Raw genomic sequence first — 144,179 nt, 5'->3', positions numbered from 1 at the left:
ATGTTTAGGGAGTCCTCCATCATTCAGGTCCCCCTTACAAAGGATTGTTCAGGAGGCTGAACAAAATTTCCTTGGAATGGAGATTGCTTGCGGAAAGGGTTAAGGAAATTCTGCCTTAGACAGACACTCAGCTAATCAGAAAAACTCGAGCTTCCCAGTTGAGCTCAAACTCCTCCATTAGACTGGAATAGGTTCCTAAAGCCTTTTTTCTATTTATATCGGGGTTTCTTAAGGAGGGAGACAACAGGACACATTAGAGAAAAGACAAACTCCAGACAAACAACTTCCTGAAATTGACTTTGGTCCGGGACCAAATGGACATTACAGTAAGGAGGGGCTGGCCCAGATCCCCACGCCGAGTCCCTGTGAAAGATCTGCCCGGCAACAGTCTGAACACAGCACTTTGTGCGCAAGCTTTCATTTTTAGCTCCCTCTGCCCATTTTTCCTCTGCCGTAGTCCTCCTCAGCTGGGGAGTGGAATCGATCGGCCCCCCTTGAAGTCCCTGCCCATGGGGCACAAATTCTCTGGCCAGCCCTGCGAGCTGGAAGGGCTTCTGGCAGAGACGGCCAGGGCTGTAAACCTGCCAGGCCGGTGGTGGGTGACTGCAGAGAAGGGGATGTATGCAAGAAATGCTGTGGAAATGGGAGGGGCCAATGAGAGGGAGGATGGGGGAATGGCCTGGAGGTTTTGAACGTGGCTGGCCTATGGAATCTTGGCCAAGTCATTTAAGTTCCCAAGGCCCCTTCTTCTAATCTGCTCTAAGGAGGTTGGACAGAGAGCCTCTGCGGGCCTTTCCGGCTCAAGACCCAGACTGAATAGCATCCTAGGGTAGCCTCCACAGAAAAAGCCTTCAGATGCACGTATTCATAGAGAAGTCATATGATTTCTAATGACCTCATTCTATAGATGAGGAAACTGAGGTCCAGAAAGGTTCATCGGTTTACCCAAAGACACCCACCTGAGTAGAACTTAAGTTCTCTTATTCCAAACCCAGCCTTCTTACATTAAATAGCATGGCCGGTATTTAAACAAGCTTGGGTCAAAGTTTTGTTTTCCCCATTATAATGTAAGCTCCTAGTAAGCTGGTTCACTCAACGTGAATTCTGTGTATTTTTATAAATGTTTTATGGATGCTCCTTTTAAAAAATTTTCTTCTATTTTAGTACCAATATCACTTCTCACTTCTTTCATTTTTACAATAACCTTAATTTCCCTGCACAGGAGGCCAAATAGCATGGTATTGAGAATAATAATAGCTACTATTTTTATAGTTCTTTAAGATTTGCAAAGCTTATATACATTAATAATAATAATAAAAACATAAAAACTTTATAGATATTGTCTCATTTAATCCTCACAACAGCATGGGGAGGGAGATGCTATTATCCGATCCATTTTCTAGATGGGTAAACTGAGGTTGACCACAGTTAAGAAACTTGCCTTAGGTCATATAGTATGACAGGAAAATGAGGCCAAATTTGAATTCAGGTCTTCTTGACTCCAAGCCTAGTGTTCTATCTACTTTGTCCCTAACAAGAATTTGGAATTTGATGAAATAGGTTAGTTCCAGATTTGTTACTTCCATCTCTTTTTCTGTGCCTCAATTTTGTAATCTGTAATTAACAATAATAATGTTAATTAACATGTATATATCTCTTTAAGGTTTGCAAAGCACTATATATGTTAACTCAGTGATAACTGATCTATAGCATGAGTACAACAATTTTTGCTCTGTACCCATTCCCCTCAAAACAAATGATGTACTATATGAGAAAACATAATTTGTAAAACATATCTTTTAATATAAGTTATAAATGTATGTAAAAGTATGGTAATGTGCAGTGAGAATTAATGTCTGGAATCCTAACCCTGAGGCAATTTATGATTTTTCACTTCCAAAGAAATGTTGTAATGACAGAATTTTAAAACTGTAAAAATTTTACCTCCTTCATTTTATACACAAGGAAATTAAGGTTCACAATCTCTTCGAGAAAGAATACTATTCTTACTAAGGCAGAAAACTGGAGTTATGTACTGTGGAAACAGCGAGTGAATCAGAAAATTAATGTGTTCAGAACATCCTATTCATAGTATCTTAGACTGGAAGGCATCTTAGAGTTCATCCAGCGCAACTTTTTCATTTTATAGAGAAGAGAAAAATGGAATCTATATCAGTTGGCAAGCATTTATTAGGTACCTGCTGAGTTCCAGGTGCTAAGATCCAAACATAAAGAGTGAAACAAACTACTCACAAAGAGTTTGTGTTCTAATGAAGGAGACAAGTGCATATAAACAGAGATAATATAAATATAAAATCAATGAGTACAAATATAATGGGCATCTGGGTATGCCATATAGAGAGCACAAGGCCTGGAATCAGGAAGATCTGCATTCAAATTCACCCTCAGAAACTTGCTAGCTGTGTGACTTGGGGCACGTGACTCAATCCTTATTTGCCTCAAGGACACACTAGTGAAGAAAATGGCAAACCATTCCATTATCTTTGTCTTGAAAACTCCACTGAAAAGTCGATGAGGTCATAAAAAAGTAAAACACAACTAAACAACAATAATTAATCAGCAAGGAATAGGATGGCTTGAGTTGGGAAGAACTGAGACAGGAAAGCTCATATGATAGAGGTAATCAGCTGCTATGCTATTAATCCAGAATACCTTCCATTTTGTTTCATGACAATTTCATCAATCTTCTTTTGTTTGTTTGTCAACATCTCTCTTAAAATATATTTTTCTGTTCTGCCTCATCAGTTAGAATGCAGAAGTATACTTTTAACTATACATCTCCTCTTAGAAATTGTCTGGTTGCCTGTCTCCTAGCCTTGTATCTCAGATGTCAAGTGAAATTCAGATGGAAATTGTCTACCCCATTACCTAAGCTTTTGCAGAGGCAACAAGGGTTAGAGAATTTTAGAAGGGTTTCTTCCAATAGTCCGATCTCTTTATTGTGTGAATGTGAGAGCTGAAGGCTGCAGAGTGATGTGGTCTGTTTAAAATCTCAAAGCTAGTCAAGGACAGAACTTGGGCAAGAATCAGTGGTCCAGGCTCTTGACTCTAAACTAAATGATCTTGATCCATGCTTTTCCCTTTTTTCTATCCTGAAGTCCCTGGCTTCACTGAGTAGACCAAACTGGCATTGCATCTGCAGCTGGGGGGGGGGGGGGGGTTACATACTTTTCCAGCTTTGCGTTTTGGAAGGAATCCAGTTACTATCATTGGCACCCTATACAGTCTCATGTGATAGTCTTGTAATTTATAGCCTACCTGTTATTTTCTGTAGAGTTGATCCTTCTGCTTGATGTCTGCAGCTGAGAATGACTGGTGTGGCTTGCCATCTGTTTTAATTCCAACTAGGTCTCTTCACTGGGTCTGCTGAGCTTTACCATTCTTATTCCCCCGCTGCCCATTAACATGTATCTATTTCCATCTTTGGCTTGTTCTTATGCATGATCTCCATAAGATTTAGTACCTGGAAACTGTACTTGCAAGTCAATTAAAAAATGTTTTTTAAAGAATAGTCTTCTTCAAAGCACCTATAACACAAAGTATTCTGGTCCCTTAAAGAAAAGACCTTAACAAGCCTTTCTCCTGAACCACGAATATTATTCATTAAAATGAGCAGGCTAGTGATTTTGTATCTGGCTGTGTCTTTGTCTCTTTAGCACTTAAGTTCTTTGAGAAAAAGGATTGAGTTGTTATTATACAATATGGTCTGCATAAAAGCAGCATCCATAAAGTGAGATGTCTTTTTCTTTTTTTTTTACTTTATTGGTACATTATTTTTCCAATTACAAGGTGGTTTTCAACATTCATTTTTGTTAAGATTTTGAGTTCTAATTTTTCCCCTTCTCTCCCCCCCCCAAAAAAAAAACAGCAAGCAATCTAATATAGGTTACATATGTAAAATCAATTTTTAACATATTTCCACATGAGTCATGTTGTGAAAGAAAAATTAGAGCAAAAGAAAAAACCACGAGAAAGAAAAATAAGCAAAACAACAACACAACAGGTGAAAATAATATGCTTCATTCTGCATTTAGTCTCCATAGTTCTCTCTCTGCATGCAGATGACATTTTCCAACCAAAGTCTATTGGAATTGTCTTGGATCACTGCATTTCTGAGAAGAGCTAAGTCTATCATATCTGATTATCACACAGTCTTGCTGTTACTGTGTACAGTGTTTTCCTGATTCTGCTCATTAGTAGTGATTTAGAGCATTTTTATGATTGTTGATAGCTGCTGTTGAACTGCTTGTTCATATTTTGTAATCAATTATCAACTAGGTATTGACTCATATTTTTGTAAATTTGGCTCCATTCCTTATGTGTTTGAGAAATAAAGCCTTTGCTAGAGAAACTTACTCTAACATTTCTCTTCCTTCCCTCCTAGTTTTCTACTTTCCTTCTAATTTTGGCTGCATTGGTTTTGTTAATGCATTTTTGTTTAATTTCATGTGATCAAAATTATCCATTTTATCTCCTGTGATCCTTTCTATCTTGTTTGGTCATAAACTCTTCCCTCAACTATAGATATCCCATTCCTTTTCCCAATTTTTCCTCTTCTACTTTGATTTTTTAAATCATTTTTTTACCCCCTTTTTTTAATCTCTTCCTTTAGTTGTTCCAGGAATCCTTCTTAGGTTTATGACCAATCTGCATTTTTCTTTGAGGTTTTGCTTATAGATTTTTTTCATATTGCCTTCTTTTGTTCATGTCTTGAGCTTCCTTGTTGCCACAGTAGTTTTTTTTAATGATCAATTTATTTTTGTTTGTTTATTATTCCAGCTAATTCTTGTCTCTGGTCTTCGTGTTGAACTGGGTACCATTGACTCTAAGGCCCAGCTGGTGTTACTGTGTGCTATGCTTAGGGCCAGCCCCTGCTCCATTGTCATAGATCTCTCTTTTAAAGTTGTCTTGGCTAGAAAAATGTTTCACTCTGACCTTTTGTTGCTTATGCTACTTCAGAATTAGATTTGATGCATTATTTTACAGTTGTTTGGATGGGATTTTGAAAGAGTTCAGCTTGCATGCTACCTCTACTTAGCCATTTTGGCTCTACCATATGATATCTTTTTTTTCTTGCTTCCCTTCCCTCAGCAACATGGCTAATGTGGAAATGTGTTTTGCATAACTTCATATCTATAATGGTATTTTATTTCTTGCCTTCCCAATGGGTGGGGGAAACCTCAGGAGAAGGGAGAGAATTTGGAATTAAAAACAAAAAAAAAATTTTTAAGTCACATTGTGGTTTTTGTTATTGTTGTTTTTATAAGAATGATTGTGATGATACTGTTGGTTCGGGGATGAGAGTTGCTAGAGGAGCAATCTAGAATGATGTAAAAACACAAATTTTCAGTATACATCTATTTGAGCCAGAATGATAAACATTCCAGTGATAGATATTGTGCAAATAGAATCAACAAGACTTAGCAAATGAAAATGTAGAGTAAAGGATGAAGGGTGAGTTGAGAATGACTGAGGTTTCAAATCGAAGTAACCAGAAGGATGGTGATACTCTCAAATGAAACAGATAATTGGAAGATGAGTATATTCAGGAGGAAATCAGAATGAGGTTCGTTTTGTACATGCTGACTTGCCTACAGGACATCAGTATGGAGACATTCAGCTATAAGAAGATATCCAGTTGGTGCTGAGTGATAGAAGCTTACAGGAAAGATAATAATAATAGCTGGAGGTAGCCATGGAGATATTTTTGTCCCCATTTTACAGAAAATAAAACTCAGAGAGATTAAATTAAATTTACTGGTGATGACACAGCTCGCAAGGATCAAAGGAAGAGTTTGAATCCAGATCTTTCTGACCACATGTATTGCTTCTATGATTGAGTTTATAAGTAGCCAATATGAAGATCACTAGCAGAAAGTAAGACAGCAAAGGGGAACATGGAAGTCATGAAAAAAATCATTCCAATGATCAAAGGAGTGTAATTTGAAAATTATACCACAGGAACCAAAATTTACATTCTGATAATATATGGCACTGCTGTCAGGGCTTTTTGGTCCTATGATATGTAAATTCCATACTGGTGGAACATCAAAAAGGTGCTGATAACTTTGGGATGACTTTAAAGTTTTACTAATAGCTTTGAGATGATTTGGCTATGTTAATGAACTAACCTCAACATGGAATATATAGGAATTGGTCTGTTTCCCAAAAGACCCATAAAAATAAGACCTCAAACTCTTGTCCCCCAAACACTCCCATTTCCTCATCTCTGAGCTATGCTATCTGCCTCTGTACGTTTTTCACTGCTTTTATCGGGGTTTTTGGCCCCCATGATCTCTATGTTTAATTAAAGATGACTGCCACCCTGTTTCTCGCCACTTTCCTGGCAAGGATCCAAAGAACTGGGTGTGCCCACCCTCATTTCATAATTTTATAAATCAATTATCAACTCAGACGGAAAACATAGATCTGGGATTTAACTGCTCAGAGATGATAATTGAATCCAGGGAAGCTGCAGAGCCTGAGGATACCACAATTAGAGGATGAGACACAGATAATGATCCAGCAAAGGAAAGAGAGAGATAGTAGAGAGGAAGGAAACCAGAAGAGAAGTTACATGAACTAAAGGAGGAGAAATTATCCAGGTAAGGGGAAGTAGCTAAAAACAACTATGTCATTGAAAGTTACCTAAAGATCAAGAAAGAAGAGAACTGAAAAAAAGACCTTTAGATTTAGTAAGAATTGATGGTAACATTGTAGAAGTATTTTTGGCAGTGTGGAGGTGAGATAACACAGAGTTGTGAAGTCAGAAGGAGTTTAGAAAACAGAGTTAATAAGTTAAACATTTTTTCCTACGATTATGATTGTGAAAGAGAAGAGAGATATAGTACAGTAATCTATTCCAAGCTTCAAATGAAAGCCTTTTTAAAAATGAGGGAGACCTATATAATGGGGAGGGAATGAAAAAGAAAGAGTTGAAGGGAAGATTATTGAGAGGGTAAGTTACCTGAAAGATTGGGTAGGAATAGGATTGAGGAATCATTAAAAATTGGTTTTGGCGAGAGGAGGGCCACCTCTTCCTCAGAGAATGGAGAAAAAAAGAACAGAGCTAAGGAAAAAGGATGTTGAGGTATAGAATTAGGAAAATGAGAGAGGCTGGATAGGGAATAATGTAGATGGAAACTAGAAGAGAAAGTTTGAAATGGTTGTTTTGGGGAATATATTAAAAGTAATCAGTGAGCACACAGTTGGGACGGAATGAAATAAAATTTGGTTGATTGAATTGGAAGAAATTTTATTACTTCCTCCAGTGGTATTCAGTAGCATAAGTAAGCGGAGAGGGTAATGCAGGACTGGAGTTTGAATGGAGAATGGAAATTGGGATCAAGAGGCAAGGAATTCAAAGGAAGAAGGTAATGCATCATTGAAATGGTTCACTATAAGATCGAAACTTCAAAGGCAGGAAAGGGAAGCTAGAATTAAGATGATGAACTAAGAGAGCAGGGAGGAATAGAGTAACTGGAACTCTCTTGGAGGAAAAAGAAAAGATTTAGAAGGACTAAAGAAGTGGAAGAATTTGAAGAATAGGATATTGAGATCAATAAAAAGAAATACAGAGTTTTGAATAATGGAACTAAAGCAGTTATGGGTCATGTCCAGGATATGACCATCCCTATGTGTGGGGAAAGTAAAGATGTAGGTCATGGGTACAAAGGTTGATGAAAGGCCAGAACAATTAAAGGAATATCTATGTGTGTATTGACATATTGATATATGAGGGTAGAGGGTGGGATATAGAGGAAGTCTGTGAGTCAGGCCCTGTACTCTTTGAGAAAGGAACTAGAATGATCTTTGAGTCAACAAGTGACTTCCTCAAGTGTTGAATCAATCTAGATGTAGTGGAACTCAAAGAGAGAGAGGTTGCTAAGTGAATGTAGCCAAAAGAAAGTCTGGAAGTGACAGTGAGGAAGACTTTGCCAACTCTTCTTCCTGGTTCAAATTATTAAAGGGGTCTGGTGGAGGAATGAAAGAAAATGGAGCTGGTACTGGAGAGAGCCAGAGTTTTCTAAGAAGAGCCATATTTCTGTTATTTCAAGATGAAAGGATTGGGAGAAGACATTCAAAATGAGAAGTTTATTAAAAATAGAACATGGAGGAGGCAGCTAGATGGTACCAGTCAGGAGGATCTGAGTTCAAATATGGCCTTATACACTAAATACTTCCTAGCTGTGTGATACTAGACAACTCACTTAACCCTAATTGCCTTAAAATAAACAAACAAACAAAAAAATAGAATGTGCCTTCCAGAGACTTCTTTTTCAAACTACTAGGGAAGTAAGGAAGATTGGGTTGGAAACCTTATTTTGAATCAGTACAATTTGTACCTTCCTAAAAGTTGACTTTAATCTCTGGTATAAAATTTGCATCTAAACAGCTGTAACCCTTTGGATAAGTTATGTCCTTTACTTCTCTGGCCTAAGCCTCCTCATTTGTAAAATGACAAGATTGAACTAGGTGATCCCAACATCTTCCATCTTTAATATCCTATAGTTTACTTCTCAGTGAAATGAAATAATAAATAATAAATATTATATTAAAATATATATTTATATATACATATATATATAAATAAAAACTAAATAAATAAATAAATAATGAATGTTATATAAATATAATAAAAATGAAATAATAAATAATAAATGAAATAATAAAAAACAAAACATAACACCATTCAAGATTAAGGTTTGAGTCTGAATTTAGTCCTATCAGTCACTTCTGGGCCAGGCCTACCTCAGTTCAGTTCCAGTGATTCAGACTTAAATTAGAAAACACTTTGTAGACTAGAGTTAAGTAAAAATAAATGTATTTAACAATAAAAACTTTCAAAAGGATACAATCACTAATTTAGGGAAATGCTGCTCTGTTCTATTTCTGGGCTTTCCATGTTAGAGAAATAAAATTGACTTGCACTGCAGTGGGGACTCTCTCAAGCCTGAAGACCACCAACTTCTTTTGAGCTTTATATAGCTCAGGCAACCAGGAAGACATGGCAAAAGCTCAAACTGAAATCCCAAGAACAATTTCTCTGCTCTTTTAAAGAGAAACCAGCTCAGCCTATGTAAAGCAAATACCTTTTCCTATCATACTGTCAATGATGAGGTATGAGTGAGGGCATCTTTTCTGAAAGGGAAATCATCTTAAAGCAATAACAACTAAAGTTGTTTATTCTTAGCAAGAGTAAACTCACAGTATATTCTGTATGGGAAAACTTCATTTTTTTATTGCTAGAAAAGATGCAGAGCAAAAAGTCCCATCCCTATCCCTTCCTTGCTTAGTGAAGATCCCATGGTGATTCATATGGATGTTGATAGTGATCAAAGGAATGATGAGAATTTAAAGGATTTCTCTCCACAATCTAAAGAACAGATTGTGTTCAAGGAATAAAAACCTGAAGTATAAACAAGAAATTCAAAAGACAGTCCAAGCCCTGAGAGCTTCTGCTGGTTTTTGCTGACTGGTTGTATTGAGTATTGAGTCAGATTCACAAAAAGAACTGAAATAGCTCCTGAGATTATGACTAAAAGAGCTGACATCCTACCCCCTCACCATACCTCACTTCTTCCTCCCTCCCACCCTTTCCCCCTCCAGAAGCTTATATAGCATGTACAGTTAGTTCAATACAACAAGAGATGAACACAGGGCAAGAGATCCTGCACAGAATAGATCAAGGTAGACACCCAGGGATGACAGTACCACATAGGACCGGCAGGTGCCAGTGCAATGGAGATTACAGCTCAGATATAAGGTACGGTGGGCTCCTAACAGTGGCAACAGCTTAATAATAGTCTCTGCTATCAAGGAGTGTATGTTCTATAGAGAAGAAAATATGTAAATGCATGGGTACCTAGATATATATGAGACATATACAGAGTATATAAAGTTAATATAAAAGACTAAGACATTAATATTTTGGGGGACCAGGAGAAGTCTTCAGCAGGAGGTGGGTTTTGACAAGTATTTAATAAGCACTCGTCACTAATCAAAGAAACCAGGAAAAATAAAGGAATTAGTGACAGGACAGAGCATTCTAGTGATGATGTATATCCTACAAAATGGTGGTGAGATGGGACATGACTATTATTTAATTCTAGAATCCTGTGATTTACAGACAAAATGAGGAAGAGGAATGGAGATATGAATTTCAATCTGAGTAATTTAACAGAAGTCATTGCTGCCTATAAAATGTGGCTTGTGAAATAAGAAAGGCTACCTGAGTTCCTTGAATAATTCTCTTAAGTACAAGCTGTGTGGCCAATTTATGATAGAAGCAGAATTACAGTAATGTTATCTTCCAGGAATAAAGACTGGTTTCACAAAGAACCAATTCCATACTGGAGGCTTCTCAAATAGGCTTAATGTATACCAATAGAAAGTCATTACATATACACGAGAGTTGATGGAGAGGATGATAGAAGGAATTATTAATTGTTGGGTTAAACCTGACAGATCATCTTCAGGCTAATTTCACTTGGCCCCGGACTGTCTGCCTGGCTGGTTTTGTTTACATGCAAAAAACCTGCAAAATATTTGGCTCCAACATGCTCCAGTCCCCAAAGCCCCAACAAGAACAGCTGTGTAAGACGAAGACTTCAAACTGCCACATACCACTTGGCTTATTAGAACTTGGCAAACTAAAGGTTGGGATAATTTAGTATTGTTACAAAATGTTGTTATGCTTAAGTAGTGAAGGTTTGGGGTTCTTCACCCAAAAACTAATGAAGATCTCAAATGAGTAGGTTTCCATGTTAGAAGTAAGATTGTTTACCTTCTGGTGGGGCTGAACTGCTCTTTCACTTATCATCAAGGTCTGAATCTAGAGTCTTCTTCTACCAAAGATTCCATGTCATCTGTGATGGAAAGCAAGCCAAGTATGTCCTTTGTTTCTCCCTAAAATATTGCCAGGAGAAACTAGGATCTGAGTTTGCTTTGGACTAATCCTCAAATGTTCATTGAATCTCACTCTCCTTTAATTTTTCAAGTGATTACTTATAATAAATAGTAACATTAATAAGCCTGTTTAATTTCTCCCTAGAAAATTCAAGTTCACTTTGTAGCTTGACTTCTAAAATTTGCCATGTATATTTAAAACAATTAATATGTGGATTGTGGTACATCTAAATATACAGAAACATGAAACTAGTCTGTTTCTAATGCAGCTTTGGACTAGCCAGTCACTCCACCCTCCCTGTTGCTATTTTCTTGTATATGTGAAAGCATTTACTATTACCCATAGATCTCAAATCTCCCGTATGTATCTGAATTACTGGTTCTTGCTCATCTGAAGAGCTTTCCTGAGACTTTAAAAAACTTTTTTTGTTTAATCCTACACAATTTCCTTCCTTCCTTCAAGTTCAGTAGCCTTAATACCCCAGGAGTTTCCTATACTAGGCTAACCACTAATCATGCCCTTCTGCCCCAGCAACAATCAAGAATGAAGCTTCCTCTCCTTGACCCATTCAAAGAAGGATGTAAGCAGGAATGGTGAGCCTAAACAACACTGCTATTCATCGTCTGGAGATCTGGGAAGATATCCTTGAATTCAGGTAGCTAAATTAGCTGCTGCTTGAGTAACACACAGCTGCTGTGTATAGGTCCCATAGCATCTTCTCTTCAGATACAATTCTTGACTGAATTCATCTTTTTTATGTGAGCTTTGAATTAAATTGTCACCAGCAAGGAGCACACCAAAAGCACTCTTGCAGTGAGCCAGTTTCAGAAGGCCCATCAACACAGAAGTGAGAACACAGGCTATTTGAAATTCTTGCCTGCCCTTCCCGAATGTTCTTTGTATGGGCTGTTTGGAATCCAAGGCCTCTGTAAACTTTAATAATTTAGCTTCTTTCTTTTTCTTGCTTTCCTACCTTGAAGGGAGATTCTCAAAACTCAGTTTATTGATTTGTCAAATTCTCATACAGATCAGGGGTCTCTTGCCAAACTGAACAAAAAAAAAAATCCAAATAGATAAAATTAAGCCAATGTGTAAGGAAAAATCCCCAACTTGATATAGCCTAAAAGTAAGACAAGTCTACATTTAATCCAAATTTTTATAGTTATATGGCCTTTACTTGTTGGCAAACAATTCAGAATACACCTAATTGTATTCTTCAAAATAGTTTACACAGAAAAGCAAGTTCTTCTAGATAATTCAAACATTAATCATTCCTGCCACATCAGTGTCCCCATAGCACTCTCCCACTGAGTTAAATTCCACCCTCCCTACTCCTTTACTAACAAAGTTATAATTTTCCCCCAGGGCATTCAGGAAGAGTCAAAAAGGAAAAAAATGATTTTGCATTAATTCATCTTTTCTTTTTCCTCATTTTTCCTACAATTCTCATCAGCAAGTCTCAGTAGACACATGTTGCCTTTACAAAAGATCACCTGCTATTTCTTCTCAGTTCAGGTCTGACAGTCTTAAGGATCTCAGTCATTAGAGACAAGACATTTTAAAACCTTCTCTTAGGAAGTACTTGTCAAATTGGAATGTTCAGCTTTCTTTCCCCAAGTTTTAATTAATAGACTCTAGAAATATAAACCAGAGTGTAGTAAATTTTTACTTCATCAGCAACTTCAAACAAAGTATGTTAAAATTGGCTTCTCCCATGCTCAGCACTGGGCTAAGCAAGTGAAATACTTGCTCTATAACCTGGCCTTCATTCTTGGAAAAACTCCCAATCAGGGTAGAGCCTTTTGGAAATGCCAGAATGAGAAGATGTATTTGTTTTCAAGAAGACCTTTGACTATCCTGTCTTGAATTTTTGGCCTAAGAGTCCCTTAGCTTTGAGGCCTTTTTCCATAAGTTACTCATAACACTGAGAACTCCCAGGAAGGATGAATACTGCTGGGGAGTATAACACCTACATGACTCAGAATCTACCTTGGACCTAAATGTTAGTGATTTACACAAATCCTGTCACAAATCCAAGATATCTGGGCTTAAATGGTTTCCTCCTTAAATCAATCTGAATATTCTTGGCAAGCCCTCTTACACTTCATGGTGGGTAGCTGTGGTTTCAGCAGAGTATTTTCCTCCCCAACTATATTCTCTTCTTCCTGTCTTGTGCAGATGCAATTCTTTCCCTCTGTCTGCTTCACAGGTAATTATTTTAGCAACCCAGCTCTGATTCTAAAGAAAACAGAGCATAATCTTGAAAATAAGAATTATATTGAAATGTAGAGATCCCTTTCATCTGTGCTATTCTTTCCTGGAGAGCATCAACCAAAGGAAAAGCCATTTGGCTTAAGTTGACAATTGTAGGGTGAGCTTTATAAAAGGTGTGATAGGACACCTGTCAGATTGGCTAAGATGACAGGAACAAATAATGAGGAATGTTGGAGGGGATGTGGGAAAACTGGGACACTGATACATTGTTGATGGAGTTGTGAAAGAATCCAGCCATTCTGGAGAGCAATTTGGAACTATGCCCAAAAAGTTGTCAAACTGTGCTTACCCTTTGACCCAGCATTGCTGTTATTGGGATTATATCCCAAAGAAATACTGAAGAGCAGAAAGGGACCTGTGTGTGCCAAAATGTTTGTGGCAGCTCTTTTTGTTGTAGCTAGAAACTGGAAGATGAATGGATGTCCATCAATTAGAGAATGGTTGGGTAAATTATGGTATATGAAGGTTACGGATTATTATTGCTCTGTAAGAAATGACCAGCAGGAGGAATACAGAGAGGCCTGGAGAGACTTACATCAACTGATGCTGAGTGAAATGAGCAGAACCAGAAGATCACTATACACTTCAACAACAATACTGTATGAGGATGTATTCTGATGGAAGTGGATATCTTCAACATAAAGAAGATCCAACTCACTTCCAGTTGATCAATGATGGACAGAAACAACTACACCCAGAGAAGGAACACTGGGAAGTGAATGTAAATTGTTAGCACTACTGTCTATCTACCCAGGTTACTTATACCTTCGGAAGCTAATAATTAATGTGCAACAAGAAAATGGTATTTACACACATATATTGTATCTAGGTTATATTGTAACACATGTAAAATGTATGGGATTGCTTGCCATCGGGGGGAGGGAGTGGAGGGAGGGAGGGGATAATTTGGAAAAATGAATTAAAAAAAAAAAAAAAGGTGTGATAGGAGGCTAGATGACAGAAAAGTTTTGTTGCATAGATACTCTGTCTCAGCATAAGCCTTATTCTGATGTTTACCCAAGGTTCTGATAGTATCAGTTCAATGAAAGCAAACTCCAGAAAGAGTTATTCTTCCCAACTGCTCTGTCTTCTCTTGACCTGCAGACTGACCTGTCCAGTTGTCTTGAAGAACTTCTGAAATTTCATGATCCCCAAAAGCAGCAATGTGTTTTAGGTTGAGTGATTCAGTGTCTGAGTCTTTATGATCAACAAAAGACAGCTGTTAACTGGGGGCAGCAAACTATTAAGTTAATAGACTACAACTCAGGCTCTACCTCATCTCTCATCTGCTTCTAGACATATACCTAAATGTCATCTTCCAATTTTCAGAAGAGGTTTTATTAAATACATACATAAATATACAGGATACACAAAATGTTACGAAACATCAAATTTCCAAAGAAACCATTTTTTGTTTCTAAAATTGTCCATGTAAGATTTGTTGTATGTATCACCAATCTTTCCTTCATTTCAATATTTTCCAGAGAAGATAAAAACTTTAAAAAGGGAGTGTTACACATATAAAATAGAAATGGGAAGAAACAATTATTTTCAGTCTTCACTCTGAAATCATATCAGGAGGTTTGGGGGAATCTGGTCAGAACTTTACTGCTTTGAAAGTTTGCCCTTCCTTCACTAAATACATCTAACAGACATGAACATTCAATGAATAAGCAGACATGTAGAGGTGAAGTAATCAATTTGAATGCTGAGAAGATGAAAAAGACTAGGAGTTAACAGTTTTTGAAAAGATGCTTCCTTGGTGACCTGTCCCTTCCCACAAAATTGCCAGCCTTGAGGGGAGTCTCCTTCCCTCCCATAATTTTGATGGGAACAAGCAGCACCCAGTCCCCGAGTTCTCAGAAATCTCAAAGGTGACCCAAAATAAATCCTGTTGTCTCTTGGTTTTCTTTGAGGAGAATACCTCAAAAGTCTAAACAACAGGACACAATCCTTTGTGTGTTCATCTGTGTCAAATATTATACACTGAACCTGTTAGCTTCCTGGGGCTGGATATTGGGTACATGGAAGGTCAGAGCTTCAGTAAGAGGACACAATTTTGTGCTACCAGAATTTGATGCATTTGGTTTATGTTTAATGTTATTATATCATCTAAATAAGTTGTCTTGTCTCTCTGGCATGAAGTTTAAGTAATTTGTTAATAGCTGGATCTAAAAGAAAAATGGCTTCAGGGAGTGAAAGCTGAGTCAAACTTAACTGGAACTTGTGGTAACAGGAAGGCAGTACTGAGGTATTTGCAGGATATTGTCACATGCTTGTTACACTAGCATTAATAAACACTCAAAGGATAGGAATATAAACTTGTCACACCATTTTTTTTTTAAGTCAGAAATAACAGAGTGTAAGGGCTAACAACTTAAAATAGTAGCTAAAATGTTCTTGGTGTCCCTTACACCTCATGTTTTTAAGAAAGGGCTAACAGGAAGCATGAATACGCTAGAAAGCCACAGTTGTAGACAACACTACTTTAAAAGACACCTTGTGATTGTTCAGTTCATTTTGCTGTCAGGAGAAATATATTTATAGCAAAGTCATTAAAATTAATGTGTGGACTATTGGTCATTAAGAACAATTAGACACTGCTACTCTTGGACAATTTTCTAAAGGTCAACATTCAGAATTGATAAGGCTCCTAATGATCCAGCATGTGTTTTTATAGCCATCTGCGCTCTAGATCTTAGAGGGGATGTTTGCAAAGGCTAGAAACTGTTTTGTTCAATGTGATGACTTAGAAGTGAAAAGGAAAACTAAAAAAGATAAAGAATAAAACAGCAAAACAAAATCCAGCAGTTTTCTTATGGAATCAGAGGGAAAATAAGACATGTAGTAAAGGGAAATATCAAGCTTTTACTACTGGAAATCAATTTCCTAGGGCCTGAAAAGTCACTTTCATCGCTTAAAAGTTAGTGAATCTCCTGAAATAAAGTTGCTTTCTACTGATTCATAGGATCAGCATATCCCATTGCTAGTAAGACACACATTTCTCAGTTAACAGCAATCAAAAAACTAGACATTCCTTTCATGGAAACCATTCATCCTAGTTAGTAGGGCCCAGACCACTTTCCACTCCATGCCTACTTTCTGCTCTCAAGACAACATCCTCTACTTCCTTTCATAGAACCTCTCATGGACTTTACTCCTTGGGGATTTCCTGGCTTGAATAAGTGAGTTTTCAACGTGAACTTCAAGAGACTCAAGCATCCATATTACCTTATATTCCCATGACAATCCCAGAATAGTTTTGCTTCCTCCTCTTCCTTTCCCCTCAATTAGAATTTAAGCTCACTGAAGCTAGAAGCTATCTTGCTTGCATTTGTATCCTAATGCTTAGTAAAGTGCTTCTAAATGATGTTCTTGTTGCTAGGTGGCAAAATAGATAGCATGCTAGGCCTGGAGTCAGGAAGACTTCTTAGCTCCAAATCTAATTTCAGACATCACTAATTGTATGATCCTGGGCAAATCATTTCACTCTGTTCACCCCGGCTTCCTCTTCTATAAAACGATCTGGAAAAGGCAAACTACTCCAGTATCTTTGCTGAGAAAACCCTAAAAAGGCTCAGAGAGTCAGATACAACTATTAAGCAACAAAGCTTAATCTGTATTAATAAACTTAGTACACAAATGCTTGCTACCTAGCTTTCTTTCTCTTTCTTTATAAACCAGAATGAGCATTGTACAGTCAGAAGGGCCCTGTATTTGAATCCTAGATCTGATGATCCTTATCTATAAAATAATATCTGAAGAATCAAAAAAGATAGGTAAAAATATGTAAATCCTTTGTAAACCAGGAAATACTATATAAATGTCAGTTGTTGTTAAATGGAGTACCCGACTATGTTGTTCTTTATTAACTTCTCTATACATGTAAATATAGACAGTATAGTGCAGTAGAGAAAGCCCTGGGCTTCTGAAATATAGAGGTCACCTGTGCATTGAAAACATTTCCTCAAGCTTTTAGTGCCTCAGGTATCTCTGGGAATTTCCATACCTATACAAATGAAATCAATTGTATATGTGCATGTGTGTGTTTTATATATATATATAAATCTCTATATATACCTATACACATAGGTTTACATACAGGGGACTCACACACATACATATATACTTTCATAAACACACACAAAACATACAGAGTACTCTACATCCACAAATATGTTAAAGTCTTAGTGCAATTAAACTTAAGCTACAAATTAGCTCTCTCTGTGTGACTCTCATTTGTAAAGCAGGGATAATAATAACAGCATCCTATCTCACAGAGTTACAGTTAAGGATAAAGTGACTTAATGTTTATAGATGTCTTAGCATTGTACCTGGCATAGGCACTATATAAATAGTCATAGTGGAGTAATAGTCTTTGATGTGGCTACTAGCTGGTTTTTTCCCCTTAAGTCTACAACAATATTGAATTAAATTAATATTGAGTTAAAACTCAATAAAAACATTGAATGAGAGAAAACATTTTTAGTTTGAACTTTAATGTCCTTTGCAGCAAGTTCTCTGATAAAGGCTTCAGGATTTTAAGAATAGGTTAAATTGGGGCAGCTAGGTAGCTCGGGGGATAGAGCACTAGCCTTAAATTCAGGAGGACCCGAGTTCAAATCTGGTCTCAGACACTTAACACTTCCTAGCTGTGTGACCCTGGGCAAGTCACTTAACCCTGGCCTCCAAAAAAAAAATAGATTAAGTTTATAAACAGGGAAGAAAAAAAAATTTTTAATGAAAAAAATTTCTTAAACTTTTGTCAAGTGAAGCCATCTATCTGGACATTATTTAGGAGGTAATGGGGTGACATCAGAGATTTTTGAGCATAAGAATGAATGTGATTAAAATCATGCTTTAGAAGGATTATGCATGTAGGAGGGGCTGGAGGATAGAAAAAGGGTCAGGAGACCCGTCAGACTTTTGTTCAAATGAGAGGTATGAAAGTATGAATTAGAATAGTGGCGAATGAATTATGACACTGGGAACTGAAATAAGAAATCTTGAGGAGGTTGAGTCAGCAGTATTTAGTAAATATGGGGAACAAAGGAGGAAAAGTCAGGAAATACAAAGGTTTTGTGCCCAGGTGAATAGGTATGCCTGATAATACTATTAACAGAAATGCAGGATATACTAGAACTATTGGGGTTTTCTTTAGGGGCGAGTGAAAAAGATAAAGAGAAAAATAGTTTAAGATCTGATGAGTTTTAAAGAGTTAATGGCACATCCAGACAGAAGGTTATATTGGAAATATAAGTCTGGAACTCAGGAGTGGAGATACAAACACCATTTTTTAAAAATGGCTAAGGTCTTTGAAGGACTACAGGAAGTACTTAGAAAACAATTGTGTTTCAAAAGTTCAATTCTAAGCTTGCTGATTAGAATTCAAAGCTTTCACATAAAAATATTGGAATTGGGTTCCCAGGCTAGCCCCCAAAAACCCATTAACTTATAAATAAGGGAAAACTATAGTACTAGCAGCCTGAATTTCAGATTCCTAGAGCAGACCACCATTGAACACTGGAAAAGGAAAAACTGCAGAGGAAAAGGAGGTAGAAGCTGAAGGAAAGCTAATGATAGTACATTCATAGGCTATCCAGTAAATCACTGGAAATGAGATTAAGCCTCAGAAGACAGATAAAGGCTAGATACTAGCAAATGCCCTTTATAATCCTCACTTTTATCTATTTAATGTCAAAGGCAAAATTTCCCAACAGGTTAAATTTGTTTTTGGTACTGTTCTATCTCCCTTTCTAGAACTCTTTCTCTTGAGACATCCATGTTGCTTTAAGCTTCCCCATGTAATATCCAACCTAATCCTCCCCTACCCTCTCCTTAAAAAAAAAAAAAAAAAAGGCATGCTACCTCTTTCTCCCCAAAACGCCTTTTTCTATAAAGCAAATGATCACAGCTCGTTAGAAGTAATCTGAGTTAATTCAAACTGTTAAGTAAACTATGAGTCTTGTGAGATTTACTGATATATTTATGTGTTTTTTTGGAGCTAGGTAGCTCAAAAGAATCTTTAACTGGTGAACATAACAAAATTAAGTGACAAATTGGGGGCTTTATGAGGAAGAGATATTTAAGTTTGGAGAGCCAGCCTTAAAGGCCCAGAGCAGGAGTCTGTTAATGTGCCCTATACCCTTTTCAGGCTATACAGCTTCTTTTTGCAGTTGTAAATTCATAGTTTCTAAAAGTTCTGTTTTTAAGTGAAACATCTGCTCAGGTGGAGGAGACAGGCTTGGAAGGGCAGTTCTTTCTCTAAGAGAGGAGACTGAAAGAATAGATAGCAATTCATTTAGGAAAAATCACTGGTTTTATCATTACTTTCCCTGCAAAGCTTCCTAGGCTGGAATTCATAAGACTTGGAACCTATTCAAGTTTCCATATTAACAAGTTTTATAACTTTAGGCAAATAATTTCTTTCACCTTTCTGAACCTAGTTATCTTCCTATGATAAAATCAAGAGGTTGGGATTGATACTACTATGGCCTCTTCCAACTAATTTTATTCTACCTTAGGCAACCACATTGAAATAATTTATTTATTGTGTGGATTGGATATTCAATATCCAAAATAAGCCTGAAAAGTGGTTTCCATTTAGAGTTTCTTTTTAAATTGTTTATAAGTTGAGGAAAATGCACAATCTTGTGGGCTGCAAGAATCTGTTATCCGTATTTCATTTAAAAGACAAAGAAAAACTGTCTTCCCAGTTTAGAGGCAATTGTTTTGGTCTTTTGACTGTCACATTTTGGGGACCTAAAATGACATTTTTTTTTTTTTTACACTAAAAATAATGTTATTCATGAGGTTTTTCAGTAGATCTTAGGAAGAAAAAAAAAGAAGACAGAGTTAGGAATCATCAGACTTCAGTTTCAATTCTGACTGCTTCTATTGTTTGATCTTGATCTGCAGATCACTTATTTATTCCACAAGCCTATTTTATAGGTGTCTACTATGCACCAAATACTGTGCGCTAAACTCTGGAAATGGAATCAAAACCAGCAATTTCTTACCTAAAAAACATTAAATTTTATCGGGAAACAACACAGATAACTCAAGTAAAAGCAAGATATATACAAAGTTAAGTCAAACTAATTCTGAGGAAGGGCTATTAGCAGCTGAGGGGATCCAGAAAGGGCTCTTGTAGGAAGTGACACCTGGACTGAGCTTTGGAGTAACTTATAAGAGTTCTGAGGGGAGGAATAAATGCAATCTAGGGACAAGGGCCAGGACATGCAAACAAAGGCTTACAGATAGATGAGGGACAAGCAAAGTGGCAAGTTTGGCTGAAGCTCCTAAACTTCTGACCTGTGTTTTAGGCTCCTCAATTGATAGCTAGAGACCTCAGAGGCTATGTCATCCAATCTCATTTTATAGATGAAGAAATTTTAAAAACCCATTCACTCTAAACGAATTGTCCAAGATCACACCAGTATCCATCATTGATAAGTAAGTAGAGAGAGTGGAGAGGCTTGTGGCAGGAAGATGAATAAAAAACATTAACAAGGATCCAGGACAAAAATGATGAAGGCCTCAATTAGAGTCATGGTCGTGTGAGATGATGAGTCAAAAATCAGCAAGCCAAATATTGGGTGCTAGAGAATGGAAAGCCAAGGATGAGACCCAAAATGGACTATTGAAAGGTACTATCATTGACAGATGTAGATAAGTTGGGGGAGGAAGGTTGGAAGGAAAAGATAATGAATTCTATTTTGGATATGTTAAGTTTGAGGTGTTTTACCAGCTTGAATTAAAACTGGAATTTAGGAGGGAGAATAAGGCCAGATATATATGTATACACAGGAGCTAATGAGAATCTTTCTGGGTCTCCCCTTTCTGATCTGCAAAATTCAAGGATTAGATAAATCCTAAGAAATCATCCAATACTTAACAATTTAAAAGTTAATAAAAATAACTTCGAGCCCCAAATCAAAATTTCATCACTTACTACCATAATTTATTCCCTATTATCTTTTGTCCCAATCTCAGCAAAGCAGAAAATTTCATTTCTTATTCTTCAAATAAACAAAAATCAATCCTGAAAATGAAATAGCAAAGTAAGAGCAATAAAGGGAGAACAGTTCACAATCAGGAAATCCTTTAAGTTTGGTTTCCTGAAATAATGATAATACTTTAAATTCTCTTGTGCATATTTTATGATATACCTATCTACCGCCTCAAGGAAAACAGAAAGGTATACATTAAACAAAAGAAATTCAACAGGATCAAATTAATGTTGTGGTAAACCTTCCCTTTAGAGTTTCCTGAAGTGAATGCTTAAATTCTCAATCTTTAGGTGGTATTAATGTCTTTGCATTTAAAAATTTATAATCAATCCATCTTTATGTACAGAACATTTATAAATAACATCCTTACTGAACTTGTTCTTAAAATTTTGTATCTGGGGTTGTTTCTCAAGGAGAATAGAATGGGACCTTTTTCTTCTCTCTCTCAAAAAGTATATGCAAAAGGCTAACTAAATAGTTTCTTGGAATTCATATGTGCTACATGTAATAAGATCAATAGGTGACTCCTTTTTTAAGATACCCCTCCCTCCAGGCTTTCAATTGGATTTTTTTTTTTTCCACATAAGTGAACCTGAAGATGGGGCTGTCCATCCCTGAGCCATCCACACTGGGTTGAGTCTTTCAGACTTCTGACACTACACCCTGCCCTGATGACCAGACTTGTTTCCATGTGGAACTAAAGGGGGTTACTAGGTGCTACAACCACCTCTTTTTGCTAATAAATCAATGACCTACTATTTTGTCCAGGCCTACCCCTAATACCATATTTATCAAACCTGTGCTTCTACTTATTCCACACCATTTACAACTTTGTCTATACTACTACATGAAAATTCTCCAAGGTGTCTATTCACAAGTCATCTTGAAAAAATTATCTGCCGAGTGCCTTTCAGTTTATACAATGAACAGGAAGGAAATGGATGTTTGATCTTTCTTCTTTCCCAAGGGAAAAAAAAATTCACATTCCATATAGATATGATTTCACATATTTGCGAATAGCTGATAAAGATACTATGTAGTAGGAACAAAGTTGTTTGTTTTGGGGAGGAAATGGTGCCTTAAAAGATCTGTTTGGCTTTACTGAGTCAAGAGATCTTGATTAAGAGTCCTGCCTGAGATGTAGACTGGCTGTGTAACCATGGGCAAATCATTTAAACTGAGCTTCCCTTTCCTTACCTGTTTTCTAATTTTATTTGCAAAACTTGCTTTTCATGACAATTGCAGAGAAATGCTATTCATGTGAATAAACTCTGAATTCAAAGTATATAGATTCAGGGGAACTGATTCTATGGATGCAACCTTAAAAAAAAAAAAAAATTATTAGCTAAGTCCTAAGGCCCTTTCTCCTAAATATAGGGGTTATTACTTGCCCAGTGTCATCAAAGAGAGCTGACTTAGTCTTTCCGACTTCAAGATTAACATTCAAATTCAGTAGTAGTTACAAAGCAGAGTGGGTAGAATGTTGAGCTAATTAGGAAGATTTGAATTTAAATCTCACAAGATTGCTAGCTGACCACAGCAAATCACTTAACTTTTCAACTATAGTTTACTCATTTATAAAATGGGGATAACAACAGCACTTACTTTACAAGGTCATTGTGAGTCAAACATGATAATACACATAAAAATATTTTGCAATACATGCTATTATAAGAGCTTGAGTGAATATTCACATCGGACAATTTAATTTGAATTAAACATAGTAACCTTTTTTCTCAAATCCCTTTGTTAACATCTCTTTTTCATCAGTCATTCTATTTGTTTGACCCTGATGGAATTCTTAAAGCCACTCTTTTACAGTAATTTCCTTAAGATGGTGAGAAGTATTTTCTTCCCTTATACAATAGCTGATTCATCAGATCCAGAGAAACATTAACCTCACTCATACCAATATACTCTAAAATGGTTGGTGAGTGCACTTCAGTTGGTTTATGAAAGGTCAAACAGCTTGTCCAAAGTCATGTGACAAGATAAATATTAAAAAGAGATCAATCCTTGATTTTTCTAATCCACTGTTCCTTTTTGGTTTGGAACCATGACTCCGTATCAGAACCGTTACAACTTACAGTCTCTGAGTTACATGGATACCAAAAACTTAAATGCTCTTCCAGGGTTTCATACCTAACATGTCAGAGGTAAGGCTTCAGCTTCCCCTATTGCTCATACTCTCTCTCCTACCAATTCACCTTGTATTTTTTTTGTAAATACATTCTCTCTCCTGATAGAACATGAGCTACCTGAAAGTGGGGACAGATTCATTTCTGTTTTTGTATATTTTAGTACATAGGAAACACTTATAAATGGCCTGTTAATTTGAATGTATCACTCTGTTGCTTTTAGAGCAGAATTCGTTCCTTCTAAGGTGCTACAATCAAAATATTATGCATTAAATATTCTCTCATACACAGAAAAATTAAGGTTTTGGGGGAAGCTGAGGGAAAGAGACAATAGGATTCTGCTAATAGTAAGTGCTTTATAAAAACATAAAAAGTAGTCTGATACCTATCATCCATGTGCTTGTTATAAAAGGAAAGTAGAATCTCCATGTAAACATTCCATATAAAAAAAGAGAAAAGGTAACAGGGCTCTATGAAGGCTTAATGGTTTAACTATGGAACAAGACCCATCCATATGAGAGTACTCTCTCTTTCTCTCCTTCCACTTTGCTGGTTTTCATGACTTTGCCCCTTTCTACTGTTTAGACATCTTTATTCCCCCAATAAAAAACAAATATTTATTAAAATTATGCATATGATACTGTACTAAGCATGGAGGATATAAAGATATGCTTTCATAAAGTTCATTAATTTAATGGAAAGACTTAGAAAATGTTACAAGGGACAATAATGAAATGGAGAGGGGCTCATCAGAGACTTCATGGAAGAAAAATGGCACTTGAACTAGAATCTGAGGGAAGAAAGGGACTTCAATATATTTGGGAGAAGAGATAGAACAGTACATTCCAGGCAGGAGAAGGATAAAGAACCGAAAAGATATTGGATCAGTTTGGCTAGACTATAGAATACATGAAGATAATACAATATAAGATGGAAAAGTAGAGGATCTTTAAATGCTAGACAATAGGAAGCCAAAGTTTGGCTAGTGACAGTAAGATTATTCAAGCAAAAATGTGAAGAATGTGTGGTGGGAGAGGGCATAGATTAAATCACAAGACTATTTGGGAGATTATGATCATATAACAGAATTTAAAAGTAGAATTACCAAAATTTGGTAACTGACTTAGATGTAACTGGCAAAGCAGAAGGAAGGACAGGGGAAGGAAAGAAGAATTTATTAAATGCGTACTATGTAGTAGGTGTTGGGCACTGTACAAATATCTCATTTGATCATTATACATGGCAACATGATTATAGGATGATCAACTCTGATGGACATGGCTTTCTTCAACAATGAGATGATTCAAACCAGTTCCAATTGTTCAGTGATGAAGAGAGCCATCTATATGCAGAGAGGACAGTGGCAGCCGAGTGTAGACCACAAGATAGCATTTTCACTCTGTTATTGTTTGCTTGCATTTTTGTTTTCGTTCTCAAGTTTTTTTTTCTTTCTAGATCCGATTTTCCTTGTGTAGCAAGATAATTGCATAAATATGTATACATATATTGGATTTAACATATACTTTAACACATTTAATATGTATTGGACTACCTGCCATCTAGGGGAGGGGGTGGGGGAAAGGAGAAAAGATGGAACAGGTTTTGCAAGGGGGTAATGTTGAAAAATTTCATATGCATATGTTTTGTAAATAAAAATCCATATTAATAAAATAAAATTTTAAAAATATCTCATTTGATCGCACAACAGTCTTGGAAGGTAGGTGCTATTATCCTCATTTTATATAGTTAAGGAAACAAGTAGACAGAAGTTAATTGAATTACCTAGGTAGGGCTATGCATTTAGAGAGAACCTGAGGCTAAATTTGAATGTACATCTTCCTTACTGCATTTAAAGAATTACAATCTAGAAATCAGAAGCCTAGGTGACCAGGAGAATTACCATACCATCAATAAAGAGATGGTAGGGGAGAGATAGGTTCAGATTTGAATCTATTAAGTTTGATATATAGCAAGTGAACATATATTGAGTTCCAGCAGGATACTAGAAATAATCAACTGGGCAGTGTTAGAAAAGTTGTAAGAAGAAACAACTAGGCACATGGTTGGTACATTCTGGAAAGCAATTTGGAATTATGCAAAGTTACAACAATGTGCATTCCCTTTGACCCAGAGATTCCATTACTGGGCTCATACTCCAAGGAAGTCATTGATAAAAAATGCATACAAAAATATAGCAACACTTTTTTTTTTGCAATATCAAAGAATTGGAAACAACACAAATACCCATCAATTGGGGAATAGCTAAATAAACTGTAGTACATGACTATTACTGTGCAGTAGGAAATGGGATGAATACATAGAAGCATGGAAAAGATCAATGAAAAAACTGATACAGAATGACATAAATAGAACCAAGAAAACAATATATACAATGACTACAACCAGATAAATGGAAAGAACACATACACATACAAAATGTATATCATGGACCAAAAGAAAACAGATGAAAAGACATTCCCAACTTATTCTCTTATAGAGATAGAAGTTATGCAAGTATTTCACATTACATGTTTTCAGAATTTTTTTTTTTTCAGTATTAATCAGTTAAGATTTTTCCTCCTTTAAAAAAAAAACAAACAAACACTTATTTGGGACAGCTCTCTGGGAAGAGGAGTGGAGAAGCTGGGAAAAAATGATGAGTATGGAAATTATAAATGTGGGGGAAAAGAGAAGAAAATGTAGCTAAGAACAGACACCTGAAGGAAAGAAGAAAAGCACAGTTGTGATTTTAAAATGAGAAAGGAGATGAAAAAAAAAAAATCAATAAAAGATAAGTGTTCAGATAGGGAAGAAAACCAGGGGTAGGAAAGTGTCATTAAAAAAAAAAAAAAAAAAAAAAAAAAGAAAGTGCTGAGGATACAAAAGAAAAATTGACTTTAGTGATAGGAAGAGGTCTGGTTTTAGTATAATGGTGGGAAAACTGCAAGAAGCTAAGTAGGTGGTAAGATAACATAGGAGAAGTATTGGCTATTTTTCAAAACTTGGCATTGACAGGCAAAGAGCTGAGATGGAAGCTTAAAGAGGCAGATGGATCAAATAAGGTTTTTTATGCATGAGAAAAACCGGAAAAAATATGTCTCAACAATACAGATGGTGGGGTTAGCTTTAGCAATTATTATTTCAACCTGTGAAGCTAGAGGAAAGATGGGCTGGGGACACAGAGAACAGTGGCACTGAAGTTCACCTGAGATATCCTCAATATAGTCAATTAAAAAAGAGTCATGGGTGACTGCTGGGAGGCTCTAGAAGAACTTGAGGATACAAAGAAAGTATATTATTACTGTCAATAGGAAGTGAATAGAAAGACTGTCATATAAGAAACCCTATTGATATTAGAGTGCATATTTGTAGTAGACTCCATTAGCAAGACTTTTTGTGATTTGCTTAAATAACTTGGGAATAAGAGAAAACACAGCAGAAGTCAACCAAAGCTGAGAATTATAGGGTAAAAACAAGTAAAGGAATTTAAAGATAAAGAGGAGGACATTACTGGAGTGGCTGATAGTTAAATATGGAGAAATAAAGGAAAAACATACATTTACTACCACTCTACCACCAACCCTGACTAAATCATAAAGAGGATAAATTGAGAGTGTCATGTGGATATTTAGTTATATATGACATTCAGATTGCTTTATCATTCTCAATTCAGTTCATTTTAAAACCTGAATTGTCAAGACCTTTATGAAAGCTATTAAGCCTTAAAAATGAATTATTATTATTTAAACTTTGTACAAGATTAATAATAACCTGTACTTTATTAATCTTCAGTCTATCTTACTTAAAATTTTCACTCAATAAGACAAAATTAGTAAATATCCCAAAATAACAATGTTGGTTTTGGCCAAGTGTGGAAGTGGCAGTCAGGGGGGAAACTCAGCCTAATCTTTTTAATAAGATTCCTTATTAGGAAAATAGATTCCTAAAGGTTGTCAATTGATCACATTCTAACAAAACAAAACAAAACATGAATGAAAATGAAACACAATGCGATCAAACACAATTATCAAAAGATAAGACTAAAACCAAACTCTGAAAAATTTAATTTTATTTTTTAATAAAAAAGGCCCGTGCTCAAATTAAATTTAAAACTACTGAAATATCCATTGACAGTTTCTCAAATGGCTTTCCAGATATTTTAACATTGCTCAGAACTGTAATAATGCTTTTGATTTTATTTCTTTACCTGGGTTAACATCCTAAATACCAAGATCTGGTGTGATTTTAAAGCAGATAGATGTTTAAAAGTAGGATGCAACCCTAAAAAACCCTTTAACTGTCAAAGACATAAGCAAATTCTAGATTTAAAAAAAAAAAAATCAAACTGAAGCATCATTATAAATTTGAGCCACTACTTTCTTTTCACAGCATTCTATTGTAAGCCATGAGAGCAGTTGGAAACTTCCCTGTGGGAACTTTATCTGACACAACAAAAACATCAATTAAACAGACACCCAAAAAGACATTTCTAAGTGTATTCATTCAATGAGAATTAGATTTTAAAATGGAATTTTATAGTAAGTGTAGAAAGGTAAGTATTATAATGAAAATTTTCAATGCAGAATTCAGCAATTTTTAAAAAGAATGTTCAATTTGTTTTAATTATTTATTCCATTGATTGACAACTGTCTGAAGGTAAAATGAGTTACTCCTTTAATGTTGAAAATAGCAACCAGTACTTCTCCTAAATGTGGATTATCTGACATGGCCAGTGCTTCGAGACAGTACCCGATTTATATTTATATGAGTATCCCACCCAATGAAGTCCATTTAGAAGACTTTAAGAATCCAAAATACTTCATATCAATACTACTCAAATTTATTGCCTATTAATATGTAAAGGTATTGAAAGCACATCCAGCATGCCTACAAGTTTGCCTTTTTCCAAGTTAAGGGTTGAACATAAATTTAATCACCATTATCAAAATACTGGCTGCATAACTAAACTTTTTTTTTCTCCCTGTTGCTTTTAAACAGAAGATTTTGTTTAAGTTTTCATAAATACAGGACTAAGTCAATTTTTCTGATTTTAATGAGTCCACAAAAGAGGGAAAAAGGTAGAATTTCAGAAATGAGAGGCAGTGGTGCATGCAGTTTGGAAATTAGGAAGCCTGGGGGTTCATCTCCTGCTTCTGGGGAAGTCACTTTCCTAAGGATCCTCAAGGATGCTCTTCTGAGAGAAATCTCCATTAAATGAAAACATAAGTCCAATCATCTTTATCCCCTTTTTTTAGACATCACTATTAGTGAATGAACTTCATTTCTGGAATAAGGGTGTTCAAAATGCTCATTTTTAAAATCAGTTATACGATTTCCTGTTACTTTATTCAAAAAATTAAAAAGAACTTCATCTGCATGATATTATTTGATATTTCCAATAAATACTAAGAACTATTGTGTAGTTTTATACAGATGATGTAGCATAACCAGCAGCCTGCTATGCAGTTACATAAAACAACTCTTCTTTCAAGCATAAAAAAAGGATGAGTTAGCAGCTACAATTATTTTTTTCAATAGATTTCAATAGATTTTTAATCTTGATTTTTCTTTTGTAAACAACATTTCAAACAATTGAATTTCACCCTGCCCCCTTCCCAGTATCAAATCAAGACAAGCAAAAATTACTTGTGAATGAATATTTATCAACTGGCAACAAGTCCCATAACCCAATGTTATTTTTTAATCCAACAAGTAGAGGTATCTCTTCTTAATTACTGCCAGCAACCATGTCTGCTTGTTTTATTTAAATCAGCACTGGTCAGTTACAGGAAATCTCCACTTTTTAAGAACAGTACTTGGCATCAGATTACTGCCACTGTAAAATTTAAGTGCTTTAGAAATAAACAAAAGCACTTTAGAAAAATAACCAATTTTACAATTTCAGTTTTTTAAGTAACGCTTTTCTCTGTACTTAGAATTACTAAAAAGCATCTTTCACTTGACAAATTCTAGAGAAACCAGTCCCAGAATGATGATGTATGGAATTTTTAAAAAATGGTTTTTAAGCTAGGGTTAAACCATATGGAAATGGATTAGATATTATTCTACCCTTGCTTTTTGTATCATATGGAAATGTATACCAAAATTAAAATAGAAAACCTACAAATTAAAAGTAATGTAAATAAAGTTCACCCTAAATGATCACAGAAAAGATATACAGCTCAAAATCAAAACACAGTATCTTTCAACTCATTTCCACTCCCATATCCCCACTAACCTCTGAAGGAAAGGGAGGAGAACTTTAACAGTTTAGTTTACAGCCAGATATTTCCCCAAGACATTAAACATGGAAGGCTTTAAGGTATTTATAGTAGTAGCAGTGACAGCTTAGAGCTCCACATTATGGAAGAAAGGCTACAAAGGGTGCAAAGGTAACTCCTCCACATAAGTAAAAGGATATAAAAGCTGCTGTATAAGTTTTTCTTATGCTAAGAAAGGCAAACCACCTGGTGTGCTAAAGACAAAAGCTAGCAGCATTATAGCAGTAAACTGAAAATAAAAAAGTCTACAAGAATTATCCAAATGCCTACAGAGAAGAAACAATGCAACAGACAGGCCCCATAGCTCTCCTGTTTTGTTTGTAGGGAAGTGGGCAAATTAAATAGTCAAATTTAGCCACATTAACTAACATTTATCAAAGCTTCCCAGAGAAATCAGAACAAAACCTGACCTTTCATTTCAAAGGGCACAGAGAGGCCTTTTCCATGTCACATAGCTGAATGAGTTCAAAAATTGGCAATAAAGAGGGGGGGAAAAAAAGCTTTAAAGATGTGATGGGAAGAAACTTTGAGTTTATCGAACAGTCACACCCAGTTTCTCCAGCACACGAACACCCTTTTCCTGGTATTCTTGTCTGGTCATCCAAAAGTTGTCTTTGTCCTTCATAATGTCTGCCAGAACCGCACCACCCAGAAACACCATGTGCTTTCGGCGAGGTGGGTCCTCAATGCGTATCTTAAATTTCTAAAAAGAGGAGAGAGATAAAATTAAAATCATAATTGTAGGGAATTTGCCATTTCAAAGAATAGTCTAGCCAATGGATAGCCAACCTAGAGAAGAGAAAATCTGAAAGCCTAACAATGGCTGTCTTTGAGTATTTGAAAAGATGAATATGGAGATGGAATCAAGCATATTCCACTTGGCCCTAATGAGAAGGTAAAGAGAGGCAGAAGGAAGTTTTTAATGAGGATTAAATTCCTAACAATTAAATATCCAATATAATGCAATTGAAACAATTAAGTGCCAACTACATGAAAAGCAGCAGAGTGGGTTACTTTAGAAAGTAGTAGGTTCTTCCACACTAGAGGGCTTCAAAGACAAGATGACCACTTGTCAGTGTCAATTGCAGTGACAATTGTTAGTTTCTTGTACACATTTAAGTTGGATTAGTTGGCTTTTGAGATTCTGTGATTTTTAAAAAATCCAAACCTCATTTTCTTTTTTAGGATATCTTTAGGATACAGGCCCAGGAGAGAACACTGCTGGATCAAAAGGTGTGCACAGTTTGATAGCCCTTTGGGCATAGTTCCAATGTTCTCCAGAATTCTTAAATCAGTTCACAACTCCACCAACAATGTAGTAATGCCCCAGTTTTACCACATCCCCACCAACATTCATCATTATTTTTTCTTATCATTTTAGCTAATCTGAAAGGAGTGAAGTGGTACCTCAGAGTTGTGTTCATTTGTGTTTTTCTAATGAATAGTGATTTAGAGCATTTTTACATATAACTAGAAATAGCTTTAATTACTTCATCTGAAAATTGTCTGTTCATATCTTTTGGCCATTTATCAATGGGAGAATGGCTTCTATTCTTATAAATTTGACTCAATTCTCTATATATTTTAGAAATGTGGTCTTTATCAGAAACCTTGGATGTAAAATATTTCCCCCAATTTTCTGCTTTCCTTTTAATCTTGGCTGCATTGGTTTTGTTTGTACAAAATTTTCTTAATTTAATATAATCAAAATTATCCATTTTGTATTCCATAATATTTTCTGGTTCTTCTTTGGTCATAAATTCCTTCTTTCTCCACAAATCTGAGAGGTAGACTATCCCTTGTTTTCCTAATATGCTTGTACTATCATCCTTTATGTCTAAATCATGAACCCATTTTGACCTTGTCTTGCCAAACCTCTTTTCTAAAGAACCAAATTGAAATAAAATGGTCTAAAAGATTTGAGAGATGAAATGTAGCATTCTATTTCAGTTTCCTTAGGGTCTCTGGGAGCAGCCTTCATTTCAGTTCAGTAATCACCACAAGTGCAGCTAGGTGTTAAAGTCCAAATCCTTTATTGTCTCTTTCAAAGTCCTATTTCCTTTACTTGGGGCTCAGCTAGTTTTCTGAGGGCCTTCTGGAGTCTTGGTTTCAGTGGACAAGCGAAGGAGAGCCTGCCACCAAGGTGGTGTGAGATGAAGTGAATGAATAGGCCAAGGGCTTGTGCTTCAGCCTCCAGCTTTCTGTCTTCTGTGGCCTCTGAATCTCTCCAAATTCAAAGGTTTGTGTTTCAGCCTCCAGCAGCACAAAGGTGGAGGTAGAATGAATCTGTCTCAGCCCCTGAGAGTTTCTAGCTTATATGCTCTACACTGAGTATAAGCCAATCATTGTATTACTAGGAAACCATTATTTGTTGTAAGATTAAATTTATCATACTGAACACCATGCTAAACCAGGTAACTATTATTTCTATGAATTCCACTGACTTAGTACCTTGTAAGAATCCTTTGTTTCAAGTTCAGAGATGCAGGTAGTAGTGTAGTATACAGAAAACTGGACCTGGAGTCAAGAATACCTGCATTCAATTTGCCCTCAGACACTCACTAGCTGTGTTACTCTTGAGCAAACTTGACCACTTTTTCTTTAGTTTTATCATGTGTAAAAATGGGGATAATAATAGTACTTATCTCCCACGATTTTTGTGAGAATCAAGTGAAATAATTGTAAAATGATTATAACAGTGTAAATACTAAATACTAAATAACTGTTAACTATGACTCCTACTATTTTAAACTCATTTTAAAATCTCATGAAATAATAAATGAAATAATGAAAAGTAAAAACAATCTTTGTACTAGATAAAATAAAAGGGCATATTCATAATCAGCATTTGGAAAGAAACGAGGCTAAAAATGACTTTTTATTTCCTAGAACCAGTGAAAAGGAAAGAGGAACACAAATTAACTAATTACCTTTTAAAATTATCCGTTTTGTCATATATATAGAATAGTGAATCTTAATTTGATAGAGTAGACAAGCAAAAAGGTGAATAATATTTCAAATGTGTAATTTAATTTAAACATTTGTCAAAAGAGATCTCCAAGTAAGACAGTCAACAAGTATTAACTACTTAATAAACAAGGTACAGTGATAAAGTACTGAGAAGATACAAAGACTCAGAGCTAGTCAAGACTAAAACAATTAAAAATCTAACCAGCATGCATTTACGATTATCTTTTAAAAAGGAATCGCTATATTTGAAATGTAAATTATGTATTAATTATGCTATTTCTCCTTTCATTTTTGATCTACATCTTAGAATATATTTTATAGTCTTAATTACCATTTATGCTATTCCTTCTTCACTTGCTTCATGTCTTTTCAAGTTTGTTTATATATCAGTCAATTTTATGTTGTAAACTAGTATTGTATTAATTGCTTTAATATAGAACATTATTCAAATGTTGAAAATGGAGATTTTCTTGAAATATTTTTATACCAGGGCAGCTAGGTAGCACAGTGGATAGAGCACCAGCCTTGAATTCAGGAGGACCCGAGTTCAAATCTGGTCTCAGACACTTAACACTTCCTAGCTCGTGTGATCCTGGGCAAGTCACTTAACCCCAGCCTCAAAAAAAAAAAAAAAAGAAAGAAAGAAATATTTTTATACCAAGTTAAATGATATGGCTACTTTTATAATTTTCCTTGTGTAATACCAGATTTCTCTACAAAAAAAAAAAAAAAAAAAGTTTACTACTATGTAGTCCCTATAACAATATAAGACAATCTTGCTATTGGAGGGATTTTGTTAAGTTTTGTAATTTTTGACAATCTAAAAATGACTTGGCAAAATCTCAAAATTAATGTAATCTGCATTTCTTTTTGACTTTGAAGTGATTATTTATAACATATAAATTGTTCATATTTTCTTTTTATTTATCCAGCGAGGACTGGACTCAAAACTGCTCCCTATAGGAGCTTCCCTAACTTCTTTGTCTTTATTTCCTGTATATTACATAAATGTTTCATGTTGGGGCAGGAAAGTGACAGTGGAAAGACAGCTGGTTCTGAAGTAAAAGAGTTCAATCATTGCAGTTGTGTCCAATCCTTCATGACCCCATTTGGGATTTTCTTGGCAAAGATACTAGAATGGTTTGCCATTTTCCTCCTCCAGTTCATTTCACAGAGGAAGAAACAAGAACAAACAGGGTTAAGTGATTTCCCCAGGGTCACACTAGTGTCTGACTCCCAAGCCTGACACACTCTCCATAGTGCCACTTAGCTGCCCCAGGACTTAGATAAACCTGAGTTCAAATCTAACCACAATAACTTACTAGTTGTATGACCTCGAATAAGTCACCTAATCTGTTTACCCCAGTTTCCTCAACTGTTAAATGGCGCAAATAATAGCATTTGCCTTGCAGGAGTGTTATAAGAATCCACTAAGATAATTTCTTTTTAAGTATGTAGAACAGTGGCTGGCATATAGTAGAGGCTATGTAAATGATAGCTATGATGATCTATGCTGTCTTCCCCCATAGGATGTAAACTGAAAAAACAGAGGTCTAGGCCAATTCAAAAGTTGATCATATTAATAGATTTTTTTCTTTCCTACTTTATAATATACTGCTCCCTTTCCTAACCAAGCTGTCTCACTCTTCCAACATTTGCTTGGAATGCTCACCTTCTTCCCTTTTTCCTTCAAAACTCAACTGCTCAAGAAGCACTTTTTACATGAAACCTTTATTAATCCTATCTAGCACAGGGGTCCTTAATCTTGAGGTCCCATAATCTTTTTTTTTTTAAATATTTATTTTGGTAACTATTTTAATGTAATTGGTTTCTCTTTGTAATTCTATATTTTTTATGCATTTAAAACATTATTTTAAGAAGAGCTCAACAGGATTCACCAGAATGCCATAGGGGTTCAGGATAACAACAAAAGTTTAAAATCCTAGCCTGCCTCTCTACAATTATTTTCTATTTCTTTCATATTTGACCTGTATATTTCTACGGGGACATACTATCTTCACCTCACCACTCAACAGAATGAAAGACAAGGAGTCTAAAGAATAGCTTATTCAGCCATTATTCAAATAATGGTATCCAGACTTCATTTTTCTTTAGATATCTTTTAATAGTTAGTTTTCCCCTTCCAGATAACACTCATTAAATAAGTATACTTCTCAAAATAAGTTAAGGAGATGTGGGGGCAAAAAGGAGTATCACTGCATATTGAGTTTATTCTTAGGAACCAGAAGGGAGAAATATAATGAGGAACATTTGGATGAAGATTAATAGAAAGAGAAATGGAAGCCATTTTTTCTTTGGAATATACTACAAGACAAATAGGCCAAAAAAGTAATTATATGTGGAGTTTAGGAAATAAGTTATAAGTTTAGCACAGGGAAATGATATAGTAGTGACATAGAACTTGAATTATGTAGACAGCTACTGGAGGTCTGCCAAATGCAGAATCGCAAGTCCTTTCTTGTTATGTTTTAATGTTAATTGCATCCTTCCAAGTGAAAGGGATCAACCAGGAAAAAGTCTTATTCTGAAACTTAATTCTTACACAAAAGAACTTGTTTCTGGAGTGTAAATAATTAAAACTACTATTTATATAGCATGTTAGGGTTTTCAAAATGCTTTATCCTATCTATATTTCATATCTATATTAAACTAATACTATCTAATTTGATCTTCATCAATGAAGTAGATATTCATAGTTTCCACCTCCATTTTATAGATAAAGAAGCTAAAGTGGAGAGAAGTTAAATAATATGCTCACAATCACATAGCTAATAAGTGTCAAAGGAAGGAATAAAACCCAAGTCTTTTTAGCTCCAAGTCTACCACTTGACTGACTATCACTTTTCTATCAAAGCCTTAGGGAGAATAATCATTTCATCTTGAAATGTGTGACTGAAGGCAAGAAAGCTAGGCAGAGCCTAGATTTGGGGAGAAATATTTCACAAAAATTTTTAAAAAGGAAACAATCTTATGGTTTAAAATTCTATAGAGTCATGCAGAAAGAAAAAAACCTGGATATGGAAAAGAGGGTGTTGTCCAAAGGCACTTAACACGGCTATATAAGAAACCTAAAAAGACATGTCAAAAGACAGGTAATGGAGAATGAGTTCAAAAGCACAGCATAATCCACAAAGAATATTATAAGTGCTTAAGATAAGAATAAGTTGAAAGTGAGATAAGGTTAAGAAAACTAACTTTTAAAGTTATGCTGGATAATCAATAGGGAAAAGAAGGCACAAATGTTAGATTCCTACTTTTTGTTTCTTCTACAAAGAAAGACTCTAGGAATGAAATTAGAAAATAATAGTGGATAACTGGGAATGGATAACCAAAATAAGTAAGGAAATAAGAGTACTAAGCTCTCCCAAGTAAGATAGCCAATGATGAAATCTATAGATCCCTTCTCAGAATGTTACTTACATATATTATTTTATTTGATCCTCACAACTACTGGAGAAGTGGGTACTATTATTATCTCCATTTTATACTTCAGGAAATTGAGACAAAGAAAAGTTAAATGACTTGCTAGGATCATATAACTAGTAAACTTCTGAGGCCAGAATGGAACTCTAGTACTCCTGACTGCAGGTCCTAGGTGCCTCAGAAATTCAGAGATCAGGAGAGGGTTTTGGGGGAAGATATATTGAGTTGGTTTTAGGAAATGAAGGGTTAAATGAGGTGGGGATGGGAGGTGATCAATGAGGAGAATAGCTCATTAAATAGTTAGAAATGAAGAGGATAGGAAAGGAATATACAAACTTTTAACTATATTGTTTTATAACACATAATAAAAGTCTTAAAGACAGTAAAGGACTCTTGTTTAGTCTAAAGCAAAGACAGCAAATATTTAGAAAAGCAAAGAGAAATATTTAGTCATTTTGGCCAGAGAATTGGTTATAAATAATAAAATCAGAAAAGATAATTCTCAGAGTCACTATGTGACTCTATCCCAATCTCTGAAGTTTGCCTGAAGGGTTTGGTCCTGTCTGGTCAGGAGATGCAAGAAAAACATCACTCCATTCTCCAAATTGTTCTAGCTGATTACATGTTATGCAAAGCTGAGCTCCTGGCTCCCTCTAGTGGCTCTCAGGATCAAATTATAGAATTTTAAAACTACAATTCTCTCCATGGTGTTGGCTGCTCACACTCACCGAAAGTTTTTCCACATCTCCCTTTAAAACTCGTTCTAAGTAAAGCTGTTTAAGTTCACGTTCCAAACGAGATGGCAGTCCAGGGTACATGGTAGAACCTCCAGAAAGCACAATGTGCTTATAAAATTCAGATCTAGAGAAAATAAATCAGGTTATAGATTGAGAATTCAAAAAGACAACAGGAAATCAATGCACTTTAGAATCTGTAAGGAGCTCTGGGTGGTACACCCTCAGGAGTCATGAAGTCCTACTTGGACCCTCCATCATCACCCTTACTCTTGCTGGATACATATAAGTCAAGAGTGTTACTGATAGGAATCTGGGAGCTGTGCCACAATATCCACGTGAAAGAGGTGGATTTCCATCCCATGCCTGTCCAAATTAACAAGTGGCAGAGCTGAAACTCAAATCCAACTCCTAGCACAATGCCCAGAACACAATAAATCCTTAATAAATATTTGCTGATTGCCTGTTTCCACATCCATGCTCTTTCCAGGGCAACTATTTATTTCTGGTGTTGCTTTTAATTTAGTTTCATTTAAATAATCCTGCAAAGTCTCCATTTTCCAATAATATACTGCATGGAAAAGCACTACTAGTCACAGGCCTTAACAGATACTTGCTGGTGCTGCCAGTGGACAACAAGCCTCTCAGTTACATAATGGTACCATAATTATGGACTCAGTACTAAGTGGTATATTATTCTATTTATTCATAAGAGTGGATACTCTGCATCTGAAGCTCTGAGGATTAAAAATATACACATATACAAATATACACATATGAATATTAAGTATTTAGGTATGTTTTTCTATATGTAATAAACATATATATGTTATGGCTCAAATGATGTTTTGTGTATTAAAGGTGTTTTAAAAAAAAAAAAAAAATACAAAAAACCAAATACTAGTCATAAGTAAACAATGGGAGGAGCATGATATGGTGGAAAGAACACTGGCTCTGGCATCAGAGGAGACAAGTTCACATCCTCCCTGACACTACTGTGTATGATTCAGGACAAATCACAACGTTCTGGGTCCTCAGTTTCTTTATAAATAGGATTGAAAATATCAGAAGAGCAATGATGAGAGATACAATCCACCTTCTGACAGAGGAGTCAGATAAACTCAAAATGCAAACATATTTGCAGACTTGGCCACTGTACAGATTTATTTTCCTTAACTGTACATATTTGTCATACTAGTTTTGAATAACTTTTTTTCAAATAAAGAAATGTAAGAAGGGCAAAGTGGCAAACTAAGGATAGGATTACACACCAAAAAAAAGGCATAAAAAAGAAAAATAGAGAGGAAGAACAAAAGGCATAAGCATTTTTGAAAAAAACAAAGAAAAAGTCAAAAAGAATAGCAGACAATAAAAAGCATAATTTTGAAAGTTACATGTTGATGACTTCTATGGAAATGTTTTGTGTAACTTCACAAATGCCTTCTTAATCAGAGGGGAAATAGGAGAGGGAAGAAGAGAAAGAATATGGAACTCAAAGTTTTAAGAAGTTATTTTACATGTACCTGGGGAAAAATAAAATATTAAAATTTTTAAAAAGGAAAAATAAAGTCACATGCAGAATCTATTCTATATCAAAGAAGAAAAGCAAGCTCTACATAATGCAGAGCTATAGTTCCATCCACAATTCTGTATGGAAATATTCATTTGGTGTGTGACATTCAGAGTTTTTTTTTTTTTGTTTTAAGTAGAAATTGGATGAGATGGCCTTTAAGGTTCCTTCCACACATACTAGAATCTTATGAACAAAAATGGACCATATGGACTTTAATAGACATTATTATATCAACTAAGAAACAAAAATATCCTTGCCAAAAGTATTTACCATAATTAGAAAGTGTGGATTAGAGGGCTATCTGACAGTCTTCTATTTGTCTTACTGTTTGCCAAGATTCAGCCTAAAACAAATGTTCTGTTTTAACTTATACTCATTATCTGCTCTTCCACAATTACTTTACCAAAATGACTCACTGAGCATATCCCCTTAAATTATGGTCAACTAATCTATGCTTTAAAAAGTAACTTTTAACCCACTATCATGGGTCTATTTTTAATGTTTGAAATTCACTGCCATCCTTCAAAAATTACTTTCTTGTACTTAAAAATATTAACTATTGTGAATTAAATAACAGCTCAACCACTATTTACAAATATCCATTTCTAAAAGCTTATATAAAAGCACAAATCATCTTAACAAATCATTGCAACCTACCTGGTATCAATATCAGCAGCCTGAATTGTGTTAAAAAGCAATTCAGCAACACCCACTCCTTCCACATTGATCAAATGAGGTTGAAATAAAGCTTCAGGTGCTTCAAATCTCTCTCCACCAACCTTGATAATTCGGCCATCTGGGAGCTAAAATGTAAGAAAATATGAGTAAAATTATATTTAATAAGAATTCATGACCAAAAAAAATAGGCCAACTAGAAAAAAGGCATTTGCATTTGTGTTTTAAGAGAATAATGGACAAGTTCAAATATAGACTCTACCACTTAAATGTCTGAATAACTGGGCATGTCATACAAATTTCTATGATTCTTTTCCTTCACCTTTAATCAATATGCTTTTATAAAGCTCTTATTATGGTCAGAAAATGTACCAAGCACTATAGATATAAACAGTTGTTACCCTCAAAGAGTTTTTACTCTACTTGGGGGACAAAGCCTATTCACAGACAAGCAAACAAAAATAAATATTGAATCATTAACAATCAGAAGAAATCAAAACAATGCTTTTAAAAGAGGTGTCACTATCTGAAACTTGAAGGAAATTTGGTTTCCCAAAAGATAGAAAGGTATGAGACATTCAAAATATGGGAAGACAGTCTGTGTAAAGATATAAGTAGGCTAATCTGGCTTGAATTATAGGTAGAGCAAACAATGGCTTATGTTATGTAGTCAACATAGAAAATATGTTGAAGTCAAATTGTGAAGGGATTTCTCCCCCCCCCAATTTCTTTAATATCTTTATATTTTTCCTAATACATGCAAAAAGTTTTCAACAATCACCTTTGCACAATCTTGTGTTCCAAATTTTTCTACCTCACTCCCTCTACTCCTACCCACAGATGGCAAGCAATTCAATATAGGTATACATATATTATTCTTTTAAATGTATTTCCATATTCATCATGCTACACAAGAAAATCAGATCAATAAGCAAAACACACACACACACACACACACACACACACACACACACACACACACACACACACACACCTTAAAGAAAAAAAAAACAGGCAAGCAAATAACAATAACAAAAAAAGATGAAAATACTATTGATACAAATTCAATCCCTATAGTCCTCAATCTGGATGTAGATGGCTCTCTCTCCATCAGAAGTCTATTGGAATTGGCCTGAATCATTTCATTGTTGAAAAGAGTCATATTCATCAAAGTTGAACATCACCTAATCTTGTTTCTGTGTACAATGTTCTCTTGGTTCTGTACACTTCATTTAGTATCAGTTCATATAAGCCTCTCCAGACCTCTCTGAAACCATCCTGTTGGTCGTTTCTTATAGAACAATAATATTCCATAACATTCATATACCACAACTTATTTAGCCATTCTCCAAGTGATTGGCATCCACTCGGTTTCTAGTTTCTTGCCATTACAAAAAAGGGCTGCCACAAACATTTTTGTACATTTGGGTCCCCTTCCCTTCTTTATAATCTCTTTGGGATATAGACCCAGTAGAGACACTGCTGTATTAGAGGGTATGCAGAGTTTGATAGCTCTTTGGGCACAGTTATGAAGATTTTAAGTGAACACAAAAGAATATGTATTTTCTCCAAAAGGCAATGGAGAAACAGTCGAGGGGGTAGAGGAAGAGGTGGGTCTGGGAGACGAAGATAATGTGTTCTAAATCCTATTTTGAATAGGATGAGTCGGATACCTTTGGGACCTCCAACAATATGGTAGAGTGGAAAGAATACCGAATATAAAGATCAGTCAGAGTTGGGTTCAAATTCTGCCTCTGATGCTTACTATCTGTATGAACAAAAGAACAAGTCATTTCTCTGCCCTAGGTCTCAGTTGTCTTTGATCAATAAGATGGGAATTGGGCAAAAGATCTCCAAGATCTTATGGAACTTAAGTACTATGACCTAAGACTGGAGCTCAGCAAAAAGAAGAAAAAATTGGGGCGCTATGTGCATAGAAATGTGAATATATTTACTCTCAATACCATTCTAAGTATCTAAAGAATGCATATATAGTCTACAATTAAAAGCTGGATTTTCACTCTCCGTTCAGGATATTGAAGGCAAAGGGTTTATTATTTACCAAAGGTTAAATAACTTAGGTATAGTGAAACTTTAAGTGTTCTGCAGTAACAGAATATTTAAGATATAAAATTTTAAAACATTTAATATAAGCTTAAAAATAGAAGACTCATATCAATTTTTAAGGTATATGGTTTCGTGAAGCAAATATTTCAGTAATATCAAGATTATGTTTATTTAAATGAGCAATTCTGAAAAGAAATTTCCTCTCTGCTACCACTATACTGTTCAGCAGACTGAAATTACAAGCCAAATATGTGCATTGGTATGTTGGCATTTGATATATTTCTTCATGAGATCCTAAAATTAATTATGGTATTTAATCACAGTTGCTTTAAAATTTTTAACATATTCATTATATTTAGCACCTCTTCAATTGATTCTGTTATATAATTAGTTCCCATGATAGAAATAACTCATCTAAAACTATTGCATCTGTTAGCTACAATAATCAAATTAAAATCAGTATTTTAATCAGAAGTCCATTCAATTCTATTATAACATGCATTTTTAAAAACAAATCTGTTCCTATGTGGTAAAAATCTGAGCATAAAATAAATTTTGAGTTTGTTTAGGACTTATTTTATCAGAGAGAAAAGAGTGAGAACATAGAAAAGTGTACCAATTCATAGTAATTCATACCCTATAATCCTTTTAATGTTCATTCCTACAATCAAACTTAAGATCTTATTTTCCAAAATGAAACGGCATTTTTATTGTTTATCTTCTGGTACAGCTGGAGCAATATGTTCAAGCACAAACATTCTCCTTTTGTCAAGATAAGCAGCACCATTATTTACTTTTAGCATATATTTCTTAAACAAATGTTTTAAATTGTACTAATGATTATGTTTCTATCTTTTTTTTATGTTTCACTGACAAAATTTTTAGTGAATTTCCCTAAGGCCATATTCCCCCAAAAAGCTATGGTTTTTACTGTACAATTTTCCATAGCAGTAATTTTTAGAACACATTTCATATTATAGAACTGTCTTCTATTTTATTTCTGAGTTGTAAAATGTAAATTTTAAACATAAATTACAAACCAATGTATGGTATCCTCGAATATCTCAAGTGAGTTTAACAGAAAAGTTTGCTTTTAACAGATCAAGAGATCTGAGGAGAAAATATTCAAAGATGAGGTAGTCTTGGCTATATATAACATCTCAAACTTTATGAAACATTTTGTTCTTTTCTTTTATATTGTCATATCATCACTTTATAATTCCCTTATTGGTAGGAGTCAATTTTTTCATTTCTTCCCTCCCATTTTTCTCCAATATAAATCATGAAGGCAAGTAAAAGATTAGGAATCTATGACTGTCTTAAGCATACCTTTTAAAAAAGTTACAGAAGGAACTCAATAATTGTGATTTTGCTTAAAAAAAAAAAAAAAAAAAAAAAAAAAGGCTTCATTACATATTTAGTCAGTATTAAATATGGCTTTCTTTCCTAAATAAAATTAAGAAAAGACAGCCATATTTAGATAAATTTAAAGGCTAAAAATTGTTGTTACTTTAAGTTAACAACTGAAGTCTTTTAAAAAGTTAACTCTGTTATAGGGAAATAAATGTTATCTATTCCATTAATTTTATTTAATGGCTAGGATTTATGAACAATTAGTTAATTAGTTAAATCCAGATTCAAAGAAAAGAATGCTGCCTACTGAACTGTAAATAGCAAATTTTTACATATCCAAATTTGGGGAAGGATGGAAGTAGAACAACAGAACAAATGCATACAGAATTGTCAGCTTTATTCTATGCTGTATAGTATTATAAAATGGTCATTTTATAATAAATCTTAAGAAATGAAAGAGGATTTTAAAAACAATGGACCCCAACCTTTCAAACAGTTATTTATAATTCTTAATACATGAACAAAAACATTTAGTTTGAAGTAGGAAATGTCCTCTAAAAAAGCAAATACACTCCACTATTTTAAATGCTCTATCTCATCAATGTGCATATTATTTTCTTCTATGTAGACTGAAACTCAGTCATGAAGAAAAAACATTGTGACTTATAATTTCTGAAATTAGATATATCATACTCACTGTATAAGATTCAACTAATACTGTGGTTTCTAGAGCCAGTTTCTGCTCCTGTTCAATATTGTACCCCACATAGCACAGTTTTTCTTTAATCATGCGAACAGTTTCGAAATCAGCAGAATGGTTGAAGGCATATCCTCGAAGAAGCAGCAACTGACATGAAAACAAAAGAGAATGAGCACTGCTATTTCTGTTTTTAGATTTTAAATTCTACACAACAGCAGTTAACACTTACATAGTATTTCAAGGTTTTTAACATGATTTATCAATATTTTTGTCCAGCAAGGACTACCTCTTTTTGCAGGTGAGAAAAAGTCAGACACAAAAAGGTTCAAGTGTCCTACTCTGTAATAGAATTGAAATATAGGGTTCTTCTGATTCCAACCCAGTGAGGTCTTATTGTTCTGCTGTGTCATATACACAGGACGTATTAAATACTAGCAATTTCTTCCCCTTCCCTTTCTTTTGTCTATACTCCCTGTTTATAATTACTTCTCAATCTTTTCCAATCTGACTAGGTTCTCATAACTCAATTCAAATCTTAAAGGAAGAAATTCTGTAAAAAAGTTCAATCAAAGATACATAGTCTTAAAAGACGTGAATTACCGAAGTATATTAATATTCATAAAAGAGGCTTATTAAAGAGGTTATAAAAAAGAACTAGTGTTCAAATAATCAATTACTTTTGGACACAACTCATCTAGACTCAAGAATCAGTAAGAGGTCTATACTGTAAAGCAGGAAGAGTTGTAATCTTAATAAAGGGGAAAATTACTCCAAGACAATGAAACTATATACCCCTAAAGTATTAGAAGCATGAAAATGATACAGCATGGCCTTTTCTCTTGATATTCTTATATTAAACAAAAGCTTACATGAGAGAAAGGTTCTGTGTCACCACTCCATTGCCATGAAAATCCTCCAAATATTCCCACAAGAGGATGCTACATCCTAATTCTACCTCTGAAATCCCTTATATCCCATTCTGTAGTTTTCATTCCTACTCCACCAACTCCTCATCCTCTCTTTTCTAGCCTATTAGGCTAGATATTTATTATTTATTAGGCTAGATTATTATTACATTTTTACATAATCTCACAAAAGCTATAAATCCAAGTATTACACCCATTTTACAGATGAGGAAAGAGGTTCTGAGATTAACTGCCATTCCCTGAGTCACAAAGAATTAGAAATATATCAGAGCTTTCAACTTAGGCATTCTGATTCTAAATTCCACATGCATTTAACCCAGTCCCTTACTACTCTCACTCTCTATCTGATCCTTTTACATTGCTGCCAATTTATTTTCTACACTACAACCTGGGTCACAAAACTCTCCCACTGAAAAAAGTCTTTAATGTTTTCTCACTGCCTACTGAATAAAAAACACAAATTTCTTAGCTTAGCAGTCAATGCCTCTCCTTATCTGGAGTGAGCCTATCTTTCTAGTTATATTTCATAGGATTTCCTTTTGTATATATTTTATATAGCAACTGAATTGGCCAACTCCCTCTTTTCTTTGCTCCATTTGACCCTCTCTGTCTTCTGTTTTTCAGGAAGCAACTCTTATACATGGGGCTAAATTCTCTTCTTCCCTCATCTCTCCCTACTGACAACCTGTCTCTCATTTAAGGTCCAGTTCAATTCAAATTTGAAAAAATTACAGGAATCCTAAAGAGTTATAAAGTTAATGAATGAAAGACAGCAATGCATCCTTAAATATATTCACCTGATTTGTAATAGAAAAAAGAATTAGAGTACAATTTAAATAATTAGGCCAGATTACTAATTCTTGATTAATCCTAATCCTAAATAATAATCCCATTTATTGGGAACACCTGGATTACATAAGGCCTATTCACTTGTTTTAAAAGCTGTTGGGAAGAAAACATTACTAGGAGGCTAATTAATAAGAGTTTTTTCCATATATGTATCCTGTAGACTGGAGTTTTTTTTTGATATTCTTTGAAAGGAGAATTGTTCAACAGTGCAGTTAATGAAGACAAACCAGAATATGTTTACTATGTCTCCCCACCAGTTTACCTTGATAAGATATCTGGTAATATCTCTCCCAGCAATATCCAGTCTTCTGGTAAGGTGAGGAAGAGAAAAGCCTTCATACACTGGACATATGTGAGTTACACCATCACCAGAGTCCACAACAACACCAGTCAATAAACCTAGTCAAGAGAAATAGCATATGAAATAAAAGGGAAAAAACAGAAAAATTATAGCCAACAAATTTTAAAAATCGGTGAAGTAAAGAATGACATTTTAGCAACTGGGAAGTGACAGAAACAAATAGCTCTCAATCTACAATATAAAATTTCTATACAATTGAATTGAACAGTCCTGATTAAAAGGATAAAATTGTATTTAATAGGCTAAAGGGAAAAATAAAATCTTTCCCTCAAAATTTCAAATTAAGAAAAAACAGAAATCCTCAAAATAATAATTATAAGCTAGCATGTATATATCACTTCAGAGTTTGCAAAGGACTTCACTATATTTATTATATTTACTTGATAATCACAACTATTTTGTGAAATAGATCCTATAGTTATTCCCATCTTACAAAAGAAGGAACTAAGGGTGAAAAAAGTAATTTAGCCAAGATCATACAGTTTTGAGACAGGATTCAAGTTCTTCCTGACTCCAAGTCTAGAACTCTCGACATGATATTATCACATAACAGTTATTTCAAGAAATAAATTTGTTGAAAATATGTACTAGGAGCAAATGCAAATGATTTGTGAAAAGGCTTAATGATGCAATATGAAAAATACACAACCTTCTCTTGGAATGTCCTAATCACCGACACTGTTAACTATTCTCTTAGCCGTCTTAGACCATCTCTATAACACTGCTCCCCGCCCCCCAACAACTGTCATTGTCCAGGTTCTCTTAATACTTTACTGACTACTTCTTTCATCTCCTCTTCCTACTCCTTCATAATGTACGCATGTATTTCTCAAGGCCCCATTCATGGCCCTCCGATCTTCTTTCTATGCTCTTGCAGGTCTCATAGATTTCCAAGATTTAAACAATAGTAGACCTGAAATCATCACCTCTGACTTCATGTGCCTCCTCTATTGCTTACTCTGTTATCTCCCACCCTCACCATTTGAACTAGATGGTCCTTTCCAGCACCAAATTTTATACTTGTGATTTCTACTTGAATGTCACTTTCTCCATATAATTCATTTCAAGCTTAAGTCTAAAAGCTGAGCTTGCCTTTATCTAGATAAATCACACATCTTTTCTATATAAATATTGACGACTCTTCCTAAATACCATTCTCTCAGTAACCCAAGCTTATAACCTGAGTGATATTTTTGATCACTTCTCTTGATTTTAGGCATCCATATCTCACATTGGCATTCTTTTCTTTCTCCATTTCCACCGTATCACTCAGTATAAGTCCTTGTTGCATCTCTAAAAGTAATCCTTGTCTGAATCAGTTTCCTCTCACCAAGAAAATCCTACATATCACTTCCAGATTGGCCCCTCAGTAAAATAAAAACAAAACTTGCCAGATTACCAACTTAATGAAGTATTAAGGAAAGGATTTTGTAAATCTAAAGTGCTAGATAAAATTAAATAGTAATTGCCTTGTACAATTCATTGAAAACATCAGGTACTTAATATGTTTTAAACAACCACCTAGAATAGTCCTTTTAAGCCAAATTTAAAAATTTGATTTTAATGAATTTGGAATAATTAAAATTCTACCTCACATTCCCTAGACATCTGGTAAAAATAATTAATAGAAGAAAAAAAAAAAAAAAAAGACTTTACAAATTACTGTGAAAACAAGCCTCAGTATTTTTATGCATAATCATTGATTTAAAGCTCTCAAATATTTAAAAGTATAATACTGCTGTGAGAGAACAGCTTTATTATTGTAAAAGATTCCCTGGTGATAGTGAGAACACATGCAGTCATGAAAACTAATGAATTTGGGTCAAACACTAATCTAATTAACCAAAACTACATTTACTATCCTTCAATTAAAAAAAAAAAAAAATCTTCAAACTTTACAAAATATTGCTATGCATTTTGGAGGAGACACCTTTTTATCACTAGGTAATGTCTGAGAAGGGGCAGGTGGCACAGTACCCATCCTGGAGTCAGGAGTTCAAATATGGCCTCAGAAACTTCCTAGCTATGTCAAATCACTTAAACCTGCTTACCTCAGTTTCCTCATCTATATAATGAACTGGAAAGGAAATGGTAAACCACTCCAGTAGTTCCCCCCCCAAAAAAAAATGGGGTCACAAGGAGTTAGAACTACACAACAAAAAAAAAGGAGAAACTACTGTACAATAAAAGTGTCTGAGAAGCAAGAGAGAAGTTAGCAAATTCATGTTCTTTTACTATTCCATTATAATCTAGATTACAGCAGCCACCATATGAAATTAAGTCATTCCAAATTCTATGAAATTTTAAAAGATCTTTGTCCTTATATGGATAAGTACAAAGAACTCAAGATAGTGAAATAAAAATTATTAGCCTTAAAAGTATAAACAAGACCAAGAAATTAAAGATTTTTAACCATAATCTTTATTTGCTTTGTATACACATAATTTTAAGGTGTTTTAGAACCATTTAGATGTACATTAAACAAGTTGGATGTAAAATTATGATAATACATAATTATTATATACCAAAGTTTGGTTCCAAGGAAGAAATGAGGAAAAAGCACCTGCTTTTTGCTGAAGAGGTTAAGATATAAAGTATAGAAATTTGCTTATGCTATCAAACTGGTTGATTTGGCCAAACTTTTGATTTCTTAAAAATATTTTTGAAATAGATAGTTTGCTAGGTAGGGACTAGGGGGAGAATCCAGATCAGCATCTATAAAGTCAGGCACTGTGCTAAGTACTGGGAAGATAATAGACAAAAAAGCAATCCCTACTCTCAGAGAGAGAAGTCTAATGGAGGAGAAAACATGTAAATAACCATGCTAAGATACAGAATAAACTGGGGGAAATTTCAGAGAGAAGGCATAAAGATCAATGAAGATTGAGAAAGGCTTCTTATAAATGTAACTCTGGGTTAGACTGGAAGAAAAAAGGGAAAGTGGAAGAACCAATGAAAATAGTCAGAGACAGAGTGTCAAGTTCAAGTAAGGATATTTAGTATTACTGGATCACAGAGTAAGTTAAAAGAGATATGAGTAAAATGCAAAAAGATTGAAAATGTAGGAATTAACCAGATTATGAAGAGCTTTAAAAGCTAAACAGATTTTCAGATGATGAAATTAAAGCCATCTAGAATTATATGAAAAAATGCTATAAATCACTATTGATTAGGGAAATGCAAATTAAAATAACTCTGAGGTACCACCTCACACCTCTTAGATTGGCAAAGATGACAGGAAAAGATAATGTAAATGTTGGAGGATATGGAAAAACTGGGACACTAATGCATTGTTGATGGAATTGTGAACTGATCCAACCATTCTGAAGAACAATCTGAAATTATGCCCAAAGGGCTATCAAAGTATGCAAACCCTTTGACCCAGCAGTGACATTACTGGGTTATGTATCCCAAGGAAATCATAAAGGAGGGAAAAAGACCAACATGTACAAAAATATTTGCAGCTGCTTTTTTTAATGGTAGCAAAGAATTAGAAAAGGAATGGATGCCTATCAATTGAGGAATGGCTGGTAAATGAAGGTAATGGAATATTATTGTTCTATAAAAAATGATGAACAAGCTGCTTTTAGAGAAGCCTGGAAAGATTTACATGAACTGATGCTGAGTGAAACAAGCAGAACCAGGAATACTTTATACACAATAATAATAATGTACAATGATCAGCTATGAAAGGCTTGGTTCTTCTCAGTGGTTCAATGACCTGAAGCAATCCCAACAGAACTTGAATAGAAAATGCCATCCGCACCCAGAAAAAAAAACTAAGGAGACTGAATGTAGCTTAACACAGGCTATGCTCATTTCTATTTTTGTGTTATGTTTTGTTTTACATCTCTCTTACGGTTTTTCCCTTTTGCTCTGATTTTTCTTTCCCAATGTGATTCATAAAGCAATGTATATTAAAAATAAATAAATGTACTAGAAAAAAAGTTAAGCAGAGGGATTTTATATTTTATCCTTAAGTAACAAGAAGCCATTAATACAGAGTTTACTGAAGAAGAAATAGCAACACAGTTCAGTCTAAGTGTAAGAGCAATTTGAAAGCAGATAAAAGGATCGACTGGAGTAGGAAGAGACTTGCAGCAGATCAATAATATTATTGCAATAGTCCAGGCATGAGATGATAAGGGCCTTTACTAGTCTGGTAGCAATATCAGAGGAAAGACATGTTAGTTACAAAGCTAGAAATAACAGGATTTGACAACTTGTAACTTAAGTGATCGTTGATAGACAGGATATGGTCGATGTGAGGAGAAAGACTGAGGAAAAGTTGAAAGATGACACTTTAGCTGTCAGCCTGGGTCATCAAGAGGGTAGTAGTACTTTTGACTGTAATAAATTAGAAAAGGGGAAAAGTTCGGAAGAGGAGAAGATGAGTTCAGTTTCAGACATGTTGAATTAGAGATGTGTGTGGGGTATCTAATTCCAGATATCCAATAGGAAGTTGGGTAAGGAAAACTGAAGGTTAGGAGAGAGCTTAGAGGTGGACAAATAAACCTTAATTTAAGGTTAATTCCAAAAGAGCTGATGTGGTCACCCAGTTAAAAAGTACAGAGGGAAGGGCCCAGGCTCTGGCCTTGGGGAATACCCATTGTGACCTGGCATTACATGGATGGAGATCCAGCAAAGGAAAACTGAGAAGGTACAATCTTACAAGGAGAGGAGAAAGAGGGAAACAGCAGTGCCAGAAAAGTCTATGGAAAAGAGGATGATAACTAGTGAATAGACAAGTGAGGGTTTGGTTTTTTTGGTTTTTTTTTTGAGAAAGGGGAGACATAAGCGTATCTACAGCCAATACACAGAAATGAGTGACTGAAAATTACTGAGGAAGGATGTTAATAGAAGGCAATATGATACAGAAGAAACTTGTGCATTATTAAAGGGTTTGCCTTTGAAAAGAGAAAGGCCACCTTTTTATGTCAAACAGAGGTAACGGAGGAGACAGTTGTAGAAAGAATCTAAATGAAGTGAGATAATGAACAAGGAGTAAGAAGTTTTGAAAATGGCCTCAATTTTTTCAGTGAAAAATGAGACAAAATCTACAGATGAGAGGAGGGAACAAGGAGGAGCTACTGGAGATTTGAGAAGGGATGAAAAGTTTTTGGGAAAAAATGGTTGTGATAAGTTGGATAGTGAACAGAGATTAGCGATAGATGTAAAAAGGATTGTTTTGCCATGAAATAAAGAGGCAAGGAACTCAAAATAAGAGGATATGGTAGAGCTTACCTGGGGAATGAAGGACAATATAACAAAAGAAAAAGCAATAGCCTAGGAAAGAACTAAGGAGTAGCAAGGATGAGAAGCCATGGAAAAAAAAAACACCAGAGCTTGGAGTTTCAGAGTTCACGAACATGGATAAGGAACATTTTTGGGTGATAGCAAGATCACAGATCTCACCATCTCTGCAAATAGCTATGTTGGGAGAGAGAAATGGATCATAGGTAATAAGTTGAGAAATTGAGAAGGCATGGTATTTGAGAGAGAATCAATATGTATGTCGAAATCTCTCAGTATAAAGACAAAAGTTTAGGAAGAAAAGAGAGTTAATGAATGCATTAAGGATGGGAAGAGATCATTAGACAACAGCCACCAGAATCTTGGTAAACAGGGACTGAATGAACCTCAAAAGGAGGTTATAAATGATGGTAGTAGAGAGAGGGCCTAAAGTAGTAACAACTCAGGTGAGTGGTTAAGATCACTAAGTGAAATTCCAAAAAGAGAAGAGAAAAAAAAAAGGCCCAGGAACAGAGCTTTGGAGGATATCTATAGTTAGTGAGTTATCTAGATGATAATCTAGCAAAGGAAACTGAGAAGTGTTAAATTAGATATGGAAAGAAATAAGATAGAGAATAATCAAAAATTTAGGGTATGAGAAGGCAGAATCTGCTGAAGACAAATGGTATGGTATTCAAGGGTGACTGTAGAGAGTTTTTCTCTAGCATGAAAGGCCACTTCTTTACATGAGATGAGTGAAGGAGGACACAGTAAGGGAAAATATCTGAATGATGTCAAATGAGGAGGGGAAAAGATAGGGTTAGTTATGAACAGTGTAAATTAAAAACAAATCAAAACTTAAGATTTTTATTAAGACAATATCATCGTATCAAAAATTTTCAAAATTTCATTTAATAGACACTGGCCAGCCTATAGCTACAAATTGAATGTTCATTCATTTATTTCTACTAAGAGAAAAAAGGCCTAGCAAGAAAAAAATCTTAGGCTCAGAGAGGTTAAGTGCCTTGTCCAGAGTGGGGCTATTAAGGGCTATTAAGTGACTGAGACAGATTGAAAGTCAGGTTTTCTTGACAGGGTCCTTGTTTGGTTATATGAACCATTAAGAAAGTCAGCTTAGGTTATACTATAAGACATAAAATGTATGAGATTGCCTGTCATCTAGGGGAGGGAGTAGAGGGAGAGAGGGGAAAATCTGGAAAAATGAATACAAGGGATAATGTTATTAAAAAAAATTACTCATGCATATATACTGTCAAAAAAATGTATAATTATAAAATTAATAATAAATAAATAAATAAAGTCAGCTTGATTCCACATGAAAGCCCTTAAGAAATTTTAAGGCAATAATCATAGTTTTCTCTTTAAAGTAAATATTCTGAATAATCCATGCAAATAGTTTTGAGTCTCTCTAATATTTTAGTCACCCTTATCTGGACTAATTTGTCTATTTCCTTTCTTTAATGTGATACCCAGAGTGAGCCACAACAGTTCAAAGAGGACTGAATCAGTGCAGAGTAGAATAGAACTATAAAAAGTTTTTTTTCTGGACACTAATTTCTTTTCTTTTCTTTTTTTGATTGAGCTTAATTTCAAATTAGCTTTTTTGACTGCCATGTAACATTAATGACTAACATTACACTAGAAATCCATCATAAATAATAGTTGTCTCTCTCAATCTTTGCTTACATAATTGAATCCAAGTATAAGAGTTCACATTTATCCTCACTGAATGTCATTTACTTATTATTCCAGTCAGTTAAAAACATTTCTGGATTCAAATTCTGTTATCCCACACACATGATATATCCCTTCCCCAGTTCTATCATTACAAGGATGATGAATGACAACTCTGCTTTCATCCAATTAATAAAATATTACTGAAAAATTTTTAATTTTAAAAGTCAGATTTTAAAAATCAATTTTAATAAATCAATTTAATACACTGCTATTTACAAATAATGTATCTGAGGGACCTCTCCATACACAAATAAAAATTTTTTTATTTCAACTTGATATAGGAAATCTTCTAGAACACTAGCTACAGAAAAGTTTTGTGCCCTGATATACACTTAATGTTATGATAATTAGTGGATTAAGCAAAGTTTTTTGCTAACCTTTCAATCTTACAAACTTCGTGTTTTATTCTGACAAATACAAGTAGAACACCTTAAGAAAACTTTTGTATTTTCTTCTATCAAACTAAATGCTATAGGAAAAAAAAACAACCACACAACCCACAAATAGCAATCATCATGAAATTCTATATTCTCTACACCTTAAAGGCAATTATTTGACCAAAAAGATACAATTTATAAGAAAACAAAAAATTTTATTGGTCTCCACTTGCTTCTCAAAATAAAGGCCCATTAAAAAAAAATTACAATGTTCTTTTAGTGCTGATGTATAGCAGCTATAAACTATGAAACCATAGTCTCTGGAATTAAAAGGCAGATCATTCAAAAGGCAAAAGATAAGTATCTGGTATCTTTATTACTTAGTTACAGTTGAAGAGACTTATATAATAAATTCTTATAAGTGTATTTTCATTCATCGTTGGTAGTCATAAGTAGTTCCAACACCATGGTCACAATATTAATGAAACAACTATAAATTGCATAAAAAAGGCTATGTAAAGAGGGACACCAGAGAGATGTATGCTGGACAATCTGTATGCTCCATTGCATTAAAATAATAACAGATATGAAGGAAGACTGTTAGCATGGGGGGTAGGTTCCCTAAAGCTTAAAAACCTATATTTAATTTCTTCATAATTAGTGATTTAATTAAGATTTTTCATGTGACAGTAGATGACTATCACAAAATTTTTATTTTAAAGAAGTTTCAGTTGTGCAAACAAGCAAAGCAAAAAAGCACATTAATAAGTAGTTAAAAGTGTTAATCACACAAAATACCAAAATTAGAAATATTTAGTAGATACAGTCCTTGGTTTATTCAAATCAGCATTATATGCACAAAGTATATCTCTAAAGGTTAAATACCTATTGCAAACTATTTTAATTTTTCCTTTTTAGTCCATTATAAAATTACCATCTGTGAAGTCTGGGTTAGCCGCCCCCTGGAGGCTCCAGAATCAGCCAGAGTCAGGATAAGCAAAAGTCCTTGGTCTTTAGGGGGAGAAGAGAAGGGGATGGACAAGACTCCATGAGGCTCTGCCACCAACCTTCCTTCTCATTGTCCTCCTCCAAAGTGACTCTGGCTTATCTTACTCCACTCCCTATTCCCTCCTCCGAATATCTGGATAGAGCCTGCACAGAGTAGTGAGAAGGGTCATTTTTCCAAGCACATGCTAATAGAGTATTGTCCAATAGATAATTAGCCTTAAGTACTCAGTTATCTGATTCCAGTGCACCTATACAGAGTTTCAGCCCTTTACACCCATCCATGATCATTGAAACTCTTGCTGTATCTATGTTTGTATTTGTGCCACTTCTCAGTATTTTTTGCCAGTAACATCATAATTTTAAGATAAATGTAAAAGAAAATATTACAAGCCTAAAAAAGTGTTTCCTTGATTCAACAGTATTGAATAAATAGGTTTATATATATCTATACCAGACTTTTTTCTTGTTTAACAAAAGGAAATTTTAGAAATTCAAAGTCCATGATAGACTAATTTTCCCAAATTATTTCAGAGATTTAAAATTTACAGTATTGAAAAAATATTTAGAGCATACACAACAGATGATGTAGTTGAAAAAAGAATGTGTTTTCTTTGAATTAGCTAACATACAAATTGAATAACTGAGAAATAGTTCCCTGATAGTTGTTTCACCTACCTTGAGCATACAAAGTAAGAACAGCCTGGATGGCTACATATACACCAGAAAACTGGTAAGTCTCAAACATGACCTAAAAGAAATTAAAAGTATCCATGACTACCAGAAAACCCTTAGAAAATTATTCAACTTTCATTATGTATTATTCACTTACTGATTAGTTTTCTTTTAATAAATGTTACAGAAAGACAATGCTATGCAATTCAGTGCACGTTCAACATGAGTCTGGTCTTCACAACTCTCACTACTTAAATAGTTACATGTTTCCCTAGTCTGATAACATTTTTGTGAAATTCAATGAAATCACATGACCAATTTAACAAAATAATATAAATGGAAGATTCTAAGCATTTCAATTATTTAGTAATCATAATAAAATTAAAGACTTCTACAAAAGAACAAATCTACCTTATAATCAATGCTTTCTGTGGGAAAAAGATTTCAATTCAAATTGCAGAATATCAGAGCTCGTTATTTTGTATGGAGATAATAATTTAGAAAAGAAAAAAAGGATATCAAGAGAAGACAAAGAACTAAAAACATATATAGTCACCTACTGAGGTTGGGCAAAAATTAGAATTTGCTTGCTATGAAGCAATCCTGCTAGTTTAGGATTCTACGCCTACCTACTAGGGTAGCATGCCAGTTGGGCAGCAAATGGGAAATGGACTTCTTTGAACAGGCAAATTGCCTTATACTTTGACTGGATCAGAGTTGTGACTCCTGGGACAGAGGGAACCTATGACATTCAAAGGCCTCAAATCTAATGCAAATGGGAACACTATTCAGTTTTTGATTATGCATATTAATCCCCATTGATTAAAAGAAAGTTGAGAAAATTCTATGCCTTTTAAGTTTTAAAGAATGTGAATATTTTAACATAAAAAAAAAATTCATAAAATTTAAATATACTGACAACAAATATAACAAAACATCATATCATGAGATATCTTGGCAAGCATACTCCATTATCATTTTTTTTTAAAAAGGCAATCAAGGTTTAAGTGATTTGCCCCACATCACACCTAGGTAAGTGTCTCATTTGAAGTCAGATCCTCCTCCAGAGCTGATACTCTATTCACTGCACTACCATTCAGCTATACCTCTTATACCTCTTTTTAAGAAAAGGTGAACTATATGGCTTGCAATCCTGAAAGTTTTCTGTCTCTTGCACTGAATCCAGTAAATAATTCCCTTCTATTATTAGTAAAGTCATTAAAGTTTTTTGTAATATTAAAAATAGCTTCCATAAAGCCTCAGTTTCCTTAATCTGTAAAAGGAGAGTATTTACATTATAACATCTATATGTCACAGGGTTGTGAAGAGGGCAGTTTGCAAACTTCAAAATGCTATACAAATGAGTTTCTTCTTCTTCTTGATATTAATAGAATAATTTTTTAATTAGATATTATCAGTTTGCAGGAGCCCTCCCAGCCAACACATGGTATCCTTCCAGCCATGTAAGGGTTCCTGCCCGCCTAGCGGCCACCTTCGGCCCTGGCATCTTTCTAACTGAGCTTTACTTCCAAATTCCTACAATAAACCTTTTATTTATTTAAAAAAAAAAAAAAAAAAAAAAAAGATATCATCAGTTTTAGACAAATTTATACTTAAAAACACAGAATTCCAATATAAAAATGGTAAATCCAATTCAGAATAGCAGAGATATCTTTAAGCTCTGCTAGGTCAGGAAGCAAGTCTTAATTATTCCTGTATCGCGGCTTGTATTTACACAGGCTTTACACATATCAGGTACTTAATAAATAGCTGAACGAAATTTTAAAAATATAATTTGATAGCTAAGCTCAGACTTTTAATATCTTTAACTTAAATGCTAGCAATATTCCAGGAAATAACCTGTCCCTGTGTTCAAGACCTTTTAAAAGAACAATGGCTTACAATTGTGTTAATCTTCAAAAAGGGAAGTGTAACCATGTTTAAATTAATTTAAGATAGAATCAGCCCTGGGCTACAACAAGTACAAAATGAAAAACTAAGCTAACCATATTTCAAAACAAGTCCATTTTTAATTTAAAATACCTACATTTTAAAAAAAGCTACTAGCTTCACAGCTATGCTCATTGGAATAAGATAAACTTACCTTACACATTATAGCTAAATACTCCTAACATGCAACCTAACAAATAGAAGATCTAGGCTATAATCTTGCTTTTGCCACCACTGAGAATGTGAAATTAGTCAAGACCCTGAATACAGTTTGTTCTATTGTAAAAGAGTTGAACTAGATTCTTTTGGTGGGCCTACTATGGCTCAAAATCTTTCACTAGGTCAATATTTTAAAAAGCTATAGAAATACAGGAGACTAATACCCATATTGTTGACGACTCAAACTTTCTTTACTCTTCTTCCCTTTGGCTACTTACCTTATTTTGGAAAGTCATTCATATCTCCAAAATTTGGGAAAAAGAACATTTTTTTGGATCTTTCTAATTTTGAAATTTTCTCACAGAAAAATGTATATACATAAACCCCATCTTAAATTTACCTCCACAATCTTCTCCCTGTTTTTTGTTGGGTTCATAGGAGGTTCCGTAAGTAAGATTTTACAATTTCTGGTATCTATGTTAAGTTTTTCTGGTCCAAATGTATAGTCCCACAGATGCTTCATATCATCCCAGTTTCGAACTATGCCATTTTCCATAGGATAGTTTACTTCTAACATTGATCGCAATTCACTTGCCTCATCACCAACCATAAGATCCTAAAAATTACAACAGGAACATGTTAAACTATTCCAAATTTTATATACAAGTTCTTAAAAAAAAAAAAAAAATCACATTTCTTTTATATTTTAAGAAACAACAATCCCTGATTCACTGCAATTCTTTCAAATATACACTTCCCCTTACCAGTTTTCAGTGACACATTAAACTCTGGTCTTTCAAAAGCACTTTGAAAAGTTTCATTTTTGAATGACAAATTTCAATATATAATTGTACTTTGAAACAATAAACTGATCTTACCTTCTGTTTTTATGATCCCAAAAGAAAGAGTTATTAGTATAAATAAATCCTACATTTTGTTATACTAAAGGGCTTTCTGTGTGGTTTTCATTGTTGCTTTTGATCTAATACTTAAATAATAAAGTATGTGAAAGGTTAGATTATATATGAAAAGGGAGAAAATAAGTTGATAGAAAAATGTTCAATTTAACATATTGTGAATATTCTTCTTGTTACCAAAATGGTAGTACTAACTATCTGAAAGATATAGAATAGTTAAATCAAAAAAAGGGGCCACAATTTTACATCAGCATAATATATACTTATCCCTATGCCAGCCCCAAACAGCATGTCAGCCTAATCCAAAGTTTATATCCCAAATGAGTATTAAGGTAACTAAATGTTTAGGGGAAAAGCCCCAACTCTTTCAATAAGTTTCCCTAGTATGAACAATAATGTAAACCTCAAAAGCATTTCAAAAAAACATGATATCACACATAAGACCCATTATCTATCTGTATATATATATATGTGTGTGTGTGTGTGTATATATCTATATCTATATAGATATAGATATATACACATATACACACAGAGATACACTCTGCTTCCAATTATATCAGCATTAATATTATCCAACTATACAATATTATAATTTTTGGGAAAGAATTACAGAAATAAAACTTTTTTCCTCCAATGATTAATGACAATTAGGCACAAAATATAAGGAATTAGTCAATACTGTTTTTTCCTAAAAATGCCCATCTCTAAAATATTCTTTAAGGAAGAAGAGAGCAACACTATTAAACACATTCAGTCTTAAGATTAGGGAGGAGAATCCTATTGGAAAAAAAACTAAGATTTCTAACAAATAAGCTATATAAACATTTAAAAACAACAAGAAAAAGCTGAAAAGGAATTCTACCACATTTATCAGGAGGCAATAAAATTACAGTGCTCACCTTATTTATGATTAGCCCTTTTTAAAACTGAAGTATTATAAGTGCTTGATTCTTTAAACATTTTAATACTTCAGTATCACTCATAAAAGATAAAAAATCAAGAATTAATAAATGTATCAGCACTTGAATCCTTAAGATACTCAACACTCCTGTGGAAATTTAACCTTAATTTTAACACATTTTGGTATACATTGTCTTGTCTTTTATACATTTTTAATAGCTTACATAAGGTTATTAGAAGAAATGTAGGGAAAAAAAACACACAAAACTTCTCAACAGAGTTGAGTTCAAATGCTGGCTCCAACACTGACTATTCTCTAATCATCAGTTTCAAGAATTATAACATGGGATCTACAACATACACCTTTCCTATTCTACAAGTTTATTATGAAGAATTTTTTTAAAACAAATCTCAAAGTACTATATAAGCCTTATTAAGGCCAGCATGAATCATCAGTATTATTATTATTCAGTAAAATAATCATGCTTTACAATTTCACTAATTTAACTCTGTACAAATGCTTCATTTTAGGAAAAATCTGTCCCAATGGTATATATCCTCACAACCAATTCTACATCTTATTTTGACAATACTTAAAATTACTGAAGGGGCAGATAAGTGGCACAATGGATAGATCTGAGTTCTAATCTGACCTCAAGATATTTTACATTTAACAGATATGTGACCCTAGGCAAGTCACTTAACTTGCTTCACCCCAAAAAACTGAAAGAAATTTCTCAATTATCTTTACTATTCTTCAGCATATAGGGAATTTGGAAAAGAAGAAAAAAAAAAATACAATAAAAATGTGAATGAATAAATGTCAATTATGTGTGTTACCTTTCTATGAATTGTTACCTATGACTAAGATTTTAATACAATAACAATAACATAATGTACTCTTTCAAAGAGTACCTCAACTTCTTAAAACAAAACCTACTGAGAAAATCATGCATCCTGCCCTCAGACCTTTGAAACAAGGTGTGAGCTATAAGGTCAGGCCTCAGGCTTTACTACTCTCTTGATAGCAGTAGTCTTCACTGGGTACTCAAGCCTAAAACATCACTTGTTGCCTGAAAAGAATTAGAAATTATGGTAACTATCTGAAATGCCTTTAGAAAGATATTAATACATACAACAAGCAGCAAAAATTATATTTTGCAAACAGCAGGCAGTGCAAATTCCAATTATCAATAAGAAAAATTCTGAAGTATGTGACTAAATTAAAGATTCTAAACAATCTGCATTTTGCAGTAACTACAAACACTCAATGAAAAGCACATGGTATATTGTTGTACACATATTACTTTCCACAAAAATGTTTATAACATTCAATCTACTATTAATCTGTACCTTTTTAGATTTTTTTAATATTAAATTTTGATACTTATTTTGGATTAAGCCTAGGCATTTCCCCATCTTTTTAGATTATTTGATATTTAATAGGAAACTAATATGACAAAGACTAAATATTTAAAATGCTTTTGTACATTTACTAGAATCATTCAACATTCTTAATTTCAAGCAGGGAAAGCATGTTAAAGTCTTTAAAAATATTCAAAAATAAGTATTTTTTTTTAAATTCTTAAATCTCAAATGTAATAAAAGGGCAGAACAACAAATCTTCTGGGGACAAAGCTATGGTAATCACAAGAAAAGGTTACTGTATAACTATATTTATTTGAATAAGTGAAATGAACATTGATAGCTGAAATTCTTATGAGTATTCTCTTTTTCTTAGCCACACACTTGTGGTTTCTATTACTCCTCACTAGTGATAATAGAAGAAACTGATCAATATTGCTTCCTTCCTTTTCCTCCATTTACATTTCACTTGAATATAAAAATTTTACTGACACTTTGCAGATAGCATAAAGCATGAAAAATATACATAGCTATGAGTACAATATTTGAATGAACACAGCTATGTCAATTAAACTTACTTGCAACTTGAAAATTCTACTGATTCTTTTCTCTACCACTTAATCCTGTTCAGAATCACTTGAATTTTAATATAATGCACACCACATTCCATTTTACTATTAAATTTTTCTACATGGTAGACAAAAAAAAGTCAAGACTATGTTAGTGATTAGAATGTTTGGTCCTTGGTACATGTCCCATTCAGAAAAAAAGCATAAGACTTAAATTAGTTGCCACTAAACTGAAGCAATGAAAGAAAAAAAAAGTTTTTAAAAAATGAATGAATGTATTAAAAAAAATTATGGAAATATCCCCCCTCCCAAATACTAAGGGACACAAAATAACAGCTACTGGTCCCATAAAGCAAAAGTGGAAAACAAACAGAGCATGGTATAACCTCACTTACCATCTTGTTATTCTACTTCAACAGGTCAAGAAAGGAGAAGAGAGAGAAGGTAGAAGTAAGAGTCAGAAAGGCCTAAATAAAATCCTCACTAAAAATTTTAAACACACAAGCAAGAGAGACAAATTAAGTAGAAGTCAGATGCAGTACTGCTATGATTTTTACTGAGTTAATAAAATCAGGGGCAAATTAACATGGTCAGTATCATCAACCCTAAAAAAAAAAAGGAAAGTTCAGGCACTTTATTTATAAATGGAATTTGCTATTTATGACTTAAATGTTTAGCTGTTTAAGCCAAAAAGAATGAAACAGAACGTATCTACCAAACAGGTAATTTCAAATTCCAAGCATTTCTCCAAATTCATTAATTAATGTTATTAACATCTGATTTTCTGAAAGTTAAAAAAAAAAAAAAAAAAAAAAAAAAAAAAGGAAACAAAGACCTTCTCTAGGTAGGTAGTTCAAGGCTGTGATTTCTGGTTCTTGCAAGAAAGCATGGATTAGTCACATCCTTTATGCCACATTTTTTCAACCTTAATTATATGATGTTCTAAGTTCAAAAGGCATGGCAAGTTGATCAGAATGAACCAGTGGAGAACAGTAGGCAAATCTCTTGTGGGGGAAATGTCCCCTCTTGCTAATAAATTTGCATTTACAGCAAAAGTCATGGAGAGAATGAAAACCTAGTCCATGACCATTCCATGGCTTTAAATGTAAAATGAAACACTTCCTAGAATGAGGGCATGTATGTACAAAATATATGAACAAATATTTGAGGATAAGTTACAACTATACAACACTCTTTAAATATGCTAATACTATTTTTAATCTTCTGATAAAGTAGAAATGGCATTTTAAACTTTCAACTAGGCATATCATCAAATAAAAAGGATAGCATTAATTTCAGTTTAAGAAAGGTAATCATATTTATTGCAATCATTAAATGCTTAACTTATGTGATCATAATTATGCCCAAATTGAAATTAAGATTTAAATTTCAAGATGGAATTTGTTCAGAATTAAAGAAAAAGGTATTTGGAAAATAAGATATCATAACAATTTTAAAGCTGTAAGGGATTTTAGCTAGAAATTAATATATCCATTTCTTATTTCAAACAACTTATTTCTGTTTTAAAATCTATTTCCACTGTTTCAATTTGTTATAGGTTTCTCTGGTGATTTTTGTTCTTTTTTTTTCTTGATATGAAGAAGCAAAGTCTTTTTAAAAGCCTTTTAAAAAAGATTTTACATGTAATTTAGGATTAAAAAAAATAAGTATCAGTTAGTACATTTATTCACTGAGCTAATAAATAACTTAGCAAGAAAACAAATGACTATTACTATAAATCTATACTTTACTGTAGATCTCCACCTCCAAAGACTGACTGCATCCTAACCTCTAATGCAAGTGACATGGTGTTCTAATAGGACCCAGAAGTCTTACAAAAAGGCTACATAACTAAGACCTACAATACTAGCTCATTCATGAACAACTTTCAATTACTGTTCCTGGACTCTAAGGGGCAAAACATTCTATATTACCTGCTTGCTCTCCCCATTCCAAGACTAAGAAATAGTACACCAGAGAACCTTTGGGCAAAAGCCAAATGGAAGACATGCATAGCTTCCTCCTAAGGCAGAGTATAGGAGGTTGGTAATGTTAGTTGAGCAGAACACATATTTACATGGCATCCAAAGTTTTCCACAGCTATACTGTGAAAAAGTACAGGATCAGGCCACAAAGCATTGAAAGAAAATGAGCAAGTTTCCAAAGCAGCATTTATATAACAGCAGTTGCCCTATAAAATAGAACGATAGAAAAAGACCTTTTGAATTTTAAAGAACAAAGCATTCTAAAAATCACTCTATTGTATAGCCCGGATTAAAACCTCAGTAGAATATTAAGTATTATATACAGAACCTAATATGTATTTTATTCCAAATATATGCTGTAGTCACAAAGTAACAAAATTAGATTTAAATTGACATTAATGCTTCACTTTGCTTGACCGCTGTTTTGTTTAACAAAAATTATTTCAGATAACATCATAGATTTCATTCCTGTTTTACTTATAAATAAAATATTACCTTGATTTCAATATTTCCCACTTTGGTGGTTGATCTGATAATAGGTCTTCCAACCAAAGCTGGAAAGATGTGTTCTGGAAAATTAGAGCCTGCATATCCACATTTGACAAACTGAAAGGGAAAAAAAAAAAAGTTAAACACAAAATATTTATCATTTCCTAAATCCTTTTAAGTATGACCATTAAACTATTATTACAAATAGTAGAATACTATCAAAATAATTTTACATACATTACTTCACTTGATATAGAATGCCACCTTCAAAGAGTAAAATACTTCTAAACTATAAAGGAACAACAGAACAGAATGAAATATTTTATTATAATCTTGACTTGTATTTTTGGTAAAAAAAAATAATAATAATATATATATATATATATTTCTATTCAAAAGGAGTTTACATACTAATGTAATTCATAGCTGAAATATAGTCAACAAATACAACTATATATAATATAGTTAAATACAAGATAATTCAGGAGAAAGAATACTAGCAGTTAGGAGAATGAGGAACCTGATCCCTGAGCTATGACTCAAAGAATGAGAGGACTCTAAGAAATGGCAAAAAGTGAGTTCAAGATATGTGGACAACTACTACAAAGGCACAGAGAGGAGAGAATGAGGGTCTTGTGTAAAGAGTAAAGATAAGGCCAGACTAGACAGATCTCAGCATGTGGGAGAGGAAATATCCATGCCCAAAAGGTGGTGGTAGTTGTTTTGGACCCTTCTGGCAATGAAGATTAGCATTTATATATTAGTAGGAAATATATAATCATAGGCATTGGATCAATTATTTAGTAAAAGCAAGAGATAAAAAGTGTTATGCTACTGATATGTTCACCAAATCTATAAAATGTTGAAAGATAAAGAGGAGAAATCTAATTTAGTAGATCCTCTATAGAGATATAATGGGAGAACATAATTTGCACTTGTGGAAAAAATATTCAGTGATGAGATAGGGCAAAGTACTTAAAGCTTCTTCCAACAATCTATGTTCATTTTTATGGGTACGCAGTGCAATCAACATAGAGTACTTATTTAAATATATAAATGAGTTGTTATGGCCAAAAATATTAATCACTTGATGCTCAATTTTCTTTCCTTTTTTTTTTAATAATAGTTTTTATTTACCAGATACATGCATGGGTAATTTTACAACACTGACAATTACCAAACCTTTTGTTCTAATTTTTCCCCTCCTTCCCCCCTCCCCCAGATGGCAGGTTGACCAATACATGTTCAATATGTTAAAGTATAAATTAAATACAATATATGTATACATGTCCAAACAGTGGTTTTGCTGTACAAAAAGAATTGGACTTTGAAATAATGTACAATTAGCCTGTGAAGGAAATCAAAAATGCAGGCAGACAACATTAGAGGGATTGGGAATTCTATGTAGTGGTTCATAGTCATCTCCCTGAAGTTCTTTTGCTGGATGTAGCTGGTTCAGTTCATTACTGCTCTATTGGAACTGATTTGGTTCATCTCACTGTTGAAAATAGCCACATCCATCAAAATTGATCTTCATATAGTATTGTTGTTGAAATATATAATGATCTCCTGGTCCTACTCATTTCACTCAGCATCAGTTCATGTAAGTCGCTCCAGGCCTTTCTGAAATCATCCCGTTGGTCATTTTCTTACAGAACAATAATATTCCATAATTCATATACTACAATTTATTCAACCATTCTCCAATTGATGGCATCCATGTAGTTTCCAGTTTCTGCCCACTACAAAGCGGGCTGCCACAAACATTTCTTGCACATACAGGTCCCTTTCCCTTCTTTAAGATCTCTTTGGGATGCTGGGTCAAAGGGTATGCACATTTTGATAACATTTTGATGCTCAACTTTCTTAATGAAGTTTTCCAAACTTACCAAGTCTGGCCTTCAACCAGTCAATAGAATATATATATGAAATCTTTCCTTCTAGATAAGTCCTACCAATCTATCACTGATCACATCTATTTAATCATAAATAGCTCAAGATGTGCTGCCATTTAGAATTCTACTTGGATTTAAAAGATGGGGCTTGTGAAATATGTCAAAAGTCAAGCTCTCTTCAATAGACTAATAAAGCTTTAATAAAAGTCTATATGGAAATAATTTCTTTTATGTACAAAACACTAAATTAGTTATCCTTTGAAGTATCAGTTTTATTTTACAGGACTAATCCAGGATTGATTCACACTCCTTCCAAGATTTACTAAAAACAACATTAAAGGAGAACATCATTATTCTATTTCCTTTCAGGAAAAAGTCAAAAGTAGTTTACATTCTAATGTAATTCATAGCTGAAATATAGTCAATAAATACAACTATATATAATATAGTTAAATACAAGATAATTCAGGAGAAAGAATACTAGCAGTTAGGAGAATGAGGAACCTGATACCTGATACTCAAAGAATGAGAGGACTCTAAGAAATGGCAAAAAGTGAGTTCAAGATATGTGGACAACTACTACAAAGGCACAGAGAGGAGAGAATGAGGGTCTTGTGTAAGGAGTAAAGATAAGGCCAGAATAGACAGCTCTCAGCATGTGGGAGAAGAAATATTCATGCCCAATAGGTGGTGGTAGTTATTATGGACCCTTCTGGCAATGAAGATTAGCAGTTATATATTAGTAGGAAATATATAATCATAGGCACTGGATCAGTTATTTAGTAAAAGCAAGAGATAATTCCAGACTAAGGATTACCTATGATTTAGAATTGAAGTCTTTAGTTTTTATGCTACTTTCAATTCCAAACATCTTCTATTTCCTCTTTCCTATTACCTCATCTTCCCCATAGTGACTGTTCCCTATTCAGAAAGTCTTCCTTTAGAACAAAGATTTTTCAAGGAGAAAAAAAATACACAGCTCAGTTTTAGACAGAATACACATGCAATATTACTCCCTAACGTCTCCACTGAAAAGAGGAAGGCATATTTTTGTTTTCTCCACTTTAGATTCCACGTTATTTAGAGGAACATCTTCATGGGAGCATTTAAGAATAAGGTCTTAAGTTTTTATTTACCTGGTATATTCTGCCAAAGATGTCAAAAACTTGATAATAATCATAAAAACTCTAAGAATTCTCAGTTCCAAAGATTAAATGATAATTATAGTCTAAATAAAACTAAAGATTTTCATATACCTACAAGTCATTTATTATTCTTTTTCTGGTCTCCTATCAAATTTTCACCAACCCTATTTAGAAAAATAAAAAAATCCTGTAAAAATCATATTTCATAGAAGAAAACAGTAAGAGTTAGTTGTTTTCATTCTAAGATTAACTTAATTAAGCAATACTATAAATGAGTTGATTGATTTTTGCCCCATCCTGTGAAAAAAACAAATATATAGGCATAAAAAAACCAATTGACTAGTATCTAATAAGAATTTATAGTGTACATGTAACCATTATTTTTTTTTTTTTGCTAAATGACTACATGAATCATTCATTAATATCTTTAACAATGCCATTTGCAAATGTAACATATGAAAACTCAAGTAACATAGAATTTAGGGATTTTCAAAACTCTTCTATCGCAATCTGGAGAAAGATTCTGAACACATCTATTTAATCATAAATAGCTCAAGATATGCTGCCATTTAGAATTCTACTTGGATTTAAAAGATGGGGCTTGTGAAATATGTCAAAAGTCAAGCTCTCTTCAATAGACTAATAAATCTTTAATAAAAGTCTATATGGAAATAATTTCTTTTATGTACAAAACACTAAATTAGTTATCCTCTGAAGTATCAGTTTTATTTTACAGGACTAATCCAGGATTGATTCACACTCCTTCCAAGATTTACTAAAAACAACATCAAAGGAGGACATCATTATTCTATTTCCTTACAGCTTAGAATAAAGGCAATTCTTATTGAGACAAAAATTAAGAGTAATAGAAACAAAACAATACAAAGTACTTGCTTAACCTTATCACTCCCCAGACTTATTTGCATCAGCATTAAAAGACCTATGATTTACTTCCTAAATCAAGTACTTTTGTGCTAAAAGGACTTCAGAAACTTGGCTTTTACTCTGAGTTAATCTCTTGACCCTTAACTGAAACTACTAGCTAAAAATCAAAAGGGGAAGAAGAAAAGAAAAACTATCTTCCTAATTTACTCAAATAAAGAGCTCCTAGATACAATCTACATTAGCCAACACATATATTAATGTAAACACTTCAATACCTTAAAGAACAAGCTTTTATTAATCACTAACTATATATCAAATATTGACTAAGTGCTAGGGACACCACTAAAAAGAAAAAAAACACAAAAGAAAGTTCAGCTGCAAGACAGATGAAAAGTCCTAGAAGTCCTATGTTTATTGCAATAGAATAAATGGCCAAGTTCAGGGGTCCTGCCATTACATAAGAAGGTCAAATGACAGTACAAGGAATAGATGCAGAGATAATGGTAAAGCCCAGAAGACCCCAGGAATTATCTGTAGGGTAAATGATAAGAAATGATGGTCCTCCATCTCATCAGCAGGAAGAGCTATTAACTCCAATCTCATCCAAGTCTTGTGCATCATCAAGGGCCCTAGTTGAAGGGGAAAGGGTAACCCAGTGTTAGATCTTCCTGCATTCTGAAAAGCTATTCCAAATTGATTTTCTTTTTTTTAGGGGGGGATGTCAATTGTCGGTCTTCCCTATACAATCACCAACATATTTACTATTTGATCTGGCAAATAATCTTTATGGCCAAAAATTACCTTGTCGCCAACCCAATAATTATCTTCTATCAGATAACAGATGCATTTCACTGATCTTGAACCTCCATAACACTTGTTAAACTGTACTCCACTGGCATAGTCTTCAAGAATTTCACATCCGGTCCACTAAGAGGGACTGGAAGGAGTTTAGTAAAATGTGGGTATTCAATTATAATTACTTTAATATCATAATTTTACATTAATCTCAAAGCAATGACTAGATATAAATACAAGAAGGGTCACAAAGACCTCTGGTAGTTTGATAAGATAAAAATGGTTAATTTTGCTAGATAAGCTATTATCATGCCTATTTCTCTACAAGGGCCATTTTCAGTGTCTGAAAAAGTAGGAAGATATTGGAGGTTGGTCGGCAGAAGAAGTAGTTAACATGAATAAAGCCTAATGGGTAAAGAGATGAGGAAGATGGCAGCAAAGTAAGGAAAAAAGCTCAAAAGGTTTTTGAAATTTCCTCCTCACCCTAAATGGCATTAAGGAAACAGTTTTAATTTATCAAACACCTACTTTACTGCATTCTAGGTACTCAAGATACAAAGACAAAAGACACAACAGTTCCTGGCTTCAAGGAGCTTATAAAAAGCTGTTATGAGAAACAATATATCAACATAAAGTATTTGCAAGACAAATAAAAATAGAAAGTAATTTCAGACAGTCAATTTCACATCAAGTCAATAAACATGTATTAAACATCTACTATATGTCAGGTACTGAACTAAGCACTGGAGGCAAAAAGAAAAACAAAAATATGGTCCCTGCCCACAAGGAGCTCCCAACAAGTAAACTATTATGCAAATATGACATAAACTGGATAAACAGGAAGTTATCCCAGAGAGAAGCCATTCACAGTAGAGGAGCCTGAGAAAGACCTCTTATAGAAGATTTGAGATGAGCCATAAAGAAAGCCAGCAGGGAAGGATAAGAAAGAATTCAGGCATGGAGGCCAGCCAACAATAAGACTGTGAAGATAAGTATTATATGGAAATAACAGTAAGAGCCAGTTCTGCTGGTTAATAGAGTACATAGTTGAGGAGCAAACTGGAGCAAAGTGTGGAAAAGTAGGAAGGGACAAAATCATGAAGGGCTTTAAAAGCTAAACAGGATTATAGTTGATCATCAGAGATTGAGTAGTGAAACACTGTCAGATCTATGCTTTAGGAAGATCAACTTTGGTACCTGACTGGAGAATGGAATGGAGTCAGAATCACTATAAAGCAGGGAGATCAACCAGAAAGCTACTGAAATAACAGATTATAGTAATAGTCCAGTGATTAAAGTAGTGAAGGTCTGCACTAGGGTGGCAGATTTATGAATGGAGAAAATGGAACACATATAAGAAATGTTGTAAAGATAAAAATGACAAGATGTAGCACTACATTGGATATGTGCACTAAATGTTAATAAAGAATCAAGGACAATATTATGGTTGTGAGCTCAGGGAACTGACAAGATAGTGGTGGTCTTGACAGGAATAAAAGGATTCATAAAAAGGGAGTAGGAAACGATAATGAGTTCTGTTTGGGGCTGAGATTAGTTATGTCTATAGCAGATTTCCAGGTGCCTAAATAGCTGTCCATGTGTCTGCTATCCTTAAAGAAGGAGAAAATACTGGTATAACAAGCCTGTAAAAGTAGGTTGAAGTCTCTATTTCATCATAGAAGCATTAGGGAGTCATTGGAGTTTACTAATTAGGATAGTTTATGTAATCAAACCTGTAGTTTAGGAATATCACTTTGGTAATGATCCAGGGAGGGGAGTCTTGAGATGGGGAAACTAAGTTATTACAATATTCCAAACAAGAAGTGATGAATACTTTGATGGGGGGAGTGGGGCAGGGGAAGAGGCCAAAGGGGTGAACACGTGAGTGGAAAGAAGACATATAAACAACACTGTAGAAGAAGAACTGACAAGACTTAGCAACTGGTTAAGTGGAATGAGAGAGTGAGGAGCTTCTACTGATTAAGTCTGGCAATATACTTACAATTAAAGCCTAGGATATGAATGATGATCCAACAAAGATGACTGAAAACAGGTAAGTAGACAAGAGCACCACAAAAATTCAGAGGAAAAATTATACAGAAAAGAAGAGCCAAATTTATCAAATGCTGCAGAGAGATCAAGAAAGATGACTGAAAAACATAAATGGTTTTAGCAACTAAAAGATCACTGGTAGGTAACTTTGGAGAAAGTTGATTTGAAAGCATGGAGTGGAGGTCAGAAGCCAGGTTGACTGGCTGGCGCAAGGGGCATTGAAAAGAAAGAATCTTTTAGGTCTGGAGCAGTATATACAGCATGAGGAGGAGGCAGCAAGCTGAGTAAGGCATACAGATTTGCAACAGTGGGATGGACAGTTTCAACCCTTTTGTTAACTTCCCGAAGATTCTGAACAGGATGGAAGTCTGTAGACTAGGCTTCCTGACTGGAAGCAAAAGGGTGTTCCAAAGGGATTTGCAGGTCACTAAGATACCAGCATTTCTCAATCGGTTAATGTGAACAGAAATACCTAGAAGGGCTTCCCTTGGCATAGGGTACTACTTGACAGATACAGGAGAGACTGTGTTCAGAAGCTGCATAACCACCAGTGCCTGATGAGTAGCCAGGATATTTTCTGCCCACACCTGAGGGAAATCTGCTTGCAGCTGAGAGAGAAGAGGGGAGGGAGCTAGAGGGGGTAATACAGGGGAAGCCACTAAGATATGTTCAATCTGGAGGGGTAGGGTGACAAGAAGATGCTTTGGATGGGACGATTTAAGGTCAGAGAAACCTGGACCTCAGAAAAGGAGCTAGTTGCCTGAAGTTTTTGAAGCAAATTCCTACCAAGTAATGGGTATGGGCAGTCTGACATGACCAGGAATGAGTGGATAACTGTGCTGTGCCCTAGATGGACTGTACGCTCCATAGTCCAGGGATAAGAAACAATTTTACCAGTAGCACATTGTATAGTAGATTTTGGAGATAATGGACCCAAAGGTTTTGTAAGAGCAGAGTATGTGACAAGGGATAATGTTGTAAAAAAAAAAAAAAAAAATTATCTATGCATATGTACTGTCAAAAAAAGTTTTAATTATAAAATAAAAATTTTTAAAAAAACCTTACAGCAAAAATTCCATGATTAAAATAGTTATTTTCAATATCTAAATCAGCTACATGGAAACTTTTAAAAAGTGCTATTTATAAAGAATCGAGTAACACTTTCCCCCATGTCTCTTCTTGTTTTTGTTTTTGTTTTTAAATCAAAAATATTTGTGACCATCAAGCACATGGTATGAATGATGATAGTTGCAAGGAAATAGGATTTCAAAGTCTGAAGCAATTTTCATAAACAATCATGTCAGAGAATCAGCTACACCCAGAAAAGGAACTCTGGGAAATGAGTAAACTGTTAGCATTTTTTGTTTTTCTCCCCAGGTTATTTTTATCTTCAGAATTCAATTCTTCCTTTGCAACAACAACAACAAAATTCGGTTCTGCACATATATATTGTACCTAAGATATACTATAATATACTTAATATGTATGGGAATGACTGCCATCTAGGGGAGGGGGTGGAGGGAAGGAGGGTAAAATTCGCAACAGAAGGGAGTACAAGGGATAATGTTGTAAAAAATTACCTATGCATATGTACTGTCAAAAAATGTTATAATTATAAAATTAATTTTAAAAAATTTTTTTTAATTTTTTAAAAAAGGAGCAGAGTATGTGGCTCCAATATCTACCAAGAATTCAATAGGCTGACCCCTAATTTGTAAACATACTCTAGGTTCTCCAGAGTTATAAGAAGGGAGTATTTGGAGGAAATGATAATGAGTTCTGTTTGGGGCTGAGATTAGTATGTCTATAGCAGATTTCCAGCTGCCTAAAATAAGTCCATGTTTCTGTGGCATTACATTAAAAAGTGATTGAAAACAGAGGTTGTTAAGGGAAGTCTAAGTGGTTCTCCCCCTCCCCAAATCTCTCTTTTTTTGGAGAGATTTAGACATGTTTGTAAATTACTGGAAATATTTCACTAGGTAAGAAAGCAGAGAAGATCTAGAGAGGGGAAGATTGTATGGGATAGCATACAAGACACATAGAGGGGTTGGCTTTGACAAAAACCACCATTTCATCTGCAACTAAAGGACAGAATGGAGTATAATGACAAGGACTTTTAATATATAGAGTAGAAGAAAATATGAAGCTCAAAGTTATGGCGTTTGTTTTCTCAGGAAAGTATGAGGAAGAACTCTTTGAGAGGAAAGATAAAACATGGGAGTCTTGGAGAAAAGAGGTTTTCAAACAATTGTTGAAGAAAGTGTGCTACTAAGGGAAGTTATGACACCTTAGGCAAAGCTAAGCTTTCAAAGTTTTAAAATTTCATTTATGATTATAGTATGTATATAACTAGAATGAAAAAAGCAAATTGATTTATATTTGTATGATGGGATCAAATTTATGATGTTTCTAAACAAGAAGATTGACTAGATAATTATTCAAGTTGCTCTTCAAACAACTAAAAGTGTTTCTGTTCTTAGGTCATGAGGTACAATGCTAAGTCAGAGAATCTAATATTCTTAAATCTTAATTGTTTGGAAAACTTCAAGAGCTTCACATCAAAGTTGACAAGTTTAAAGATAAGAGTACTGAAAATGTAAACAACTTAGATGGCATTTCGAAGTTACCTGAGTTTCTACTGGTTCAAAGAAAAACCATGTCTGTTATATCATTAAATTACTATGTAGCAAATTTATTTATTAAATAATGGCTAACATTTCTAGTCAGATTTCTTTGGGTTGCTCAGTCAAAACTACTCCATATACTTTGGCACATATCTTTTATTTCAAATTTTAAAATTACTTCAAAACTACTATAACAGGAACATAGTTTAAAAGAATATCTCTAAATTGACTCTAATTTATAAGAAATCAAGCCATTCTCCAATTGATAAATGGTCAAAGGATATGAACAGACAATTTTCAGACGAATAAATTGAAACTATCTCTAGCCATATGAAAAGATGCTCCAAGTCATTATTAATCAGAGAAGTGCAAATTAGGACAACTCTGAGATACCACTATACACCTGCCAGATTGGCTAGAATGACAGGGAAAGATAATGCAGAATTTTGGAGGGGATGTGGAAAAACAGGGGCACTGATACATTGTTGGTGGAATTGTGAATACATCCAGCCATTCTGGAGAATGATTTGGAACTATGCTCAAAGTTATCAAACTGTGCATACCCTTTGACCCAGCAGTGTTACTACTGGGCTTATATCCCAAAGAGATCTTAAAGAAGCAAAAGGGGCCTATATGTGCAAGAATGTTTGTGGCAGCCCTCTTTCTAGTGGTCAGAAACTGGAAACTATGGATGCCCATCAATTGGAGAATGACTGAATAAATTGTGGTATATGAATATTATGGAATATTATTATTCTGTAAGAAATGACCAACAGGATGATTTCGAAGAAGCTGTATATATCACCTTGTCTACTATACTCCACTGACCAATTAGGGGTACAGTGGACTTATGTGACCAATCACAACATATAGAGGCTAGGATTTTGGAGGTTCTTTGTTTGAAATGTCCAAAAGCTGTAAGCATTTTCAAGGCTCTGGCCCTATCCTGCTATGAAATTTGGTTTGCAGACCAGGATGGGGTTTGCTTCTCAAGATTCTAATAAATAATTCTGCTTTCTATAAGTGATCTCTGAGTAGTCAATTTGGGTAGGTCTTCTTGTCCCAAACATTATGAATTTAATATTTTAAAAATGCCAACTAATTTAATTTATATAAACAAAATTAAGGTACATTTACTATTACATGTTAAAATTAAATGGGATATTCTTTAAAAAGAAAAAAAAGAAAGAAATGCAAAGGAATTGAGAGGAAAAAATCATCAATATTCATTCTTCCTGCACCAAAATCACAATTAAAAAAAAAAAAAGTACAAACTACTACATCTATTAATTTACAAAATCAAGAAAATAAGTATTTTCAGACCATTATTTTGTCACTTTAATCCTTAAAAGGCAAAATGTAACACAGCATATGCTAAGAATCCTCTCATTTAAAAACTTAGCTACTAATTTCCCCCTCCCCCCTCACTGTGTACTACATTTACGGCATCTACTGCATAGATGGCTGCATTTTAGAAATAGATTTTACCATATATAGTTTCCTCTTCATAGCATTGTGGTTGAAACTGGCTCTCTTGCTTCCCACTGAGTCATCAAATGGTAAGAACATTCACAGTATATCATATTCTTTCAGACAAGAATTAAGAATATTAACTACATTAGCTCACAAAATGTTTTATAAGAGCAAATTTAAATCTTGCTTCTACTTGTCTTTTTCCTTCCATTAATTTTATCAGAATAGTCCTTTTCCATATTTGAATCATCCATTAGAATACCATGCTATAACCCTATTTGTTCACAAGAACTTTGTCTCAAGAGTTACTGACTTTCACCTCAAAGTTATTCTTATTCAGAGAATTTCCTACTAGGTGAACTAGATGATGGTTTTATTTCAAACAACCTCAATATGGCCATACAATCAGCAGAGTCCTTAAAAGCTTCTTAGAAAATTCATATAATACAGTACATGTATAAACTAGTGTTCACAGGATGGTAACTTATAGATAAGTTATAGCAAAGTTCAGAATTCAACTACATTATTGGTGGTGATAGTTGTTGAGTCATATTGATTCTGATGCTATTCTAGTGGCAGTGCAGAGAGTTGAGGTGTAAGAATCCCCTTCTGGTTGGGGCAGGTTCAATGTGAAAGAATTCATGAACTCGAAATATTAATGGCAAAAAGGAAGTTTTATTAGCACTGCAGAAGTCAGTTTTGCTAGGAGACTGACTTCCTCAGTGGCAGAGAAATAACAAAAGGTTTTTTGCTGAGGTCTCTTCACAGCGGGCAGGAGTCCTGGCTGGCAGGCAGCTATGCCAAGGAGAGAGAGAGGATAAGATATAGTCTTGCTTTGGACATTCTACAAAGAAATGAGTATAAAATTGTCCTTTAATAGGAAATCTGAGACCGAAGTTCCCAGCTGAAAGAAAGCCAATGCCTCCAGGCCTAGATACTTATCAATATCAGACCCAGAGCTCCCAATTGAATGAAAATCACTTTGAAGGGTTTTTCAGCCAGAATGGGGGATCCAGTTTCCCAAAAAGATCAATTGGTGGGGGGAGGAGGGAGGAGGAGAAGGGGGTGATTTGCTTTAGAAAAAGTCCAGCCTGGAAAGTATGTTTTCTCCTAGACTCTTTGGAGCCTGGGAGATCCCAATCTCTCTTCTTTTGCAGATCAAAGGGGACATAGTTTCAATGATTGTTTTATACAATTTTTACAGAGTTCATCCATGTCAATTCTTCATGATCCAATTTTGGGGGGTTTTCTTGAAATGATACTAAAGTGGTTTCCCATTTCCTTCTCCACTTCATTTTTCAGATGAGAAAGTTGAGACAAACCGTTAAGTACCTTGTCCAGAGTTAGGTTTCTGAGGCCACATTTGATTTCAGTAAGTCTTACTGACTCCAGGCCTGACATTCCATTTTGTACCACTTAGTTAACCCCCACTACATGAGGATTCTTGAATGAATCACTGCATTAGAATTGGAAATGTTTTCAGGATCTATATGGTCTAACCCATTATAACTTAACTTGAAAAGAAAAGAGATGATCGATTTGCTTGAAAAACACCAATGATTTGGCTAAGATGACAGGAACAAATAATGATGAATGTTGGAGGGGATGTGGGAAAAACTGGGACACTGATACATTGTTGGTGGAGTTGTGAAAGAATCCAGCCATTCTGGAGAGCAATTTGGAACTATGCCCCAAAAGTTGTCAAACTGTGCATACCCTTTGACCCAGCATTGCTGTTATTGGGATTATATCCCAAAGAAATACTAAAGAGCGGAAAGGGACCTGTATGTGCCAAAATGTTTGTGGCAGCCCTTTTTATAGTGGCTAGAAACTGGAAGTTGAATGGATGTCCATCAATTGGAGAATGGTTGGGTAAATTATGGTATATGAAGGTTATGGAATATTATTGCTCTGTAAGAAATGACCAGCAGGAGGAATACAGAGAGGCTTGGAGAGACTTAAATCAACTGTTGCTGAGTGAAATGAGCAGTACCAGAAGATCACTATACACTTCAACAACAATACTGTATGAGGATGTATTCTGATGGAAGTGGAAATCTTCAACATAAAAAAGATCCAACTCACTTCCAGTTGATCAATGATGGACAGAAATAACTATACCCAGAGAAGGAACACTGGGAAGCGAATGTAAATTGTTAGCACTACTGTCTATCTACCCAGGTTACTTATACCTTCGGAAGCTAATAATTAATGTGCAACAAGAAAATGGTATTTACACACATATATTGTATCTAGCTTATATTGTAACACATGTAAAATGTATGGGATTACCTGCCATCGGGGGGAGGGAGTGGAGGGAGGGAGGGGATAATTTGGAAAAATGAAAAAATAAATAAATTAATTAATTAATTATTTTTTAAAAAAGAAAGAAAAACACCAATGATTAAAGCAACCCATTCCATTTTGGGACAGTTCTAATTATTAGGAAAAATTTCCAGATACCTAATTTAAATTTGTCACTTTGTAATTTCCAACCACTATTTTGGCTCTGCACCCAGGGGCCAAACAAAACAAGTACTATCCCTCTAAATACTTGGAACCAGCTATTCTGTCCCCTCCAAGTGATCCCTGGCTCCACCTCTAGGTCTACCAACCAATCCTCAATTGAAACAGATTCAAGGCCCTCCAACTTCCTAGTTTCTGGGACAATTGTTAGCTTATCAATACCTCCTTAAACTGCAGTACACAGAACTGAACACAAAATCCACATATAGTTTAACTACAACTACGATTGAACAATTCATCTTATTTCTGGAAGCTATGCCCCTCAGTGCAATCCCAAATTATGTTAACTAATCTGAGTAAAATCTATTTCTAAAAGGCAGCTACTCATGATAAGTTTGAAGTCCACTAAATTCTCCAGATTTTTTTCAAAGAAACTTATTAACTCTTCATCTCCTAACCTGTGATTTTGAAGTGGGTTTCTAAAGAACTCAAATCTAAGACTCTGCATTTATTTCTACTGAATTTTATCTACTTAAGACTGGTACCAGGTGTTAACCTGTCAAGATCTTTTTGGATACTAACCATCAAAAAGTGTTAACTATCCCTCTCAGCTTTGTGTAACGCCTTCCTAATCACCAGATGGGAGTTACTTTAGGGTACAGAATCACTGCACTGACCAAATCCTTATGATACTTTCAACAGCAATTATGCCAAATTATGGGAGGGAATTAAAGGGCTAGGACATTTTGAAGAAAACTTCCTTATGTGCTAGGCACTGTGCTAAGCAGTTTATTATTATTATTTCACTTGACCCTCAAAATAACCCTGCAAGGAAGGAAGGTACTATTTCTACCTCCACTTTACAGATGAAGAAACTCAGGCAAGCAAAAGTTAATGACTTGCCCTGAGTGATTGTTAGTAAATGTCTGAGGCCAAATTTGAACTCAAAACTTCTTACCTTTTGGCCCTTTAAGTATCATCAACAGCAAAGCTGACAAATATTAATTTCCTTCCTTTTTGTTTTGCTTTGAATTTTATATGGATTCGAACTAGATAGAATAGAAAAGTTCAACAAACAAAAGCTTCCTGACCCTGTGCAAGACACTTAATTTCTCCCCTCAGTCTCTATCTCCAGGCTACTTCTAAGAATCAGCTAAAATCCTATCTTCTAAGAGAAGTCTTTCCAGATTCTAATGCTAAATTAGAATTTAGCTAAATGCTAAATTTAACTAATTCTAATACTTTTTCTCAGTTGAGTATTTTAAATTTTTTTTGTATTTAGCTTGTTGATACATAGCTGCTATCATGCATTTCTCTCATTAAGTGTGAGCTCCTCAAGAGCAGGGACTGTCTTTTGCTTTTATTGTATCTCCAATGCTTAGCATAAAGATTGGTACATGGTAAACATCAATAATGACTGACTCTAAGCAATTTTCTAAGAAAAGGCCTTTCATTTACTTATTTATTTTAAATCATGGGCATCTGATGAAGCCCGGGACGACATCTCATACAAACATGAGAAAATAAAGACATAACCTTATCTTAATCAATTTCATGGGTTCCCTAAGATCAATCCACAAGGTCTATGGACCCCTGGTTAAGAATCCCTGATTTTAAAACTGTAAGTTGCAGAAAGTGTCAATTTGCATTATCTGTAGAGGGTATTTCCTTATTTAGAAGTTCCCTGGACCAATGAACTCTATCTCTACTATCTATAAATCTCTACATATAAAATTCTGTTTTCTGAACATTATTGTGAGTATATGGAAATAAACCTGAGATAACCCTAAACTTCAATTTTTTTCCTGTGACAAAAACCAAATCAGTGTCATTGGAAATCAGCGTTATTTTTTTCGGTAGTTCATATTTAACAGTCCCTTTAAAATGCTACAGCAGCATCAAACTAAATAATGTAACAATGATCCCCAACAGCCCATATGATTATATGAGGCAGACCTATGTAACCTACAAATAAATTATCAAACGGGGTTCTAGTCCCGGTTATGCCGCAAATAATGCAGTGTTACCTTGTGCAAGCCACAACTACTCTGAGCTTTAATTTCCTAATTTATAAGATGTTAATTTCAAGTTCATTACATTCTCAACAGTAGAATTCTAGAAGAATTCAACAACAAAATTTTTTAAATTTTAATTCATATCCTAAAGTGAGAAGTGTAACAAGCAGGATCACAAAACTCCCCCCCTCCAAAAAACAGACATCACTAGCACGCTGAAGGAACCTCGAAAGAGTTGAGAATAAATGTATTAAAAGCATCAAAATAATTCGTGTTTCAGTCTTGCGATTTGTTCTGATTTTATCATTTGATAAAAAGCAAAAAAGGGGCAGACCTCCCCCCTTCTCAAATGAGGCATGTAGAAAAGGAAAAAAAAGAGTAACGCCGTTTCCACAACGCTTTGCGTTTCTGGATCTCATTGAAGACCACACTCCTTCGCAATTTGCAGTTGGGAAAAAAGAGGAAGAGAAGGGGCTCGGTAACTTCCCCCAAGGTCACCACCCCCCACACCGGGCTTCCGCAGTCCTCGCCCCCCAGGTCTTTCCCCCTGGGCCACGCCCTCACCTCCAGTGCCCCCAGGATCGTGCGAAGTGGGGCGCCTCCCACTAAACTGCCTGCCCCGAGCCCCTCCAAGAAGGAGGCTTCCACACCGAGGCTGCCGGCCCCACTTCCTGCCTCAGGAGCTCTACCTTCTATTTTACAGGAAGAGGAAGGCCCGAGGATTCTTATTTTTTTAAAATCAGAAGCTCCTCTGAATAGCCAAGGACTACCTTGAATATGCCTACCCTCATCGCCCTCAGTACCATCTCCGAGGCACTCGGGAGGGGGGCGAACGGGAGACCATCCCCCACCCAGAAGAGGCGCGGCGAGGGGTGGGGGCTGACAGAAGGGCTGCGGGGGCGGGAGGCACAGGTCACACACACAGGCCCCGGTGTACCGCGCCGCACCGCGGCAGCCTGCCCACGCACCTCCCTCCTCCCCCCGGCCTCCCGGACTCCGGCGCCCACAGGCCTCCTCCGGGCTCCGCGCTTACCCCGGTGCCGTTGTCACACACCACCACCTTCCTGCCCTGGCTGTCCATGGTGAGCCCCAGAGAGAATCAGCGCCGCCTGCGTGCTTCTCTCCCAATTCAGCTGGGCTAGTCGCCGCCGCCGCTGCGCTGCTGCTGAGGAAGCTACTACAGCCGCCGCCGCCGCTGCCACCGCCCAAGCTCTTTTCCTCTTCCTCCTCCTTTCCGCCCCTCCTTCGACCCAACTTTCTGGACCTAACCGGAAATGGTTTGCCCCGCCTGCTGTATAACTGACAGCTCCTTGAGAGGGGCGGGACAGAGGATGAACGGAGGACTCCAAGAAAGCGTTCAACTAAGGAGTGGCAGCACTACTGTCCAATGAGAAGCTGGAGAAGGCGGAGACTCCGCCCTACGCCTTGTCCTCCCGATTCTGTCTTCTCTTTTTTCTCTATGGTTGCTTTCCTCCCGCCCACGGCCGCTGCCCCGCTTCCGGCCGCCCCGCCCTGCCACCCCGAGCCCTTCTTCCACCCTTTCCTCTCGTTTCCAGTTCTCCTCGGGGCGTTGTCATGTCTGCCGTCGTGGGCACTTGGTTCTCGCTGCCGGAGTGCGGAAACCGGACTTGCTGCTCAAGCATGGGGCCGTGCGAGAGAGGATGACAGGTGACGGGCAAAGGGAGAGGAGCGGGCGGGCGGGCGGAAGGAGACGGCGGTGAGCCAGCCGCCCTTCTGGAGCCGGGAGGGAGGGGGCGCTTGGGAGCGCGAGCCCCGCCCCCCAGCGCTCCTTTAGAATCTAAAGCCACTCTACTCGGGAGTAATGTAGCATTCTGCTATGTATAACGTTACACTGCGATGCATTAATTATGCATTATCCGTAGGTGAAGATAACGACATCCGTATTAATTAGCCACCGTCTCATAGTACACTTTTAATAATATGTATCAGTGTATATTAATGCATATTACTGCGTTAATTGGGCTACTAGATGAGCAGCGGGCATGGAGTCCCGAAGATCCGAATTCAAATGTGGACTCGGACACTTAACTGGCTGGGTAATCCCGGGCAAGCCACTTAAACCGCTTTTACCCCCGTTTCTCATCTGTGGAATAAAGATGCACGGAAGAGAAGGGGATGGCAACGGACAGTGGTGGCGTTGCAAAGAATCTTTATGTGGTGCCGTAGGTTTGGACTAACATATTATGCATATTAATGCCTATTATGTGTATTGAGAAATATTGTTGAATATTAATATTAGAGGACTTAATGCATCTCTATATTAGTTGGTGATTATGTGTAATGATACATGTGTATTGATACTTTTATGAATTAATGCATATTATGTGAAGTAATTGTTATATATATATGTATTAAACAATTGTATTAATATATATATTATTTAATATGCATATGTATTTTTTTATTCAGTCATGTTTTACACTTTTGGTGACACAATATGGGGTTTTCTTGGCAAAGTTAATTAATTGCCATTTCCTTCTCCAGTATATTTTATGAGGAAACTGAGGCAAAGTGAAATGACTTGCCCAGACTCACCCAGCTAGGAAGCGTCTGAGGTCAGTTTTGAACTCATAAAGGTGAAGCTTTCTGACTCTGTCTGGCATTCTATCCCCTGAAACACTGCCTTTAATACATATTCTGTATATTCAATACTAATTATTGTATTAGTTACTACATACTCAGCGTATTAATTGATGCTGATATTTATTCATTTATACACATGTATTAATATATATTCCTTGTATTATTTGAAACATATTAATACATATGCATTGTTTAACACATATGTATTATATTAACTTATAATGCATTTTAATAGATAATATGCAGTTAATGTATTAAGATAATATACAATATAGTATTTAAGTTACTAAATGTATTTATATACATAGAAATATAATGTATGATAATGATATACAAATAGACACATATTAATGTGTCTAAGCATTTTAAATTCACATCAATTTTGAGTTAAGTGGCAAATATTTTTATACCCAATTTAAAAGGAAGGAAACTAAGGCTGAGGCTGGTTGAAATATTCATCCAAAGTCTAAACATTAGCAAATGACAAAGCATGCGTGTAAAGTCCTTTGCCCACCGTAAAGAGCTATATAAATGATAGCTGTTATTATCTGAAATAGGATATGAACGAACTTCTTCCTGACACCCAAGCTTAGCAGTGCAGCTTCTCTGGTCCAAAGGTTTAATATATTTTTTGATATTGTACACTCCTTTGGCAATCTAATGAAGCTTATGGATCTCTTTTCAAAATTATGTTTTGGGGGCAGCTAGGTGACGCAGTGGATAGAGCACCAGTCCTGAAGTCAGGAGGACCCGAGTTCAAATTCCGGTCTCAGACACTTAACACCTCCTAGCTGTGTGACCCTGGACAACTCACTTTAAATCCCAATTGCCTCAGCAAAAAAACTAATATTTTTAAATGTATGAAATAAAATACATAGGACAAAAGAAATTTAACTGTATTAAAATACATAGTTTCTCTTAAAACAAGTTCAAAGAATCCTTTCAAGTCTCTTTGTGCTGTACTAATTAATCCAAGAGGCAGTGGAAACTGCTGTTGGAGACAGAAAATCTGGATTTGTTTCCCCCACTTTGCTTGACCATGGGAAAATAATTAACAAGCATTTATAAAGCCCTTACCACATACCAGGTGCCATAGTAAATGCTAAAGATACAAATAAAAAGAATGAAACCGTCCCTACTCACGAAAAGCTTATGGTCTATCAAAGGAAATAAGCATGTCCTGGTGTGTGTATGTCTGGGGTGAGGAGAGAGAATAAATATAAAGAGAACATAAGCAGGGTAGTTTGGGAAGGAGAACCCTAGTTTGTGGAGTGAATCAGAAAAGGTTTTTCATAGATGTCATCTGTAGAAGCATAGTCAAGTAAAACAAAGCCATATATTGACCAAGTCCAAAAATGTAGGTCTTCCTCTGTGACTCTAGTCTATCCTTTCTCTATCATGAGAAACCCATTTCATTATCCATCTTCTGAAGTTGTATTTGGACATAGCTCTCAAGTCTTTCGAAGTTGTTTTTCTTTAAATAAATAAATAAATAAATAAATAAATAAATAAATAAATAAATAAATAAATAAATAAAATTACTTTTTTTCAATAAACAATTCTCTACCTAAATTCTCAAATGAATAATTGTAACAAATTTCTACATTAACCATTTCTGAAAAACAGTTGCATCATTCTTCTCCCTGAGCCTCTGTGACTGGTATGCTTCATCATTGATCCCTTGGATTTGTGGTTGATCATTGCATTGATCTGCTTTCTCATCTTTCAAAAGTTGCTTTTCTTTATACATTTATAACATTGTAAATTTATAACATTTATTACATAAATTGTTCTGATTCTGCTTATTTTCCTCTATCCACCCTAAATCTTCCCAGTTTCTTTTGATACATCTTTATCATAATTTCTTATTAGATAATATTCCATTACATTCACATATCATACTTGGTTGGCCATTTCCTAGTTGATGGATAATCCTGTCGTTTCCACTTATTTACTGTAACAAGTATGATATGAACATTTTTGTACATTTAAGTTTTCTCTCCCTTTTTCCCCCTTTTTTTGAAATTTATGCCTAGTTGTGATTGCTATTCAAAATGGCTCAACCATTTCACAACTTTACCAAGAACATAGTTGTATGCCTGTCCTCCCAACTCCCCTCCAACAGTTATTGGGTTTTTTTTGTCACTTTTCCTAATTTGATGAATGTGATCCTCAGTTTTAAATTTTGCATTTTTCTTAATATTGTTGATTTACAGTTTTTGGTATCCTTGCTTTTCTTTTGAGAATTGCCTTTTCATAACTTGATAGTTTGTCTCTTAAAGGATGACTTTTTAAAAATATAATAATCAGCTCTCTCGATATCTTCAGTATTAAATTTTGATTTATCAGATAAACTTGCTGCAAAGATTTTTGTTTCTCAGTTTTTTCCTTCTAAAAATTTCAATTTCATTCCTTTATGTTTGTAGGAAAACTCCTCAACTTGATATAATCAAAATTGTTCATTTTATTATTTATTATCCTTGCTATCTTTTGTTTGGTCAAGAAATCTTCCCTGTTTGCAAAATGTATTTTCTTCCCTGCCTCTCCTAATTTTTTATGATGTGATTGTATTCATTTGGAGATTATTGTGGTATATGGTGTGAATAAGCCTAATTTCTGCAGAAGTCTTTCCAGTTTTCCCAGATATTTTGTTGAATCTCAATTTTAACCTAGCTATTGGGTTCTTTGGTTTTATAGAATACTAGATTTGTTTGTTTCTGTTCTATTGATTAATTTTTTTTGTTTATTTAAACCAGTGCCATAATGTCTTGATGATCACTTTTTAATAAAGCTTGGCATTAGTCCCTTTTTCTTCCCACCATTTATTCACTGAGCTTCTACATATCTTTTTCCTTTGGCTTAATTATATTGTTATTTTTTCTAGATCTATAAAGTATTTACTAAATTGTTTGAATGATATGTCTCAGAGTATAATGCAATTTAAGTAATACAGTGTTATTTTATTTTAGCTTAGTCCTTATAAAAGAGATGTATTTCCAATTATGTAGGTCTTGCCATTTCTGCAAAAAGAATTTTGTAGTCATATTCCTGTAATTATTTTACATGACTTGGTCGAAAGATTCCTAAATATTGTATACATTCTGTAGTTATTTTAAGTAACTTCCTTTTTATCCCTGTTGAACTTTGTCAGAAAGGCTATTAATTTATGTGGTCAAGACAGATGATTTATGTGAGATACTAACATTACAGAGAACAAGAACTAGATGACTTCTCTCTTCCTTTCCATCTTTGATACACATCTTCCATCTATATCTTTGATTCTTGTTACAATGCATTTATATTTCACTCATATGCTTGAAGTGTTCATTCTTGCTAAAAGTATTCATTCAATGATGATAAATTTCAGTTACCAATTGATATATGTTCTTACAAAAAGAGCAGTTTTCTGACTAAAGCAGTTCTCAAGCTGTGGTCTGCAAGGCCAAAACCATTTCCATCATAATATTAAGACATTTTAATTTCTAATATATTGCCATTAGATATAAACCAAAGCTCTTCATGAGTACATAGTTTTTAAAATTGTAAAGGGGTCTGGAGATCCCTTTAGTTTTAGGGATCTTAAGAAAGTTTTAGAACCACTGGACCAGAGTATAAACTTTAATCTCAAGAAATCCAGATGATCATACCATTCTTCCAAAACTCTATCCTCTAAAAGAACAATTTATGTTTCATTTTGGTAGATACTAACTAATTAACTTTAAGAGAGACTTTGAAACAACCAGGTGTCTCTGCTACTCTGGCTGCTCCACAGCTATGAGATATGTGCCCTTTTTTTCAAATGTATATCTTTAGAGGAACTCATTAGGAACAAACCTAACCTTACAGAAGAAGAAACAGTGACCAGAATCAAAGAAATATTGAGTGACAGTGCTGGGAGTTGAATCCAGTGGGCCTTCTGCTGTCACATCCAAAACTCATCCACTCCACCATCTCATTTTTTCCAGCTTAGCCTTTTAGCCTGATCCTTAGAATGCTTTCTTTACCAATGTTCTCTTTGTTAACAAAACAGTATTACCTATGAATGTGACATGTCCAAGCAAGAAATGTAACTTTAACTAAGGTATTTCAGCTTTCAGTGAATTCCCAAGAAATGAGAGATTCTATCTTTTGATTTTGGTTTTGGGTTTTTTGAGATTTTTTTTTTTAATTATAGCTTTTTATTTACAAGATATATGCTTGAGTAATTTTTCAGCATCGACGATTGCAAAACCTTTTGTTCCAACTTTTCCCCTCATTCCCCTCACCCCTTCCCCCAGATGGCAGGTTGACCAATACATGTTAAATATGTTAAAGCATAAGTTAAATACAATATATGTATATATGTCCATACAGTTATTTTGCTGTACAAAAAGAATCGGACTTTGAAATAGTGAACAATTAACATGTGAAGGAAATCAAAAATACAGGCGGACAAAAATAGTGGGATTGGGAATTCTATGTAGTGGTTCATAGTCATCTCCCAGAGTTCTTTCGCTGGGTGTAGATGATTCAATTCATTACTGCTCTGTTGGAACTGATTTGGTTCATCTCATTGTCCATCAGAATTGATCATTATATAGTATTGTTGTTGAAGTATATAATGATCTCTTGGTCCTGCTGGTTTCACTCAGCATCAGTTCATGTAAGTGAGAGATTCTATCTTGAAATTTTAATTATTAATGATATCCATGATATCTTATGATGGAATCTTATGACACAAGGATTTATACTTTTTTCTGGAGGTGATATTTATTAGAATTAGTCAGAATTAGTCTCTAAAGTCTAGTATGCTTTGGAATCCTTCTTTATGGAGTTTCATTGTTAGCAATGTTTTTGCCCAATTGATAAATGGTTAAAGGATATGAACAATTTTCAGATGAAACTAAAACTATTTATAGTCATATGAAAAAATGCTCTAATTCATTATTGATTAAAGAAACTCAGATTAAAACAGCTCTGAGGTGTCACATCTATCAGATTGGCTAAAATGCCAAAAAGAAAATGTTATATATTGGATTACTTGCTATCTAGGGAGGGGGTGGAGAGAAGGGAGGGAAAAAATATTTGGAAGACAAAGTTTTGCAAGGGTGAATATTGAAAAATATCTTCACGTGTATTTTAAAAATTTAAAGCTTTAATAAGAAAATAAAATGATTAATGTTGAAGGGAATATGGAAAAACAGGAACACTAATACATTGTTGGTGGAATTGTGAACTGATCCAGCCATTCTGGAAAACAATTTGGATCTAGGCCCAAAGGGCTATAAAAAAATGTGCTATAATACTATTGGTAGGCCTATATGTCAAAGAAATCATTTTTTAAAAATTGAAAAAGGACTCACACAAAAATAATTATAGTAGCTATTTTTTATGCAGCAAAGAATTGGAAATTGAGTCGATGCCCATCAGATGGGAAATGGCTGAAGAAATTATGGTATATGAATGTAATGGAATATTATTGTTCTCTAAAAAATGATGAGCAGGCTGATTCCAGAAAAGCTTGGAAAGACTTATATGAATGCTGAGTGGAGCAAGCAGACCCAGAAGAACATTATATACAGTAATAGCAAGATTTTACAATTGTCAATTATGATTGACTTGGTTCTTCCTCAGTAATACAATGATCCATGACAATTCCAGAAGACTAATGGTAAAAAATGCCTTTCATATCCAAAGAAAGAACTAAGGATTCTGAGTGCAGATTGAAGCATATTATTTTTAGTTTTTTTTAATTTATTTTTTCTTGTGGTTTTTCATTTTTTTAAAATTCTTTTTTCACAGCATGACTAATATGGAAATATGCTTAATGTGATTGAACATGTATAGCCTATATCAGATTGCTTGCTGTCTTGAGAAGAAGGGAGAAAAATTTGGAACTCAAAATCTTTATTATTATTATTATTATTATAGCTTTTTATTTACAAGATATGTGCATGGGTAATTTTTCAGCATTGACAATTGCAAAGCCTTTTGTTGTAGTTTTTCCCCTACTTTCCCCCCACCCCCTCCCCCAGATGGCAAATTGACCACTACATGTTATATATGTTAAATACAATATATGTATACATGTCCATACAGTTATTTTGTTGTACATAAAGAATCGAACTTTGAAATAGTGTACAATTAACCTGTGAAGGAAATCAAAAAGTAAGCGGACAAAAAAAGAGGCATTGGTAATTCTATGTAGTGGTTCGTACTCATTTCCCAGAGTTCTTTCGCTGGGTGTAGCTGGGAACTCAAAATCTTATAAAAAGAAATAATAAAAAAACTATTTTTACATGTACTTAGAATAAATTTTTTTTTTTCAGAACAATAGATTGAGGTGCTTTGAAAACCCAAGACCTTGGGTTAGGCTTAGGAATTTAGGCAAGACAAAGTCCCTGCTCTGGGAATTTATTTACTTGGATAATAGTATCAATCTGCATGAAAATCTGGAGACCTCCTCAGGCTATTTAAGATGCTTGAAATCAATGTATTTCTACTTAAGAAAGTTTAAAGGAAATATAACAATAAAAGTGGAAGTAGGACTAGGACTTGTTGCATCCTTTGAAAATGAGGATGCTGTGCACACACTACATTCCAGATGTAATAACATGTACTATTAGCTTCCTAAATTAAAAGACAGGCAGCATGTCTTAGTGAAAAGAGAGCTTAAGTGAGAGTAATGAACGCGGGTTTAAATCCTAGCTTTGCCACTTACTATATACTTTTAAATAAGTCATTTAACATCGTCTAATCTTAGCTACTTCAACTATAAAGTAGGTTGAACTAGACAGCTTCTGAGGTGCTTTCCACTTCCAAATTTGTGATTTATGAAGAGAAAGTGAGAAAGCATCTTTATACTATCAAAGTAATTCTTAAATGAATGAGCCTTCCCTGTTTTGACTTTGTGAAGGATCATTGCTGAAATAATCAAAAGGAAGTGTCACATTGCAGTTAAGCCAGTATAGAAACTATTCATTCTACTTCTTTTTGCAGGTTATAGGAAAATGAGAATAGAGATGCGTCATAATTTCAATGTCATCAATTTGGGTATTCTTTCCATCATTGGAGAACTATATCTCTCCCTCACCATTCTTGTCCATGTCCTTTCATTGATCTTCTATTAGGATCTACCTGAAGTTTTGGGAGAGTTCTTTTAGGCCAAGGGATCTTAACATTTTACTATTGTCATAAGCTCCGATGGCCCCTTCTCAGAATACTATTTTTAAATGTATAAAATAAAATACTTAGAATTATAAAGAAAACCAGTTCTTTTGAAACACAATTATCAAAATTATAATGATGTTCCAAGATTTTTAAACATGCAGCACCAAATATAGAACACTCATATTAAAAAGATCTGATTTTCTTGTGGATTGTATTTTGAAGAGTTAATATTACCCAGTTTCCCAATTGCAGTCAGCCTGTTCTTTTCCTCCTGTGCAATGAGGATGTCCCATCTCATTCTCCATAGGAAGTGCCTGACCTAGATATATGTACTGATTATCAATTCACTGGAGTGGCTTAAGTAAGCTAATAAAGGTTTCAAAAAGCCTCTAGATTTATGAAAGTCACTATTCATCTTGTCTTTATTTGTCCTGGCCTTTTACTTATCATGTTTACCCCATTCTGCCTATTGACTCTTAAATGTTGACCCAAAGTCAGTCATATAAGGTCAGTTTAATATGTGAAAAGCCTTCTTGATGTTATAAGGATATCAAAGGAACATATGGACAGTCTATAGGTTATCCACCACTTTTACTCCATAACTAGCCCATCTCCTTTCCTGTTTCTTTGCCAGCATTCATACTATATTCTGCTTTGTTTTATGAGTCTTTGTAATGTGTCACAGCCTACTCACCCCCCTCATGAATCTCACTGTTACCCTGTGGATGATATTCTTTTTTTGGTTCTTCAGGGATTATGGTGCTTCTTAACTCCAAGCTGTGTAGTACAAGAGATTATTAAGTATATAAATGAATAAAGCATTTATTAGCTTTATTTATTTACACATGCAAAGCACAGTCCTAAGTGTTGGAGATCACAAATAAATAATCAAGGAGTTCACATTCTAATGGGGGATACAAAACATGGAGTGTTTCAACTTTAGTCACTGCGACAAATTTTATTTTAGAGTGTAATGCAAATGGTGATACCTCTTCTTTAATGTAATTTTCACTGATAAAATCACCTCGTTTTTTTATGTTGAGCCATTTTACAGTGCCAAGGACTTTAGTGGCAAGAAATTTCTTTTATGGGTCTTCAGTGGATGTGACTATTAATCCTTCTGGAAGCCATAATCAGGTTACTTGTAGACACAAAGTTGGAAGCATTGCTATTCCCAAGACTTTGGGGTTCAAGTCCAAGTGGAGATGGTGGTTGTTGGCTTACCTGGCCCATGCTTGCCTTCCATATTTTCCTTTGAATACCTTACTGTTTCAGCCAGGTTGGCTTGTCTCCTTTATGGGTGCCAATTGGTTGGTAGATGGTGAGAATGATTGATCCCTTTTCCACAGGAGCTGCCTCCGCAGATGATGTCTGGGCTTAAGCAAGATTGGTGGTTTGGGGAATCTCTCCATCTCAGGGCTCTACCTATCTATCTGCCTTTTGTTAGCCATTGATAATAAAGTGCTGAAACTCTGAATAGGTGCACTGGAATCAGACAACTGAACACTTAAGGCTAATTACCTATTGGACAATACTCTGTTAGCATATGCTTGGAAAATGGCCCTTCTCACTATTTTGTGCTGGTTCAATCTTTTGATGTATACAGATAATTGTAGAAGGGATTAGGGGATGAAGACAAGCCAGAGTCACTTTGAGGTGGAAGAAGAGAAGGGAGGTTGTGGAAAGCTTGTGTCCCCTTCACTTTTCCCCCTAAAGTCCAAGGAGTTTTGCTTATCCTGACTCCGGCTGATTCTAAGGCATCCAGGATGCTAACTCAGATTTCAATTGATAAGCAGTTGATAGTGGTATTGAGGAAAGTGGGTTCCTTTTTCTCCTCAATTGTGACTTCAAAATCAGGATCAGAAGCAGGAATTGTGGTTTGTGGGACATCACTATTCCTAAGACTCAAGTTCAGTGAGACCTTAATGGAGAGATCATAGTCTAGGTAGAAACAGTAATTTAATTCACTTGACACTTGATTCCTTTTCTGCCTCAAGGTACTACTTGAGTTAGGCTGGCTTGCCTACCTATCAATATTGATATTAAAAAGATGAGCCTTCACTTTTTTTTTCTGATTTTTCTTGTGTAGCATGATAAATGTGGAACTATGTTTAGAAGAGTTGCACATGTTTAGCCTCTATTGGATTACTCACTATCTAGGGGAAGGGCTGGGGGGAAGGGAGGAAGAAAAATTTGGAACACAAGGTTTTGCAGGGGTGAATTTTTATTTTTATTTTTATATTTTTGCTTTTTGCTTAGGCAATTGGGCTTAAGTGACTTGCCCAGGGTCACACAGCTAGGAAGTGTTAAGTGTCTGAGGCCAGATTTGAACTCAGGTCCTCCTGACTTAAGGGCTGGTGCTCTAACCACTGCGCCACCTCGCTGCCTCTGAGGGTAAATATTGAAAACTATTTTTGCATGTATTTTAAAAATAAAAAGCTATTATTAAAAAGTGATATTGATAAACTAGAGAATAGTTAGAGTAAGGTATCCAAAATAATGAAGGACGTTGAGTTCATAACAAATAAATATCATTTGAAGGGGAGGAAAAATGAGCCTTTTTTTTCTTTTTTTTTTTTTTTTTTTTTTGGGTAAAAAAAACAATTTTGAGATTTTTCAAAGTTCATTATATCCCCATTATGCCTTTTCATTTCATTGTTATGTATTTAAACTAGATTTTAAGCTATTTAAGCTAGAAGAGTTGCACAGATTTTCCATCAAATTGAGTATCAGTGTATAGATGATAATAAGCCTTGCCTAAGAATAGGTTGAACCTTTTCGTTTTTTAGTGAGTATTAAACGCCAAAATGCGAAGGTCCGTTTTAGCTCCTCTGAAAGGCTCAGAATAAGTGCTTGTTAGGATAAGCAAAAGTCCTTGCCCCATGTTGTGGACGCCAAAAAGTAATGTTCTGTTGTCTCCAGAGACTGCCGATCTCTCTGGGAGGAGATCTGCTGTCTCAACTGCCACCAACTCTGACCTAGAGTAGACCATCTGCAGTAGTCTAAAGATTAAGACAATCAGCACAATGTCATCTGCAAAAAGGAATATTTGGATGACCTTTTCATTGTAGGAAATCCATTTTTTATTTAAAATGTATATTGAATTTCTCCAATAACAGAAGTGACTACCTTTGGTAAGCATATGTGCCCATAACAAAGTTTCCCCTTATGGTATTAATGAGAAAGTTGTTATCCTAGATAATGTCTATAAAATATTTAAGGAAATCTTGTATAATTTTGTTATAGTCATAAGAAACACTGTTTTTAGAGACAGCTTTTGTTCTACTGAGTCAAATGTTTTTTCATATTTAAAAAAATAGACTATCTTTCAGTCAGTTATATGATAGTGAAGATGTGGTCTTTATTGTGGCCCCACGTGCATGGGCGTGTGCCCCCCCACACACACACATACACACATAGAGGTTGGCATCTTCTTATTATGGCAATTGATTTATACGAGTTAAACTTTTATATGAAATTATTGTAATGTTAACATTTTCTGTTACATTCCATTTTATGGCATCAATAATTTATTTTAAATAAAGCAATTTGGATTTGTTTTTTGCCTACCACATCTTTTTCTCATTTTTATTTTTTCAGCTTTTTAAAAATTTTGATGTTCTAAAAACTTTATTTGACTATATGTAGACAGTGATTCAGGAATGATTAGCACATTAAAAATGAGGGGGATTTTTGTCTGTTAAAGTTTCTTTTTATGGTATTCAGTGTTCACCATATCCAGCATTTTCTTGTTCTTTTCTGAGAAATCGATCTGTTAATCAGCTAATCACTAAGCGTTTATTAAATATTTCCCCTGTGCCAGGCATCATGCAGTTCTTGCCAATACAAGAAAAGTAAAATGGTCTTTCTCCTCAAGGACTTTACATACTGTTTTAGAAACAACAGATATGTATTTAAATATATACTGAAGTATGTCCATAATAAAAAAACAAAGTTAATTGAGAGGAAAGAAACAAGTAACTAGGGAAATCAGGAAAGATCTTTTTTTCAGGTAATCTTTTGAGTTGAACTTTGAAGGAAGGTAGGAATGAAATTGATCGGCAAGCTTTTTTTAAGCACTTGCTATGTGCAAGACATTCTGTTGGTTGCTGGGGATACAAAAACAAAATGATAGTGAGAGTTTCTACCAGATTATTCCAGATTTATGTTTACCTTGAAAAATGACCAAAATATCCCATGAATTGATGTTTTTTGATATTATTGAATACCTAATAAAACCAATCAGCTATCTTTCCATTTTCCTGCTAACTTCATTCTGTCTTCTGGTTTCATTAAACCCTTTAAAAATCTTTAGAAGAAAGGAATTAGGTAGATATAAATGTAATCTACTTTTTTTAACCAGATTCATGATGTTACAGCATTCACTCAAGGAGTTATCTTCATTATTGTTTACAGTCATATGGCTACATATTCCACTGGTGGGCTCAATGACTATTCTCATAATAAGGTTTTGTTAGCTTTCACATAACAGATCTGTGTCATTTTGGTAAAGAATAAGGGTGGGAATCCATTTCACCAGAAAATACAATGTGCAATATGACCCATATTAAAAATAGCATAGTTATATTTTTAGCAGACAATTTTGAGGTAACATATTTAACTCATTCTAGTAATGTTTAGGTTTGAGTGCTTTAGAATGTTTTACAAATGAATTTTCAGAATATGTGCTTGAGAGTAGCATAAACTAAGCTTTTGATTTTCTGTTAATCTGTGCCATTTGACCTATTAAGGGCAGATTGGTGCATTGGGAACAATGATAGCTTTGTAATCATAGCATCTAAGGTTTAAACATACCTTCCCCACATGCTATCTGTGACCTTGGACAAGTAGCCCTCATCTTTTGGTTCCCCTTTGTCTGTCAAGGTCTCAGTTTCCTCATCTCCAAAATGAAGGAATTGGAATAGATGGTATCTGAGATCATTTCCACCTCTAAATCTATAATCCTATGGCCAAGGGTGATAGAAGGGATCAGAACAGTAATCTAGATTCCCATTTAAGAATCATTCAAAACATGCAAATAGGAGTGAAAAAAAATTTCATTTGGATTAATATTATTTTCTACCTAAATTGCACTTTCTCTGCTCTGTCCGCAGACTCAAAATTGAATGCTGATAATTTGCAATAGAAAAAGAGAACACAAAGCTTGTGGGGGCAGAGGCAAATTTAGATCTCTAATGAATGATGACAGAAAGGGGCGTTTAAGAAAACCTAGGCAGCCAACAGCAGGGACTGGAACAACAAGAGCCTTTTCAGAATCTGTTTAATACCCATGAAGCTTTAAATAAACAAGGCAAAAATAAAAACATGAGTTTATGCAAATAAAAAAGACGATGTCAGATGAATGGCAAACAGCCTTTTCCATTTATTCTAGAGTAGAATGTCTAATGCACCTTAATCATCTTTTTTTCTCCTTTCTGTTCTGGTTTTTCTAAATCCAACAGAAATACTATCATAGAATTCCCTGAAGAAAACCTTTAGCTCACTCTTGTTCTAACTAATCACTTTATTCCTGGCTTCCAGATAGAGTGTGGACAGCCAAGGAGCTAATTAACTCTTTCTTCCAAATCTAAAATAATATTATAGAATTATACAAAAAAAAAAAATTAAGCTCTATCTTATTTTGTTTTATTTTTAAAAGGTTTATTAATTCATCTATTATTTTATGTCGCTGTCATTTTATAATAATCATTGCTACCACACCCCCAACCCTCCCATGCAACAAAGAGGAACAGCTAAGTCAAATAAACTCACCCATTAGTCATGCCTGATAAGTTATACATATATCATCCTGTATTAATAGAATTTCAACCCCTCCCTCTAATACTTTGTTGTTGAGAGAAATGTTTCATCATTAGTTATTTGAAATCAAAGAAGATTAAGCTGAATTTTGATATATTTTAATATGTTTTTTCTTTATATTATTGAGGTCATTATGTTCTTTTGGTTCTTTAGTTCATACAAATCTTCTTAAATTTCTCTAGACTATTATTTCCATCCTTTATTACAGTGCAGTAAGTAACATTTCTTTATATCCAAATACTGCAATGCAAATGATCAAATGAAAAAAAGTGTCTGCCAAGCGCTATGGGGCATACAAATAGAAAAATGGAAACTGTCCTAGTTTTCATGGAGCTCATATTCTAACAAAGCTGATAACACATATAGTTTCAAAGAATAGGAAGGTCTCATGGTCCTTAGAATACATCAGTGAAACAGATCATAACACATCTTTAATGTCGATTCCACTGATAAAAAGTATATCTATTGCTGATGTTAAGCTAGTTGACAGTACCAAGAACTTTGGGAGGTAGTAATTTTCTTTCTCCAGGCTTCAGTAGCTGTGGTTGCTGCAAAACCCATAGCTGTGCTTAATGGATCACTTTTCTATGTGGATGGCTTCCCAGAATGATGGCTTCAGGATCCATCTAGGCTATGGGGCACTTCACTTCTCAGAGTTCTTGGGTTCTGAAACCTGATCTATGTCTATTCAAGTTTAAGAAGAGACAGAGCGCATACCCTTTGCTCCAACAATACTACCACTAGGTCTCCTATCCCAAAGAGATCATTAAAAGGGGGAAAGGACCTACATACACAAAGACTTATATAAGCAGCTTTTTGTGGTGGCAAAGAATTGGAAATTGAGGAGATACTCTTTCAATCAGTCAGCTAGGGAATAGCTAAACAAGTTGTGGTATATGCATATAATGGAATACTATTGTGGTATGAAAATGATGAGCAGTTAGATTTCAAAAAATCTGGAAAGACTTATGTAAACTGATGTTGAGTGAAGTGAGCAGAACCAGGAGAGCATGAGACACAATGATTCAAGATAATTACAAAAGACTCGTGATGGAAAATGCTATCCATATCCAGAGGATGAACTATGGATTCTGAGTACAGCTCAAAGTATGCTATTTTTACTTATTTTTTTGTTTTCCTTTGTGACTTTTCCCTTATGTTCTGTTTCTTCTTTCACAACATGACTAATGCGGAAATACATTTTTATGATTGCACATGTGTAACCTATAGCAGATTGCTTGCCATTTTGGGGAAAGTGATGAGGAGAAAAAAATTGAAATTCAAAGTCTTATTTTAAAAAATGTTGAAAACTGTCTTTACATGTAATTGAAAAAAAATTATTTCCCGAATTAAATAAATAAATAAAGCAGAAAGGATAGAAGTCAAATGGTGGTGATTGTTTAATTTGTCTGGTACATGATGCTTCTTGGCTCTTCCTCAGGTGCCTTGCTACTTATAAATAAGATGTATTTGTGTGTTTGGGCATTTTCTATCATGTCCAACTCTTTGTGATCCCATTTGAGGTTTTCTTAGTCAAGATAATAGAATTATTTGTCATTTCCTTCTGCAGCTCATTTTACAGATGAAGAAAATGAAGAGAATGGGGTTAAGTGACTTGCCTAGGATCACTTATCTAATAAGTGTCTGAGGCAGGATTTGAATTCAGGAAGATGAGTCTGGAGTTCCTAAATCCACACCTGGCACTCCATCTACTGTGTCATCTAGCCTCCCATATTATAGATTCCCTAATAGATAGACTTAGTTTTCAACCTGATGGTGGTTGTTTTTTTATAAGAGAAGAAGGACATGGAAGTAGGGTTACAACCACAAAAGTTTTATTATGAATATTTTGATATAACTATAGAACCTTTACTTTTTTTCTTATTAATCTACAAGCGTTTACTAAACTCCTACTATTTGTACTAGGCATTAAGGATTAAATCTAGTGGTCTTTTCTCAGTCTGTAGGACCTTTTCCAAACTTCTTGGGCCATATGCCTAGCAGTGGCAATTCTCAATCAATGGATATATTTTTTATTAATTTTGTTCACATAATTCCAAGCCAATCACTTCATTTACTAATGGGGAAAAAATTGAGAACTAAAAAGTTGTCAAGGGAGACATTATGTTTTGGTATAAAGGGCTAAATTCAGTGGCTATCAACTGATGAAGTTCCACTTAGCAAATAGAATTAGAGAGGCCTAATATTTAATTTGAGTTTTGATTTAATCTACAAGTTTTTCTTACTTGGCATACTCCCTCTTATATTGTAGTAAATTCCTAACTTTGTCTCTTCCAATATCTATGATTTGGAATTGGCATCTTCTTAAGCAATAACAATTTTTCCCTCTTTTACTTTTCTCAGTGCCTTATACTTGTTGAGTTTAGCCTTCCCCCTCCTCATCACTGTTCTCTGGATTCCCCAGTGCTCCCTGGAACTTGCAATCTTTTGTTAAATTCCCTTTCATATTGGATCTCTGCCTTTTATCCTTTGTTAAAAGAATAATTTATTTGGGCAGCAAAATAGTGCAGTGGATTGATTGAGCAGTGGCCCTGAAGTTAAGAGGACCTAAATCAAACCTGGCCTCAGACACTTAATACTTACTAGCTGTGACTCTGGCAAGTCACAACTCCAGTTGCCTCACCAAAAAAAGGAAGGAAGGAAGAGAGTAACTTATTTTTGTTTTGTTTATCCCTTTTGCATTTACACTACTTTTTCTGAAAATATCTCTTCTAGTCCTCCCCTTGCAGTGAATTTTCCTTAACCTAACATTTAAGCAAATCCATTTGACATGGTATCTGAATTAGATATCATGTGAAACATTTCACACTCCCCATTTCCAATGAAAAGTAGGAGCTACATTTCCTTATTTCTTCCAAAGACTAAGATTGGTCCTTATAACTATATAGTATTTCATTTCATTGCTTTTTTAATATTTTATTTTGTTCAATTAGAATTCTTATTTCTATGAGTCAGTAAACATTTATTAAGCACTTGTGATGTACCAGACACTGTGCTAATGCTGAGGATACAATGAAAGGCAAAAAACTTCCTGCCCTCATGGAACTCTATTGGGAGAGACCATATGACAATACCTATCTATATACAAGATAGGTACAGAATAAATAATAACATTGAAAGGCACCAAAATTGAGAGGGGTAAGGAAGAGTTTTCCAAATTTTGTACTCCTAAAGAAGGGAAAGGGACCTGTATATGCAAGAAGGTTTGTGGCAGCCCTCTTGGTAGTGCCCAGAAACTGGAAACTGAGTGGATGCCCAACAATTGGAGGATGTCTGAATAAATTGTGGTATATGGATGTTATGGACTATTATTGTTCTGTAAGAAAAGATCAGCAGGATGATTTCAGAAAGTCTTGGAGAAACTTACATGAACTGATGCCGAGTGAAATGAGCAGGACCAGGAAATCATTATACACAGCAACATCAAGACTTTATGCTGATCAATTCTGAAGGACGTGGCTCTCTTCAACAATGAGATGATTCAAACCAGTTCCAATTGTTCAGTAATGAACTGAACCAGCTATACCCAGGGAAGGAACTCTGGAAAATGAGTGTGGACCACAACATAGCATTTTCACTACCTCTGTTTTTGTCCCCCTGCATTTTTTATTTCCTTCATAGTTATTTTTACCTTATTTCTAAGTCTGATTTTTCTTATGCAGCAAAATAGCTGTATGAATATGTATGCATATATTGTATTTAACATATACTTTAACATGTTTAACATATATTGGTCTACCTGCCATCTGGGGGAAGGGGTGGGAGGGAAGGAGGGGAAAAATTGGAACAAAAGGTTTTGCAATTGTCAATGTTGAAAAATTACCCATGCATGTATCTTGTAAATAAAAAGCTATAATAAAAAATGTAACAGGGAAATAAAAATATTTTTAAAAAGAAAAAAACAAAAAACAAATTTTGTACTCCTCCCTCCATAACTTTATACAAATGTGGACTCCATAGCTGGAATATACTCATTCCTCATCTCCACCCATAGGAATGCTTAGGTTTCTTGAAGGCTCATCTTATGTGCTTTCTATTGTAGGAAGCTTTTCTAGATATCCTCAATTATTAGTGTTCTCTTCTCCATCCTCATCATGTATATACTTAATAAGACTATAGGATCAGAGAACATAATCTTTAAGGAAACAGCTCTAAATCTTTGATCTTATAATCATCTGTATGCTGTATCTTCCCAATAGAATTCAAGCTCTCTGAAAGGCAGGAACCATTTTTCATTTTGTTATTATATTCCAAATGTCTTGTACATAATAAGTACTTATAAATGTGTGTTAAATTGGACTTAATCAGAAGAGTAAAGAAGATATACATATCAGATTTAGCAATTAAGAGTGCACTGTTTATAATAAAGAAAAAACAAATGAAATTATTAGAAATTGTTTTGCCCAACTATATGGTTAAAAAAAAAAACTCAAGTGAAACAACTATTTATAAAAATACAAAATATCCAAATTAACAGAATAAGAAATAAATAATTTAATTTCGATAACCCAACCTTAGAAAAAGAAATTGAACAAGACATAAATTAACTTCCCCAAAAACACGTTAGGAGCAGATGGATACACGAATTAATTCTATCCAGTATTAAATACAAAGAACAGTTCATTCCAACATTATGCAAACTGTTTGCAAAAATAGCAAAAGAAAGGAGCTTACCAAATTCTTTCCATGATATAAATGTGGTCTTGATACTTCATGAGAAATCTTTCCAGTCCAAAGTGTTCTTGGTACCAGGCACTTTCATTGATTGTTCCCCAGGCATTGAGTGCTTTCCCTCCTCTCTGCTCATTGGCTTCCTTCCTGAACTTCAAATCCCAGTTAAAACCCTGTTGTTCATGCTTCCTTTTCAAAGAGGACCAAATAGAAGCCTTTCCCAATCATTATTTTTGTAAATTATTTTCCACTTATTCCATATACAGCTTATTTTTACTTCTTTTTGCTTGTTGTCTCCCTCATTAGACTGTGAGCTCCTTGAAGACAGGGATTATCTTTTACCTTTCTTTTTTATTCTTTTTTGTCTGAGGCAGTTGGGGTTAAGTAACTTGTCCAAGGTCACACAGTTAGGAAGTATTAAATGTCTGAGAACAAATTTGAACTCAGGTCTTCCTGACTTCAGGGCTGATGCTCTATCCACTGCACCACCTAGCTGCCCCTCTTTTACCTTTCTGTCCGCAGCACTTAGCACAGTACCTGACACATAGTGAGCACTTAAATACTACTGACTTGACAAAGATCATTTTTTTTCCTAGGCAAAAAGAACTGAAATACTTGCCATAGAAGATATTCTGAACTTTCTCTTTCTTCAAGTCCTTTGTATGTACCTTTCCTACCCTCAGGTAGGGACCATTTGACATTAACTCCTTCTCCTAAGGGAACTCTCTCCTCCCTTATCTTCACTGTAAAACTCCTTGACATCCCCCATTCCCTCTTCTTTCCCCTAGTATCTGGCAAAGAGGAGGCCTTTTTCTTCTCCAAGAACAACCTGCCTCCATCTGCATCCCATCCTCTCCTCTCTTCTCCAACATCACATCCACAATTCTCCCTCTTACTGAAAAATCTTCAAACTTCCCCTTTTAATTGGTTTCTTCATGCCTTCAAAAAGGCCCTTGTCTCCCTGAGACTTAAACTGCCATCACTAAGCACTCCTTCCCAATCCCATTTAGCATGCATTTAAATTGCTCCTTCCTTCTCAGCCAGATTCCAGGAAAAGGCTGCCTTTACCTTACCTCCATTTCCCTTTCTTTTACTTTTCAATCCCTTGCCATTCTTAACTCATTACTCCGTTCAATGGAAACTAGGCCCAAACTACAGTGATCTCATAATTGTCTGCTTTGGTGATTTTCCGCCTTCCTCCTTCCTCTCTCATTTGCTCCTCTTTTGACCACATTCTCCTCCTAGATCCTTTCTTTTTTCTGGGTTTTCATAATACTGCTCTCTCCTGGTTCATCTCCTTGTCATAATTTTCTTTCATTTCCTTGGCAAATTCTTAGTCTGGCATCACAGCCACTAAATGCAGGTGGGTGTTACTCAAGGTTCTGTCCTGGGCCATCCTTTCTGCCACTACATCCTGTCTCTCAGGAATCTCTTCAGTCCCCATGAGCTTAACTCAGAGGATTCCCAGGTCTATATATCTAGCTTCTTTCCCTAGAGCTTTAGTCCCACATCATCATTTTCCTGTTGAACATTTCAAATTGGATATACCAGAGAATTTTAAATTCATCATCTTCATAACTGGACTGATTCACTTTTCCCAAAAACTTTCTCTTTTCCAAACATCTCTATTTCTGTAGAAAGCACTAGCATCCTTCCTGTTTCCTAGGTTTATAATCTTGCATAATCTTGAACTTCTCTCTCTCTCTTAACCCACATATCTAAACAGTTGCCAAATATCACTGCTTCTACCATCCCAACAACTCCCACATCCCACATTCTCTCCCCTCATACAGCTGTCACCTTAGTTCAGGCCCTTATCATCTCTTGAATAAAACAACATTTTGATTTCCCTGCATTTTATTTCTCCCCATTTCTGTCCAACCTCTAGCTGCGAGAGTAATTTTCCTTAACTACAGAAATGACAATGTCATTCATGTACTAAATAAATTTCAATGGTTTGTTATTGTCACATAAAAAAAAAAACCTTTCTTTAGTTTTTAAAACTCTACAGTCTGTCCCCAACATATCTTTCAAGCCTCATTAGAAATTATTTTCCTCCTACACTGTACAATCCAGTGAAACTGTTCTTTCTTTCCCTCACACATAATACACTCCAGCTGACTCCCATGCCTAGGAATGTGTTCTCTCATTATAGCTGTCTCTCATGCCTAGGGAATGAACTGTCTTAATACCTCATCCTCCTAATAGTGAGTTCAGGCTCAAGCACCATTCTGCCCAAGGACTTTCTTAGAGAGCTTGCTAACTGTTGGAACTACCTTAGATGTATGTATTTATGTATATTTTATTTACCGTATATTTGTATAAAATATGAATATATTATTTCACTTTATATTTATGCATGTGCTTGTTTGCCCCATTAGGAGGAAGTAGTTTTTAACTTACATCACTCTATTTAGCACAGTGTCCAGCATGTGGTAGACACTTCATAAATACTCACTGAATGACTGATTATGTAATTGTACATCCTAAGAGAATGACAGAGCTCAAGAAATCTCTTGACTAGAGGGGCTAATTAAAATATGAAGCATCAAAAAGAATTCATCTCTATTTTCATTTTTTACCCTTCACAAAGACACAGAAACATGATTCCCAAGAGGGTGGAAACCACATTGCTATGAACTAATTGAATTTAGCTCCTGTAGGTGAAATCTACCAGGCTCAATGAAAGAGCATTTCACGCTGAGAAAATTAATGCACATTTTTTTATAAAATTAAAATCTTCCCTGTCATAGGGTCTTATGAATTTAAGTTTTCTTCTAAACATGGTTAAGATTTCTTCCTGTAATGTAAAATATGGCCACTGGGACAACAGATGGTTTTGATTAGACTTGATTGTTTTTTTTATGAATAAATGATTGCTGTTTATTAAATTTAAGATTTTTTTCAAACTAAATTTCTTTGTTAATTTAATTTTAAAATTAGTACAGGTCAGGAAAAAGGCTATGCTGAATCCAGTAAATATCAAGACTAAATAACTTAGAAAAACATACTTTACTAGGAAGTATTTACAGTTTTGTACTGTTTAAAGTTTATGTTGTTACATATTTAGATAGTATGAAGTTGTAAGCATATTTTATCAAAGGAGTAGCCAGAAAAGCATTAGTCAGTTGGGGCTTAGAAGGAATTATGATAAATCAAGTAAAAATTGGCCAATAGACTTAATGACAAGATGGCATTCTCTTTTTCCAAATCCTATAATTCTAGTTGAAATTAGTCAATATTCTTTTCAAGCAGGTGTTCAAATCTACTATAATTTTCATTCTTTCATTAATGTAAACCATTATTATGAAATTACTTTTCAAATTTTATTATTTTTAATTGCAAATTGTGTATGTATTTGTTTTAGCCTTTCATATGGATTTTAAACTTCTTGATAATACATATCATAAAATGGAGGAATTCACTACCTCATAAAAAAACTTCCCTATGTTTTTCTACCCTTTTGTTCTAGATCTGCATTTAAGAACAGCAAAGGATAACTACTTCCTCTTTCATAAAAATACCCTTCAAAAAGTTGAAAAAAACTTTATTGTTCCTTTTTATTCTTCCTTTTTCCAAGCTAGAGATCCTCATTCTCTATATTGACACTTTCTAGACCTGTAATATCTGGTCATTCTCTTTTGAATATATTCCACTTTATCAACATGTTACCTACCACCCTACAAACATAACATACCAAACTAAACACAGCTTTGTCCAGAAGGAGTGTTACCTCCCTTCATATAACCATAATACTTCTTTAATGCAACCTTTTATTGTGTTATTTTTTTAAACATTACTAGTTGTTTTGAGTTGTATTAATTTTTTTTAAATATTGAGTTGTATTTTTTTAATGTTTCCTTCTTAGAGATAAAATTGAACCTTTAGGTATGACCATAGCTGAGGGAATGAAGATGAATAAGAAAAAGAAATACAGGGAACCACAGAAATATGTAAAGTGAAGTAGCCTAAAGAGGAGGGAAGGGAGGAGGCACAGTATATAGAGGGATGGGCTTAGAGTCAGGAACATTTCTTGAGTTCAAATCCTGCCTCAGATACTTACTGGACCCTGGACAAGTCAACTTTTTACCTCACTTTTTTGGCAAGTCACTCCAGTGCCTTTGCCAAGAAAACCGCAAATGGGATCACCAAGAGTTGGATAAGACTGAAATGACTGAATAGCGACAAGCCTAGAGAAAAAAATTTTCAATCAGCAACATAATTATTGAGGGCCTGTTTTATGTAGGGTATATAGGGCTGTTGAGAATTCTTTAGAGAGATGTTGTAGCTGGTAGTGATCTCAGTCCTTACTAAGAATGTGAACCTAGATTATATCCTCAAAGATTTTGTAGGCAAGGGATAAGCCTATGAAAATTTAAATAGTAATAAAAACAATAATATAAAAATATTCATAAAATATATGTGATTTCTTTTTTTTATTTATAAGTTTTTTTGACAGTATATATGTATGAGTAATTTTTTTATAACATTATCCCTTGTATTCATTTTTCCAAAATTATCCCCTCCCTCCCCTAGATGACAGGCAATTCCATACATTTTACATGTGTTATAGTATAACCTAGATACAATATATGTGTGTAAATCCCATTTTCTTGTTGCACGTTAAGTATTAGATTCCGAAGGTGTAAGTAACCTGAGTAGATAGACAGTAGTGCTAACAATTTACATTCACTTTCCAGTGTTCCTTCTCTGGGTGTAGTTGTTTCTGTCCATCATTGATAAACTGGAAGTGAGTTGGATCTTCTTTATGTTAAAGATATCCACTTCCATCAGAATACATCTTCAATATATGTGATTTCTAAATGAATATTAGAGACAGTGAATGCTGTTAGTTTAGAAGTCACTGTGGCTTCAAATAAGTTGAAAATGTTTTTTGAAGAAGGAGTTTGAACTAAACTTTGAAAGTTAAGAAAATTTAGCTAGGTGAAAAATGGAGAGGGCATTCAGAGAACAGTATGACAAAAAAAAAACTATAGGAGTGTTTGTAAGGAACCTTTAAAATCATTTGAGAAAAGGAGAAAGAACATTTGCGTGAATTATATCTCAAAGAAATCTGGGATAATTCAAGAGTCAATGAATTCCCATGATTTGTCAAAGAGATAACTCATACATTTTGAGTGATTTTTCACATAGAATTATAGGTATGGAAAACAAACAGCAGAAGGTGAAAGAAGGAAGAGATGGTGAGGAAATGAAATAAGATAAATTTGAAGTGAAAGAAAGTAGAGAAATGGGGTGATCTATAAGAAGAGCATCAAAATTTTTTATTTAAATTAATTTTTGTTTCTATTTTTTTCTTAATCTTTTTCATTTCCTATCATATCCTTTACCACTCTTATCCAGATAGGTGTTTCTTCTAACAAAGGAAAGAAAGAAGAAAGTAGTTCAGCAAAACAAGTCAGTATATTGATCAAACTATATGTTATATTCAACATGCATAGATCCTCTCCTCTCCTTCAAAGACAAAAGGGATGTGCATTCTGTTAATTCTCGTATTTCTTCAAGGTCAAGATCATCCATCATTATAACTACAAACTGTTTAATTTTAATTTTTGGTACTAGTAATTCTTTTCATTTACATTTATGTAATCATTTTATATATTATTTTCCTAGTCTTTCTTATTTCACTTTTCATCAATTCATATAAATTTTCCCTTGCCTCTCTATAGGGTTTACATTCACCATTTTTGGTAATGCAGTAATATTCTAGCACACTCAAGAATCACAATCCATCTTTTTTTTCACAGTCCATCTTAATAATTTCCCAGCTGATGGGCATTTACTTTGTTTTCAGTTCTTTGCTACTAGAAAAAGTGCTGCTATAAATATTTTGTTTTATATATGCCTTCAGGTATATATCTTGGGCAGTAATGTGATCTCTGAGTCAAAGGATTTGATCATTTTAGTAAGCATCTTAATAAAATTCCAAATTGTTTGCCAGAATGGTTGAATCAGTTTGCAACTCCACTAAGTATATTAGTGTGCCCATTTTAGTGTGCCCTTGCAGTATTTAATATTCCCATATTTTCTCATGTTTGCTAGTTTTTCTAGGTTTGAAGTGAATCTTCATAATTCTTTGATTTGGATTCTTCTTATTAGGAACATTCTTTCCTGTGGTTGTTAATAATTAGCAGTTCTTTTGAGAACTTTTTGTTCATATATTTTGACCACTTATTCACTGGAAAAGAAATCAATAATTTTTCAATGAGGAAAAAATCAGTGCATATTTGAAGATAAAAGAACAGAGTCAACAAAGATGGAGAAATTAATATGCTGGAGAATGAAGAGGATAAGTGTGGGAACAGGGCCCCAAAGGAGATAATCTTAATAAGAAAATAGAAAATATCTTTGTCTGGATTTAGAGGAAAAATGGAAAAAAATTTTGCTTATTTTTTCCTTTTTAAATTTAGCAAATATAACTTTTTAAATTGAAGTTTTTTCTGTTTGTCTTTCATATCTACATATTTTTTCTTGCCTGGAAAATCATATTATGTTTTAAATCAAATCAACAAATATTTTGAAAATTGACAGATCAGGGAAGAACTGGAAAAATAATATGTAAAAAGAGAAAGAAAGAGGACAAGGGCCTATCAACTCATAACTTGTAGTCATGAATGCTTTCTTCAAGAACAAAACCAGAAGACGCTGACCACGGAGATCATCAAACAGTATTACCACAAAAATCAAATCAATTTTATCTTAAGAGAGAAGATGCCACTAATCTGGAATGTAAGAGCAATATCAAAATCAACTGTCAGAGTGCAGTCATCAACTATTTAAAGTGAAGGTCAAAATCAGTGTCAAATTACAGCAGTTATAATATCTAGCTATTATCTGGTACTCTAAGGTTTATAAAACACTATATATTTTCTTATTTTTGTTTCATAATCAACTTATGAATTGTAGGTATTACAATTCTTATCCTGAGTTTAAAGATGAGAAAAGAAGCTAAATGGCTTACCCATGATCATGTGTGGGAAAAGGTGAAGAACTTACAGAAATATGTAAGGTGAAGTAGCCTAAAGAGGAGGGAAGCGAGGAGGCACAGTGCTGGGCTTAGAATCAGGAACACTTCTTAAATTCAAATCCTGCCTCAGATACTTACTGTGTGACCCTGGACAAGTCAACTTTTTACCTCACTTTTTTAGCAAGTCACTCCAGTGCCTTTGCCAAGAAAACTGCAAATTGGATTACCAAGAGTTAGATAAGACTGAAATGACTGAATAGTGACAAGCCTAGAGAAAAAAATTTTCAATCAGAGACTATTATTGATCAGAGACTGTTAACTAAAGTAGATCAAGCCTATTAGGCCTCAGTTTCGGCTTCTCTGGAGTCACGTGATTTTAGATAAGACCTGAACAACATTCCATTGTCCAACCATGGCCAAAGAAGCTGTATATCACCTTGTCTACTACATTCCACTGACCAACTGGGGTACAGTAGACTTATGTGACCAATCACAACATATAGAGGGCGGGATTTTGGAGGTTCTTTGTTTGAAATATATAAAAGCTGTAAGCATTTTCAAGGCTCTGGCCTATCCAACTGTGAAATTTGGCTCACAGACCAGGATGGGGTCCGCTTCTCGAGATTCTAATAAATAATTCTTTCTATGAGTGATCTCTGAGTAGTCAATTTGGGTAGGCCTTCTTGTCCCAAACAATCATAAAGCTCATTAGTCAATAAATATGTCATAAGTACGTCTTATGTGCCAGGTACTGTGCTATGGACTGACTAGTAAATCTTACACATGATATTTGAACTCGAGTCTTCTTTACTCCAACCCTAATACTCTATCCACTGTGCTTTATTGCTTCTCAAATTAGAAGAAAAGATAGTGATTAAAATTGGATATAAATGCAACCATTTCAATTTGACCTTGTCAAAGAAGTTATTGATTGTAAAAATGGAAAACAGAAAAAGTCTAAGACATCTTCCTCACTTTATCACCTTTTCCCAAAGAAATTTAACTAATATAAAGTAACCAACATCATCAGGAGGTCAAGATCCAAGAAGCCATTTGAACCAGCAGACATTCAGTTACTGACTAGCAGAAAGAGGTAATGGTTAAGATTTACATTAGTTTAGCATTCAGACTAATTTATAAAATACTATAGACTGATTTGCAAACTCTTACTATTACAATAATTAGCCATGATTCCAGAGGACCAGTGATAAAGAATGCTATTCACCTTTTGACAAATGTCAGTGCTAGAAATAAATTGCAGAATTAAATATGCAGAATTAAATACCCATTTTTAGACATGGACAATACAGAAAGTTGTTTTGCTTGACTATCTATACTTACTTGTAACAAGCATTCTGTTTTTGTTTTTTCCAAGGGAGAAAGTAGGAGGGAGAAAAAAATTGATAATTGAAAAATAAAATCTAATTTTAAAATTCTATAAAGGAGGATGTTGTTTTTGTTTCATTTTCAAAGAGGACAAGGACATCCCATGGTTTCATGAATGAATTGGATTTAAGTGAGACAGAGTTGCACAGTCTTCAGCTTCCTCTCTCTCTTAGAGAGTCTTCAAATTCCAGTGGCAAGACAAAATTCTGGCTGCCCAGCAATGGCCCAAGATGCACTGTATAGCATCTTCAGTGCCCAACCACTCTTGGCTTTTGCCGTCATGATTGCTAGAACAAATTGTTCTCCCCCACCACTATTCCAGTGGTGTACTGGTTTACATGCTTGGGGTCAAGACACCTTCAAGTCATGGATGGAGGCCTATGATGACCCTCAACCTGATTTAGCTTATCCATCAAGATGATTTACTAGGACTTGATCTTGCATATCCTATAGCTTTTTGGAGCTTCAGGTGAGAGTTGAGTGCTAGATGGACTTAGGAAACCCATATACTGCAGGACGATGGTGGGAAGATTATAAGCACTATCACTTCATAAAACTGAAAAGCAAGGAGATAAAAGCTATAGAAAACTTAGCATAAACCCCAACTGAACCTTATCATCCCGAAGGCATTTATACAAGGATCTAGTAGGAGAACAACAACAAGTAGACAGAAATTAGAAAAGATTTGTCAGTGATTCTATAATGAGGAATGTGGCGGACTGGATGGAGCACTAAACTTGGAGTTAAAAGAATCTGGATTTTAATCTCCCACCAGACACTTACTAGCTATATAACCCTGGTAACTTAGACCTTGTAACCTCAAATTCCTCATCTATGAAATGAGAGGGATTGTTCTCAAAGGGCCCTTTAAAAGTCCTGTTCTATCTCTAAAATATACAGTCTTGCAAACCCTTTTCATTATCAGAGAGTGAAACTGCCACATTTGGATTCTAGTACTTTAGTCTTCTCCATGGTGTTTGAGGAGTAGAAGTATCACTAAAAGACACAAAGTAAAACAGACCAGGTATTTGCCAGTGAAATCCAGAATAGAGATGACAGTTGACAGAATTAAGGAATCATTTTATAAGTCTTATTCAAAGAAGGGAACATACCAAAAGAATGAGGGAGAGATGGGGAATCATTAGATGATATTACTACCCAAACAAAAGGTGATTGAGAAGGATACATATTTCACTATGGGGATGATAATGTGCTAATTTCACTAAACATAAAGCTCTGAGGGGCTTCTTTATTCTATCTGATTTTGAGTGGCTATTCAAAAGAGAGACCATCTAATTATCCAAATATAGAAAGAAACCAAATGGATGAAAAATTCTGTTTGTTTAGGCTTTGACATACATTTGAAAAGCCACCTTATTGGGATATGCACGATTAATAGATTTGTGAATTAAGTTCAGATTTGAATAGGAAGAAAACAGACTAATACATTTGGGAAGTTGTTTACTTCTTTTGATTATATAGCAAGAACCACATCTATTTTAACACAAATTTTCTTTAAGTGACATCAAATGGTTGTGAATATCACCAGTCTTCAAAAAATCAAACTTGTAGGGGACCTGTAAAAAGCAGTGGAGAGATTTGTACAGAGTGGGTTGTGCATATTTATAGTGATAAACTGGGGGAGAGGGGGAAGTAAGCCTTTCATATAGCAAGAATGAGAAAATACAGAAGAATAGCCATATTGCTAGCCTCAGAATGTATTTTTTTTTAATTAGAGGAAGATCTCCAACATGCTAGGTAAACAAGAAGATATAAATTACAATCTTTAATAATAAGAGGAATATGCTTATTTTGATGAGATCACAAATCTATCGAAATTATGAAATGTAAGAAAAAATTTTTAAAATGTTTTTATAAATTCTTTGATAATTAATAACCACAGCATTGTTATGATGTAGTAGCAACTTTTCAAATGGATATTTACCTTCCAAATCACCGTATATAATACATAACTAAAGTTAGGGATTAATTATGGTCTGCTTTTAATTATGTCTAGAAATCCAGAATGATGAGGATCAATACATAGCTGGACGAGAAGGCTACTCAAATAAAGATGGGCTGGTCCAGTGTAATACAGCTGTCATGGAAGGGGTCTTTGGTTGAATTGCGGCAGTGGCAACCTTAATTGGGTATGTGTTGAATTTTGTTAATGTAAACACATTAATGTTAAGTGTGCTTATTACAATGAAGGTTCATTTTACAGTGAAGGTCCACAGGAAGGAAACAGTCACATACAAAATCTTTTAACATATATAATCATAATTCACATATTCACATTACTATTAACAAATATTTTTCTTTCATGTGTTTAGATACAATGTGTGCATATACATAAATTGATACCCGTATACACACATGAATATATATACTAATAAGTAATAACTTTTTATTAAGACATGGTGTGCCTTTGACCCTATACTATTCTTCCTCCTAAGGGTTCTGATCCTTTCAATTAAACTTTCTTTCCCCACATTTTTCATCTCTCCCTTTTACTGATTTCTTTACTGTCCACTATCATGACTAAGTGTCCTCAATCTTGAAAAAATTTCACTTTACAGGACTGCCGTCACTATTTCTTTCCTTTGTTTCAGAGCCAAATTTCTTTAAAGATTGGTCCATACTTGTTGCTTCTGCTTCTTGCTTTGCTGCTTACTCTGCCCATCCCCCATCATTTCAATTCCTCTTCTCATTACACTACTGAAATAATTTCTTGAGAGTCACTAATGACTCACAATCCTCAGATCCAAAGGATTTTTATCAGTCAGTGTTCAGTCTTCTTTTTCATAGTTTTAGAAGCAATAGCATTTAAAGATGAAGATACTTAACTCAGAATACTCTTTGATAAGTAATGATTGTATAGAGGCATCTATAGTAGCATCATTAAAAAGCATCACTTGATAAGTTTGGGCAAGACTTAGCAAAGGTCTGTCCTTTAGCAAAAATATCAAGAAAATTATGGAAAACAGATTAGGTTTTATTTTCATTAAAGCACCTCACTAACAATATACTTACAGTCTTCACCATCTCTAGAAAGTCTCTTATCTTTAGCTCAGCACAATTGCCATAGTTTACTAAGTGTGTTATTCAACCAGCACGAGCGCCTCATTTGATTCATAGCTCAAATTCTTCACTTTTTTATTTAAAAAAATATAGTGGATGTCCCTTGAAAACTACGTTGTGATATCCAGAGATTCTTCCTGTACCCAGCTATTCCCAAAATCTGCCTCCATAGTTTGAATAACTTTTTTCTTATTGGTATAAATAAGAACCTTTTTGTACTGCTCCCAAAGGATAATAAATCAGTTTCTGCACAGAGACATTATATATACTTAGAGCAGAGGTTCCAGCAGTATTAATTGAGTGATATCAATGCATGGAAGGCCTGTGGCAAAAGGTAACTTTATCAATTATTGATATACTGCAACTAGAATCAACTTCCATCTAGTACTTCTACAGTCTGAAATACTGAAGTATTTTTGCTACATGAAACAATTTTGAAGTTTATTGTAATATAAATAGGAGCATCACAACTCTGAAAATAGGGTCTTGAATAATGTCTGGTAGTAGATACTTAATGAATGTTTGTTGATTGATTTAAGTGATTGATTCAATCTGATGATCCTTGAAAAGCATATTTTCTCAATGTAGTCACTGAATTTGGAAGTATAACATTGCTATAATTCTCTGAAGGTTAAGGCCTTAAAGACATACTTCCTGGTTTCACCCTACAAAAAATCTCTTCTAGCATGCTAACAACAGAATTGCTCAGTGGAACTACTTCCTTAATTTCTGTAATATGTAGTGATTCAGATCCCACAAAAGTCTTACTCGGGTCCTTAATCATGGCATGGAGGCAGGAAGAAGGAAAGGAAATAAGCATTGATAGTGCACTTACTTTGTACCAGTGAGCATTTAAGTGCCAAACACTGCAAGGAACAGCTCTCCATATTAGCAGGTGGATGGTGTGGAGCCCGGAGCTCCGTCCAGCATGAGACCCTTCTGGGCTGTGTGACCCTAGGCAAGTCACTTAACCTCTCTCTACCTCAGTGTCCCCATCTGTCACCTACTGGCCAGGATGACTGTGAGAATCAAAGATGATGATGGCAAAGTGCTTAGCACAGTACCTGGCACATGGTCAGTATCATCACAATTATCATTATTAAATCTAGTGGTGTGACTATGGGTAGGTTATTCAGTCACTGTCTCATCTACAAAATGGAGGTAATACTAGTACTGCCCTGCAGAGTTGAGGATGAGATGAGATGTGTAAAGGGCTTTGGGAGCCTTAAAGCCCCATATAAGTATTAGCTAATATTAAATATGTACAGTGTGAATTCTGAGGTCCTGAAGGTTATGCCGGAGGAGCATGCTGTAGTAGACTCTACCATGTTGGAAGGGCATCAAGTTTGCGCCAAATGGATGAACAGCTAATTACAAATAGAGGCAAGCAAAGCAGTCCCTGCCTCAGTTTACTTATATTTCAGGGAGGGAAAACCAGACGCCTTGGGGAGCTAGAGTTGGGAAGGGGAGGACCGGGAGCCTCCCTGAGAGGAGTAGTACTTGTCACATATCTGACAAGCTGTGTGATTCTGGATGAGGGAATGATAGCTCACCTCTCAAAACCCAGAGTGCAAGCTTGCCTGTGGTACCAGAGCTGTTTCCTGAATGTCTATAGTCTAAGGACCAATCTAGGGATGAAGAAAATTCTCTCTAATTTTTCTGTAGGCTGATGAGGTTTTTTTGGTTTTTTTATCTTGACAATGTTTAAGAGACTTCCTACTAAGTTATAACAAGGACATTGCTGTGTTCATCAATTGAAGGTGTCCTCACACTGGTGAAATTCTAGCTCCCAAAGCATTGAAATAACAAATGACACAATCTCACTGAGCTTGTCATAGACAAGATTCATATGAATATTAAGTTTGGTTCATTCTTGGGGTCTTCTCTGAGGTCCTATTTATGACCTGCACATTCAAGAGAACACCAGAACATGTCCCCTAGGAAATCTCCCAAATTGCAATGTTGAGAGCAAACATTGCTCCATCATTAAAGCAGCAGTGCCCTCCTCAGGTTTCTGGTTCCAGTTGTAGAAATTAATTCTGGATGCTTTCTGTAATCCCACAAGTTCTTTATATGTCTAATATAGATGCAGCTAAAAGTGATATAGACATGATTCTCAGATTTTAGATTAATTATTTTTAAATTAGTTTCCTTAGCTTTCAGCTGAGAGGGCATCTCATTTTGTTCAGAATCTGCTTTTACTAAGTAGATGCTTTAAAGAACACCTTTCAGTTGATTAGTTGAAAGAGGGGGAATGATTCAAGGCCCTAAAGTCCTTGAGGAAGTGGGGAAGGGTAAGATCAAAACATAAGCAGAGAGGTCCAACCATCTATAATTTCTCTTATAAAAATCAGCTTGGTTCAGTTAATTTAATTGTTTGATCCTAAATTTCACCAGTTTCAACTTGGATATTTAAATCTTTTCTACTATTTAAAATTTTCTTTAAAAAAATTAACACTTGATCATGGTTGTATTTAAAGCAACAAGTTTTAGGGAAGTAACAAATTGGGAAAATATTTTTACAGTTAAAGGTTCTGATAAAGGTCTCATTTCCAAAATGTATAGAGAACTGACCCTAATTTATAAGAAATCAAACCATTCTCCAATTGATAAATGGTCAAAGGATATGAACAGACAATTATCAGATGATGAAATTGAAACTATTTCCACTCATATGAAAGAGTGTTCCAAATCACTACTGATCAGAGAAATGCAAATTAAGACAACTCTGAAATACCACTACACACCTGTCAGATTGACTAAGATGACAGGAACAAATAATTATGAATGTTGGAGGGGATGTGGGAAAACTGGGACACTGATGCATTGTTGGTGGAGTTATGAAAGAATCTGGCCATTCTGGAGAGCAATCTGGAATTATGCCCAAAAAAGTTATCAAACTGTGCATACCCTTTGATCCAGCAGCGCAGTTACTACTGGGCTTATATCCCAAAGAAATACTAAAGAGGGGAAAGGGACCCGTATGTGCTAAACTGTTTGTGGCAGCTCTTTTCGTAGTGGCTAGAAACTGGAAGATGAATGGATGTCCATCAATTGGAGAATGGTTGAGTAAATTATGGTATATGAAGGTTATGGAATATTATTGCTCTGTAAGAAATGACCAGCAGGAGGAATACAGAGAGGCTTGGAGAGACTTACATCAACTGATGCTGAGTGAAATGAGCAGAACCAGAAGATCACTCACTATACACTTCAACAACAATGCTGTATGAAGAGGTATTCTGATGGAAGTGGATATCTTCAACATAAAGGAGATCCAACTCACTTCCAGTTGATCAATGATGGACAGAAACAACTACACCCAGAGAAGGAACACTGGGAATTGAATGTAAACTGTTAGCACTACTGTCTATCTACCCAGGTTACTTATACCTTCGGAATCCAATACTTAATGTGTAACAAGAAAATTGGATTTATACACATATATCTATCTTTAGGTTTTCCCTGAACAGCCACTATTTACAGAAAATAGTAGGAGATCTGTAAATTACTAGCAGAAGCCAGAATTGGCCAGAAACCCAGAAGTGTTGATCTTCATCATCTATGTATTTTCTTCCCAGTTCAGTTAACTACATTAATCTATGAGAGATCCCAAAGTAAAGAGGGAGTGAATTGTTGTCATGGAGAACAGCCTGTGCACAGAGTTAACCAATGGGTTGTCCTGTGGAGGAACAAGGCCTGTCTGGCTGGGACCATAAAGTATGTGCAGGGGGAGTACTAAGGTTAGAGAGGTATCTCAAGCCAGGCTTTCAATGACAAACAATAAAAACTTTTTTTTTTCATCCTAGAAGTTATAGGGAGTCACTGGGATTTGTTGAGCCAAGAAATAAAATGGTAATGATTCATCAAGGAGGCCTGAGGAGCAGCCAGAAGGTACAAGAAAAACCTAAAGAGCAGAATCACAGAAACTCAGAAGAGACATAAAAGTACATAAAAGTCTAAAAAGGAGGAGAGGTGGTCAGCAGTGTCAGAATTTAAGGAGCTTGATAGGGATGTGGAGAAAAGGCCATTAGATTTGTCAGTTCAAAAATCATTGGTAATTTTGAAGAGAAGCATTCATTTGAACGGTGTATTCAGACAGAAGTTGCCAGTGATCAAGAAGAAAAGAGAGGAAAGGAAATAAACAACTTATTTTAGGAGTTTGGCCCTGAGAAATCAGAGAGAAATAGAAGGATAGGTTGAGGAGGTTCTAGGGTCAAGTAGGGTTTCTTTAAGAATGAGAAGGCCTGGGATTATTTGTAGGCCAAAGGGAAGGAGCCAGCAGATTATAGATTAGAAAGAGGGAATGCTTGAGGGGCAGGCTCTCGGAGAAGATGGGAGAGGATGGGATCCAGAGTATGTGAAGGGACTAAAGTCTCTGAAGAGAAGGGCTGTCTCTTCATCAGAAAGTAGAGTAAAGAAGAGAATTAAGGGTAATGAATGGAAGGAAGTAGATTATTCAAATACTTCAAGGATCTGCTCTCTTCAGATGTCTAGGTAGGTATTTTCTTCTAGATATTAAAAATTAATTTTTAAGTAGTAGTCAAAGTGGTCACTAAATGATTTCATTTTAGCAGTTTATCTTTATCCTAAAAGAAGAGATTTAGTGCCATAAGAATATTACAAACATAATCACCATAGAACTGCTACTTTAGATACAAACAAATCTAATTCACTTTTTTTTTTTTCACTTTTTGGGAGGGAATAAATTGAATATATTATGCATACAGACTTCTTTGTAAGATTTTTAATTAGATATATTCTGTCAGTAACTATTCAAAGATATGTTTCCTTACCAAGATGGTTCCTGTAAATTTTCAAGTTTTAGAATAAACTCAGATTTATTCTAAAAACTCCTAGACAAATTAGTCATTTAGATGCTTTCTGTCTTACGACAAAGCTAGAAGAAATCCCTAGAAGGTGACTTCAGCAGCATACGTAGGCGTGCATGCATGTGCGCGCGCGCACACACACACACACACACACACACACACACACACACACACAAAATCCACTCTACCTTTGGGATTTAAAAACAACCCAACAAAAAATCATTGCCAAAACCATAATAATGAAGATCCTTAGAGTTTTCATCCAGGTTTGTGAATACCTGTCTAATGAAGAGAGGTTCTCTAGAGGCCCTTATAAGGCTTTTCCCAGACTAGACCAGCTGACTCTTTCCAAAGCAGCTGTCCAAGTTCTCCAGAAAATCTTTCCCTCTTCTCTACCTTTTTTATTCTGTGCTTCTGAGGGACATTTCCCTTCTCACCATATCCACTTTCTCCTGGACAGCTCTTCCAGCTTCCCCGGTAACTTGTACTCAATAAAAGTGTGTAATCACTTTTAAGAATTGTACTGGTTGAAGGCATTTCTTGTACTGGAACAAGTCCCAAGCTGGAGACACCTTCAAAATGTTACACTAAATTTTGCCTTTTCTCTCTCCATTTGCTTACCACTCTGAGCATATTGGGCATTTAGTGACATTTTTAAAACCACTAAATATTTCTTCTTTATGATTTCTTTGAGAGAAATAACCTTAAAGGAAGGTTTAAAAAAAAAAAAAAAAAAAGCTCATTAAATATATTCATTCTTTTTTTTCTCCAACCTAGTTAGCACAGAAGGAAAGTTGAATAAACCTCATTGGGATTTTGATTAGTCTGCAATGAGAAACTGGCAAACAATTTAAAATGTTTGTTATTCTCCACTTTAATAGGCTTTTAAAAATCTCCAAACTCTAAAAGTGGATGTACTCTTGGAGCAAGTAGGCAATAATCTCTTTTCTATCAAAGAGAGACTTGTGCACTCTTAACAGTCTAGTTCAGGATGTTCCAAGCCCTTCCTAATTATTTCCACTTATCTTCTTCAAGCACTGCATTTTGAGGAATAGAATGAGAACTGGTTTCTGTTTCATCACTGTAGAGGTTGGTTTTTGTTTTTTGTTTTTTGGTTTTTTTTTTAATGTTTATAGAGCATCAAAGGCGCTAGTAAAGTTCTTGGGATGGGTTTCATTTTTAAATATAATTTTGCTTTCACAACAAATATGGGTAAAAGGCAAAAGATTCTATTTTTCCCTTTGAGGGATACAAAGAGAGCTTAGATTTATTTGTCTATGCCCTACTATAGCAGGCAAATGACTGAGTTGGGAGTCTTTCTGTTTCCCAGTTCAGCCAGAACTCTCTTTTACTTGCCTAACTTTTATCAGATACTCTTAGATGATGTAACATGTAAACTGGTGCTACAAACCCATTAGATGTCTATTTTATTTCACTTGTACCGAGGTTAAGGACAGTAAGATCAAGAGGCAAGTGAACTCTACCCCCTTATTTATTAAATATCTGCTAGATTCATAAATATGTAAATTATTGTCTATGTTAATATAATATTAAATATTAATAATTTAAATGTTCTGAGGTTGTTGCTGAAGGAATTAAAATTATATTTATAAGAGTCCTTACCTCCAAAGAGCTTCTGGTTATAAACTAATGTGAAAATTAGGGAAAAAAATTTAACCATAGGTCACTGTGTTTTTGCAAGTAAGTTACACTGTGAAAGAGCAGTATTTCTTTGATATAATCACAGAACTGCAGAATTTCAGGATTGGAAGGGATTCCCCTGGGGCCAGTCAGTTCAAGAATTCTAGTGAGAAGGAATCTGCAGCTTCCAGAGGCAGATCATTCCACTTTGGGAAGGTCTTTGTTGGAACTATTTCATGATGCTCAACTCTGATCTGCTTCTTTGTAGCTCCCACCCCACTGCTCTTAGTTTTCTGGTTCTGATTCATAACTAGTTTTAACTCCTCAAATGTGTGGCAGCCATTTCTGATATCTGAAAATTGCTATTATGTCCTCCTGAGCCTTTTCTTTTCCAAATTAAACATGCCCTTGTTTTTATGTTAATTGACTTTGGTGTGAATCCAGGGATTCTGTTCTGAAAGATGAAAGAAAAATAAAATAATTCAATTCAAAATATATGAAGATGTGACTATAAAATCATGAAGCTATTTACCTATGAGATTCCTGTGTAAAGGGCTGAAACTCTGAGTAAGTACACTGGAATCAGACAACTGAGCACTAGAGGCTAATTACTTATTGGACAATATTCTATTAACATATACTTGGAAAATGGCCCTCTTCACTATTCTGTGCTGGCTTGATCTTTTGGTTTATACAGAGAATTGTAGGAGGGATTAGGGGGTGGAATAAAACAAGCCAGGGTCACTTTTGCAGCAGACGAAGAGAAGGGAGAGTATGGAGAGCTTGTGTCCATTTCCCTTCACTTCTCCCCCAAAAGACCAAGAATAAAGACCAAGGAGTTTTGCTTATCCTGACTCCGGCTGAATCCAAGGCATTCAGGGTGCTAACTCGGTCCTCACATTCCTGGAAAATTAGGCTTATTATTTTAGTTATGTCTCATTTTTCCACATTTATTAAATAGGACACTGAGACCAAACACTGTGATTTATAAAATATTTCATAAAAGAACCATTTTGGAATGAACATTTCTTTACATTATAGCTAATATGAGTTGGGGGGAAGGGGCTGAAAACCTGGTTTAGAAAATCCAGAATGTAAATGATACCACTGACTTTTGAGTTGTCTTTTCTGGGGGGGGAGGGGGGTTGTGTCACTATGGTTTTATTCTGGAGCTGGAAACAAGTTGCTTTCTCAGTTCTACATTTATTTGGCTGTCAGTGAAACTGCTTGTCTTTATTAGACCGGATATGTCACATTCAGAGATAGTTAAATTGAATAAGTACATTGTAACCTTATTTATCCAGCTTTGGATATCTGGTTTATCCAGTGAGGTACAAAATTAAATTTATGTATTTGCTGATCTCAAAGAGTTTGCAATCTAGAGCTAACCTTTTTTTTTCCCTCTGGGTTAGTCTTAACTGCTAGACTATATGTTATCTAAGAATTCAGATTAGGAAAGAGCAATGTGGGTTGTGACTATGTAACAGGTACATATGTACCCTCCTTCCCCAAGGATGGAAGTGTTTGGAGTGTTAAATTATGAAAGGAGCAATCAGGCAGGAAGAGAACTAGGATAGAGAAGTGTCACAAAAACCCAGAGGGGCAGCATCCAGGAGCAGTAGTTAACAGTGTCAAATACTACAGAGGATTGTAGAAAAGATTATTGGATTTAGCAATTAAGAGATCAGTGGCCATTTTGGAGAGAGCAGTTCCAGTAAAATGATGAGGTTAGAAACCAGATTGCAAAGGATTGAGAAGTAGGTGGTGGAAAGGCATTAAATACAGGAAAAAAGCCTATATACTTAGTAGCCTCAGCCTGTGTTATTGATTCCAAGACTTTGTTATTAGGGTCCATTGATGGAGAAAGTAGGAAAGGAAAAGGGTGGGAAACCAAGAATTGGGGGTTTGAGTCAAGACACCATTTAATCCATACAAACCACAAGCCTGGAGGAATTGAGACATTCACTGATGGCCCCATGAGGAGTGAAGCTTGGGAGGAGGGGGTAGAGAATTCTGGCAAGCTCATTGGAACCCTCCAGCTTATTGTTTACCCTATAACTCTCACTGCCCTCTAGTGTTAGGTGGATCAAGTATAAAATGGGCAGCCTCTGGCCATCAATAAGTAGTGTCCAGTAACTAGGCAGTAGCACTCCTCCTGGTGGTCAAAGTGATATTTCACCTTATATTGTAGTTATAGTTTGTCATGATTTTTCACAATGTACTACATACTCCATAAGGACAGAAATTAACACCTAAATTTGGCATCTCCTTACCATCTAGTACAATGAATTCTTACAGTAGTAATACATTTTTTGTTGATTTCATTGAATTTAATTGGAATCAGGTAAAATTATATAAATCAATAAAAAATAATCAAAATTGGTTTAAAAATTATAGGTCTGAGATTTTTAAAAATTCTTACCCTGTTTTTCTCAGGGTGCCTTCTCCTTTTTCTTGTTTATGAAGACCTAGAATTGAGCCTTTCTTTTCACTCCCTTCCATCTCTTCTAGGAAATTAGACTATTTGTCATTTATTATTCTGATTAGTCTATTGTAACACGTGTATTTATTTATGAATTTGAAAAGTTTTCCACTGAATTTTAATGCATCCATGATAGGGATAGAGTTAGGACTTATGATTCTGTTTAGAGGGAACTCCCATAGAGATGAGGAAATTCTCTCACCAAAGCAGGTCGGCATCCTCTCTTGGAGAGCTACTTAGACTTCTAAAAGGTTTAGATAACCTGCACCAGGTCACACAGTCAGTTTGTGTTACAGGCAGGGGCTAAACCCAGTTTTTGGTTCTGAATCCTGCTTTCTAGCCACTGTACAACACTGTCTCAATGTCAAGAAAATAAAATTAATTATAAATTGTTGATACAAAAAAAACTACCAAAAAAGTTTCCTTCTCAAAATATTTCTCGTCCTAATGGATGGCTAGTAGTAAGAATGCTTTGTTGGAGGTTACACTGAAAAAGTTTCTAATACCTGACCATGTAATTCATCATCATCATTATCCTCATCATCATATTTATATAATTTTAAACTCTATTCCAGGCACTGTGCTGAGCAATTTACAATTATATCTCATTTGATCCTTACAACAATTCAGGGAGGTAGTTACTCTTATTATCCTCATTTTACAAATGAGAAGACTGAGGTAAAAAGGGTTAAGTGTCTTGTGCACAGTCACACAGCTAATAAGTGTTTGAGGTCACATTCAAACTCAGGTCTCTTTGACCCCAGGTTTTAGCTCTTATCTGCTCTGACCCTCCTTCCCCTCTATAACAAAAGTGTCTGATTGAGGAAAAGTGAATTGTTAATTGTAGGAGACCTGAGCTGGTATAGAAAGAACAAAGCCAGGAGGTCTGAATTTAAATCTAGCAGTGTATTAGTAATATTCCTCAGGCAAGTCATTTTATGCTTCCAGTCCTCAGATTTGCCTTCTGTTGATTTAGACAAATATCACAATAATATTTGCATTATGTGCCTCCTATAATTAATGTGAAAAAAGTACTACATGTATTATTTACAATTCTTTTGCCTTGACATTAAGTTAAAATCACCCTTCAACTCCCCTTATTCCCTGCTCCCAAGTGCAGACCACCTCTTTATCCCTGGAAAACATACACCAAAAGGCCCTAGGTCTCTTGGGAAGGGGAGGGGGGGAAGGAAGCTGTGTCCAAGAGCACTCTCCCTCTTTATGATGGATTCAAAGCTCTTCCTGATTTGATTATTGTTATAGATTCTGGCCCTGCTAGATCTGGTTACCTGGAGCATTTCTTTACTATAGAGTCTTTGGTTGCAAAAGAGGCCGCCCTTAGCTCCACTCATCATAACCATGTTCTAGGACTTTGATTTCCTGCAGAACTTTTCATTAAAACAAAATATTGTAACTAAAGAATCCTATAGTTCTATGGGATTAGCTACAATCAAAATCTACTTCTTTAAGTAAATAACTTGTGTTAATTATTTACTTTAAGTCACAGATTTCACAAAATATCGTTTAATGCAGTGTTAGATTATAAGTACCATGGGAGCAGGAATAATTCTTAAATATACTGACTGTATTTTAAGTAAATTTGTGACATCTCATCTTTTTTTATTTACAGCAATGGAGAAGGAGACAAGATCATGTGTTTTTGTCCTCTCGTGTTATTCCAATGAAGCAGGTGAAGTAACTATATTTTTCTTGCTTTTAAAATGATTATATGTGTTCGGGTAATGTTTGTAATTTACATTATGTTGCTGTGGCTGATGTATTTAAAATGATTACATGTATTTGTGTAATATTTATAATTTTCCCATATTTCATTATGTTGATGTGGCTGATGTAGCAAATGATGTATCAGCACATGATGTGCTTTAGGAGAAGCATCAAATGTTGGGGTTCAGTCATGTGAAGAATTCACAATGACAATTCTCTTTGACAAAAGGTAGATTTATTTAGGAGAAGTGCTTACAGACAAAATGAAGAGATTTAATAGACATCAGGAATGGTAAATATGAAACAGAGTGGGAGAGCACATAGCAAGGAAAGGGGTTTTAATAATTAATGATGGAAAAATAAATTCCTTAGTGGAACTCACAATTACCAGGAGAAAGTGAGTACCCCATGAGGTTGGGCAGGCTAAATCCTAAAAGGGACTTAGCACTCTAAAAAGTTATTTGGATGTAAGGAGGAAATGGACTTCATAAGGCATGGTGGACGCTGAGAGGAGAAACACCATGTGGCATGGGGGAGGGCAGAATGTCATGGCAGCCTGAAGCAAGGGGTTCAACAAAGATGGCAGGGGCCATAGGCAGGGGAAGTTTAACCTCAGGGGCGGACGTGACTGGGATTTCTTGGTGGAATAAAACTGATTTCCATCAATGCCCTTCCCTCTTTGTCTCAGGGCAATACTTCAATCTATCAGTGGCACCAGGACCTCATCAATATGATTTAGTAAGAAGAATACTAGACTGAAAATTAGAAATGTTTAATTGTTTCCCAGATAACAGTGTGACTTTAGGTAAGTCACTTTAATCATTGAATTTCAGTTTTTTCCTTTAAAAATGAGATGGTTTGGGCAGCTAAGTAGTGCAGTGGATAGAGCACCAACCCTGAATTCAAGAGGACCTGAGTTCAAATTTGGCTCATTTATCACTTCCTAGCTGTGTGACCCTGGGCAAGTCACTTAATCTAATTGCCTCAGGCCCCCCCCAAAAAATGAGATAGTCAGGCTATCTCTTAAGTCTAAAATGCCTGTCTTTTTTGTTGTTGTTGTTGTTGTTGTTGTTGTTGTTGTTGTTGTTACAATTTTTTTTTCAATTAACAAATATTTATTGTCTCTCCTGGGACAGCTAGGTAGCACAATGAATAGAGTCAAGACCTGAGTCAAGATTTCAATTCAAATCTGACCTCAGATTTATAAACTGACCCTGAGCAAGTCAGTCTATTCCGACAGCTGGATGGCTCTGGTTGGGAGAGAACTGGGCCTGGAATCAAGAAGAACTGAGTTGGAATCAACTTCAGACACTAGTTACAAGACCTTGGACAAGTCACTTAATTTGTTTGCCTCAACCGTCAAATAGAGAGGAGAGAATTAACATCTACCTCTCAGGATTGTTTGGAAGATGAAATCAGGTATTACTTGTAAAGTGCTTAGCACTCTGCCTGTCACACAATAGGCCACTTAGTAAATGCTTATCCATTCTCATTTGAAATGCTTTAATTTATAAAAAGTCAACTTCCATTTTTTCTGAACACATTTGTTACATAAAGTGAGATGTGCCTACCTAATGTGCACTAAAATTTAGACTTTTCAGTTCTCTATTAATTTCTGTCTGGTTTGAATTAATTAAAAAATTATAGAATCAAAGATTTAGAGCTCAAAAGGGTTTGGCAGACCTTCATGTGTCTCCCTTTACAGATAAAGGAAACTGAAGGCCCTGGGAGATTGAGTCACTTGCCCAAGGTGACCCAAACATTAAGCAGCAGAAAAATGGTGGAATCTTCAGAGACCAAAATCCCTCCTACTGTCCTGCAAGGCTTTTAACCCCAAGATCCCTTTCCTAAGGACTAGGCCTGAAAGCCAAATCACTGGCTTTCATGGATTGGCCAACAATAGGTCCCAAGCCAAAGTTGCTGCCTCATTGCTTAGGCTCTGATGATTTAGAATAAGTGTAAATAGTAATTGTAAATAGTAATAGTAATAGTGTAAATAGTAAACCCTGAGTCTTCTCTTCCCAGTTTGATTTTTTTTTTTAATTTACTAGGTAAAAGAAGCCATTTCTTTTTTTTTTTTTTTAATATTTTGTTAATTTTATAATTATAACATTTTTGACAGTACATATGCATAGGTAATTTTTTACATTATCCCTTACATTCCTTTCTGTTCCAAATTTTCCCCTCCTTCCCTCCACCCCCTCCCCTAGATGGCAGGCATTCCCATACATATTAAATATGTTATAGTATATCCTAGATACAATATATGTGTGCAGAACCAAATTTTTGTTTTTGTTTTTGTCTTTGTTGTTGTTGCAAAGGAAGAATTGGATTCAGAAGGTAAAAATAACCTGGGAAGAAAAACAAAAAAATGCAAACAGTTTACACTCATTTCCCAGTATTTCTTCTCTGGATTCTGTCCTTCACTGATCAGTTGGAACTGAATTAGATATTCTCTATGTTGAAGATATTCACTTCCATCAGAATACATCCTCATACAGTATTGTTGTTGAAGTGTATAGTGATCTGGTTCTGCTCGTTTCACTCAGCATCAGTTGATGTAAGTCTCTCCAAGCCTCTCTGTATTCCTCCTGTTGGTCATTTCTTACAGAGCAATAATAATCCGTAACCTTCATATACCATAATTTACCCAACCATTCTCCAATTGATGGACATCCATTCATCTTCCAGTTTCTAGCCACTACGAAAAGAGCTGCCACAAACATTTTGGCACATACAGGTCCCTTTCCCTTCTTAGTATTTCTTTGGGATATAAGCCCAGTAGTAACTGCACTGCTGGATCAAAGGGTATGCACAGTTTGATAACTTTTTGGGCATAATACCAGATTGCTCTCCAGAATGGTTGGATTCTTTCACAACTCCACTAACAATGCATCAGTGTCCCAGTTTTCCCACATCCCCTCTAACATTCATAATTATTTGTTCCTGTCATCTTAGCCAATCTGACAGGTGTGTAGTGGTATCTCAAAGTTGTCTTAATTTGCATTTCTCTGATCAATAGTGATTTGGAACACTCTTTCATGTGAGTGGATATAGTTTCCATTTCTTCATCTGAGAATTGTCTGTTCATATCCTTTGACCATTTATCAATTGGAGAATGACTTGATTTCTTATAAATTAGAGTCAATTCTCTGTATATTTTGGAGATGAGGCCTTTATGTTTTCCCAGTTTGTTACTTCCCTTCTAATCTTGTTTGCATTAGTTTTGTTTGTACAAAAGCTTTTTAATTTGATGTAATAAAAATTTGCTATTTTGTGATCAATAATGGTCTCTAGTTCTCCTTTGGTCACAAATTCCTTCCTCCTCCACAAGTCTGAGAGGTAAACCATCCCATGTTCCTCCAATTTATTTATGATTTCGTTCTTTATGCTTAAATCATGGACCCATTTTGATCTTATTTTAGTATGTGGTGTTAAGTGTGGGTCCATGCCTAGTTTCTGCCATACTAATTTCCAGTTTTCCCTGCAGTTTTTGTCCAATAATGAATTCTTACCCCAAAAGTTGTGATCTTTGGGTTTGTCAAACACTAGATTGCTATTTTTATTCACTGTCTTGTCCCATGAACCTAACCTATTCCACTCATCAATTAGTCTGTTTCTTAACCAATACCAAATGGTTTTGGAGACTGCTGCTTTATAATATAGTTCTAGATCAGGTAGAGCTAGACCACCTTCATTTGATTATTTTTTCATTACTTCCCTTGCAATTCTCGACCTTTTGTTCTTCCATATGAATTTTGTTGTTATTTTTCCTAGGTCATTAAAATAGTTTCTTGGGAGTCTGATTGGTATAGCACTAAATAAATAGATTAGTTTAGGGGGTATTGTCATCTTAATTATATTCACTCGGCCTATCCAAGAGCACTTAATATTTTCCCAATTATTTAAATCTGACTTTATTTTTGTGGCAAGTGTTTTGTAATTTTGCTCATATAATTCAAAAGAAGCCATTTCTTTGCCTCATTTCTTACCTGTCCTTAAACACTGAATAGAAATTGCCTCAATCAAACTGAGACCTAGGAAAGACCTTAGGTTAAAGAGCCCAAGGTCTCCCACTGCATCCAGGGCCATTTCCGGCCCTCCTGATCGCTATCTGGCTAGAGGGCACTTGTGACCTTGCCTACCCCTTCCTCACTGAAATCCAGTTCACTTGCAAGTTATGGCATCATCTTCTTGATTTCATGGTCTTCTTTATAGCCCCATATTGTATTTGCAAGACTATATTTCATATGTAAATTTTAAATTATTTTTAGGTGTGCCTGTGACACTTAAAATGATTTATTTTCCTCTTTTACCTGTACTTATAATTTGAATTTAATAGTTTTTCTAATTAAATACCAAAAGAAAGTTGTTAAAAGATTGCTATGAAGAAAGTAGGGAATGAAAATTAGAAGCAAACAGGATACCACTGAATCATTACCACAGATGTGTTTTGGTGGTTAAGGTTATTTTCAAATCTTCCTATGATTTTATGTGAGAGATGGAATCTTAGAATAGCATGTTTCATTGGCTTCTCTCATATATTGCAAGTATTGGTTATATTTTTATTTGAATAAGTTTAGCTCCTGAATTACTTTTATATTTCTCTCTTATATTAAAAACCTATTAAAATCTGACTTTTTGTCTTAAAAGGCTTATTTCCCAAGGAAGCATATGAATCTGTCCTTAAACATATAACATGACAATATGTTTGAACTCGGAATTATTGCAATGAACATGAAGGTATGAAATGTGAAGTTTTTTAATTTGGATATAAATGAGATAGGATGAGGGGAAAAAATTGGCCCTACCTATAATTTTGTCAGTGTCAGGAACTCCAAGTGTAGAAACAACATTCTTCCCTGAAGTTACTGGAAGACATGGTCCTGGAGTGATTAGGTGACTAGCTGGCTCAGTGAGGAGTCTGTGGCAGATGAAGGACTTCCTCACTCCAAGACCAACATCCTAGCCACAGTACGCCAGTAAGATGAATCCTGTTTAGATTTCACACTAGAAGGCTGCATAAATGTAAGCCACCATTCCCAGAAAACCTTATAAAATGACCCCATACTTTAGGGCCTGCTCCACCAGGCAGTATAAAGGCAGCACCCTATCTAACTGTAGTCACTGGAGTCACACAGTACAAGGGTCTGGGGGAACCTCCCCAAAACAACTGTAAATGTTATATGTATGCCACAGGTGGAGTCAAGCATATCACACATATACACAAGAGGTGGTCAGATGTATTTCCATATATTATAAAGGTGTTCAGGTGTACCCCCATATATGCCAAAGGTGAGTCAGGGCATACCCCTATATACACTAGAGGTGGTCAGGTGTACCCCTGTATACACTAGAGGTGGAGTCAGGCATACCCCCATATACACAAGGTAGAGTCAGGCGTACCCCCGTATACCCTAGAAGTAGAGTGAGGTATACCCCCACATACCTTAGAGGTGATCAGGTGTACCCCCATATACACGAGGTAGAGTCAGGCATACCCCATATACCCTACAAGTAGAGTCAGGCATACCCCCGTATACACAAGGTGGAGTCAGGGGTACCCCTGTATATCCTAGAGGTGGAGTCAAATATACCCCATATACATGAGGTGTACCCCTGTATATTCTAGAGGTGGAGGTAGGTGTAGCCCCATATACATAAGGTGTACCCCCACACTCTAGATGAATACATTTTAAACACACACACACATTAGGTTTCTCTCTCTCCCATAACCCTTACTGTTTTCCCTAGGGCAGTTTGCACAGTAGATAGAGCACCTGAGTTTCAATACAAACTTGACTTTTATTAAGTGAATGACTAGGATCTTATCTCTCTGCCTGGCTGGTGATAATACAAGCCCCCACGCCCAGTGTTGCTGTGAAGATCAAAGGAGATCATATTCATAAAAATCTCAGCACAGGGTCTGGAGATCAATAGGTGGTTAATAAATGCTTGTTTCCTTTCTTTTAGGGAGAAACTGGAGCTGCTTCATCAGTTCAGTTCACCTATTGTGTCTGATCAGAGGAAAATGATTCCATTAGACAGTTAATACAACTAATGAGGGAAAGGAAGGGGGGAACCCCATTTCTCGGTGCATAGATAATCCCATGAGGCACAGTGTCCCCTGTAAAATGAATTTACAGGCCCGAAAACCTAGACTGATAAATAAAAGGTTTATTGTAGAAATTTGGAAGTAAAGCTCAGTTAGACACCAGGGCCAGAGGTGGCCGCTGGGCGGGCAGGAACCCCTACATGGCTGGAAGGATACCATGTGTTGGCTGGGAGGGCTCCTGCAAAGAGGACGTTCTGGCTCACCTCTTTTATACCCAAAAGATGATGGGCAGTACCCCTAAGTTCTCCGCAGGCTTTTCAGTTAGCTCAGATCAGGTGAGGGCTGGGGGAAGCTGAGCTGATGATGGTGGGGACTGGGCTCAGATATTCAAAGGGTGCCTTTGACCAGGATTTGTGAATCAAGGTCAGTCATGGGTTGGGCAATTAGAAAGGAATCTTAAAGGGATCCCAACCCTCATCACAACCAGCTTTCCAATCGTGAAAATACTATCAAGCATTTTATTTTTACTGTTCATTCATTAGTCTATCAATTACTTAAACTCATCTAGACAAATATAAAATAAATGAAATCTTGAACTCATCTTTTTCCATTAAGTTTATTTCCACACTCATTTCAGACCTCAATGATTTTACAGGTGCTTCATTTCTTTATTTTCATAGCTTTCATTTTTCAAAGCTAATTTTGTTGTTAAGGTTACCTGGTTCTTCAAATAAGATCAACAAACAGTTTTTGAGTACGTACTGCATGAAAGACACTGTCCTTTTAAATATATCTTTAACCTAAGAAGCAAAACGTTTGTATTAGGAATTAGTATTTGTTTTATTTGTTCTTTAATATTATTGAATCACGCAACCAAAGATCATTCATTTCTTTTGATTAACTGAATTTTCTATGTTTAAAAAACAATGTTAAAAATGTTGCTCTTAACACAAGGTTTTGCAAGGGTAAATGTTGAAAATTATTTTTTGAAAATAAAAAGTTTTTAAAAAATTTAAAATTCAAAAAAATTGTTGCTCTTGAAAAGTAATAAAAATCTAGATGATATGAATAGTATGAAAAGTGCTCTTTTTTGTGCGCATGTATTTGCAGGATTAGACTAGAACAAGGAGTAAAAATGACTGGGAATTTATTGAGGTCACCCTTTACCTTGGCTAGAAGGTTCTTGTCCCCACAGAATACAATAGATAGTTAATGCAAGGGGGCAGCTAGGGGGCGCAGTGGATAGAGCACCAGCCTTGAATTCAGGAGGACCCGAGTTTAAATCTGGTCTCGGACACTTAACACTTCCTAGCTGTGTGATCCTGGGCAAGTCACTTAACCCCAGCCTAAAAAAGAAAAAAGAAAAAAAAAAAAAGAGAGAGAGATAGTTAATGCAGGAGCCTTTTATCTGCCAGACTGTAAGCTCCTTGAGGGCAGAGGCTGTTAAAAGTTTTGTACTTGTATCTAGAACAGTAACTCACACATAGTAAGCACTTAATGTTATTGGACTTGAATTGAATTTCCCTGAAGAGACTATATATGTTTAACAAGAAGTGCTTAGACAATTTATGGGAACATAAAGTTTCAGAATTGAAAGAATCTGCAGAGACCATTGAGTCCAACCTGTATAATCAGTTCTGTAATACAACATATTCCTAAATCACCATGCTGTGCAAAATTATACCATAAAAACCACAAAGCTTATGGGTAAAATGTAGTTAGGGGCATAACACTCAAAAATATTGTCAGTATCATTAAAAAAAAAAGAACCTAATAAAAATGGTAATGCAATTTTATGTATGTCAAATGGTAAAATACATAAAAGATACAATAAGTAGTGGCAATGTCTACAGCCTTGGATTGTTTCCAGGCAACAGGCCATAGTTATGGCAGAAGATGGGGGATTAAGATGGAATGAAGTATGTCACAGAGTAACAGAGTAGTCACCTAAACTTGCTTAGAGGGAGAAAGGAAAAGAAACAAGCATTATATGGTACCTGCTCTGTGCCAGCACTGTGCTAAGTGCTTTTTAAACTTAAACATTATCATTTGATCTTCATAGCAGCCCTGAGAGGTAGGAGGAGAAACCCACCAACTCCTGAGGCAGCCTATTTCATTTTTGGATAGTTCTAATTAGTAAGTTCTTCTTTAGAAGTTAAAGTGAATAGGATTTTAGAAAAATTAGGGATAATAGATCTTTGGAGAAAACTGAATGGGAATAGAAAGGAATATACTTTTTTCTGAGCAATATATGGCACCTACACAAAAAAGGATCATGTATTGTGGCATAAAAACCTCACAAGCAAATGCAGAAAGATAAAAATAGTAAATGTATCCTTTTCAGATCATGATGCAATAAAAATTACATGTAACAAAAAAACAAGGAATATAAACCAAAAGTTTATTGAAAACTAAATAATTTAATCCTAAAGAATGAATGGGTGAAACAACAAATCATAGAAACAATTGATAATTTCATCCAAGAGTATCAAAATAAGGAGACAAAATGCCAAAACTTAATGGGATGTGACCAAAGCGGTTATTAGGAGAAATTTTATATCCCTAGAAGCTTACATGAATAAAATAAAAAAAGGGAAGATCAATGAATTGGGCTTATCACTAAAGAAGCTAGAAAAAGGACAAATTTTTTAAAACCCCAATTAAATACCAATTTAGCAATTCTGAAAATCAAGGGAAAGATTAATAAAACTGAAAGTAAGAAAACTATTAAACTAATGAAACTAAGAGTTGGTTTTATGAAAAAAATAGATAAACTTTTGATTAATTTGATAAATGTGTATCAAAGCATAGTATTTTCACCCGGAGACAAAATGCCAAAACTTAATGGGATGTGACCAAAGCGGTTATTAGGAGAAATTTTATATCCCTAGAAGCTTACATGAATAAAATAAAAAAAGGGAAGATCAATGAATTGGGCTTATCACTAAAGAAGCCAGAAAAAGGACAAATTTTTTAAAACCCCAATTAAATACCAATTTAGCAATTCTGAAAATCAAGGGAAAGATTAATAAAACTGAAAGTAAGAAAACTATTAAACTAATGAAACTAAGAGTTGGTTTTATGAAAAAAATAGATAAACTTTTGATTAATTTGATAAATGTGTATCAAAGCATAGTATTTTCACCCTTTTTTCTTGTTTTTGTTTGCTTTTTTCTTGTATGCTTTTTTCCCCTTTAGATCTGATTTTTCTTGCACAGCATAACAAATATAGGAATATGTTTAGAAGAATTGCACATGTTTAACCTGTATTGGATTGTTTGCTGGCTAGAGAAGGGAAGGAAGAGAGGGAGAAAAAAAAAATCAAAATTCAAGATTTTGCTAAGGTCATTGTTGAAATCTGTCTTTGAATGTATTTGAAAAAATAAAAAGTTACTTAAAAAAAAAGTTCTACTTTACATTGAGGCAAATTTCACTACTTCTTCCTAGACCAGAGTAAGTCTAATCTAATTTCTGTTTGAGAATCCTTCAGATATTTGAAGGTAAACATCATGTGACCCTCTAACTTCTCTTCTCCAGGATAGACATACTTTATTCTAACCATTTTTCATATGGCATAAGTTCTAGGTCCTTCACCATCCTGTTTGTCCTCCTCTAGATGTTCAATTGTGGCCTCCAGACCTAAACTTCAGATGTAGTCTGATCAAGGCAGAATACATCTTGTTCCTGAAAGCCATATCTCTCTTTAGTCACACCCATTTCATTAGCTTGGCTAATTCATTCTGGCTAACATAAGACTTCTTGTTCATATTAAACTTATTCAAAGACCCTCAAATCTTCTTCAAACAAATGACTTTCTAACCATGCTTCCTTGTAAAAATGATTTTGAACCCCAATATGTCTAATATTAATACTGTCTAACCCTAATATGTCTAATATTCTTCCATATCTCAACATCCCCTACATCTTCAGACACTTTTCTCCTCTGTTAGTCCTGTTTTTGAGGAAGAAATTACTCTTTTCTTTGTCGGTACCTTTACCTATATCTTTGTTCCCATACCCCAGTTCCTGTTCTATTTCTCTTTGTATCTTTTGTTGTCTCTCTCAGACTCTATTTATTTCCTGATATTTTCCCTCCTTTCTACAAACAGGTACAAGTCTCCCAATTCTAAAAGAAAAAAACAGCAACATTTTGCTTGACTCTAATATCCTCCCTAGCTATTGTACTATAACCCTCCTCTCTCATATGCCTAGAAATAAATTAGCTGCCTCAATTTCCTCAGAATCCACTTACTTCCCAATGTCTTGCAACCTGATTTCTAACCCATCACTCCATTGAGACTATTCTCTCAAATATTATTCTTGGAGGGAATGAATTTGGAACTCAAAGTTAAAATTTTTTTTAAAATATGAAAATGTCTCATAGTGTCCACGCTCTGACCTAAATTGCTGTTTAAGCCTAATCCAAACTTCCTAGATTCTCCAAGTGTTACATATACACATTATTGTGGACTGGATTAATGTCTTCTGAGATGGCAAATGATCTAAGGATCTACTATTTGAACATTAGTAACTTCTTCATAAATGAGAACAACTAATTATATCCATTAAATGCCCAAATATCTTGTCAGGAAATATGAATTCAGAGAAGACTAACCCCTTAATTCACAGAACCAAAGTTGTCACTTGGCTGGGCTCTCTTTGACATACTGACTGAAAAAATAAAGGACAAGAAAAAAATAGCACTAAGTGTAGAGACAAAAACAATACCCCATAATCTGGAAGTGCAAATAACCTCCCTCCCTCCCTGCCACCCTATAATTTCTTGAAGCTTCATAACAAAATCTAGTCCAAAATCTGCTCTGGATTTGGACCAAGATCCTGAAGTTTACACTCCTTTTTCATATAATTTTAAAGATGCCTTCTTCCCTTTATCTCACAGTTAAACAAGTTCCTTTCTGGTGGCAGGGAGGAATAAGGGAGAGGAGATTATTCTTATTAAATCTAATAGCCTTTTCTCAATCCTAATCTTCCTATGCGTTTGTGAAGTTTTTGATACCATTGGCCAATTCTTAGTCCTGAACACTCTCTTCTCTAGGCTCCCACGCCTTGAATGTAGTAAGTGCAGCTGTTGATTTATATGTGTGTACACACACATACACATTACACAGACACACAGAATGGATGTACTATAAGACTTAGAACCAGTAATTCCTGGATTCGAGCCCTAACCCTTTTAATTAGCATCTGTGTAATCCTGTGTAAATCACTTAAATGTGTTTCCAACAAGTTCCTACAACTTTATTAACTTCCCAAGTGCTGAGTTCACAGGTTATGATCTGAATTTGTAAATATGGTTTCCCACTCAAGAAGTTCTACAAACTCAACTCAAGAAGTTGTCAAAAATCATACTATTAGAGACCTTCAAGCTCATCTAGATCGATTTCAAATAATACTATTTGCAGGGGTTCTCAAACTACGGCCTGAGGCCACGTGCGGCCTGCTGAGGACGTTTATGCCGCCCAACGGGTTATACCAAATGGGCTGAGGGTCGGAGACAGAGTGGGAGTTTTTGTTTTTACTGCAGTCCAGCCCTCCCACAGTCAGAGGGATGGTGAACTGGCCCCCGATATAAAAAGTTTGAGGACCACTCTGATCCTTAGGTGTTGAGTTTTGTTTTTAGTGCATATGCATATGTATTTTGTGTATAGGTGTGTGTATATATATATATATATATAAATGTACAAACATATAGACATACTTATCTGTACAGATTATATATACATTTGGTTAAGTGAGATAAAATGAAATAACCCATATAAAGAGATGTCACATACAATTAAAATAATTATATATACATTTGGTTAAGTGAGATAAAATGAAATAACCCATGTAAAGAGATGTCACATACAATTAAAATAATTCTCTCCAGACCTATTTAAATAAGCTAAGGATGATGAAAATCAAGTCTGGATGGGAAAATTATGGACACAGATTAAAATAATTTCTTAAAGAATTTTAACCTGTGAATGAAGAGATAAATGAAAAAAAAAAAAGTTATTTAGCATTTACTACTAAGCAAAATGCTTTGCCAAGTGACAGGAATACAAATACAAAAGTGATATAGCCCTTCTCATTACGGGGCTTAGTCTAATAAGTGGAAGCAACACATATAGGAGAGTGATGGTCAGGAAAGGGAATTTTAGTTTGGGGAGTCACAGGGATTCATGCCATGGGGACTTAAAGAGGGTGACTGTTCTCACAGCAAGAAATGGAAGGAAGGAGGGGAAGGGTATGAAATGGGAAGTGAAACAGCAAGGCAGATGGCAAAATAATGAGAATGGTGAGTGGTCTGCTTTGGAACCATCTAAATATTGAGGGCTATGTGAGTGCTTACTCATTCACTCATCGTTACTGTTCAGGCCAGCCTAAGGCAACAGCTGCAGAGCCAAGGAGATTAATTTACTCAGGAATCAGGGGCATGAATTCTAGAACTCTGGAAGTGCAGTTCAAGGTAAAGAGAATCAGGAAAGCAATGGGGAAGGTGTCAAGATGGTCCAAGGAAAAAACCATCAGAGGGGCAGCCAGACAATATATAGTGAATAGTGCACCAGCCCTGAGTTCAAATTTGGTCTCAGACACTTAATGCTTGCTGACTGTGTGACCCTAGGCAAGTCACTTAACCCCAATTGCCTCAGGAAAAAAAAAAAAAGGAAACCATCAGAACCTTAAAAAGCATTTTAGCAAACATTTGACTGATTTGCCGACAAAAAGATACTGCAGCAATAGGCAGTATTGGTTTAGAGAATAAATTCATCAATAAAATTTTCCAGAGAATAGTGGAAAATTATGAATCACATTTCTTCAGAAAACAGAGAGGGACAGTGGAATAAAAAACTATTTAAAGAAAGCCTGATGAAAAATCCATCTAGTCAAAGTCATCCCAAGAGCATTATTCAAAAATAAAACTGGAAAAACAATAATTAGATTTTAAAATGGGACATTTATGTAAAAAGTTTAAAAAAAAAAAAAAAACCTTAATACACTATTAGTACCTTTTGTATCTACATTGCGTATATTTCCTTCTTATAATTTCCCTCCTAAATTTGGTCTCAAAGTCTCTTCCAAGTAGGTGCTAGCGTGAAAATTATTCAAGATTCCCTGAAAGATAAAACAGTAACCTTGTCCTTCACCTCTGTCATCATTAAAATCAGGGGAGGCACAAAACAGGGAAACCAAAGTGGATACCAAAGGCTCTTATCATAAAGAAGCGACAGAAGAAGGTACAAGTTGAAGAGCATACAGATATTCCAAATGTTTGTTTGCAGATGGCATCACCCTGCCTGCCTCAAGCCACATTCCTCCTGGAATGAGGGAAAGGGACCCACATGTGCAAAAATGTTTGTGGCAGCCCTCTTTGTAGTGGCCAGAAACTGGAACTGAGTGGATGCCTATCAGTTGGAGAATGGCTGAATAAGTTATGGCACATGAATGTTATAGAATATTATTGTTTTATAAGAAACAATCAGCAGGATGATTTCAGAGACCTGGGGAGACTTATGAACTGATGCTGAGTGAAATGAGCAGAACGAGATCATTATACATGGCAACAAGAAGAATATATGACGATCAATTCTGATGGACTCGGCTCTCTTCAACAATGAGTTGATTCAGGCCAGCTCCAATGATTTTGTGATGAAGAGAGGGGCTATGGGAACTGAGTGAAGATCACAACATAGCATTCTCACTCTTTTTATTGTTGTTTGAATGCATTTTATTTTCTTTCCCATTTTTTCCTGTTTGATTTGATTTTCTTGTGCAGCAAGATAACTGTATAAATATGTATGCATATATTGGATTTAACATATATTTCTACCATGTTTAATATATATATATATTGGATTACTTGCCATCTAGGGGAGGGAGTAGGAGAAGGAACACATTGGAACACAAGATTTTGCAAGGATCAATATTGAAAAATTATCCATGCATATGTTTTGATAATAAAAAAAAGCTTTAATTTAAATAAATAAATAAAGCCACCCCAAAGAGTTTGACATAACTATCCTCACAGAAAAAACCCAAGTGAATGAAGAATATCTTTTGTCCACATTAGGACTTGTGTTTAGATACACAAACTATAGAGTTCAGCAGGATGTATGGGGTATCCAGGGAAGACAAGCCTCTGGTTCAAGGGCTGCCCAGCCCTTTTCAGGGCAGTTCATTCCCCTTTGGTGTCCACCTGATTCACCCAACTCTTACCTGTGGCTCCAAGAAACTGTAGCATAGCCAGTGGCCACTCTCCAGGAAACCATCTTGGCAGACAGGCTATACCAGCCTTCAGTGGGATAACCCTTGCTGGTGAAGACTTTCCCCAGCAGAATGGGTAGATGAGAACAACTTGTTTGAATGACCACGTAGGTGGCTGAAGCAGGCTCTGTGGAGCGAGCCCCTAGAGCCTGATCACACACCCAAGATGCTACAGCCATCCCCTGCATCCCTAGCCATCATCCTGACTTTGTTCCAGCCACTGGGCAACTCTGGAGGAGAAAGGCTGACGACTTGTGCAACTCTTAAGTCCGATTTACAAATGAATAAAAACATCACCTGTGATGTCATTGATATTCTTTGAAAATGAAGAACAAACCACAACAACAGAGCTCATCCATCATTATTTTGATATTCATCTCAAGCGAACAATAAGTTGGGCTCAAAATTAAACAAAACAAGGAGAGGAGGCTGGATGACCTTTGGAAAAATGGCAGAGTTCCTTAAATAACAACAGAAATCTCCCAGAAACAAAGGTGTAAATGAATGGTTTGCAATCAGCACCATGTATGAGAACATTCATGTTGTTGAGATCATAGATTCATTAGACTGAGGGTCATGATTATTTAAATAAAAGCATTCAGAGAGGTGTTTAGTTGCAAGGTGACAAATAGCGTTCTACATTTAATAGAAAGCTTTTTTTTTTTAATTAAAGCTCTTTATTTTCAAAATATATACAAGGATAATTTCCAATACTCACCCTTACAAAATCTTGTCTTCCAAATTTTTTTCCCTCCCTTCTACCCATCCTGTCCCTAGACAGCAAGTAATCCAGTATATGTTAAACAGGTGCAATTCTAATAGAAAGCTTGTTGAATATTTTGGATTACTTGCCATCTAGGGAGGGAGTGAGGGGAAAGAGGGAAAAATGTGGAACACAAGGTTTATTATTATATATTATACACATAAAATATATTTTATTATAATAATTATTATCATATTGAAAATTATCCATGCATATGTAAAAGTTTTAATTAAAAAATAAAATGAAATTTAAAAAAAGAAAGCTTGTTGAGAAAACTAACTAACCAAAAATTATCATGTGTATAGGGAAATGCTAAGCAATGCCATGGATGCAGCACCAGACTGGAATTAGGAAGCAGACACGACTGAACAACAAAGTCAAGAAAGGAGATTTTGATTTGGGGAGCCACAGGTTTTCATGAGTGGTGCCCTAAGGACATTGACAAAAGGCAATAGTGATATATATAATAATGATCTATGAAAGGAAAGCTCTCCAGAAGCCGACCTTATTCTCACAGAATTCGAGCATCAGAGAGGTTTTGTACCAGGCTGGCAAACTGCCTCAGGAAAGGAGGAAGATTAGAGATAGAAATTTTCTATCAGGAGAGGAATTGTTGCCTTGTCCCTCTGGAGTTTGTAAATGTAAATGTCATAGTTTTTTTTTTTTTTTTTTTTTTTTTTTTGTCTCCTTTGTCACCATACTTTGGACTTGGTGCAGTTATAGATTACCTGCCCCAGGTAGCCTTTGCCCAACCTGTGCAAGAAGTTATGGCTGCAAATCCTTAAGGCCTCAGTCTTCTTGTGATGAGCCTCAGTAGTGACTAATACAGGAGCTTTCCTGTTCATCCCAACGAGCATTGTACCTGCTGGACCAGGCTGGGGTTTCAAACCAAGAAATTGGGAGGCAGTTTGCTTTTGACCACAAGTGTTGAAAGTGATTTTCCCCCCTCGTATTTCTATTTTAAAATACATTTTTAATTAAGTAAAATTTTCCCTTAATACATTCCCCTAATTCATTCCCCTAATGTGAATGAAATTTATTAAGTGCTTCCTATGTGCAAATCACTATGCCAAATTCTGGGAATATAAATTGAAAAATATGCCAGTGCCTGCCTATAAGGATCTCAGATTCTGATGGGGGTAGACAGCACATATAGGGGAGTCTCAATATGCCTTAGAATGTAGTGGCAAAAAAAATGGTAATTCATCTCTTTTAGTGTCATTTCAATTAATAAAACAATGTTGGTCTGTGCTGTTGAACTGTGTGATGGCGTCAAGGAGTTTGGTGGCGAGATCTTTCCTTTTGGGATCTTCAGAAGGTAGGGATGCTGAGAAGGGAGGGTCTCTACAGCATCAGCACAGAGATAATAGTCATGCTGGCTAGGAAAGGTAACCCCTTAAATGATGGAAGCCTTCCTGAGACAAAGTTCCATTCACCTCATGCTAGTTGTGGTTCTGATAGGAGATGAAGAAATAATATTGGAATATAAGAAGACAAAATCCCAAAGAGGAAATGGACCTGATCAAATAACACAGGTTTCCAAGAAAATAGAAAAAGATTATGAATGGTATTTTTTTATTTTTACAAAATAAAAAAGCCCAAGAGCCAAAAGCAACTATCAAACAATGTGCCTATTTTCCTATCTCTGTAAAATCTTTCTAAGACTACCCTGTGCACATAATAACAGTGATCCCGATGAAAACATTGGAAAGCAATGGTCAGACTTTCATAGGCAATTTTCACCAGTAGACCATATTTTTAAGGTCATATGGCTGACTGAAAGGTACAATATTGAAATAATGACATTTATGTAGTACAATTTTAAGGTTTGAAAAGCATTCTGCCTACTCTGTTATTTGATTCTCACAAAAAAACCAAAAAACAAAAAACAACCGACTTTTTCTACTGAGGTTTAGAGTAAGCAATATGCCCATTCACCTAAGCTGATAACATCAGAAATTGAAATTTTTAATCTCCCATGACTCCATTGCCAGAACTCTGCTGATCTTTGTTACTCTATTATTAGAAGTAGCTAGGTGGAACCAAAAAAGTATCAGGCCTTAAGTCAGGAAGTCCTTAATTCAAATCCATCTCTTAGACACCTACTAGTTGTGTGACCCTGGACAAGTCACATAACTTGTCTTACTCAGTTTCCTCATCTAGTAAAATAGAGATAATTATATTATCTATCTCATGGGGTTGTTGTGAAAATCAGATTTATAAAGTGCATACTAGATACTTAATAATTGCTTATTTCTCTTCCTTCCCTTCTACCTTATTGATTGTAGAAAATACTATTTTACAAAGAAACAGTCTTAAAAGCTTTTCTTAAGCATGCCTTTTACATGTACATCATAATTACGTGAGATTCCATGACAGAGAAAACAAGGAATTATTTTATTCAGCAAGCTGCTAAAAGTATTAAGCAAGGAGAACAACAAAGGCAACCCTTAGAGTCATAGACAATGTCCAACAACATTTTTATCTACAATAAAGTCTCCATGTGGACAATGAGTTGGAATTAGAATTGAACAGGAGGTTTCTGGAACTTTATTATTTGAAAACAAAACAAAACAACACAAAACCATCACCTTAATACTGCAGTAAAGAAGGCTGATTAAGGAAGTTTCCTGATGAAATCTGGTGAATTTCCAGATCATTTTGATGATGCTCAGGATTTGAAACTGCCTGTAGTGAAGAAAAAGCCTTTGCACAAAGAATGTAGAGGTTGTCTTTGGTGCCTTGGTGGGAGCTCACAGCTCAATGCTGATTGGACTGGTGTTCAGGATCTGAGACTGCCTGCAAAATTCAGAGTTCTGCTCATTTCACTCAGCATCAGTTCATTCACCTCCCCTGGAATTTTTACCAATCTCCAAAGAAAGATTAAAGATAGTGTCTAGATTTCTACAAAAATAAATAGAGTCCCTAAGCTCCCTAGCTAGCAGTCAGAGTAACATTATGGGTTCAGGGTATGGGATAACCTTTATCTCTCCAGGCCTCTCTGAAATCATCTTGCTGGTCATTTCTTATAGAACACTAATATTCTATAACATTCATACACCATAACTTATTTAGCCATTCTCCAACTGATGGGCATCCACTCAGTTTCCAGTTTCTGGCCACTACAAAAAAACTGCTATAAACATATTTGCACAGGTGGGTCCCTTTCCTTCCTTTAAGATCTAGGGATATAATCCCAGTAGAAACACTGCTGGATCAAAGAGTATGCACATTTTGATAGCCCTTTGGGCGTGGTTGCAAATGACTCTCCAGAATGGTTGGATTTGTTCACAACTCCACTAACAATGTATCAGTGTCCCAGTTTTCCCATATCCCCTCCAACATTCATTATTTTTTCCTATCATCTTAGCCAATCTGACAGTTGTGTAGTGTTATCTCAGAGTTGTCCCAATTTGCATTTCCCTGATCAATAGTGATTTAGAACACTTTTTTCATATGATTAGAAATGGTTTTAATTTTTCCATCTGAAAATTGTCTGTTCCTATTGGAAAAGGGAGGATTTTGATTCCCTAGTACCTAGCCTTCTAGACAGAAAAAAGAAAGTTACCTTCTAAGCAGTTTTAGATTTAGAAGTTATCTCATGAGAGATAACAAATTCAAAAGTTTGTAGACCTGGCCTTTTAGAGAGAGCAGGGGATTTCCTGAAAAGCATGCTTTTTTGAGAAAAAAAAAAAAAAAAAAAAGAATCATCTTTCAGGTCTGCCTGGCTAAAGAAAAGGACTGGATAACTTGGAGAAACAAGGATTCTGTCTTTCAACCCCCCACCTCTGTTATTGTAACTTGAAGGTGGCAGTATGACAAAAAGGGCTGTTTCTTGTTCAGCAGCTCTCTTCCGGGAGAAGTTTATAGGCTATTTGAGTGCTTTATATGTTTTTTGTATCCATTTATAGATTCCTGTGAGCCCTCTATGTTATCTTTATTTTCTGTAGCATAAAATAAAGGTTATCCCATACCCTGAACCCACAATGTTACTCTGACTGCCAGCTAGGGAGCTTAGGGACTCCTTTTATTTATTTTTATGGAAATCTAGACACTATCTTTAACCTTTATTTGGAGATTGGTAAAAATTCCAGGGGGGGGGGGGTGAATGACAAGCAAAAGAGAGAAAATGACCTTTGGGGGGGTAATCCCCTGAGGTTCTACCCAATCCATACATATCAAGTAGCTCCTGGGGAGTGAACAGGCCATGAGTTACCACCATTATCATCCCCCAAATGCTCTATGACTATAAATCATGGAATTCCACATTCTCAGAAGCGAAATGACAAATTCTTTAAATAGCAATAGGAAGGATGCAGTATCTCAATAATTTGTGTGCAAAGATTGACAAAAATAGTACTATTGAGATTATGTATAATTAGAAGTGAATATTGATTGATCACGTAGTAAGAATGAAGACAACAAAATGGACAAACCCAGTGAACAAATTCAGAGATACATTGATCATCTTTTTCTTTCCTTTTTTTTTTTTTTTTTTTTTTTTTTTGGCTGAGTGAATTGAGGTTAAGTGACTTGCCCAGGGTCACACAGCTAGGAAGTGAAAGAATCTGACACAATCATGAGATCTTCTCTGATCTTATAGGAAAACACGAGTAAGTATTGCAAGAGTTTTATTTGTTTGGTGTGGGAGGTGGAGGAGCACAACTGTTAATGTGCCAGACTAGAGGGATGGAGACGTCCCAGAGTCAGAAAACTCATTTTCTCAAGTTCTAATCGGGGCTCAGACACTTACTAGTTGTGTGACTCTGGGAAAATCACTCAGTTTTCTCATCTATAAAATGAGCTGGAGAGGGAAATGGCAAACCAGTCCAATATCTCTGCCAAGAAAATCTCAAATAGGCTCATGGAGCGATACACAACTGGAACTACTGAAGAACAAAAACAAATGCTAATGAAATCACTCATCTTTCAAAGTAATAAAACAGAACTGTCAGCTTAGTAATAAGCAAGCATATATATGTATTCACACACACATATGTGGATATCAAGCTAACTTATAAGTAACACTATAATAGCCTGTCATATATTTATATTTATATGATGACCTGTCCAGCAGGTCTTCAACGTGGGTCAAAAAAAGAAGGACATAGACCGAAATTAAGGCAAAAGCCTGCGGGGGCTAAGACAGCCCGGGAACAGGATCTAGAGAGAGAGAGAGGGGAGGCTACTCAAAGCAATGGTCAAGCATGTCTCGTTTATTAGCTTACAGTTACAGAATTTATAGGCAGAAAACCGCAATGCCATGTATGCATAAGGATTGGGTAGCATGATAGATGAGTCAAATATTTTTGTAACATTTACCAGGTGCAGATTATGAGACGGTTAGGGGCCCAAGGACGGGGTGGAATAACGTAGTTTTGTCTATTCCATATCAGTTCTGGGAACTGTGGTCTTGACATTCCTCAGAAATCATCAGCCTCAGGGCCGTGGTGACCTGGGTTTGTTCAAGAGGGGGGAAGAGCAAGGGGAAAGGTTGGGGAAGGTTCCTGACATGTCCCCCATTTTTCTTTAATAATGAGGCACTCAGGCCTCGTGACCCATTTCCAGCAATACCGGGAGTGTAATGGCTGGTGCAGGTGTCTTAACACTCACGCAGTACAGCCTGGAGGTAGCTGGCCATTGGACGCTGTCTTAGGTCATTGGGATTGTCCATACCATCCGTGGGATTGCCACGCCAACCCCTGTCTCAGATGGATAGATCGATCACTCAAGGTTGCCCGTCATGGCATCACAATGGTCTTATAGCCGTGGCTCATTTTTAAACCTTTTCCAAAGATACCCGGGTTACATATTGCAGAGGTCAAAGTTTTTCATAAAAATGGCAAGGAACAGATTGTCAGGATCCATGAGGGGTACAGGGAAAGAGGGGTAAGGGGAGGGTGATTTCTTAAAAGCATCAGGCTTAACCAAAAACAAAGAATCATCTCAAAGCAATACATGAAGTACTCTTAGAATATTAAAAAGTAGTTTCGAGTGCCAATGCACCCGCAGTATCAATTCATGAATTACAATTCTTAGGAATACAATTGATAGCATAACACAAGGTCCTAATATCAGAGAGATACAATATGTCTCTGGAGAAGGGATATGAAATGGTGTTACAAAGCAAACTGTGCATGTATAAGGGAGTTATAGTAGGGTGAACAATTATAGTTATAGTAGGGTGAACAATTGTCAGGTTTTTTGAAAACAGAGGCAAAGTTTTCGAATTCTTTCTGCTGCCCGCCGAAGTCTGGATTTCTTCAAGAGGTGGTCATTAAAATGCAGGGGTTCGATGTTTTCAGCTTTGCCTTCTTCTTGGTCTTGTATGCGATGGTAGTATATGTGATTCTTCCTGCTAATTGCTGTATCTACTTGGGTTTTTACAAAAGATGTTAGTTTATTAAAGGCCCAGGGGCCAAAAGAGATGAGTAAAAGGAGACCTATAATAGGCCCGAGAAGGCTAGGGAGAAGGGTGGAAAGCCAAGGAGAGGTAGAAAACCAATTTTGGTACCAGGATTCTTGTTGTTCCCTCTCTTTCTTTCTTTTTTCTAGGCTATCTCTAACCTTCTGTAAGCTATTTTCTACAAGGCCTAATTTATCGGAGTAAAAGCAGCAATTTACAAAGGTCCGGGTATAGAGTGGGCCACCAATCAGAGGTGGAGATTTTTGAGGTACTCCATACCACGTCTCCCCAGGAATTTTGCACTACCCAAGTATAGTTGAGTAGTTGGTAGGGAGAGGGTAGTGCTGAGGGGGTCACTAGAAGGAGGATTAAAAAAATGAGTTGCATAGCGGTAAACTAATATACTAAGCAGGACAGGGAATTGATGTGTTTGGACAACAGCAGCAGAAGCTAATAAGGAGAATAAGCGCTATTATGATGACAACAGCTGCAATAAGAAGGGGAGAAAAATACATTACCCCTGCGTTGGGCCTCTGGAGCTGCCGAGTGTTGGGATGGTGGTCCGGGGTCAGGGAATAAAGCTTCTCAGGCTCCTTGGCCTATCTGTACCTGTAAGAAAGCAGAAGGGGCTTTTCTCAGGGTTTTCCCCTGGGTGGTTGAAAGGGTTTGACCAGGCGCTCAGGGAGCCATCTGGCATTCTGGGCCTGGGAGTCATAAACACATGCGTGTCCTTTTCCCCAAATTAGAACAGGGTCAGGACCATACCACTTGTTGGTGAGTGGATCTCTCCATTTGACCTGAGCATAAGTATCAGATGTAGAGGGGTGCCAGAGACGGTCTGCTGCTGACTTCCCATTATCATCCAACGTTAGGAAGTTGAGCACAAAAAGCGCATGATTAAGGACGGTCTTCTGGTTGCCAGCTCGTGAGTACAGTAATTCAGGGCCTGATTGTAGTTTATTAATCATTCTCTTTAGAGTCTGATGTGCTCTTTCCACTATACCCTGTCCTTGGGGGTTATAAGGGATGCCAGTGATATGTTTAATACCCATGTGTGCACAGAACTGTTTGAATGAGGAGCTGGTGTATCCAGGGCCGTTATCTGTTTTAAAAATTTTAGGCTTTGGTGCCATAGCCAGGGTGGCCACAACATGGCTGATAACATGCTTAGTGGCTTCTCCAGTTTAAAGGGAGGCGCAAAGGAACCCACTGAAAGTGTCAATGGACACATGGATGTATTTTAATTTACCAAGCGATGGAAGATGGGTGACATCCATTTGCCAAAGCTCTCCAGGTATCAGTCCCCGTGGATTGACTCCTAAATGTGGTTCAGGTAAGTGTACTAAACAGCCAGGGCATTGTTTAACTATCTGTCTTGCTTGATCTTTTGTGATCTTATATAGGAGTCGTAGGGTGTGAGCATTTAAGTGGTGCATCTTGTGTGCCTCAGTGGCTAGGTCAACAGGAGAGGCTAATTCACTTGTAGCTAAGAGAGCTTGTTTGGTGGCTAGATCTACTTTCGTATTTCCTTCTGTCAGGGGACCAGGAAGGTCAGTGTGTGCACGGATGTGGCAAATAAAGAAGGGGTGACTTCTTTCCTGAATCAGATTTTGTAATTGAGCAAACATAGGGGAAGCATTAGTAGAGGGCTTGATATAAGGAACAGTTTCAAGCAGTGGAACAGAATTGGCAATGTATGCACTATCAGTATAAATGTTCATGGGACCGGGGATATTCCTGAATACCCAGAGGATAGCGGCTAGTTCTACAAGTTGAGCAGATGCATAAGGCGTGTGAAAGGAAGTGAGTTTTGAGTCTATTGTGACTGCAGCTGTCCCTGATGAAGAGCCGTCAGTAAATATTAGATGAGCCTTTTTTATAGGGCTAGTCTTGGTTATACGTGGAAAGGTAACTGAATTTTCTGTAAGGAACTTAATAAGTTTATCTGGAGGGTATTGGTTGTTCAATGTCCCTTGATAAGAAATAGTGGCAATAGCCCAAGCGTCACTCCTTTGTTGGAGTTGTGTCAGTTCTGTGCTGGTGTATGGGCAGACAATATGGTCGGGATCTTTCCCAAAAATTTTTATGGAGAGGGTCCTTCCTTCTTGTAGAATCTCTGATACAAGTATGGGATAAGTGGCAAGTATTTTATTAGGAGTTGCTGAGCTATGGATCCAGAACAGGGGCATTCCTTGCCATAGCAAACCGGTGGGAGAAAAGGTTGTGGAAAAAATGAGAAGCCAGAGTTTTTTTGCAGGGTCATAGT

The 144,179-nt window shown here is 35.4% G+C and overlaps 1 protein-coding gene and 2 long non-coding RNA genes across 9 annotated transcripts in view; 1 reads left to right on the top strand and 2 right to left on the bottom strand.

Annotated features, from left to right (window-relative positions):
• Positions 1–27,406: 27,406 nt before the first annotated feature.
• On the bottom strand, positions 27,407–79,294 carry ACTR2 (actin related protein 2). Its single transcript, XM_074287079.1, has 9 exons — positions 79,055–79,294; positions 62,678–62,788; positions 56,844–57,059; positions 54,338–54,410; positions 45,189–45,325; positions 43,149–43,298; positions 39,014–39,159; positions 36,778–36,910; positions 27,407–30,338 (listed from the first exon to the last, which is right to left on the bottom strand). Exons 1-9 carry the CDS (start codon positions 79,100–79,102, stop codon positions 30,168–30,170), a joined length of 1,185 nt encoding a protein of 394 aa, XP_074143180.1. The 5' UTR covers positions 79,103–79,294; the 3' UTR covers positions 27,407–30,167.
• Positions 79,295–79,551: 257 nt separating this feature from the next.
• Positions 79,552–127,545, top strand: LOC141554785 (uncharacterized). 7 transcript variants are annotated; one of them, XR_012485953.1, is made up of 6 exons: positions 79,552–79,689; positions 108,678–108,810; positions 120,327–120,386; positions 121,110–121,226; positions 121,558–121,840; positions 122,747–127,545. It is a non-coding gene; the product is annotated as an uncharacterized LOC141554785 (long non-coding RNA). The 7 variants fall into 7 exon arrangements; XR_012485954.1 differs by having other exon boundaries at positions 122,743–127,545; XR_012485952.1 differs by having other exon boundaries at positions 121,558–125,164; positions 126,395–127,545.
• Positions 127,546–140,705: 13,160 nt separating this feature from the next.
• LOC141554784 (uncharacterized) overlaps positions 140,706–144,179 on the bottom strand; it is an 8,001-nt gene continuing 4,527 nt past the window's right edge. Inside the window, exon 2 of the long non-coding RNA XR_012485949.1 lies at positions 140,706–142,522. This is a non-coding gene — a long non-coding RNA (uncharacterized LOC141554784). The remainder of the gene's footprint in view (positions 142,523–144,179) is intronic.

This window comes from Sminthopsis crassicaudata, chromosome 2 (assembly GCF_048593235.1).
Source record: "Sminthopsis crassicaudata isolate SCR6 chromosome 2, ASM4859323v1, whole genome shotgun sequence".
NCBI lineage: Eukaryota > Metazoa > Chordata > Mammalia > Dasyuromorphia > Dasyuridae > Sminthopsis > Sminthopsis crassicaudata.
Note: the sequence above shows the minus strand (reverse complement) of the source record. Positions and strands in the feature narration are given on the sequence as shown.

What these genes read in the sequence shown, in the direction of transcription:
- ACTR2 (XM_074287079.1), bottom strand. Translation starts at nt 79,102, where the DNA reads ATGGACAGCCAGGGCAGGAAGGTGGTGGTGTGTGACAACGGCACCGGG. An exon ending in TGTGTGACAACGGCACCGGG is followed by an intron (nt 62,789 to 79,054) that starts GTAAGCGCGGAG and finishes TTTCCCTTTCAG; the next exon opens with TTTGTCAAATGTGGATATGC. An exon ending in TTACCAGATATCTTATCAAG is followed by an intron (nt 43,299 to 45,188) that starts GTAAACTGGTGG and finishes TTTTCATGTCAG; the next exon opens with TTGCTGCTTCTTCGAGGATA.